Source organism: Caretta caretta, chromosome 1 (assembly GCF_965140235.1).
Source record: "Caretta caretta isolate rCarCar2 chromosome 1, rCarCar1.hap1, whole genome shotgun sequence".
Taxonomy (NCBI): Eukaryota; Metazoa; Chordata; order Testudines; family Cheloniidae; genus Caretta; species Caretta caretta.
The window spans coordinates 158,459,169-158,603,032 of NC_134206.1; the positions used below are offsets into that span (position 1 = coordinate 158,459,169).

At 43.7% G+C, this 143,864-nt stretch overlaps 3 protein-coding genes across 14 annotated transcripts in view; all 3 read left to right on the top strand.

Moving 5' to 3' along the window:
* The first annotated feature begins 6,623 nt into the window (after nucleotides 1-6,623).
* U2AF1 (U2 small nuclear RNA auxiliary factor 1) lies at nucleotides 6,624-27,210 on the top strand. 6 transcript variants are annotated; one of them, XM_048865322.2, is made up of 8 exons: nucleotides 6,624-6,763; nucleotides 11,199-11,286; nucleotides 15,186-15,252; nucleotides 20,310-20,359; nucleotides 21,235-21,333; nucleotides 23,789-23,922; nucleotides 24,393-24,485; nucleotides 26,495-27,210. In XM_048865322.2, the coding sequence occupies exons 1-8, from the start codon at nucleotides 6,720-6,722 to the stop codon at nucleotides 26,649-26,651; spliced, it is 732 nt and encodes a 243-aa protein (XP_048721279.1). In that variant the 5' UTR covers nucleotides 6,624-6,719; the 3' UTR covers nucleotides 26,652-27,210. The 6 variants fall into 6 exon arrangements, with proteins under 6 accessions (XP_048721279.1, XP_048721270.1, XP_048721305.1 ...); XM_048865313.2 differs by lacking the exon at nucleotides 15,186-15,252 and adding an exon at nucleotides 16,157-16,223; XM_048865348.2 differs by lacking the exons at nucleotides 6,624-6,763; nucleotides 15,186-15,252 and adding exons at nucleotides 6,995-7,099; nucleotides 16,157-16,223.
* A 6,405-nt stretch (nucleotides 27,211-33,615) lies between these two features.
* Nucleotides 33,616-80,583, top strand: LOC125643160 (cystathionine beta-synthase). Of its 7 annotated transcripts, none has more exons than XM_075132435.1 (18): nucleotides 33,616-33,756; nucleotides 40,027-40,078; nucleotides 49,518-49,727; nucleotides 52,787-52,893; nucleotides 54,082-54,216; nucleotides 58,654-58,733; nucleotides 61,370-61,504; nucleotides 63,201-63,270; nucleotides 65,018-65,109; nucleotides 66,014-66,139; nucleotides 66,769-66,853; nucleotides 67,079-67,184; nucleotides 67,976-68,053; nucleotides 69,390-69,524; nucleotides 71,178-71,286; nucleotides 72,220-72,249; nucleotides 75,568-75,652; nucleotides 77,044-80,583. In XM_075132435.1, exons 3-18 carry the CDS (start codon nucleotides 49,525-49,527, stop codon nucleotides 77,151-77,153), a joined length of 1,686 nt encoding a protein of 561 aa, XP_074988536.1. In that variant the 5' UTR covers nucleotides 33,616-33,756; nucleotides 40,027-40,078; nucleotides 49,518-49,524; the 3' UTR covers nucleotides 77,154-80,583. The 7 variants fall into 7 exon arrangements, with proteins under 7 accessions (XP_074988536.1, XP_048721326.2, XP_074988543.1 ...); XM_075132442.1 differs by having other exon boundaries at nucleotides 33,622-33,786; XM_075132453.1 differs by lacking the exon at nucleotides 33,616-33,756 and adding an exon at nucleotides 33,999-34,099.
* A 17,090-nt stretch (nucleotides 80,584-97,673) lies between these two features.
* Nucleotides 97,674-143,864, top strand: part of LOC125643177 (cystathionine beta-synthase-like) — a 51,914-nt gene continuing 5,723 nt past the window's right edge. The window contains exons 1-14 of the mRNA XM_048865438.2: nucleotides 97,674-97,852; nucleotides 106,479-106,585; nucleotides 119,756-119,890; nucleotides 123,710-123,789; nucleotides 125,035-125,166; nucleotides 126,948-127,017; nucleotides 128,759-128,850; nucleotides 133,646-133,771; nucleotides 135,903-135,987; nucleotides 138,187-138,292; nucleotides 139,030-139,101; nucleotides 141,091-141,225; nucleotides 142,368-142,476; nucleotides 143,409-143,493. Coding sequence (XP_048721395.2) covers nucleotides 97,674-97,852; nucleotides 106,479-106,585; nucleotides 119,756-119,890; nucleotides 123,710-123,789; nucleotides 125,035-125,166; nucleotides 126,948-127,017; nucleotides 128,759-128,850; nucleotides 133,646-133,771; nucleotides 135,903-135,987; nucleotides 138,187-138,292; nucleotides 139,030-139,101; nucleotides 141,091-141,225; nucleotides 142,368-142,476; nucleotides 143,409-143,493 — 1,513 coding nt within the window. The remainder of the gene's footprint in view (nucleotides 97,853-106,478; nucleotides 106,586-119,755; nucleotides 119,891-123,709; nucleotides 123,790-125,034; nucleotides 125,167-126,947; nucleotides 127,018-128,758; nucleotides 128,851-133,645; nucleotides 133,772-135,902; nucleotides 135,988-138,186; nucleotides 138,293-139,029; nucleotides 139,102-141,090; nucleotides 141,226-142,367; nucleotides 142,477-143,408; nucleotides 143,494-143,864) is intronic.

Sequence of the window (143,864 nt, forward strand, 5' to 3'; positions counted from 1 at the left end):
TACAGAATTATATATTAGTAAAGGATATTTGGCTGAATCGTTAGCTGGGTCAAAATAGAGGAGTCAGGGAAGTTTATCTTACTACCACATTAAGTTATTTCCTCTGTGCAGTCTGCATGTGGCCCTTGATCCTCCACTGAAAGTATTGCGTGAATGGTTTAATTTTTCGCCACTGGAGGGAGCTACAGTGATGCAAATGAAAGTTCAAATTAAGTTTTTCATCAATTAGTAGTGCATCTGTTACATTTATAATGTAAGAGCCCTATTCACCAGCACATCCTAGTAATTAGTTATTGGGGAACTCCCCCACTGGTTTCATTGGGAAATTTGAGAAAGAGAGCTGAATAGGGCTCTAAGTAGGGTATTGTCTTTCAGGTTGCAGCTTTTTATAGCTGGACTTTTTTTCTTAACAAAATCTCCTCTGTAAATGCATTTTCAGGATAAATTTAGCATGGTTTGGGCTTTTTTTGGAGGGGGGAGGGTTCAGGGGAGTGGGAAGCATACATCAATCAACCTGCATAATGGCAATAGCTTATTTGCTGAAGGATCTCCCCCAAACTACCACTGTTTGATCTGATGTTCCTTCTCTATTTCACTTACAGAAAAAACATTTATAGATTTAATATTAAATAATAGAAAAAATCTAGAGTTTTATGGAATCTACAGCAGCTACGGATACCTCCTCCTTTCAATTAGTTTCTGGTTGCAAAGCTATATGTCCCTCCCCACAATGAGAGAAAGGATGGCCTTGTGGTTAAGGCACTGGAGTAGGATTTATGGGTTCAATTCCCAGATCTGACACAAATGTCTTTCATGACCTTGGGCAAGTCACTCTATCTCTAGATCTCCTCTGTACAATGGGGGTAGTAACACTTCTCCCGCCCTCTTTTGAAGTCAATAAAAACAGCAATTGCTGTTGCATTATTTTGCCTGCTTTTTAAAAAAAATCTGAAGTTATCAGAAAATGAAACCCCCCAAATCCATCTAACTATGGAATTAGAGCACAAGAGACCAGTGAAAAACTAATAGCCTACGGTCTCAAGCTACCCCCTTCCCTCTAGTGCTCAAACCCAATCTCAGAGAAGAATCAAACCTGCAGAGTCTCTTTAGTGTCAGTCTTGGAATTCCATGCTCTGCAAAGTATCATTATACAATGCACAGTTCAGGGCCCTTGGTCCAAGAAGCTTGACACTATTACTGCCCTATAATAACATAAAATAATGTTTTTTTTTCCCACTATACTTCTGGAGCGAATGAAAGCCCAGCATATCAACGAGTTGGATTTGAAATATTTGCTCAACTATAAACACCACAGCACAGATTCAGTCACTGTCCAAAGAGACTCTCTAATCACCTAATAGTCTCCCTTGGCACACAGAGAGCAGACCAAAAGAGCAACAGCAGCAGTGGGGGATCACTAGAGCCACTGAAACACTGGGCCTAATTCTTTTCTTGTTTAAACAAGGGCCAATCTGAAGTAACTACTGCCAAGTGTAGGGACACAACTCGGTGTGCAAGTGGGCCTCAGCGCACTGAAAATGTGGCCCTTCCTCTCTACAGAAGATCTGAGCTCAGTGTCGTGTAGCAACTGCCCACTTACTGAAAGGAACCAGAGTCCTTTGGCAATAACTTACAAAGACTGTCATTCAAAAGGTGTTGTCATAAATATAAAGGGAAGGGTAAACCCCTTTAAAATCCCTCCTAGCCAGAGAAAAAAATCCTCTCACCTGTAAAGGGTTAAGAAGCTAAAGGTAACCTCACTGGCACCTGACCAAAATGACCAATGAGGAGACAAGATACTTTCAAAAGCTGGGAGGAGGGAGAAAAACAAAGGGTCTGTGTCTGTCTATATGCTTCAGAGTGACAGCCGTGTTAGTCTGTATTCGCAAAAAGAAAAGGAGTACTTGTGGCACCTTAGAGACTAACCAATTTATTTGAGCATGAGCTTTCGTGAGCTACAGCTCACTTCATCGGATGCATACCGTGGAAACTGCAGAAGACATTATATACACACAGAGACCATGAAACAATACCTCCTCCCGCCCCATTGTCCTGCTGGTAATAGCTTATCTAAAGTGATCATCAAGTTGGACCAGTGCTGGAAATGGCCCAACTTGATGATCACTTTAGATAAGCTATTACCAGCAGGACAGTGGGGCGGGAGGAGGTATTGTTTCATGGTCTCTGTGTGTATTTAATGTCTTCTGCAGTTTCCACGGTATGCATCCGATGAAGTGAGCTGTAGCTCACGAAAGCTCATGCTCAAATAAATTGGTTAGTCTCTAAGGTACCACAAGTACTCCTTTTCTTTTTGTCTATATGCTGGTTTTCTGCCGGGGATAGACCAGGAATGGAGTCTTAGAACTTTTAGTAAGTAATCTAGCTAGGTATGTGTTAGATTATGATTTCTTTAAATGGCTGAGAAAAGAATTGTGCTGAATAGAATAACTATTTCTGTCTGTGTATCTTTTTTGTAACTTAAGGTTTTGCCTAGAGCGGTTCTCTATGTTTTGAATCTAATTACCCTGTAAGGTATCTACCATCCTGATTTTACAGAGGTGATTTCTATTTACTTCTATTTCTATTAAAAGTCTTCTTGTAAGAAAACTGAATGCTTTTTCATTGTTCTCAGATCCAAGGATTTGGGTCTGTGGTCACCTATGCAAATTGGTGAGGCTTTTTACCCAACATTTCCCAGGAAAGGGGGGGGTGCAAGTGTTGGGAGGATTGTTCATTGTTCTTAAGATCCAAGGGTCTGGGTCTGTAGTCACCTAGGCAAATTGGTGAGGCTTTTTACCAAACCTTGTCCAGGAAGTGGGGTGCAAGGTTTTGGGAAGTATTTTGGGGGGAAAGACGTTTCCAAACAGCTCTTCCCCAGTAACCAGTATTTGTTTGGTGGTGGTAGCGGCCAATCCAAGGACAAAGGGTGGAATATTTTGTACCTTCGGGAAGTTTTGACCTAAGCTGGTAAAGATAAGCTTAGGAGGTTTTTCATGCAGGTCCCCACATCTGTACCCTAGCGTTCAGAGTGGGGAAGGAACCTTGACAGGTGTTTATTTTCCTCTCTCACTCCAGCTCTCAGAATGCTGCAGGATGATTGCAGTCTTGCCAGCTGGATCATGGCACTTCAAATAAGCAGCCCCATTGGCACAAAGCAGCAGGCAGCCACAGAACTCCAGTATCCAAAATGCAAATGAGTCTACATTTCATGGGGAAGCCCTTCTAGCAGGCCCCTGTGAGGACCAGCAGTAGAGCAGAATCAGGGAGTCTGTCCATCAGCTGATGTCATCAAGCGGTCTGCATGCTGGAAGTCATCAGAATAGAAATTAGGATGTTGACTGTTACATGTTACCCTTATTATAGCAATGAGACTGCCATGTGGTGATATTTTGATTCAGCACCATGGCATCACAAGGACATCTCAACCTGTCACCTTTCATCTCCAGGGGGAAGATTTGGCTAATATTTGGCCTAAATTCTTAATCTCTTCCCATTTCTCCAAGTTATACTGCACTAGGTCACCCTAAATAGAACTGGGAAGGACCTGGAATTCTCATTCTGTGGGAAATTACAGAAATGTAAATAAAAATCCAAAACAGAACCAAAAATGTACATTTTAAAATGTCCTGCAGAATGGCAATTCCGAATTATTGTTTTGAAAAAGTCAAAATATGCATTTTGATCTTTTTCAAAATGTTTCCCAAACTCCCTTTGCCCAACATATGGGGAGACAAGCAGCTATCAAGGAAGTAGAAATCCCAGTGGCACTGGAACAATTTTTTTGAGTGCGGGTGCTGAGCTGCACCCCTCTCACCCCTGTCTGAGCCCATCACCACCTCCTTGAGCTGGGCTCGGGAGTAGGGCCGTGGCTCTGGGATGGGGGGATGCAGACAGGGGTAAGGTGGCAGATGTTGGGGCCATAGCTAGGGGCGTGGGGCTGATGACTGGGACGTGGGGCGAGAGGCTGGCGCCCGGGACCCTGCATTTGGGGCCAGCGGCAAGGACCCGGGGCCAAGCGGCCAGGCAGGACTCCAGGCCGGCAGCTGGGACCCCACATGTGAACCGGCAGCAGGGACCCTGGGGCCAGCAGCAGAGCCCCCAGGCCTGCGGCTGGTGGCCAGGGCCCCACATGCAGGGCTGGCAACAGAGCCCCCGAGCCCGTGGCTGAGCGGGACCCTGAGGCCGGCAGCAGAATCCATGAGGCCGGCGGCCAAACGGGACCCCAGGCCGGCAGCAGAACCTCCGGGTGCGGGGCCAGCAGCGGAGCGGGACCTCGGGCTGAGCAGGACCCCGGGGCCAGCAACGGAGCCCCCGGGCAGAAGTGGGGCTGGCAGCCGGGACCCTGGGCGGTAGGGGAACAGGGCCAGCAGCTGGGATGCCTGGCGCAAAACCTAGGGGTGTTGCAGCATGCCCCCTCACCCCTGCTTCCCGTGCCTATGAGAAACCCTGGCAGGCTGCCCTGGAGCCTAGGAGCGTGAACTTCCCAGCAGCCTGCTCTGGGCTCCTGGGAATTACCTATTGAAATCCCAGAGAGGTAGGAACAATGTTCTGATGGAAAAAATAAGTTTGAATTTTCCAGCAGAAAATGTTGATTTTGCAGAAAGTGAATTTTCCCTCAGAAAATGATTGATGGGAAATTCCTGACCAGCTCTAATGGTTCACAGTTCCTTTCCTTCCTTTGTGTTAACAGTGTTGCAGATCATTCCATGATTTCCCCTCCCCAGTCGTCTTTTGACCAAGCAACCCAAATTTACCTATCTTAAATTTTCGTCATAAATCAGGGCCTTCAAAGGCTCAGTTATTTTTGTTGTTATTCTCTGAACTCCATTCAGTTTATCAAAAGCTTTCTGGTAATAAGAACTGAAAGTAATATGCCAGGAGGGACTAACCCTTGCTCTGGGTCATGATGTCTTTTGAGGTGCCCAGAAATGAATACAGGATCCCAAGCAGGGTCTCACCAGAGCCATAAAGCAGGGACCTCTTTTTGCACTAGGACAAGGACATAACATCTTTAAGCGCAGAAACCCAGGTTGCTCCAGTTCAGTGGTGCTGTATGTCTATAGCTACAGAAGAGTTTCTGGATTCTTTCAGGATGAAAAGCACTACATAAATATAACTTGTATGGTGCCTCTGCTGGGATTTTTAAATTGACTTTTAAAGGGAGAAAAGTTATATAGCATTTTGATAACTGACACTAGTACTTATAGAAATACAGCAATCCATTCATCAAAGCCTGTCAGTTACCATTTTAAGGGAGATATTTGAGCAAAGGTTTGTGTCCAATGCATTTTCATAAACCAAAGTTATTTTAAAATGTTAGTGCATCCCTGTCAGCTCTTGCCAAGTTCATTTTATTATGTTTTCCTGATGCATCCCTTACTGACAATCACTAGCTCAACTGATGCACACCGTGGCATTTTCTGTTTGTGTGCAGCTGTCAAATGCCTAGAGATCAACTGAATGCCTTTCATTGGACAAAACCATTGTCAAAGTACAGTAATGTTACTAAAACTTTTGTTGCATATTAAAAACCAAACATTTGTAAAGGTCTATTTTGTAACCAACCAGAAGAATGTTCAGTGCATTTTTCAGTTGCCATTTTTATTCCTCTATCCCCAGAACTGGAGTGCTTGTTAAATTTCAATTAGGATTGTTTTTGGCCCCCATGATACAGATGCATATGTACAACTTTATGCATGTGAATTGTCCTAATCACTTCAGTAGCAGTATAAAAATTGTTCTTAGATATGGTCTGAGCCACATATTTCTGTTTTAGACAAAAGAAGCATCCCATAATCCTCGCCACTGATTTCCATACACACCGATAGTTACTGTACAACTTTACGCAGGACTAGAAGCACACTATACATGCTGTTTGGGGAATACCGATTTCCTACTTTTGATGTCCTTAAAGGATTTCTTGTGGTTTGTTTTTATTCCTTTTCGCTATTCCCTCTTCAAAACCCAGCACAGCCCAGCCCTGCTGTCAGCCCACTCCTGTTGGCTTATGGGGTACTCAATAGGCAGACTCTGGGCCAAATCCAGACCCCCAGGCACTTTTGAAGGAACCCTGAAATCTTTTTATTTAATGATCATCCTTTTTTTCAAATTATTTTATTCTGGAGTCTGGACCTTGAACAAGAAATTTGGACCTTGACTACCCTTCCAGCCAAGGGCACAAGCCAGTGTTGCCAACCCTTGTGATTGTAGCAGGAATCTGGCCCTGCAGAGCTGCTGCCCTGAAAGCCCCAGCGCCGGGAGTCCCGTGATTAGGTGGGAGCCTCAGATGACAGCCCGCGGGGCGGAGGGAACAGCTCTGCACGAGCAGCTCCTACCCCAGCTGGGGTTTGACCCCGCTGATTTGAGCCAGTCCCGTGACGTATGGGGTGGGGGGTCTGCCCCTGCTCCCGACCCTGCGCTTCACACGCGGGCTCCCTGCTGAAGCTCGGGACCCTTGGGGGGCGGGGCCAGGCTGCGCGCGCGCGGGGCTGAGGGAGCTCGCACGGACTGAGTCTGGGAAGAACGCGGGCCCCACATCCCCGCAGCGAGAGAGAAGCGGGCGAGGAGCTGGGGGGCGCATGCGCGGATGGCAGCAGCCCCTCCCCCATGCGCTGGTCAGTGGCTGGAAGGCGGTGGGCGGGGCGGAGCGTTTCCGGCGCGAAGCTGTGACGCGCTCAATCGGCGCCGGGGGCTCTCCGGCGGTCGATCGGTGGTGGGAGATGGCGGAGTATCTGGCCTCCATCTTCGGCACAGAGAAGGACAAGTGAGTGCCCTGTGCCCGTAGCTGCGCCAGCAGCGGAGGCTCAGCGCTCCGGGTACCCTGCAGGGGAGAGATGGCGGGGGGTGGGCTCGTGCGGCCCGTTCATATAATGGGTTTCAACGCGGAGTCTCCCCCTCGCCCCCCCGGGTTCGCGCGCCATGGAGCGCGCGTGCGCGCGCCCTGCTTGCGCCGCCGCCGCAGTTCATTGCTTCCCGGCCTGGAGCAGGCGGAGCGGCCTTGGCGATTGGAACGTGGCGGCGCGCGCTGCCTTCTGTGGGTGTGAGAGGAAACTGGGCGGCGCGCGCTGCCTTCCAGAGACCAGGCCCCCGCGCGCAGTGGGTAACCGCCGTGTGGGGGAGGGGAGCTGACTGTTCCCAGGCCGAGCGGGCTGCGCGCGGCAGAGAGTCTTTCCACGCGCTTATTCGCCGATCCCCATGGGGAGCCGGCCCGGACCCCTCCGCATTCTGAGGCGGAGGCTCGGGTGGGGAGGGAGCGAGCACTCTGTGCGCGCGGAGCATCACCCCACGTGCTCTCCCGCGCTCTGCCTGGCTGTCGGAGTCTGCCGCCCTGCTGCGGGCACGCGCTCCGGGGCGCGCCTCCCTCCGGGCGGGCTCTCGCGTCCCGGTTTGGAGCCGTGAACAATTGGGGATGGGGCCCAGCGCTGCGCCGAGGGCTCCTTTCAAAGCGTGCCCAGGCTAGTAGCTCCCTTCCCCCCGCCGTCCTCTATAGAGCCGCCTCTTCTCTGCTGCCGCCTCGACACCCTGTGGCCGCATAAATCCAGGTCCTGCTGCTCTGGATTACAATAGCGAAAACGACCCTCCCGGCTCTGCTGTCGCTTTGCTGCTCGTGAAGCTCTGATCAGCAAAACCCCTGGAGCCGTTGCTGTGCTCATTCAGGAGCACTAATGTATCCTCTTTACCCTTGATTGATGTCTGGGAGATTCATTTTTGCAAACTCCAGGGCCAGCAGTCTTGTTTCGTTTGTTTGTTTTGTTTTGCTCTTAAAAAGATAAGTTTAGGTTCTCTAGAAATGGGTGATGCCGTTGATTCTGACATTGCCCCAGTGGATTTTTGATGGCTTATGGTCATCCTTCTGTCAGAAAATGAGGGTAGGTGGCTTTTGAATTTTGCTAATGTTGCTGCCTACTTGATGGAATGGATGATTGATAAATCGTGCAAACATTTTTGATCCCTTTAGGGACTAAGCATGATTTTCCTCCCACCCACCCCACCAGTCACATTCATTCTAAGTGAGGAGAATTGAAAATGAAAAATTTTGAAATTGTCATTGAGTTGAAATTGTTGGGGGTATTATGAATTAGTAGAGGTTTTGTAGTTATGTTTTTAGCTTTAGATTTGGAGTGAACTCTACTCTTTTTTTTTTTTTCCCTTCTCCTGGGTCATGCCCCACCTTGCTCCTGGAAATGGCTGGTTGGCACATCTCTTGCTGTGGAGGAAGGGGCCGGTGTAGCCAGCCACCCCCAGGAGTGGGGTGGGGCCAGGGCAGGCAGGCCGCCTTCCTGACCCCCACTGCGCTGCTGATCGGGAGCCTACACCTCCCATCCTCTCTTGCACCCTAACCCCCAGCCCGGAGCCCCCTCCTGCACCCAAACTCCCTCCCAGAGCTTGCACCCCTCACTCCTGCACCCCAACCCCATGCCCCAGGCTCAGCCAATGCACACCCCACAGTTGAGAATATTACACTGATTTGTGACAATCCCTGAAGGATTTTGGATCTATAAACCACAAATGACACTAATCAAAAGTAAAACTCGTGAAACTAGGTGCAATGTGACCATGTGATCCCTGCACCCAAACTCCCTCCCAGAGCTTGCACCCCTGCCCCAGGCTCAGCCTGGAGCTCCCTCCCACACTCGGAACCCCTTGGCCCCAGCCCAGAGCCTGCATCCCCTTCCACACCCCATCCCCCTGCCCCTGCTGGGTGAAAGTGAGTGAGGGTGGGGGAGAGCGAGTGACAGGCCGGGGAATGGAGTGAGCAGGGCCTCAGGGATGGGGCGGGGGAGAGCCTGGATTGATCTTAACTTCAAAAAGTGATCTTGTGTGTGAAAAGGTTGGAGACCACTGCTGTAATATATCCATCTCTGAGGGTTGTCTACACTTAAAATGCTATAGCATCACAACTGCACTGATGCAGCTGTACCACTGTCGCATTTCAGTGAAGATGCTATCTACGCCGATGGGAGGGGTCTTTTCCTGTTGCTGTACGTAATCCACCACAAGACGCGGTAACTGTGTCAACAGGAGATGCCCACCCCTCAACATAGTGCATAGGAAGTTATGTTGGTATAACTGTGTCACTCACTCCTGAGTCACGTAGTTATACCGACATAAGTTGCTAGTGTAGACTGGTGGTTCTCAGCCGGGGCACACATACCCTGGGGGCATGCAGAGGTCTTCTGTGGGGTACATCAGCTCATCTACATATTTGCCAAGTTTTACAACAGGCTATATAAAAAGCACTGGCAAAGTCAGTACAAACTAAAATTTAATACAGACAAAATGAGAAAGTAAGCAATTTGTCAGTAATAGTGTGCTGTGACACTTTTGTATTTTTATGTCTAAATTTGTTAACAAGTAGTTTTTAAGTGAGGTGAAACTTCAGAGTACGCAAGAAAAATAGAAGTCCTGAAAGGGATACAGTAGTCTGGAAAGGTTGAGAGCCACTGTAGACCAAACCTGAGAGGCAGTGGCTGGGTCGATGGGAAAATTCTTCCATCAACCTACCTGTGATTACAGTGCGGGTTAGGTCAACCTAGCTACATTGCTCAGGGCTGTGAAAAGTTTCATGCTAAGTCAACCTAAATTCTAGGTGTAGGCCAGGTATGAATTAGAATATAATCTTTAATGGGTGTTGAATGTTTCATGCTGTGGTCTGGTTATAGAAGTTGCTGCCTAGAAGCCCAAATAAACACTTGAGCACTCTTCAGCTTTCTTCCATGCCTGTAATTGTGACTGCAAAATGGAATTTATTAAAATCATTTTGTCAATATGCAACATGTGTTATGTACAACCCATTAGAATTAAGTGCTTTTCACTCTGTTCCTCTGTGCTATGCAGCTGGAGCAACAACGTGAAATTTACCAATTATTTAAATTCTGCTTTTTAGCCACTGTAGTGAACATACCAGAGTTAAGGGAGGGGAGGGGAGGTGAAATCGTGGGGACATAGCCAGTAAACATGTTGCAGAGCGGTAGCTGTGTTAGTCTGTATCAGCAAAAAGGAGGAGGAGTACTTGTGGCACCTTAGAGACTAACAAATTTATTTGGGCATAAGCTTTTGTTGGCTAAAACCCACTTCATCGGATGCATGCAGTGGAAAATATAGTAGGAAGATACATATAAACAGAAAACATGAAAAAATGGGTGTTGCCATACCAACTATAATGAAATTAATCAGTTAAGGTGGGCTATTATCAGTTGAAACAAGTTGGTTGCTTTTACAGCTGGTCAAAAGGAAATGTGAAGGAATTGTTGTAAATTGTGAGTGTACGGATAAAGAAAAGTAAATTCAGACAAAAGCAAGGTTATATACTTTGTGTATGTATATAGCCCATATTGGCAGTTTTCACTCTCCCTGCACTATCTAGTGCCTGTGTTTACTTTTCATAACAGGTAAATAAGTCCTTTAAATAGAAGAATGAAGTCCTGTTCTCATTGGTTCATGGGCAGTTTATGCTACTGCGGTACAAATTACCTCTTGATTAGAAAGAGAAATAGTCAAGGCTAGGTCTAGCAGTTGTTTGTATTTGTGAAATTAGAAATACTATGTGTTCAGTTTATATGTTTCATTGGGACCCAGTGGAGCATTGAACTGTGTATTGGGGGGTGCAGGGAGAGGGGGGAGCTAAGCTAGTGGAGTCTGTCTTCCTGTGCTGGGAATCACACCTCCCAGCTGTAGTGTAGATATCCCTTAAGCGTCAACTATTTGACTGTTGGCTGTTTTAGCTAGTGGGATGGGAAGTAGTGTGGAGTGAAGTTGACTGAGAGGGAGGAAGGAATTGGGGTTTGCCTGAATGAAGAGAGAGACAGAAAGGAAAGAAGGGCAGAAATGAAAGGATGAGGAAGGAGGAGAAACAAATAGCAAGAATAGTGGTTACAAGTGAGAATATTTTCCTACTGACCCTGAATTTAACAATCAGGTACTGAATAAGTACACTTAAGTACTTTAGATTGCAGCTGCTCTGCGCGCTTTTGATTGTCCTGGAGTTCAGCAGATCTCTCAGGTCATGGATGAGGGGGAATCAGTATAAGCTAACTAGTCCCATTACTGTCTTGGACTTTATTGATTTGATTGACCTATGTAATTGTGCATTAAAGTTAAGTTGATAGTGTGCATTTTATGTTAAATGCTAATTGTGTATTAATATCCTCTTGCCTTGTATTTCCATAGACTAATTATCTGTTGTTTTTTACTTGCAGAGTGAACTGTTCGTTTTATTTCAAAATTGGAGCTTGCCGTCATGGGGACAGATGTTCTCGATTGCACAATAAACCAACATTTAGCCAGGTTTGTTCTCTCTTGTAGAATTTATGTACATATCTCTTTAAGTGTAGGTTCTAAGCACTTCAAATGAATAATTACCATATCCAAAATTAACTGAGGCCAGAAAATGTTTTTATGTATTTTTTTTTTTCTGGGGAGGGAGTGTTTTTTCCTCCCCAGCATTTATCATGGTCTCCTATCACCCTAAAGGTTGTAGGGAGCAATGCTGTTGTAAGCTTGTCTATAGTAGAGACCAGACAGTTCTAACTGTGCCTTCTCAGAGATGTTTAGGCACTTAAACCATCCCAGATTGATTACACCACAAACAATGGCAGCATGTTCTACCCATCCCAAATGGGAGAACTTCCAAGATTATTTTTTTATAAGCAAATTTGCTTCCTTATCTGACATGGTCAGAAGAGATTCCCCTGCCCTCCTGTGATCTTTGGCCCAGGCTAAAAGCGTTAGCGGTCACTTGCTTAGCGCATTGGGTGTGGAAGGATTGCTTCTCTACCTGTCTAGCTGCTTAAGGATATACAACAATTGGCTCTACATATTATCCAGGTCTGTGGCTGGTTAAATGTTACCTGTGAAATGAGGAGTGGATATAGGCTATAAAGAGGGGGGCATTGGTTGACATGTATTTTTGATTTATTAGCACTACAGTTCTCTCAAAGAACATCTTCCACACTCCTGGAAAATTTCCACATTTAAACTCCAGTTTGCGTTTACTTGGTTTTCTATCATTGCTGATTGTCAAGATATGCAGGTAAAGAGATGATTTCTCATTTATTAAATTTTTAGCGGTTAGGAAAGCTCCTGTATTTCCAGCTATTTAGCCACAGAAATACAGTATATGCAACAGTGGAAGTGCCTTGCTAATATGCCTCAACCGTGACCTGGGGAGACCACTTCTAATATCTCATCTACAATAGAGTTCTCCCATTTTAACAGGTTTCAGAGGAACAGCCGTGTTAGTCTGTATTCGCAAAAAGAAAAGGAGTACTTGTGGCACCTTAGAGACTAACCAATTTATTTGAGCATGAGCTTTCGTGAGCTGATGAAGTGAGCTGTAGCTCACGAAAGCTCATGCTCAAATAAATTGGTTAGTCTCTAAGGTGCCACAAGTACTCCTTTTCTTTCTCCCATTTTAAGAATCTGCTTTAAAATTCCTCTTGCAAACATAGCTATGCTACTGAGTGGTCAGAAACCATGTATTTTTAAAAGCTGTTTTAATATTACAGTACGGATTCCATAGAAATGTAGGGCTGGAAGGAACCTGAGGAAGTCAAGTCCCGCTCCCTGTGCTGAGGGAGGACCACATAAAGTTTAGACCATCCCTGACAGGTGTTTGTCAAATCTGTTCTTAAAAACATCCAATGAGTGGGATTCCACAACCTCTTGGAAGCCTATTCCAGAATTTAACTACCCCTTATAATTAGAAAGTATTTCCTAATACTGAACCTAAATCTCCCTTGTTACAGATTAAGCCCATTACTTGTCCTACCAGAGAGATGGAGAAAAGTTGATCATATTCCACTTTGTAACAGCTCTTCACATATTTGAAGATCGATTTCAGGTCCCCCCTCAGTCTTCTTTTCTCAAAAGTAAACATGCACAGTGTTTCTTGACCATTTTCCTCAGATGTCAACATTCTTAACCTTTTTTTTTCACTTCAGTTGTTCAAACTGGAGAGAGTCCATAGGTGTACACATTTCCTATATTGTGGCGCCCAGAGCTGGACACAATACTCCCGCTGAGGCTTCAACAGTGCCAAGTATAGTGGGACAGTTGTGTCCTACGTCTTACCTATTTGACACTCCTGTTCATGCACTCCAGAATATTAGCCTTTTTTACAACCATTTTTCGCAACTGTTGAATCATATTCAATTTGTGATCTACTATAACCCCCATCCTTCTCAATAGCACTACCATCTACACAATTATTCCCCATTTTGTAGTTGTGCATTTGATTTTTCCTTCCCAAGTGAAGTACTTTGCACTTGTCTTTGTTAAATTTCCTCTTGTTGAATTCAGACCAGTTCTCCAATTTGTCCAGGTTTTTTGCATTTTAGTCCTGTCCTCCAAAGTGCTTGCAACTCCCCCAGCCTTGATATTATCTGTAAATGTTAAAGTATATTCTCCACTCCATTATCCAGGTCATTTAATGAATATGTTAAATAGTACTAGATCCAGGACTAACTCCTGAGGTACCCCACTGGATATGCCCTCCTAGTTTGACAGAAAACCACTTATAACTACTCTTTGAGTAAGGTCTTTCAACCAGGTGTGCACTCATCTCATAGTAATTTCATCCAGGCCACATTTCCCTAGTTTGCTTATGACAGTGTCATGTGGGACTGTGTCAAAAACGTTAGTAAAATCAAGATACATCATAGCAACTACTTCCCTCCATCTACAAGTCCAGTAACCCTGTCAAAGAAGAAAATTAGGTTGATTTGGCATGATTTGTTCTTGACAAATCCATGCTGGCTATTCCTTATAACCCTATTATCCTCTAGGTGATTACAAATTGATTGTTTAGTATATGTGGGTTAGTGCAGGCCTAGTTGTAGGGAGACTTGGGTTCAATTCCTAACTCTTTCACTGATTTCCTGTAACAACACATCTAATGGATACTTGCCATCCATGCTGTCTGGCTTAAACATGTTTTCAGAAATCACTTTTTAAACCTGAGTTTAAAAGTAATTGTTTCCTAACCTGGACCACCAATTTTCTCTCTGGCAATTTAATCCTTATTTAGCTGATGTCAGTTGAAGTGAACTGCTGGGCTTGACAGGGTCATGTTGTGAATTCAGTCTACTGTGTGTGTGGCATTGGACTTGACACACAAGCTGGATTGTGATGTTGCTAGTGAATCTGATGTGTAATAGGTTGATTATGGAAGTCTTTATGCAAATATTGGTAATCAGCTGTGATAGAAAATTGAGGAACAGATCTTATTAATAGAGAGCAATTGCCATGGTTATATTTTATTGTGTTGTCACCACTGGTGCAGGTATTGGTTTGGTTGATGTGTTAGTAAAATCAGTATATGATTTAAATGTAATTTAACAGGTTCTAATCTCTTGGTGGCATCAAAAAACAAAAGTATTGCACCAGTTAAATTCAATTGGGGATGAAAGTTCATGCAAACTAACATTAAACTTGTATATTAAGTAATTAAATCTAAATCTCTTTGAGCTGATTAGTTATGTGGACATTGGAATTTTATGTAATATTAGTTTACTAACTTAAACATGGTTTGTTTTTTCAGACAACTTGATTTTAAGAAGAACGGTACAAATGTAAGGTTTCAAGCCTGCCTGGTCTAATTCTTCAAGTAAAAAGCAGAAGGGCTAAAAGGATATTGATCTTTATTGAAGGATCGGAAAACGTGAACATTTAAAACTATTATATTATTTAAACAGAAATTCCACCAAGAAACTGCTTGATGAGACAATAGGGGGTATCTAGTTGATATTTGAAAAACTTGATATCTGAGGCAACAGTTTAAAGACTTTACAACATCGCATGCTATGTTCTGTGCACTGATACAAATGCTGCTTTTCTAGGCTCACAGTAATGAATTTGGTTTAAACTAAGATAAATTTGGGTATCTGCATAACTCTGAGCAGCTTGAAGAGCAAGGTGACATACTTCTGACACAAGATGTCATACACTTATCCCAAATAAACAGTTTCAGTAAATATACTTGGGACAATTCACTAGGGAAACCAAACACCGCTCTTTCTTGGTGGTTAATTTAAAACTGTTTTCATAATATGATGGTTTGGATGCAGTTACAGAAGATACTCTGCAAATACAAAAGGAAAAATCTTATGAATAGTTGTCTCTTTGCAATTGTCTGTTATATGCACAGCAGCCAGTAGAATTCCCCTTTTTATTTTTTTTCCCCGCAGACCATCTTGATTCAAAACATCTATCGTAATCCCCAAAACAGTGCACAGACGGCTGACGGCTCACACTGTAAGTCCCACAGTTGGAGAAATTTTTTTAAAGAATGGTGTTAAAGAGCCCACTCCTAATTATGAGAAAATAATGTTGGCTTCTGAGCTGCTGACATAAAGCTGTTGCAAACAGGACAAGTGATGGAACTGTTCTTGCGCATATATCAAGAACTTGGTAAATGTACATGTTTATAAAGTGCAGAAAGTGACTTCTATAAAAAGATAAACTAATTGGACTTCCTTGATTCAAAATCATTTGCACAGTGCATGAGCATTACATCCTGTAACTGTTAAACCCTGTCACTTATTGTTGCATTCATTTTTTTAAAATGATTACATTGCAAGCATTTATCAAATTCTTGATATAATATGAAAACTTAGGTATATTTATGATATACGGTAAGTTGCCCAAAATTGTGCATTTTATTTCACCTTTCCTTTCTTTAGGAAATGGAGATTTCATGTTACACCATGATTACTGTGTTATACATTAGAGCCTATGCTGTTTTTAGAATGTTTTGCGGGGTGGTTTTATTCACTAATTGTTCAGTAAGGCCAAAATCTAACATTTGAGTGTGCTGATACCTTACATATTACAGCTATTACTATGACACTTGGACACCATTCGTTGTATTGGAAACTTTTTTTGACTGACCCCATGTAAACACTTCTATTGTAATGGAGGTGAGCAAACTAACCGTTAAAGTAAAAATACAGTAATCGAGTATCATGAGATCTCTATTGCTTTACAGTGTTAGGTTGGTTCAGAAAGGTCACCAGTTAAGTGAAAATCTCCTCTCTTGGGAGAAAATAACTACCTCTCTTTCAGCACTGAGACTCGGCTAAAGCGATCACCAAAAGGAAACCAGTTTCGTGTTAAATTTCTTTTCCATAATATAAAGTTGTTGCGTTTTGTATTTCAGACCATTGCCCTCTTGAACATTTACCGTAACCCTCAAAACTCTTCCCAGTCTGCTGACGGTTTGCGCTGTAAGTTCATACAAGTTCCTTCACTGGTTCCCTGGGCTTGATTGTCAGAGCTCAGTGTCGACTTAAGCTGGTCTACCATTTTAGCTTAACGGATCAAACTGACCACACTTCATAAAATGTGTCAACAATTTTTTGTCCTTCTCACCCCCACCCCCCCACAAGAATTTGTTTCTTAGGAGAAATTGGATATTTGTCCATTAAATCAAAAAGTGGTTGAAATGATAACCACTGTAAAGCAGTCTTGATCCACTGCTGTCTCCTTTTGCCCTTTTCCCCCTCTGCCACTTGCCTGCATCCTAGAAATATATTTTTGCTATTATGTTTTAAAGGTATGCATTAGACTTCACTGCTCAAAAAGCAGGACAGTCACACATTTACTTAATCCATAACGTGTTTCCCATCATTATGTTAGTGTTGAGAGCACTCAAATTTGGAACTTTCAGACTGCTTGCAAAAATATTTGTCCTAGGCTAATGATGTAGCTCCCATTTAGTGACTACTTTGGAAGATAAATTGGACTGACAAATGCTGCTCTTGTGCAGCTGTCCTTTTGGATAAGTGCTTGTTTAAAATTCTCCCTTACTTTGAAAATTCAAATTCCAGAACTAAGTTACATATTTGCATAGTAGGAAATAATTTTAAAAGTACACTTGGGGAAAGGAAGCAGTTTGGATATTGTTATGAACTAATTTCTTAACTCTTCTGTAGTTAGGAAATGGGCAAAAAGTCTCGTATTGTGCATCATGACAGAAGTTAAATGACTGAGATTGTCAGTTTGTGACTACTGATCTGTCATTACGATTGAACCAATGACACTAGTAGAAAAAGACGTTAAGGGCTTTAGAACTAAAAAGATGGGTGTTATTTTTCTAATATTTTATAACAAATTGAGCATGTGGTGGTAAAGTTTTGTTCATTTATTACTTTTTTAACCACTGGATCATAGCTGGTAACTAATTCGAACTAGTTTAAGTTCCCTGCCCCAATTTAGCACTGCACAGGTGCTCAGGGAACCTGCCCCAACCTTGCCCGGCCCCCAGCCTGCCGCGGCTGAGGCGGCGCCCTGGCCCCAACTATGCCATAGCCTGGACCTGCTGTGGCTGGGGCGCCCCAACCCCAGCCTGAATCCAGGTGGCGCAGCGCGACCCAGGCGCAGCAGGGGCAGCGCTGCACAAACCAGGGTGGCGCACCCGGACCCAGCTGTGGACAGGGCGGCACGGCCTGGACCTGTTGCAGGGCTCCACTCCCTGAATCTAGGCCCAGGCCTGTCACGGCCGGGACGCCCTTCCCTGAACCTAGCCCTGGCCGGACCCGCAGAGGCCAGGGGTGGGGCACCTATCCTGGAGCCCCAGCCCTGAAGCTGCCGTAGCAGGGAGAGATACCTCTCCCCTCCCAGTCCAGGTGCTGCTGTGGGGAGTCCTCTCTCCCCAATGTAGCCCCAGAGCGCCCTCCTGCACCCCATACCCTCAGCCGGAGCCCTCACACCCCTGCACTCCAATCCTCTGCCCCAATCCTGAGCCCCCTCCCACACTCCAAACCCCTCGGTCCCACCCCACCACATGATTGTTTCATGCACCGATATGAAGTTGGTGTCTCACATCACCTCCATATTTGTGCACATAACAAAATTCATTCTACGCATGGGTGGGAACAATTAGAGGGAACACTGGTTACCAGCATTTAATTAGATATCATTCTATTTTATGAAATCAAATACTAATTTCAGAGTGAAATGTGATTCATAAGATAAACAACTTATAGGATAGCATAAACAACATATCTTATAACAAAACTAATGCCCCTGATTAGATGACTGACACTTAATGTCAGTTGTCAAACTGGAGCTTTTCTTTAGAAGTAGAATGTTGCTTATGAAGTTTGTCTAGGTTTATAAAGTTCTGTTGGCCTGTAGGCTTTTTGTTATAGATGGTTATGGTCTTATTACTATCTGTGTATTGCTAAAAATATGCAGTTGGATGTTGGGTACTTCCTACACATCAGCTAAGTTCTCAGTGAGCTGGTAACTAATTTGAACAGAATTATAGTTGCTTGGTTTGCTGTGCAGCTGTTTAGATTTTATTTGCCCAGACCCTCCTGGAGTTTGCAAGAGTCTTTAGGTAAACAGGTTCTCCAAACTAGAGTTTGATATTAATATTTAAACTTTAGTTTGTCTTGATAGATGAGTAATTGTATAACAGAGCCTAACTATACCTGGTATGGTAGAGTTATAGCTCTATTTTATCAATGGGTGTGCTGAAACCCTCCCCATATCTTTTCAGCTTTGTCCCTATTTAAATACTGCATATATTCTTAATGGATAGCTATTTAATGTTGTTGCTTTACTGTTTTCCTCTCCATTGTTGTCATAGAGGATTAACATTAATTTTGACTAGTAATAGTCTTGATTTTATCTAGTAGTTGGGCTTCTCAAGGTTCAGACACTGGTAGCCCTGGAACTTGAATATTTGTGAGATCTGTGTATGATGCCTATCCTTTCCATCTTAGAGGGACACTCTCAAGTACTTCCAATTCCTTTACTTTTCTTTTTATAATCTTAGTTTGGCAATGGAATGTCCATATCAGTTTTCAGCACTTTCCCATTTCGTAAACTTTGATCGTGCTCCTTTTTTCCAAACTGATGTTTTTTTAAAAATCACTCCGATGTTAGTGTGCTATCATCCTTATGTTGGCACAGCCCTGGGAATATGGTTAGTTATGAAACTGTCTCTATGTAGTGAATGTTGACTAAATGTTTGGGAGTTCTTTAAAATTGCTACATAGGCGAGGGTCTCTTGAAAAGCAAACATGTTGAATCTGGAAGGTCAAATATCTTGAGCCAAAAATACTTGACCAGTGTCCCTTTAACCTTATAGAGGAAAATCGTCCACAGTTCCACGAAGATTAGGTAGTTTTATTGGTTAATATTAAGCATCTTTCAGTAAAGATGAAAAGCTGTTCTAAATGGCATCATTTGCACTGTGATCCAGAAATGGCTGGGTTCAGAACACCTGTTTTTGCACAGTGACTGAGGCAAATAAACATAGCTTTATTGGACCCTCATCCTGTCGTATTGCAGGTTTTGCTCAGAAAAGCAATGGTGTTGCATTTTAAAGGTTAAAATATTGTTCTTGCATGAAGTGCCACCTCTATTTTAAAACTACTTTACTTGATTGTAATAAAGCCATTTAACTGAAGACTTAAGCAATCTGGCTTTAATGTATATAACTTATTAAATAAAATGTATGGTAAAATGGTGTAGAATTGGAAATATCTATTGTAATTTATTTTGCTATACTTAATACTTTGAAAAATGAGCAAAATTTTAATTTACGTTAGTTTTTTAGCAGCAGGCAAGCAGCACTCACCTGCAAAGGCCAGCTAGGAGCACGAAAATGATCTAATGTGAATATATGGCCAGCCTCTCGCATTAAAAAACAAAAACAAGACCATTCTGCAGTATTACAGAAAGATAAATTGGCATTAAAAATAAAATGGAAAAATGCTTCCTACAACAAAGCCACATAGTTTCACTCTTTACTGAGAGAACAAGAAAAGTGTATCTTGTATTCTGAACAAATTCAGTGGATCATGATGAGCTGCAGTTTTAATCACAGCAGTGATTTCTCAAACTAGTGTATTTATACTGGAGGAGTGAACATCTTTAAACAAAGCTCCGCCTTTAGGAAGAGAAATATTAATAATAACCATGCTTTAAAATAGTTAACGTGACAAAGCACTTGCCTTCTGTGTAGGTAAACCATTGGTAGATAGAGGGTGGGGTTCTACATTTAATCAGTCACATTTCAAAGTAAATCCTTTCCCCTTAAATTTGGCGTGTACTATTTGGATGCTGATTAAAACTTGTCTTGATTTGACCATATTAGTATCACATACTGAGATATGCCTTTCTTTTGGGACTCAAAGCTGCTCACAGTTATTTTTAATACTCCTTAATGATTAACTACATGGCATCTCTTATGCTTCGGTAGATGACTTCTTCTGTTCTCTAAAATATATTTTGTAGTATGTTCAGAGTCTTGTCATTCAAATATTGATTCTAATCAGTATGACTCTTGGAATTTGTAGGTGCTGTGAGCGATGTTGAAATGCAGGAACATTATGATGAATTCTTTGAGGTATGTTGAAATTCACTGTTTAAAATGCATTATATTCTTCAAAGGCAAACATATAAAGTTTAGTCGGTGGAAGTGAAAAATTAGAAAAATAAACTTTCCAGCTAATCCTTGATGGGACCAAAAAAGGAAGACTATCATTCTCTAGATTTACCACTTCTAATTCTGATAAGCAGTGCCTTAAATGCACATTACAAGAAACACTCCCTGCCCCAGAGAGTGTACTGTTTAAATGATAATAAGATTGGATGCTGGGAGTGATCAGGGAAGGATGGTGGAGAGGGGAAAAACACAAATTAGACATTTGGTTGCTTGACTGATATGTGTATCCTGTTAGTGTCTAGATGTTTTTCGTATAACTTCAGTTTTACATATAGTCCCTGCTGTAGTCTGTTTAAATTGCCTATAACTCTATTGTTTATATTAGACCTTGGATTAAGTTTCAAAACAAAATACTATATGGTCTATTTTTGGTGTCTCCCCCATTCTGCTTTTTTCCTCACACAGCTGAGTTAAAAAGTATACTTCAGTGTTAGCAAACAATTAATAAATTTGGAAATGTAGTAGACTGAAGGATTGGCTTTTCTTTCCAAAAGGCTTTAGTGTCTTGTATATCTCATTTTCCAAATAAAGAAAAGTTACCTTTTTGTTGTGTCGTTAATTACCTTATCCTTGTAGTACTCACGGTGTATTAGATATTCTCCATGCACACAGGCTGATGCAGTGGCTGCCCAGAAATTTACAGTCTTAGAACAAAAATGTATGAAGGGTGTTGGGAGAGAGAATAGTCTTCCTGCTTAGTAATGATTGATTGTCTTGTAGGTATGTTTAATCCATCTAATTTGCACAGTGTTTTTAATAAATTTCTCTATATTTAGGAGGTCTTCACGGAAATGGAAGAAAAATATGGTGAAGTTGAGGAGATGAACGTTTGTGATAACCTTGGAGATCATCTAGTTGGAAATGTATATGTAAAGGTAAGATACAAAAGCACCTCTGCAATACGTCATGAATACAAATTTTTCTTTAATATACACAATTAACATTTTCAAAACGTGGTGACACCTTTATGAAAGTAAATACCTGTACGTTGGAGTGGTTATGTATACATGTGTGTAGATTAGAATCCAAACCAGGCAGAAATACGTTCCCTTACAGTTGATTCTGTCTTGTTTTCATAAGGTTTAATCTCACCTTTTTAGTTCTGAAGATATTTCCCATAGATGAACTGTTGTCTGATTTACATTTGGGCATTGAAATTCAGAGCGGTGAACTATAAAATTGTTAACTTACAAGTATGATTGTGACATGCTCAATTAAATGTTAATTACTTCATTGTCGGAGAAAGGCCCGGTTGTGTTCAGCAAATGCACTTGAGAGGAGTTTCTGTTTACACTGAATGTCTTGCAATTCCTCTGAAGCCTCTCAGAACAGAAGCACCAGATGGTTTTAAGGAGAAGACTAGAATAGTTGGGTTCAGTTTTGACTTCAGTTGTGACCAGGATCAACTCAGTCCACTCGATTAAAAAATAATGAACTGTCTTGCTCTGTGTTAATTTGTGTGTCAACTGGTTAAACTACAATACAAGTAGATTTTTTTAAAAATAAAATTCCAATCAGTTTTTTTCAAATGTTTCAAGACTGTTAACTTGTTTTATATTCTCCCTAGTGAAATGTAATAAATGGCATATTTACACTGTTGCACATTACAGTATTAAACTTTAAAATTAGAAGTACAGTATGCTTAAAAGGGTCAATCAGATGAAAATCATACTTTAAAATTCTTGCCCATCTTGCTAGCAGTTGAATTTATGAGAACTGTCATAACTTGCCTACTCTTTGCAACTTGCTCAACTTGAACATTGAGGCTAGGCTTTTTTTTTATAATGTTGATGAGATCATTACTCAATCTGGAATAGAATCATAGAATATCAGGGTTGGAAGGGACCTCAGGAGGTCATCTAGTCCAACCCCCTGCTCAAAGCAGGACCAATCCCCAATTAAATCATCCCAGCCAGGGCTTTGTCAAGCCTGACCTTAAAAACTTCTAAGGAAGGAGATTCTACCACCTCCCTAGGTAACGCATTCCAGTGTTTCACCACCCTCCTAGTGAAAACGTTTTTCCTAATATCCAACCTAAACCTCCCTCACTGCAACTTGAGACCATTACTCCTTGTCCTGTCCTCTTCTACCACTGAGAATAGTCTAGAACCATCCTCTCTGGAACCACCTCTCAGGTAGTTGAAAGCAGCTATCAAATCCCCCCTCATTCTTCTCTTCTGCAGACTAAACAATCCCAGTTCCCCCAGCCTCTCCTCATAAGTCATGTGTTCCAGACCCCTAATCATTTTTGTTGCCCTTTGCTGGACTCTCTCCAATTTATCCACATCCTTCTTGTAGTGTGGGGCCCAAAACTGGACACAGTACTCCAGATGAGGCATCACCAATGTCGAATAGAGGGGGACGATCACGTCCCTCGATCTGCTCGCTATGCCCCTACTTATACATCCCAAAATGCCATTGGTCTTCTTGGCAACAAGGACACACTGCTGACTCAGTAAATAGGTGTAAAAACAGATTAAATGAAATGGCATTTGTACAAGCCTGACCGTGAAGGGGGGCAGGGGGTAACTGGGTATTTACAATAATTGCTGAGATGCATACAGCCATTTTAAGTGTTCCTAGTTTTATCCTGACACCCTTCTTAACCCCAATCCTTGTCCCAGTTGCATGTCCCCTTTCATTGCCCACTCAGACTTCTGACTGTCCTCACAGAATTTTGATGGAATTCGAAAAGTATTGATCACATACTTACTTTCCAGTCAGTTTTGCTTTCTGGTTCTTATGTAATTAGTACTATGTATTGTTTTGGAGTGTAAACACTGAACGATGGGATATTGGTTTAAATCTCACAGAATCTTGTTATTGCACACTTACTTTTTTGAACTAAGTGTTTATGAAACCTTCTTAGAGAACATAAATTCATGGTCTAAAATGCTTGACAGCCTCTTTAAACTCTAATTGTCCAGTAAATAGTAAGTTAGATAATGATTTTGTATTCATCAGGCTGATATACTTGCAAGTTATGTTATCTAAGTCATATTCCTCACAAATGCCTGCAAGACCAATTAGTCTTTTAAACATGGAATGTTAATATTCAAAAAAATTTTTTAGTCTGGAGAGAAACCACTAAGTCCTCTCCAGATTGCCTGTTCATGTTTAAAATGTTACTGCTTAAATAATAAACTGAATGGACCCACATATGTTTTATTAAGACACCACTTTAGAGTAGGGTCAAATAGAATATAAAATGGACTTCTAGTTTTATTACTGGCCTTGAGCACGTGTTAAATATCCAGCCAGGAATTAAATGGTAATGTTTGACCTATTTTATGTAACATTTTGAGAATGTTAATTTTACTTTCTTCTCAGTTTCGTCGTGAAGAAGATGCAGAAAAGGCTGTGATTGATCTGAACAATCGCTGGTTTAATGGTCAGCCGATTCATGCTGAGCTTTCACCTGTGACTGACTTCAGAGAAGCTTGTTGCCGTCAATATGAAATGGGGTAACGAAATGATATTTGCTACTGCTTATTTATTATAGTAGCTTAGAGAGACCTCCAAGTTAAGCTTTTCATGAGTAAGGTTTCTCAAGTGCATTTCCAAACGATGCATTCAGTAAAAATACAAGAAAATACACTTAAAGCTACCCTAACATATAGATTCTAGAGCAAGCTCAGTTCACATACCTTAGCACCCATGTGCACTCAGTCTCTTCATCTCTACAAAAAATTTCCCTTCACTTTCAGACATTCATACACCAGGCACACAAGTAATTCCAGTAAATTATGCTCAAGTGTAACTCTGACTTCAGGGCAATTAAGATATTTTACCAAGAGTCATACTTCCCAATGTTTAATGTTACATTAAAAAAATCACAGATCAGTTAACGTAACCCCTCAGGTTTATATAGAAGAAAAGCTAAGAGTATAAATTTGAAATGTTTTCTTTGTGGTAATTTTCTTCTACTCCACAGAGAGTGTACGCGAGGAGGATTCTGTAACTTTATGCATTTGAAGCCCATCTCCCGAGAATTGCGACGTGAATTATATGGACGTCGTCGTAAGAAGTAAGCATTCGTATTTTAATTTAAAGCAAACTGATGCAAATAATTTAGAGAGTTTTTTTTTCCCCTAAGCTTTTTGAAGACACAAAGAATAGGATCTGACTTTGAGGAAAGTTGTTTAAATCATTTTTTCTTCTCCCAATCCAGTTCTGTTACGGAATCGCAATCTGACTCTTCTGTAAATCTTCAAGACTTAATCTGGCTTTATGGCAAATTTAAAAAATAATCAAAAATGGAGAGTGGCAGAGAGAGTCAGTAATGTGAAGTACAGAGTTTCCCCTCTAGGTTATCAGTTCATATCCATTCCATGTTGGGAAAGTGAAGTCTGATTGTTGCATGTGTCAGATGAGTTGGTGATCTTGGTTCCATTCCTAGTGGACAGTTGCCAACATCACAAAATTCCATAACGGTTGGTGCTACTGTTCCCCATTGGTAGGCATGCTGTGTATCGAGTGGGCCATAGTCAGAGTTCCATGCAGTGGCAAAAAGGTTTCTTTTAGTCTTAATTCAGGTACGTTGGCGAATGTTGCATTGCTGCTATCAGTATGAAACCTCTTTTGCTGTTAGGACTTCACTTTCCAGTATTATCAATGAAACACTTTCACAAACACAAAAATGCATATTTTTCTAAAAATGCTGTTAAATTGTCTTGCAATATTTCGGGAATTGGAGGAGTAAACTTAATTGTGAAAAGTTCATATTGCATTGTTTCCTGCTTTCCTGAGAAATTAAGTATTAATTAATTTTAAATGGAAAGTGTCAGGGATTCATTTGTTTGCCTTATTTATGCTGAGAAGGTTATATAATATTGTAAAAAATGTGCTGCTGACTTAAGAGCCACGTGATTACTTTTCTGGTTCCCAACCACTTTTCCCCTAGTCAGAAACACTTGAGCTCGGCCTCTTTTCCTGAAAAGCCTTCCTCGTCCTTTCTTGTGAGATTGGATTTTCAAGAATGAATTATATATATTTAAAGATGACCGGCAATATTGTGACCAAAATGAGACTTGTGCCAAATGACCCAAATTACAAGGGGCAAAGTAGACGCTCAGCACAAATGATCTTGCTTTTTCATCTTTTGCCTTACACATACACGCTTCTACCCATCTCCAAAAAAGCACCACACATTTTTGCTGTGACACACCAGAATGCATCATTCTTTCGTGTCCTAGATCACCAAACTCCCCTGAAATACAAAGTTGGTGTATTCACAAGTTGGGGCAAACACAGTTACTCAGTTCAGCTTTGAGCTCCATAGCAATGCCTATAAATAAAAAATCCTGTAGTTCATATTTAGTAACATAACTTTAAAAAAATTTAAATGTATAATTTTCCGTTTGGTAATACAACGGACTTACTAAAGCCTTTCAAAATCCTTCTCAAAGATTTTTGGTGACCTTCCTCCTAAAGAGGCTGGCTCTGGAGCTCTGAGTAGCTGTGACATAAGAGATGCATTTTTGGGCTCCTGCAGCTCACTGACCTTACTGTGTTGGTGATGGAGAAGGTGGAGGGAGACTGAAGAGGAGGAAAATGCTTTGGTTACATGCTACTTGGGAAATTCAGTACAGAAAATCCTGATTTGTTAGGTTTTTTTTATATATAGCAGTCCCTATGGCCTGTACGCTTGCAGTGTACCATTAAATCTGTAAATGGCTACAAAAGACTTTTCACAGTGCTGCAACTGGTTCTGCATAACAGTGCAATTAACTTAGAGGGGTACTTACAGGGAACTGACCCTTTTCTGGCCATTCAGACAAGTGACTGCAGTTAACATTTTTCACTATACATACTGACCCTTCACTGCCTAAAACTGAAGAATTCTGTAATGATGGCCTTGTGGGCTTGAAAGTGCTGGGCTCTTAGGTGGTGGTAGTACCTAATCACAACCTTATTTCGAACTCTACTTCTTTTTTCTGGTGTTTTCATTTGAACGATTGATCCTTGGTACTCTGTAGAATATTGATGCATTGTTTCGCTATATTCAAGAGCTACAATCTTAATGCTTTTTTGCAGGCATAGATCCAGGTCAAGGTCCCGTGAACGTCGTTCTAGATCCAGAGATCGTGGTCGTGGAGGCGGTGGCGGAGGAGGAGGCGGTGGCGGAGGAGGAGGAGGGCGGGAACGTGATAGGAGGCGGTCAAGAGATCGTGAAAGATCTGGTCGATTCTGAGCCATGCCATTTTTACTATATGTCCAGTAGAAAGTGTTGTAGTCGATTGACCAAACAAGTTCCTAATGAGATTTTTTTTTAAAAAAAAGATGGGCTTCTGAATAAAAATTTGTAGTGATACAGTATTCTTTGTGTAACTTGTTTCTTGTGGGGGAAGTCTTTTTTTACTGTCATTCCTCTTTCTTGACAAATAGCTGGATTAACTATGCTTGCGGTAAAGGTGACAAATGTATTGGAGGTGTGCAAGTTTTTACATTCAGGTATGAATTAACTGTTAAGGAAAATGTGCATGCCTGTGTATATAATATAAAATAGTATATTATATACATGGATAAAGTGCTATATTGCTTAAGAGACAGTTACAATTTAAGTTTCCCTTTCTGCTATGCTGTCTGCTTTTTTAGGTTAGTTTAGGCACATTTAAAGGAAGGCTGTGCAAAGTGCATTTATTTACTCAGTAGAAATGCTAAGTTACAAAAATATGTATGTTAATAGAAGTCTGCACTGTCTATCACTGTGACTGTGGCATTTACAATAAATCCAATTCATTGGTGTAAAATCTAAAGCCTATTCTCTAAGCCCTCTGGAGTAGTCGAGTTGCTACTCCTGGCTGTGCCAGAATTCATAGTTAAGCGGGTTTTTTATCACACACACACACACACACACACACACACACACACACACACACACACACACACACACACACACACACACACACACACACACACACACACACACACACACACACACACACACACACACACACACACACACACACACACACACACACACACACACACACACACCCCCTCTGCCTCAGGTGATTCCTTAGGAGGACAGTGTATCTAGTGCAGTATTTAAGGCTAAAGTTATGAATGCAGTATCTTATAACAGACCATCAAGTTATCATGCAAAAGCTCATGCTCCATACAGCAGGATGAGTTCTGTGTAAAAAAATATCTAAGTATCAGATCCACCTTCATGGAAGGTTTCTTGAAGTTCCATTGGCTGTCCTTTTAACTGAAAGCATATCAGTATTCAGGATAAGCAGTAAGTCGGACGCTAGTGAAAAGTACACTGTACCTTCTCCATCTGTTGCTCACTTCTAAGAGAAGATCTGAACTGTAATTAAAAGCATCTTTTCCTACATAAGGCACTTGCATAGCAAAGCTAATGGACAAGAGCATTTTATTATATTTTGAAGTTAATACTTTTAGGCTTGCTCTATCTACAGTCTTCATTGCAACTGCAAATCATAGCTGTACTTCATAAAAGCAAAATACATTTTATGGGATTCAGTGCCTCTTCTAGCGCTAAAGCCTCTCACTTACAAGTTGCTGGAACATCTTAAGTGCTATACAATTTGTACAGTAGCTGACTTTACAAGATGTATCATCAGACTTGGATCCCGGTCTGCTTATCAATCCATGAAATAGCATATAGGGTTGTAGAAAGTATCCACCAGTTACAACTTCCTGTACGTCAGGAATTATTTAGCTTTCAGAAAGGGAGGAAATTTATTAATGCTACTAGTGTTTTCAAAAGCTTGTATTAATGAGAACTTGCCTAAAAGTGGTTGAAGAATAGCTCTATGTAAATGCAGTGGATATAGACATTTTGTGGCCAGGGTAATAATTAACTTTTAGTTTTTATTTTATTCCCAAATGATAAACATAAGAAAAGACCGCACTCACTGGCACTTAGAATTGGTAAATAGTGATTAATATTGAAGGAGGGAAGCAGAAAATCTTACACATCTTACCTCTTTAAGGTGAACTTTTGGGCCAAAATAAAAATTGAGTTATTCCCAGATTTGTGCAGAATGCCTTCACTAACCAGATTGGGGGGGAAATCAGCACATACAGAAACTTGGTTTTAAAGGCTAAGGGCAAAGCAAAAGAAGCTTTTCTCTTACTGTACCATTATGATGTGTAAAGATGGCTTTGATGTTCTATGTTTCAATATACTAGAAATTAGGTCCTGGCTTCCTGTCACCTCAAGGACTTCAACAGTGTTTCAATGACCTTGAGTGGCAGTATCACAATGAGCTGAAACCTGTCACCAATTGAGAGGTTGAAATTGTTAACTCTTAGCCCTCTAATTCATCTCAATGTACATGTTAAGATTTACCCATTTTCTCTTCAGTGACATTGTGTTACTTAATACCCTTTTCTAGTTAGATTGCAAGATCCAGCAAGATACGGATGGTATTCATGTGCATTTAGGCAATGCCTACAAACAAATCAGTGATTATTTTCTTGTGTTTCACGTGGCAAACAGCATGTGTAAGACCTTGTCTGCACCACAAAGTCATGTTGCTAACTAGCTCAACTGATGTAAGCCAGTGTCTACACAGTGATTTGTACCAGTTTATTTAAATCATTTTAGCCTGGTACAGCTTTCGTTTGTAAACAAGACCTAAACTTGTACACATCACAAATGAATTACAAAGACCCCAATTTCTCATGCTTTGCTTTATTTTACTTCAAAATTTTTCTCTGTCATTGAAATCCACTGAATGTATCATTTTGTGGCCTTGTGAATTAATAACATAACTCAAACATGCATTCAGGGACACTGATAACAAACCAGGGGATGTCACTGAATTTCACAAGGAAGAAAAGTGTTTACAGTTTTACATTTCCACAACCTGACTAGTGAGAGCACAAGAGCACAAATCTAGCACAAACTCAGTTTTCATTGTATCCTTGCCCTTCACCTGTAATACTGCATACTACATTTGTGAAATTGTTCAGTGTGAACTTTTAAAAGGACTTGGCACAAATGTTGTCACTTCCTCGAAGCCACTTAAAATAGCTAATTAGGCTTTTTAATGGAAATGGAGAAATTTCACTTTATTATCCTTATCCCCTTCTCCCCATATACAAAGTGTAGAACAGGTAATATTTTTTTAAAGGTACCTACTCATGACTATCCAAATGTTAAGATTTCTTCTATTGAAAAACATCACTTTTAGTTCATGGAATTTCTTAATCTCAAGTAAATGACAGCATATGGTACCTCTGATGTCTGGATATGCTTAATTTTAAATAAACTCATAATTCCAAGTGACTTCCTCTTACTTGTATTAGTCTCAAATCTGATTCTTCTGTAAAATGCTGCTTGTCCATAAATATGATGTATCTTAACACTGTAAAACCAAATGGAGAACTTGTTCAAAATAAAGCTTTTTTGGTACATAATCTGCAAGTAATAGAAACATAACCCTTCTTTTAAACCAGACACTTTTCTTTAAAACTGTGCCAGCAAGGTTGTCAGGTGCTAAAAATTTTAAACACCCCACCTGTCAACTAAACTCTTATGGGTTTCAGAGTAGCAGCCGTGTTAGTCTGTATACGCAAAAAGAAAATGAGTACTTGTGGCACCTTAGAGACTAATAAATCTGTCAGTCTCTAAGGTGCCACAAGTACTCCTTTTCTTTAAACTCTTACGTTCATTTGTTAAGAGACAGATCTCTCCTTTTTTTTTTTTTTAATATTCTAGGGAATGGTATTTGTTTCCTCAATCTAAAAACAATTCTAAATCCATGTATAGCACTTGGGCACTGGTGTTACCAAGTGGAGACCACTGTCTTTCCTTACGCAAATCAATAAGGGTTGTACTTGAGTAAAGGCTGCAGGATCTGTTTTGTATATGATTGTAGAAATCAGTCTTGGCTAATACCACATCACTTTTATTTAAAAACATGATAGAAGGAGCTTGCACGACTTGGAAATAAGTAATTAGTGTCTTAAAAGCCCAACACACCCCCTTTCTCCCTGTCATTGTACAACACAACTTGGTAAATTGGTTTCAGTCAAGGGTTAGTGATTGTAGCTGGTTCCTCTGCTGACATTGTCACTGTGTTTCAAGCTATCTGCACAGACAGGTTAAATCTAAATTTCCTGTGCTTTTATCCTACAAACATGTATAATCTCACTCTGCAGAGTAGAAACTACTTTAAAAGCCTTCAGTGCCTGAGAGCTGCATCTTTGAATTTTTTTAAGAAGTAATAATTCTGCTACTTGGGAGCTAAATGTTTATTGTACAGTATCACAACCCTGCCTCTGTTCTAGATAGTGATTTTTGAAAGTAGAATTCCTAAATTCTAATTAAATATACTCATTGTAACTGTAGAAATATTAAATGTCTTTCTCTTTTCTGACTAAATTGATATATCACAAACTTAGAACTGTTTACTTTGTATATACATAAACATCTTTGACCTGGTTGGTGGACTAGTCAACAAGGCTTTTTTGTTTAGTGGGGTCTCTGTTTTTCCATAGTCACTGTTTATTTTAACAATTGCCTACAATAATAAATCATGTATATGGAAATCAGCAAAACCCATCTCTCATGATTCCATGTGTATCACAGGTCCAGTCTTTGTCCTTGTTGATGTCAGGAGTGAACCCCCTATAATACATGATCTACCATGCTGATTTTCCTTAACAGTACAGTAGTGGTGTTTATCTGTAATGGTGGTCAATCTGCATACTTTATAAACTCTTTTGTTCCTGGATTATTTTAAAATCTGTTTTAAAATATTTTGATATGTCAAATACAGTCACTGCAGTTTGCACTAATTAGCACCCAGATCGAAAGACAGCAAAGAGGCTTAGGCTTTTTCTGCACATACGCATTGCACTGGTGTAACTGAAATCAGGGTATAGCCGCTCTCTTAGGGTACGTCCTCACTACTTGCCGGATCTGAATAGCGTAGCTGAAGTTGTGTATCTTAGTTTGAAACCTCCCCCCCCCCCGCCCACCCCAAGTGTAGCCCAGGCCTTAGTGGCTTATTTCAGTTTAATTTAGGTGGATTAGAAATAGATTTTTAGTTAAACTACTGTAAGTCAGGTTTATATGGGAGTACTCAAACAGCCTTTTTGTACCACTATGGCTATTCAGAATTACACGTTTAATTAAACTAGTACAACTGTGTGTGAAGATAATCCCTAATACCATTCACACAAATAAGTGAGCAGGATGTGGCCACTTACCAAACAGTCAAAACTTGGGAACTCTAAAGTCTCCTGTACTGCACCTCCTGTGTCTCATTCCTGTTCTTGCAGACTATTCTGTACAGGACACACTATTCCTTTTTTTTTTTTTTTGGGGGGGGGGGGGGCAGGGGAGGGAAGGGTCCTTTTAGTTCTTGGTGGTTCTGCCCACTGGTAAGTTTCTAGCCCTCATGTTGCAGAGAAGGACTTGAATGTTTGTCTGTGATATTTCCTAACAATCATTAGTTTATGCTTCTCATCCACCTCCCTCCTCCCAAGCCATCCAGAACTAGTTTTGAGGGCCCTTAAATATTCTACATATTGAGCAAATTTGTGGCTGTGAGGTGCTAGAGCTGCTCATCATCTGACTGAAACTGAGTTGGCTCTTTTGCTGAGCAGCCAATAGTAAACTTTGGCAACAAGGAGGAGATAATGAAAAGACCTCACCTGAACTAAACACAAGCTGGTTTTCCACTTGTGGATCAAATTGACTCTCTGTGGCCTTAACCATTTTTAGCTTCAATATTTGTAAAATGGGGATAATAATGAGGATTAATCACAACACACTACAAGGTAATTAGGCACTGATTATAAAACCCTATATAAATGCTAAATATTGTTGCCCATTTTGCCTGAGCAGTTAACCACTATTTGGGGCTTTGCAGTGTTATTTGTTCAGAGGAAAAATTGTTGAGTGAGGTATATACTTTGGTGCAATCCTGTTTGCTGTAGTCTGTGCTATTTTGTGTAAATTTTAAATTGCCATTTTTCCTCCAACACCATTGGTGCATCATGTGGGTTGACACCCTAGACAAGAACATGTAATGTTATGAAGAGCTATATGTGCCTTGAAATTCCTTGTTTATCACTGGCTTATTGGGTAGGAGTGGTGCTACTCCTTTTCAGATTGAAGTAGCTGCTGCTGCAGGAGTTGGATGTATTCCCCACAAGGAGTGGGAGAGGTGAGATCAAATTTAGATTGGATGAAAATGCTACTCCTACAGGAACAGGGAGCTGCTGGCCTACTATCTCTAAATTACATGTAAAACCTCAGTTACAAGTTCACTGCTTATTTGAATGATTGACATCACAAGGCTACTGTGGCAGCATGCTTGTGTCTTCCTTAGCTTGGGGACTCAGGCCCAGATCCTCAGAGGTATTTAGGTGCCTAACTCACTGAAATCATCGGAAGCTAGGTGTCCAAATATTGTTGAGGGTCTGGCCTGAGTCCTTAAAGGGCTTCAACTGGAAGACTCCCTTCAGCAAAGCATGGAACACTCTGGTCCCTGCTGCAGCATATGGTTAAATCCAGTGGGACTACTCACACACTTAAAGTTAAGCATGAGTTTAAATTCTTCCCTGAGACAGGGCCTGAGTGCTCTGTACCTTTCAGGATCCAACCCTCCTTTGCCCATTAAAACACAAAACCACACTTTCTTATTTATTGCTGCTGTGTGAAATGCTGTAAAATAACTTATTTCTACATCTGTTCACTAATATCCCTCTAGGTTCTTCTGGTGGCACCCATCACCAGAGTCACAGCAGCTTTCACCAGTGCAGAGCTGCTGTGTGTACGACCCTACTCCTGTAATGGCATCTGTGTGGACAAAGGGGCCTGCCTGAACAAGTCCGGTTGCAGGACCCTGGCATATATCTGTAGCTAGCTCCCTGGAGCGGTAGAAGAAAAAATACTGTAGCCCCATTCCTTCTAGAGTGGATGCTGGTGCTTATCTGATGGGCTAGAGGGACGGACCTAGGATGCGTCCTCGCCCTAGGCAGCCTGAAAGCTGCTGCGTGGGCGCTGCAGACAAACCGGCCAGCTACACCCTCCCGCAGCAAACTCTCACCCCTCTACCCCCGGCCGCACACAGGCGCGGGAGCGACTCTGCTTTTCTATTGGTGGGGCGTGTCCCCCTCCGCCCCCGGCCCGGCCAATCAGCGCGCGTTCCCTCTCCAAAAGCTGGAGGGGGGGGAACGCCTGGGAGACTTCCCTTCGCACGCGCGCGGGGCACCGGCTGCTGCGGCGCGGGGCGTCTCATCCACGCGCAGCGGGACTCGGGCTGCTGCCGCGCCTCTCTTCCCGCCCGCCCGCCCGGCCGGGCCAGGCACGTGCGAGCGGCGTGCGGATGGGAGAGGTCGGACGTGGGGTAGCGGGCTGAGGGAGAAGCGGCCTGGGCAGCCCGCGGGCTTCCCGTTGGCTGGGGAGATGCGCCGCACTGCCGGGGTTTCGTCGTTGTTGCCTGTTCTTTGTGCGGGGCGTGTCTCTTCCCTGCCGCTTTCCGGTTGCATCAGCTTGTGCTGCAGCCGGTAGATGGGGTTGCCAGAGGTCAGGTTACCCAGGTGGCAGTCGTGGCGCTGGCGAATGGGTTTAGCTTTCTCCTCTCCCCCCTCCCCTTCCCTTCCCTCCCTTCTTCGTCTGATTTGGAGATTTCCCGAAAGGGAGCGAAGGTATTCTCTGTGCCCCAGCCCCGCGCCATCGTTACATCGCTATATCCCCCCCCCCCAAATAAATACAGGCAATGGTGGAGATTGGAGTCAGCCGCCTCTCCTGCTGGATGCTGTAAGGTGAACGTTGATGCGATGGTCGGAGTTGGGGAACAAAGCTGTCTAGTTCTTGTTACTTTGTCCTTCGGCCTTTAGGAAATTAACGGCGTGAAATAAACTGCTTGTGCTGGTTGAAATCTGGAGACTGTTATCCTGGTGGATGAGATTTTGACCAATTGCTATGATGATGAATATGTGTATGAATGTGTGATAGTGTTAGGCTGGCACATAGAGATATCAAGGTGCCAAGTTCCAGTCATTTTCTTTTATTCCAAGTCTTGCTGAAATCCTTGGTGCTCATAATATGCTGCCCTAGAAACAGGATCTCCTTTAGACACCTCGTGCGAACTAGAATTACAGATAGCTTTTGTAGATGGGATAGCAGTGGATAGCTTTCTACAGTTACTGTGCAGAGGGTAAATGGTGTTTGATTGGGTTTTGTTCTGGCAAAATTCCAGTGTATTAAATTCTAGTGTTTTTAAGATGGGTAAAGCTAATTAGAACACCATGCAATCTGCTGGACAGTAGAGAAAACATTTTTGGATGGAAAATCCTCTTATCAAGATGATCTCTTGTGAATTAATTTATCAAAAATCTTATTTACTGTATTCATCTCAGTAGTGCTTATCCTGATAAAAGAAGGATAGTAAATATTGTCTTTCCACAGGCCTGTGGAATGTGTATTTTTAAAATGTATTTGGAGGTTATTTTGTTTCCTGGGGTGGGCAGAAAAACAGAAAGTGGTGGGAACTACTCTAGAAATGGATGATTTGCAAGTAATATTGATTGATGGAAGGTTTGTGATGCCCAGGGGTTAACATTTCTGTGTGAGGGCCACCAGAAATGTAAAGAAAAGTACAAATTTGGAGGGAAAGGCTGGGAGTTAACTGCTGGGAAGCCTACATCTGTTATTGAGTGAGTCTCCTTTGCCTGTTTGTTAGTGTATAGGTCATGTTTGGCTGCTTTGTTGTGTTAGTGTTCCAGTTTCTCTCCCTGTCCCTTACAGGCTTGGCACTAGTTCTTTGTCTCACCATCCTGGGCTTCCCTCTGCCAAAAACCCAAGGGCTCTTACATGTTGTTCTTACAACACTTATGTAGCTTGTTAAGGCTGGGGAATGTTTTGTGTGTTTTATACAACCCCCAGTACAGTGGGACCTGAATATGATTGGGGCCTCTGAGAGCTACCACAGTAAAAATGATTATTCTAATACCAATAAAACATTATTGAATTGACCAGTAATAGATCTGATTCTCTCCCCCCCCCCCTTTTTAAAATAAATACAGTCCGTCATTTTTTCTGTATATCCCATATCTTTCTAAGTGCTTGGTCCTGCAAGGTGCTGAGCATGCTGGCCATAATCCAATGAAGTAACTAGCCTTGTGGTCCACTTTTAAATAAGTAATTGTTCTATTTATGTCAGTGGGACTCTGGTGAATTGGAGTCAGAGTACTTCGCACCATGCAGGACTGAACACTCAATAAGGGGAAGGAAATTCCAGTGTAGTGAGGGGAATGAAACAAGAGCCTGGAGACCTCATATATAATGAGAATAAAATGGAGGAGGGGTAAAATGGAGGGAGATAAATTGGGATGGAGAAACAAGCACATGCTGCTGGGTGAAGGCGTTCTTTATAAAACTCGTAGTTGCTTAGTCTAGTAATTCTGGGAATAAGAAACCCCACCATGCACAAAGTTTAATGAGATCATTGCATACTGTTGCCTGAACAAGTTTTATATGCTTTGATCCAAATGCGTGGGGATTCGGTTACCACAGTTCTACCTTATTGAGTGTGACTCAGCAACTCTTAAGTCTGTAATTTACCACATGCCATTGTGTGTGGGGTTGGAAAAGGAGGCATGTAACTCATTGCTTCTGTTTCAGTCACCTTGGTGATGCAGCAGCACTGCTGTAAAAATAAAAAGCCAAAATCCTACTTTTTTTTGTTTTAATATGGGTTTGAAGTTGTTACAGTGGATTTGTCATGATGTAGCTCTGCTTTTTGGCAAGCTTGCTTCAGTGTTGTCTCTCTGCCAAGGTATAAGCTCTGTTATGCTTAGCACATTAAGGAAATATATGTTAAAATTCTAACTTGAGGGTGTTACTCAGTGTTTAGTAACGCCTGACCATTTTAATTCCTTGAGGTGTTAGATTACAAGAAATGTCTCTACACCACATAACTTGTACGGGGAGCCTCTAAAAATGTTTTGCTTTGATTTTTAAAGAACAGTGCTGCTGAGTTAGCTTAATTTTTTGGCTAGTCCACTCATTACTGCTAATCTAAACTGTTTTCATGAGAAGCATTATGACACTTCTCTGTATTTGCATCAAGCTCGTATTGTGTCTGAGGCTTTGATGTTATGCCAACTTAAACTTATTTACCTAAAATCTGGTGGTTCTGGGTTTTGGTTGGTTGGTGTGGTTTTTTTTATTTTTGTTTTTTTTTTTTGCGGGGGGTGGGGTTTTTTAAAATTGATTTAGTTAAACTGATGCAACTTTATGTGGATACACTTAATTTCATTTTTAAACCTGGAGAACCAGGTACAAACAGATATACATATTCAGCGAGGGGTTTTCACTGGTTTAACTAAAGATGTGATTTAGTTACAACTAGCTCAAGTTTGTGTACAGACTAGGTCTGAGAGTGCCTTACTCTTAGTCTCTCTACAAGAAACAGGTAATCCAGAACTGCTAACTGCACTTCTGTTCAGTAGGGACAGGTGCCCCTTTCCACAAGCATTCATTACAGATATTGCCCAAGTAAGAGATGTACCACAGGACTGTGGAACAGCAGCTGTTTAGTGAATTGCATGTGGAACTAGGAATTGAGATCAGAATTCCATTTCCTGCTCTCTGTATTCTTGGGTGAGTCACTTGATTTTTTCTGTGCCTCCATTTCCCTACTTGTATAATGGAAGGAATAATACTTCCCGCCCTATGCTCTGTAAAGTACTCTGAGAGCTATACATTAGGAGCGTTATAGAAGTGCAGAGTATCTCTACATATTTATGCTCTGGGGAGGAAAGGTCAGATCTGCTGTTAGTATAAACAAAAGTAGTCCGCTTAAATACAGAATTGGATAATGAAAGTTACCATCTCCAGATTAGGTGCAGAAACTTTCCAGTCTCTTTTCTCTAATGCTCTCATGCTTTGATATTTGTACAGGAGTAGGGTTGCCAATTTTGGTTGAACGTATTCCTGGAGGTTTCATCAAATGACAATCTTCAGTTAAAAAGATTAATCTTTAATTCCCGAAGACTCCCATAAAATCCAGGAGGTTTGGCAACCCTATACAGGAGTCTTGTTATGCAGAAAATCTGTTGGACTCTGTGTGTGTGTGTGTTTAAAAAAAAAAAAACTGGTCAGCAAGGTGATTTGACACACCCTCAAATTTCATGAGAAGTCCTGGTACTCAGTACACCAGTGTCTCTAGCTCCAGATCTGTATGCAGGAAGTCCTTTTTTCTGTGTGAAGTGTTAACCTGGGACATTTTGCTGAACTTGCTCTGGGTAGTTTGATACCCAATGTTCACCATTACTTTGCCATCAACCCTAGTTTTAACATCCTGGTAATGTTAAAGGGGCAGGGGAAAAAGGTTTTTATTTCAAGCCACAGGGGAGGTCTTGGATATATCAGTTCAGCTTCACTGATATATATATCAGGAAGAATGATATTGATGCAGAGAAACAGCTGTGCATTCATCTTCATCTATAGGATAAGACTATTGCGAGAGAATTGGACGGAACAGCTTTGAACCCCAAAAGCCCCTCTGTACCTCTCTTGAGATGTACGTCTTCCACAGAGCCATAGTATAATTCAGGTAGGCCCCACTCCAGCAAAGCACCTTTGGCTTCAATTGGACTACTTGTTTAAGATTAAGCATATGCTGAGTCATGGCCCTAGAGTCCTTCCTGAGTTTGCCTCTTGTGGGTGTTTATAAGTCACCAAATGCTGCAATATCTGAGTATCAGAAAGTTTAGAAGATTCTTGGAAAACCACAGTTATACACTAGTTTAATGAGACTTCAGATTTCTCTGCTTTCCCACTTCGGTCTCTGCAGTACAGTCAGGTCATCTTTTCTGTGTCAAGAGGCACAGATTGGCTGTTGCCTGGGATGTAACAAGACAGTTTCTTCTAGTCTCTGGGAGAAGGGTGCATTCTTAACCAGAGCACTCTTCTCTGTGCTTTGTTTCTAGAATGTGACTTTCAGAAGCACTCTATGTTGGCCTAACTCTGCTCCCATTGAAGTCAATTGAAGTTTTCTCATTGACTTCAGTGAGAGCAGAGTAAGGCCAGCTCTGAGTGCTTTTGAGAATCCCACCCCAACGAGTAAAGGGATTAAGAAATGCAGTGTGTATCAGCAGTACGTGTACCTGCCTCTGAAGGCCTTGCTAACTGATCTGACTCAGATGTTTGGGGCCACTAGATACTGACATCAAACTGCTCTTTCTATCTTCCACCTCTTTCTGTAGCAAACTCAAGTCAAGAACTAGGATAAATGGCAGAGAAATATAGTCCCATTCTCCAGACAAGGCACGATGGAGTCCTGCACCCTACTTTCTACTTAGCATTCAGCCCTCAGATAGCCATCAGATCTCACTCATAAACCTGTTTGGTTGTGTTTTGTTTTGTTTTTGGACAACTTAACTTCAGCTTCAGGTGCGATGTTAGATCTCATGTGGGCACTTTATTTTATTTTATTTTTTTTATTTTGCGGATGTTTAACGCACACACACTGCGTCAGATAAATAGCCTTGGAAATGGACTTCTTGTACAATGGGGGGGAAAGTACAATGCAGACAGTGTCAGGAACAGTTTCCTAGTCTGGTCTTCAACCCTGTTCTGTAGGGACCTACCCTAGGGACAGAAAGGCATTTGAGTTTTCACTCAGTCTGAACTCCCCATGGAGGTGCCAGTTGGGATGTGGATGGTTGTCACACTGGTGATCTCAGTCCAGATCCCAGTGATCAGAGTGACAACTTTTAGCCCCTGCTGGCGTAGTTGGGACTCAAACTGGTGCCCTTGAGATCTCTCCAGCAATCTATTGAGCCACTCCAGTGACCTGGCTGACACTGATATGGAAAGCAAAGTTCAGAGCAGGCTGCTAGCTGAAGAAAATTCCAAGTAAAGGAGTGAGCAGAAGATCTGTTTTTAAGTAGGTATTGTGAGGGGGGAATATAAGAGGAAGGAGATAATGGATATCTCCATGAATAGGGGGTGTCCCTGAGAGAATGGGCTTCCTTACAACCAGGGGTGCTGGACCGATTTTTACAGTGGGGGTGCCGAGAGCCATTGAACCAAACTGTAAATCCTGTAAATGAAGGAAACCACTTCAACCCAAGAGGTGTGACAACACCCCCAGCACCTCTAGTTCCAGCACCTGGGCTCACAACCCTGTTTCAATGGGGGCAGCAGGCTGCAAATATACTTTTTCTCCAGCACATAGATACAAGCTCTTCTGTAGCAAATATTCAAGCATATCACTCTTTTATACATCTGGAAGCGATGTAGCAACCAGGCTTAAAAGCTTTATGCACAGACTGAATAATCTGAATTGGTCCAGAGTTTCTGCTACAGACCAGTCTACTGCCTTCCCTTTGCATAGCCATTGCTCAAGGTGCCTTGGCGAAATCAGAGCCCAGTGATGGAAGCTGTCTCTTTGCTGTTTGTTGCTACAATATACAACCTTTCTGTTCTTTACCCACTGCAGCCAGCCAAATGGCACTTTTCAAAGATGGCATTACTTGTTTCTATATTGTACACACAGAGAAGGTTGTTCTTTCTCTTTAAGAAGAGTCTTTCAAAACATTTTTTTTCTCATTTTTTGTTTTAGGAGAACAAACTGTATTGGAGACCCCTGAAGCAAAAAGTTTAAGGCATTGGTGGTAAGTTTCAGGTTCATAATTGACCCTCTTACAGAAGCACTTAGTATCACTAATAAAGTAAGCAAATCCCTTCCTGTTGGGCAAACTCTCACTGCCTTCCTCCTTGTTTGAATATAACAAAGGTATTGGCTGTTCCAGAACTCAGTGTTCTCACTGTGTGTGCTTTGCAAACACACATATCAACTATAAATTCTGTAGACACATAATCTTGTGTATGTACATAGAGGCCAACTGTTTCATCAATCATATGTATATCTACATGTGCCTCAGAGGAAGTCCTAAAATCTCTAGAATAAGTTTATTATACTAAAACTATCATGATATTGTGGATTGGTATATCAGGACTTCGTATGAATATAACAACATGCGGAGTCCCACTGGGTAGCTGGAAATGTCCAGTTTCCCAGTGATATAAAATTCCAGTTTTTAACCCCTTATGGCTGTCAAATATCAGGCTTCATACTGGTACTTACTACTTGTCTAGGACTAAACATGCCCTGTCTTAGGTTTAGGTATGTGCTGTCTTTTTAATTTTTTGTTTTGTGGAGGGCGGGAAAGGGAAATTAAAAACATTTGGGAGAAATTAAAAACACTTCTCGAAGTGTGGCTTTGTTTTGGGGGAGTGGAGGGGAGAGAAGAGGGGGGTTAATGGTGACTGTTTAAAACTGCTTAAATGCTTGGAGTGTAAGAATCCGCTCCAGGGAGATGGATTAGTGGGCCGAAGCCATGTTTTCATCAGTGGTGTATGATCAATAAAATTCAGAATAGCATTTTAGAATCATCACACGGTTCCAGTGTCTCGTGGTTCTCCAGTTTATTAAATTAATATCCCCTCCAGATACATGACATGTGTCTGTTTATATTATAGTGGCACTGAGGGACCCTGATCAGGATTGCGGCCCCATTGTGCTTAGGTGCTGTACAGCCGTATAAGTAGTTGTAAAAATATTAAGAAAAAGCACAGACACTTTCAAAGACTTAAGCCAGATACTTTTTCTAGCTGCCAAACATACAACTATGAAGGCATGGGGACAAGTCCCAATCATGCCATAATAAACAGTTGGCTGGACTTTGAGAAATTAACTTTATATATGCTTAGACTAGCTTATAAAGCATGGAGTTCCTTTTTGGATTTTGCCTTCTAACACTGGAGACATTTATTTTGATACATGTAGGCAGTACTAGCTTACAACTGAGAAGAACTCTCAACAGATCTTTTCCATACCATACTTGGGCTTGTTTGCTCCTGCCCCTGGGAGGGGCCAAAGGGGGAGCATTTCTCCTAGCTTTTGCTTTTCCTTGGGGAGTTTTCTCCAGATTGCTTCATTGGAGGAGAAGTTTGTAGGGCTGCTCAGTGCTGTGCTTCTCCGAACACCTATGTTTGGTAGCCCCATCAGTACTTCCAGCAGGACTGCAGCTTCTCCTTAAGGCCACTGAGCTAAGGAACTACAAACAGAAAATATCTGTCTTCCCCTGCTCTCATTGCTTGGGCCTGCTCTGCCCTGCAGTTTGGTGGGCGTAAGTGACTTGCATCATCCTAGTTGTGCATATACACCTCTACCCTGATATAACACATGCTCTGGGGGGTGGGGCTGCTTTAATAACAGAAGTGCTTGAGACCAATACAAGTTCGATATAACGCGGTTTCACCTATAACATGGTACGATTTTTTGGGCTCCCGAAGACCGCGTTATATCGGGGTAGAGGTGCATTTACATTAAAATTTGTCTCGTGCCAACGTAAGCACCTTGTTACAGCAACACAATAACTGTATGTCCACCTTTGTTGGATATAAATAAGGGGGAAACACATGAAAAATAAGGGATAACACTTCATTTTAAACAACATTTTAAAGAAATTTTTCCCTTAGTATGTTGTGTATTTGTTTTCCTTGGGTGTTCATTTCTGTTGCCCTCAGGTATACAATGCAATTATCACAAGCTGCAATTTTAAGGTTTAAAATGGTAATTATCAGTTTTAATACATTTCAATACATCGGTTTTAAAATCAATTAATAAAACTGTGTACATGTGCAATTGAAATTAAAGTTAATTTGAAGCTTAATATTGCAGAAACCAGCTAAATATTGATTCTGTTAATCTGTCCAGATCTGTTTACATGAGGGAAATAATCTTTTCACTGCTACATTTGAGATAGGAATGGACATAATAAATTCCACAAGTTTTAAGAAATTGGGATAAGGAGGAGCTGGCTACTATGTTTTAAAGCTTAACTTTTCCCCTGCACACAGTACTCTCTGAACCTTCTTTGCAATAAAACATCTTCGTGCTCGTATGTGGCCAGCATTTGCTGTTTACTTAGAATTCTGGAAAGGGAAAGGTTCATTAATGGCTTTCTCAATTCTTCCTGGCATCTCCTTACCTGTGTTGCAAGTGCAAAAACAAAGCCCTGCCAAAGGAGCGGGGTGGGAGTGGGGGGAACACTGCTGAATATTTATCCTGTTTTAACAGGCAAAGTCTCAAAGAAGAAGTCGTATCCATGATTTTTATTTCAGATGTGCAATTCATTGCAGTCTTAGGACAACACAAAAGGAAAACCTATATTTAGCTTGTGGTTACTTGTTAAAAAGCTAAGTTTCTTCAGGCTGAATTCTACACTGAAAACAAGGTTTAACCAACTGTTACATTGCTTAGTGCTGCTCCAAAAATTTGATTTGGCCTTCCCTTACCCATGTGACAAATCAATGACATAAGGGAGTCAAGGGATGGGATGGTAACCCTAACAATAACACCACCTCCCTGTGTGGTGTAGAGCTGTGCAGAGCAAGTGTAGCGGCTGTGTTTTTGTGTTGACTGACTCCTCCAGCAGCTGTACCACAATACCGCTGTTCCTGCAAGAGTGGTTGTTCTAGTCACAGTTTTGAATTTCATTGCCCAGGGGTCATAGAAACCCAAAACCTGCCCCTTTAGGTTTTTGAAATGCTGTTTCCTGATGGCCTGTGCCAATTGTGCAGGGGGATGCTGAAACAGGGACGAGCAGCAGGGTCCCATGAAAGCAAATTGTCATGGTTTCCAGAAGGCCAGGGAGGGCAGCAACAAATCTGGTGCGGTCATGCAGCCCAGCTGCTTCTGCAGTGACCTGCATGCCATACCTGGCAGCGACCCCACCAGCACCCTGCAGACCACGATGGTCACTTTGCAGGAGCCCAAGGTGGAGACTCCTGCCAGCAGGAGGAGGAGGTGGATGCATGGGGACATAAAGACGTGACGGTGGACTCAAAGCATGCTGCAAGCCAGGAATTATCTGAAACTTGGCTGGAGTTGAGCCAGCCCCTCCACACAAGCGTGGATGAACCTGCTGGTGAAGGGGAAGGGAGTTTGGTAAGTGTCTACATGCGTTTTTCCTTTTTTGTTTTCACTTCTTTGCTTTTCACTTCCCAAAAGTCACCTCCCTCCCTCTCTGCTCTTCTTCCCCATTTAGAAATGGCATCCATTCCATCCGCAACCTCAAAACAGAGGCACTCCCTTTTGAAGGCTGTCTTCCCTAATGTAATGGGAATAGGGAATAAATTCAAAAACACCATTATGGCTGTCGGATAACACCGTCCCCTTCAGATCAGTGTCCTGCGCTCGGGTAGCGGTGGAACAAACAGGAAGTTGGCATCTGCTTTTCAGTCCTTTGGCTTGTTGAGCTAGGCAGGGAGCCAGGGCAGAGTACTTTATCTGTGTAGGGTTGTCCGTTTTAGTTTCTTGAGAGATCTCCATGAAACGCACATGGAGATACTTTACAGTCCGTTCCCAATGATTTCTAGGGATGGCAGCCTGGTTTCTTCTACTGTGATAGGAGTATGCCATGCCACTCCCGTGGTGAGTACTGCAATGGCGCCAGGTGACAACAGGCTTGGAGCCCACGGGCGGCTTTGGGATGCTGCCAGCAGCTGGGTTCTCTGCCTTTGTGCCTCATGAGTCAGTATCAGCCCGGATCGCTGTGGCCTGTGGAAAATATTGCCAGCACTCTCAGCACTTTCCTTATACCCATACCCAGGTAGGGGAGCCCAACATTGATAGCTTCCACCGTCCCCTTTTCTCCCTCCCCCGCCACTAGGCCATACTGACTATGGTTTGAGCTGCAGAATGGTGCTGTAGTGATCAACTCCAAAGCTGAAGTGACAGTTAGCATTTCTAAAGGTATTTATGGGAGTAAGGGAAAGGAATTCTGACACGTCTTTTCCTTTCCATGGCAGTTGCAAATCTAATGGTGCATTTGTCTGTTTTAATCAGCAGCGTGTCTGTTTTAATCAGGGGCCTTGAGGAGTGCCCCTCTGCACCTGCTGAACATCTGACCCTCAACAGGAGGAGCAAGAAGAGGACTGGGAGGATCTGTTCTGCAAGATTCTTCAATCCTCTATGGCTTCAGACTGTGAATGCAGGACTTGGAGAGGCCCCATGACCATGGAAAAGGTCTGGGAACGGAGAGAGTGGCTACTGCAGGAGAAGCAAAAGGACCAAGAGGCACACTGGAAAATGCACCAGGATATAATGGGATTACTCAAGCAACAAACAATGTTGCAAAGCATTACTCAAAGATCCTGAACTCAGCAGCCTTTCCAGTCCTTGGAGAACTCCATTGTCACTGCTCCCTACAACCCCAACACACAGGTGGCAGCATGGTGTTACCCCCTTACCCCTACCACTCCACAGCACAGGGGACAGCAAAGAGAGCAATAGCTACACGTACACCAAGCTGTGAAAACTTGTGAAAATAGTCCGTTATTAGGTTTTACATACATGGACATGAATGTTTGCTTTTTAATTCTATTTTTACTGGAGGTTTAAAATACGGTTTACCCAGTTAGTGTTGATAAAAGGTTTTTAATCTTGTGTGTGTTTGTTCTTTGATTTTGTTGCCTGTTTCTTTGCTGAATTTTTGGAAACTCAGTATCTTGCTTAGCCTACCCCCCACATTACAGAATACATAGCAGTAAAAGCTATACTAAGTAAAAGCAAATAAGTACACATGAGGCACACATTATAAGCAACATAACACTACTGTGGCTGACTGTTAAAATGGTCTTCAAAGCCAGCATTTCTCAAGTGCAGCTACTGTGGCTGCATGTGGCCCTAAGGGGTTTTCCTGCGGCCATGACAGCCTCCTGGGCAGAGATGGGGGAGGGGCAAAGCAGCGGCTCCTCCCTGCAGTGTCCAGGGGTGGGCTTCCACCATGGGAGTCTGGGGGTGGGCTTCAGCTCTTCCCTTCCTCCCAGCTTCAGTCACGGGGCTGGTCTTATCTGGTGCTGTGGTCAAGAGGCCAGGAACAGGGTGAGCCTGGGGTATGAGGCTACGGAAGGGAGCTCAGGGCAATGGGAGGGGGAAGCAGCGGGGGCCAGGAGATGCAGTGAGCACCAGGGGGATCTGTGGGGGCCAGAGGCACCAACATACAACTGTACCTTTTTATTATTGTCTGCAAAAACAAGACCCTACATAAATAAATTACAATAATTTGGACATTTCTAACACAGGTGAATTGTACCTCCTGTATTAGCAACACTTGTGAGAACTATGCTGAGCTGTGCAGGGTCCATGCTTCTGCCAGAGATCTGGTAGAGCCTGAAAAGCGGTGTGAGGGGCTGTGGAGTTTTTAAAAAGGCACAACATCTATGGGATAGAGAAAGTGGGAACTGGATCCCTGGGTGAAATGCTTTGTGAGATACCAGCAATGAGCTGGAAAGTAGCATGGGGTCTACTAAGATACCTACACATGGTGCAACACATTCTACTTTGGCACAAGCACTTGTGTAGCTCTGACGCAAGCAACTGCTTAGCCATGTGCCTGAGTGGCAGACAAGTCAGCAGCTGTATGCTGACATAACTTGAGTCAACCAACCTCCAGTGCATAGGCTTGGTCTGGATCCAAGAGAGCATTGAGCAGCTGGGCTGGGGGAGGAAGAGACAGGTGTAGCCAGCTGCCCCAATACCCAATCAGTAAGGGCAGTGTGGCAGTATCCTGGCAAGCAGTAATATAAGAGGGCTTCATTTGTTCTCCCATATTTGGGAATCTTTCAACCGCTGTTTAACAGAATTTACAGATTTATCTGATATCCCTACCACACAACTGTTACTAATCCTGTTTACCAGTCCTGTCCACTTTGTTTTGCAGTATCTTATGCCCAGTACAGAAGGCTTAATGGTGGGAGATTTTAACCCCTGTGCTCTGAAGCACAGGAGAAAGATTTTACTTTGACAAATAGTGAATAGTAATAAGATTCCTGGAGGGGGATCAAATTTCTCTTGAATTAAATCTATGCTTAGGAACATGGCAAACTGGGAGGCTTCTATTTTAAGCTAAAGTCCCAAAGAGTTACAAGGAGTTTCTGAGAAATGAAGTGGAAGAGCTTTTAATCTTGGGCATAATATCAGCAGAAAACTGGGCAACCTTGTTAAAGTCTAAAATCCATTTAAATTGTAAACAAAATAAAATAAATGCAGCAGAGCATATCTGAACAGCTGTGTGTGTTGCGCCTCCTAGCAGCTACTATTTGTCTAGCATAATTGGTTTACATTTTTTGAAAGGGCCAAATTCTGCCCTGCCTTGAAATCAGTGGGGCTTTATGGTTTGTCAGGACATAATTTGGCCTAAATGTAGGATTAGAATATCTTTTTCGTGACTGGAAAAAATGTGTTCATGTACACAGATATTTTAGTTTCAGGATGCGTATCCCGTCGGCCTGCACTTCACACATGCTGAGGGGTGTTCGTGAAAGTGAGGGGATAAAGCCAGGCATAGCTGTTGTCAACCTTTCCTGCACTGCTCTGCCAGTGAGGTCCTGGTTGAGGCGCATCACCCTCTCTCCCAAGGCCAGGGCCTCTGCAGAGCAGAGCCTGCAATGGTTTTGACACCAATAATCACACTGGCCAAAATTTTCCAAGTGACTAATAGGCTTTGGGTGGCCAATTTGAGACCCCTTAAAGGAACTGTTTTCGAAGGTGGGCACTCAGCACTTCGGAAAATCTCAAGCCCTTTCAAGGTGTCTCAAGATGGGCACCAAAAAATAACTAACTAGTCACTTTTTAAAATCTTGGCCAGTCACTGATGTGCGAGTGACTTTATCTGGGGTTTGAGCCTGTCTTTGTAGAAGTGAAAAATGAGTCTGTGTCAGAGAATGCCCCACAAAGCTTTTGTTTTGCTTGCTGCCACTATTCTGCCATTGCAGATGGCTAATGCCTTATGGCCTAATGCACAAATGAAGTAAAGACAAATAAACCTGAAGAGCATATTGACTAACTGATTCTTCTGAATCATTTACCTTCTATCCTCAATACCCTAATACAGCTGTATACCTGAGAATCCACTGACCAATGTTATCTTTATAGGTTTATCCTGGACAGAGAGATTTGGGCATGGGTCTAGAGGGAAATAATGGAGATAAAATGAAGAAGAGTGCTTTGATCCAAATTAGGTTTAGGATGGTGTTCAAATTCGAAGCTGAATCAGGGCCAGGGTTTAGATTTGCTGGGTCCAAAGTTTCATAGGATTAGCTGCTGTTGTGAGATTCCTGCCATTGTGAGATGCAGTGTCACAGGAATGGCTTTCTCAAGCCATTCTGAGCTGGAACCAAAATCATAACACAGAGAAATCTGGATCTGGCACTTGGGATCTCAGATTCTCTTCACCCTCCGGAAATTTTAAAGAGGTTTGAGGGTCTGGTTTCAGCATATCTCTAGAAAATAACTTCCAGAGCAAAAGGCAAACCTGTTATGCCCATCAAATGTACTGGGTTTATAATCCTTTTAAAATTGATATGTTCAAGCAATGGGGTTTCTTATGTCCCCTCCCATGTCTTTTCCAAATGCATTTTCATGGGTTCAGCTATGCTACCCTACCCAAAAAAGTTATGTCACTGTGGGGGGTTTTGTAGACACATGACCTAAAATAAGACCTGTTAACCATCTGCATAGAATTGACTCCATATTCCCTATTGGTGAGAGTGACTCTCACAGGAAATCTAGTCCGAAATAAACCTTCATAAAACTGGCCCTGTGAGCCTGCCGCTCTTTCCTGTGGAGCTTGGTCTTGGAAGCAATTCAGCTCCAGGCTTTATTTTTCTTTGTGGCTTTTGTTAAAGTTTCTCCCCACATCCAGGTTAGTTTCCCTCATAGCATTGCTCCAGAGAGGGTGGATGCCTACTCCCCTGTCCTCCCCAGAGGCAGAGTTTTCAGGGGTGTTTCTGGGTTTTTGCCAGACCAGTAGTTCTATGGCAGCTCTCTCTCACTTTCACCCACCCATTGAGGATCTCTCCTGCCTAGAGGTGAAACAAACTGCCTCTCTAACACGACTATTCCCTACCCACTTCTCCTCTGCCTACAACATAGCCACATTGTCTGGTTAGGAGGATAAATGCAGGTCTGTCTAGAGTCAGTCAGCACTGCTGTCTGATCATCCAGGGGGTATATACATGCCAGCCATCTGCTTAGGATGGGGAGATGGTAGCTCTTTGGGGTAGAAAGTGGAGGTTTGTTTTTTGTTGGGGGGAAACTCCACTGCTTGATCAGTCTTGTCTCTTGATCTTTGAGACCGCCTACTGTAAACTGTGGGCAGCTTCTAATTAATACCAGTCTGTCTTCACGGCATTCTCATTGCACAGGATGTGGTCACAAATTTTGCACTCAGTTCTGCACCAAAGCCAAGCCCAACTTCCCATTTCAGTTATCAGCCCTTCATAGCTTGAACCATGTCATAACACTTACTGTTGTCACGGTGCTGCACAAACCCTTACCCGTCCTTACAAGACCCTTGTATGTTGTTGTTTTCATACATAGGGAAACTAAGGCTGGAAGATCGCTCATGTAGTTGCTCTGTGCTGATGGGAGTGAGCTCTCCCATTGACATAAAACCACCTCCACGAGGGGCAGTGGCTATGTCGGAGGGAGACGGTCTCCCACTGACATAGTGCTGTGCACACTGCCGCTTAACCCAGCAAAACTTACGTCGCTCAGAGGGGTTCGCTATTCACACCCTTGAGCGACATAAGTTTTGCCAACATAAGTCCTAGGGTAGATATAGCCTAAGACTCTGATGCTAAGTGATTTGCCCAAGCTCACCATAGAGAGTTAGCAGCAGAGCCATTATTAGGTCTCAGAAGTTCCTGGCTCCAGCTGCATGTTTAGATGGCTAGGCTATGCCGTCTCCCTGGAACTTGATACTAGAACAGTATGAGTCTGAGCCCCTCCTCTAATGGGGAAAGCAGAAGATTCCAGAAGACTTCAGCTTTGTGTGTTATAATGAAGGCAAGACAGTAGCAGTATGTTGTGTAAGCCTACATTGCTCTTATGTTCGGTTGCTTCCATAATAATCTGTAACATCATGACACAGCAGGGTTTAAAGTAGTCTGCTGCATATGTTAAGTGGCTTTGAGGTAATCCTTTTGCTTCTGAGGAAGCTCAAAGTGAGTCTTAATGGCAGGTTCTTCTTTCCTTTTCAGAGACACAATGCCTTCAGTTCCTCCAGAAGGAGAAATGGACACCAGTTCCTGCTCTCACTTCTCTGCTAAATGCCTGCTGAACGGAGGGCTGGAGAAGGAGCCCTGTAACATCAGTGAGGAGAGAGAGTGGATCCGACCTGACACCCCTAGCAAATGTACTTGGGAGCTGGGGAAACCCCCCTCTGAATCCCCTCATTATCACCTCACTTTGTAAGTGATACCTTTCTTTCCTTGTTGCCTTTCAGTGTTAACCAAGACTTTGTCCCTTCAAAGCACTGCATGGGTTTAACTAAAGGTGTGAATTTTTTTAGTTGTATTAGTTAAATTGGCATGATTTTGCATATGGACACTTTTGTATCCGATATCTATAATTTACAGTTGCAAGCTAAGTATGTTTACACCTAGCTTATGTTATAAAAGAGGCAAACTCCCATTGACTTTAATGGGGTCAAGAGGTCATCTTTTGTGTTTGACAGTTTTTTGCTTTCTCATATTTACACATTCACTTTCATCTTCCCTAAATGGTGCTATTTAACCCTCCCTCCCCAAAAATGCAGGCAAAAAATGAATAAATTCACCAAGAATTTCGTCACACCTACCTGTAATTGCAGCATTAATCTGTGCTCAGCATTTCATAGATTCTTACAGCCAGAAAGGAACATTAGATCATCTAGTTCAGTGGTTTTCAAACTTTTTTCATTTATGGACCCCTAAAAAATTTTGGATGCAGGTGTACAGCCCTTTGGAAATCTTAGACATAGTCTGCGGTCCCTAGGTTGAAAAACCACCGTTTTATGGTAATGACAATCTTTTGCAGACCCCTTAAACATAGTCTGCAAACTCCTAGGGGGTCCACGGATGATTGGTTGAAAATCACTGATCTAGTCTGACTATTTCCAGTCTGCTTTTGTTGACAAACCATGGTTTGGAGCAGTCATGGCATTGATGGAGATTATATGTGCATGCTCAGCAGAGATGACTGAAGCATTCATTTTCCCTGGAAGGCCTGAAATTTATGCTAACCTACTTCAGATGGTGAGAGCATGGCAGACTGTGGATCGCAGCTTTGTAGCTCTTGCTTTTGACCTGGGAATCATTCTTTACCTCCCTCCCCCAGTATATCTCGCCAGTGAATATGCTTTTTATTGTAGCCGCTATCTGCTAGAAGGAGAAAATGTCTGAAATCTTATAAATTCCCTCCCTGCTCCCCCTCATTACTAATTTGAGATGCAGAGAACTCCTTTTCATCTCTTTCCTTAAAATTAACAATACCCCTTCCAAGCTAGAACAGCCTGTTCTTGATGTTTAATAAGTTTTCCAACTCTACTAAACAAAGAACATTGCTAACAGTGTACAAACATTCCCTTCCCATTAGCCTTCTGCTTAAAGAAGCTGATGTGAAGCTGCATTAGCCAGAGGGCTTGTCTACACGGGCAAGTTTCTTTGCAGTAAAGCAGCTTTTTGCACTCAAACGGCAGATGTATACACACTGCAACTCTGTGCATAGAAACTCCTCAGTTGCAGCGCTGCAAAAAAACCCACCTCAACAAGCCTCGTAAGGCTGTTTGTGCAGAGGCTCCAGCGCTCTATTGCCAGTGTAGGCACTTAATTGCTTTCTGCCCTGTCATTGGCCTCCGGAGGTGTCCCATAATGCCTCAAGTGTCCGCGCTCTGCTCATTGTTTTGAACTCGGCTGCCCTGGAGACGTGTGCCCCTCCCATTTCAAAGCTCCGTTTCTGACAGCTGTTGTGTGCTGTGCTCATCTGCTCTGGGACACACCGCAAACCGTTAATGTGCAGTTGAACACAGAGGCAGAGGTGTGCTTATGAGAGAGAGAGAGAGTGCCCAGGGAGGAAGGCGGGGGCTGATGTCTGGGTTTCCCCTTCCCCCGCCTCAGGACTGGTTGCTTCCTGTTGCTGTCTGAACTTACAAGACAGCATGTTGAGAGACTCTCTGTCCCGCAAAACACACTGTCTCTCTTCCCTCCCTCTATACACACACACATTCTGCCCCCCACCCCCAACACTTCAGTTGAAAAGCAGCTGTCAATGTATTAGGATGCCCATGGAACAATGGGATTGGGAAATCTGCATCATGTGATGCTGTGCCTGCCCCATGAGATATTGCAAACCATTCCCAAAGCACCCTGCGGCCATTGCACAGTGGGATAGCTACCCACAATTCACTGTTGTCTTTGCGGTTGCAAGAGCTGCTAATGTGGATGCGCTCCAGCATCACAAAGAGCACAGTGTGGACACGCAACAGCAGTTTAATTCCAGCGTTTTAATAAAAGGGGTATAACTTGTGGCGCAGAAACTTGCCAGTGTAGACATACCCAGAGTTAGCTCATGTTAAGTAACCTATTAAGCAGTTGCCCTGATCAAGTGAATAATTAAGTGGTTGGTAATGATGACAATAAACTACATCAGTCACTTTTCAAACTTCAGGTTGCAACCCAGTACTGGGTCACGGCATGTCAGGCACAGGGTCGCTCTGGTCAGCACCACTGACTGGGATATTAAAAGTTCCATCGGCAGTGCTGCCCAGCTAAGGCAGGCAAGTGCCTACCTGTTTTGACACCGTGCTGCACCCCAGAAGCAGCCAGCAGCTGGTCCGGCTTCTAAGCAGGGGGGCCATGAAGCTCCGCGTGCTGTCCCCGCTCCGAGCACCGGCTCTGCACTCCAAACTGGTGGGGGCGTGCCTCCGCCTAAGAGCCAGACCTGCTGCTGGCTGCTTCTGGGGCGCAGTGCAGTCCACGGTGCCAGGACTGGCAGGAAGCCTGCCTCTGTACCCCAGCTGCACCACTGACTGGGAGCCGCCAGAGGTAAGTCCGCACCCCAATACCCTGCCCCAGCCCTGAGCCCCCCCCAAAACCTGGAACCCTTTCTTGCACCCCCAGCCAAGAGCCCTGACTTCCTCCTGCACCCCCAGCCCCTCCTGCACCCAAAACTCCTCATCCCTGGTCCCAGCCCAGAGCCCCTTCCCAAACCCCTCATCCCCAGCTCCATTGGGTCGCGGACATCAATAATTTTCTTCAACTGGGTCCCCAGAAAAAAAGTTTGGAAACCACGTGAGGTAAATGCATGTACCTTGTGCTATCCACACCATTTCACTGATGTCTGATTACTCCAAAAGTTTTGGATCAGGGTTTTGCTGTTTTAGAGAGTCCTTTCTGTTGTGAACTTCTGTATGTTTAAAAAGAACATCCAAAATAAGCATGTGACCTCCCAGTGTTACTGCCAAGAACTAATCGATGTGTCTGTGCATTAGGCCAAAGTCTCCAAACATACTACCAAACATTCTGAGGAAAATTGGTGATACTCCTATGGTACAAATCAACAGGATCGGAAAGTTCTTTGGACTCAAGTGTGAACTCTGTGAGTACTTGCTGCAGACAGAAGTTAATGATGTATCTTCAGATGTCGAATTAGAGGTGTATCTTCAGAAATCTGGATCACCCTATTTAACAGTGTTCACGAGAGCTGGTTGGGAAATGCTTTTTATTCCTGTGGAAAAAGTTGACAAAAATGAACGTGTTGCTCAAAAAAAGAGGGAGAGAAAGAGAGAGAGAGAGAGAATTCTTCAGTTTTTGGGTTTGTGTTTTGATTGCCTCTACATCCCCTTCCCCCCGCGCTCGTGCGCATAAATAAAAAGCAAACCACACATGCTACACATCAAAAATGGACATTTTCTGATGACATTTCCCTTCTGATTAAAAAGCCATTTTTGGTCAAAAACGTTTCAAGTGAAACTTTCAACCGGCTCTTGGTGTTGCCACTGGGCCCCTCGGAATGAGGCTGCAGAATAGGCACCAAAGAGCATGCAAATGATGAAATGGTTGAAGCAGCTGACTACTTAGGGAAGATTTAAAAGAACAAACTACGGTCTGCATAGCTTGGCTAAACAATGACTGCTTCATGGGAATAGGGTAAAAGTACATGGAGGGGATCATCACAGAAGACAATTAATAGATTCTGTTTACTGTTGTCCAAAGGGCTGAAACTTGGAGAAATGAGATAAAATTCAAGGGTGGACTTCTTAACAGTTAGCGGTAGCTCCCAAGAGGTGGAAAATGCAGTATGGAACAATCCTTCATTGGCAAGGGAATGGCCTATTTAAAAAATTCCATCCGGTACTGGTAGAGCACCGTAACCTGTCCTCACTCCCCCTCTCCTGATTTGAGCTACACATGGTTTTTTAATTCTCTCTGATCTTCTGTCTCAATGTAACAAGGCAGAGAAAAGAGGACAAAAGGAGAGACCCACTAGTTAAGATAAAACTGACACGGTGTGGGGCTTCTTGTTCCTGTGGCCAGCTGTGAAATGTGCCAAGAACTTTATCAAATTGGCCAGTGACACTGGAAGTGCTGACTTCTCCACTGTACTGTGGGCTGCCTCTCCCTTTGTCTTGTTGGGAGGTAGGGGGTGTTTAAGTAGGCAGAAATTACCTTAGCTGGAGTGTTTTCGGATCTACGTAAGGAGTCAGAATTCCTCTGGTGAACGCAGTAGTGCCTCTTTTTAAAAAAACCACACACACATACATTTGTTTGACTGTTCTGTTTCCAGTGGCGAAGTGCGAGTACTTTAATGCTGGGGGGAGCGTGAAGGATCGAATCAGCCTGAGGATGGTGGAGGATGCGGAAAGAGCTGGGATTTTGCAACCTGGGGACACGATCATTGAGCCAACATCAGGAAACACAGGTAGGAATTTCTAGGTCACAGTGAGATTGTTAAGCAACTGTGGGAACGTGGTCTGAAGGTTTCCATGGAACTGTAGGAGAGGAGTTGGAGCAGAGAAGGCTGCTCATTCAAAAGAGAAAAATGCCTGACAGGAGGAGAGAACCTCACAGAAGTTCGGCTCCCAGCTCAGGGTCCAGCTGAGGAAGGAAAATACGATGCTTGGTGCTGGTCAGAGTGGGTGGGAACTAGTGTTAAGTTACAGAGGCTACTGCTTACTTTTTTGTATTTAGAAGTTAGTACCTGAGTGCCCCACAATTATTAGAGGACTTGGTTGTCCTCACTATATCCACGTCAGGCTGGGAAGTATTCTCCCCATTGTCCAGAGCAAATTATAAGTGACTTTCCAAAAGTCACATGAGACTGAGCTGGGAATCAAACTCAGGACTACTAAATGTCAGTCCAGCACCGTATCCACCAGACCATCTTTTGTACCCTTTACTCTGTAGGAATAGATCAGTAGTCCAGCATCCTGTCTCAGATAATGGCTGATGCTGGATGCTTCAGAGGAAGGTGTAATCTCCAAGTTATTCAGTGACTGAGAGGGGAGCCAAATAGTTGATGAGAGCAGTCTGGAATTCATTTTCGGCTTCTGCTCTGAAGCACAAGGGTTGCTAGCTCTTGTACCTTTATTCTACAATCTTGTATCCAACTGAAACTGCAGAGAGGATGCAGGGGGCAGGATGAATGGGCTCTGGGCCCATGAGTGGGGCTTGTAGACACCACTGGAACACATAATAGAGTACCCAAAGCTGGAATTTGCCCAGGACATCCTGGGTTGTGCTTGTGGAAAGAGCCATGTGCGTCCAAGTGGTGAGGTGTTTAGCTGTGCAGTTTTCCCGAATGACTTCAGGTAGTGCAGAGTGTTATACTGAGGCACCAGTTCTGCAGTGAACCTATTGACTAGCCAACACCACATCCTGTGGCACTTAGCTGTTCTTCAGAGGTGTCCCATCTGAAGGCTGACACAGGTGGACCGTGCTTAGCTTGCAAGAGCTGCTGATAGCTCAGCACAAGTTAATTTCATACAGCTCTGCAGTGCAAGCTGGATTGAGGTCTGGAAAGGAGGAACAAAAATAGCTTCAAGGTTAGAGCCTTTGGTAGGCACAGGACATCCTCGCAGAAACACTGGGTGACTATCTAGATACAGCTCTGTTTTCAGCACTCACCCTTTGAAGGCTGGAACTGCAGTCTGAATCCTACTTTTGAGACCTGTGAGTTTGGATCTGTATTTTGCATGCCTCTGACTCCTTACCTGTGGTGACACTGCTGACTGTAGCTGACACTGTGTTCTTTCATACTAAGAGGACTATGTCTCTTAAATCAGAATAAAGAACAGGAGTACTTGTGGCACCTTAAAGACTAACAAATTTATTTGAGCATAAGCTTTCGTGGGCTACAGACCACTTAATTGGATGCATAGAATGGAACATATAGTAAGGAGAGAGAGAGAGACACACACATACATAGAAAATGAAAAGGTGGAGTAAGAGGCTAATTAATTAAAGATGAGCTATTATCAGCAGGAGAAAAAAAAATTTGTAGTGATAATCAAGATGGCCCATTTAGACAGTAGACAAGAAGGTGTGAGGATACTTAACGTGGGGAAATAGATTCAATGTGTGTAATGACCCAGCCACGCCCAGTCTCTATTCAAACCCAAGTTAATGGTATCTAGTTTGCATATTAATTCAAGCTCAGCAGTTTGTCATTGGAGTCTGTTTTTGAAGCTTTTCTGTTGCAACTCAGTGACGGATTTAAAGGTGGCAATTTTGCAAGGCCTAGAGTAGGCAGCTGTGATGCTCTCCAGGGGCACCCGGCATTTTGAGGCACATCGCCACCAGCACCTGCTCTAGAGTGAGGGAGTCTTGTCAGTGTCTACCGTGGATCAGCTTCTGAAACCAACAACCTGTGATAGCACAAGTACTGCCTTCCAGGCCTCTTCAGGCCTTCCTTTGTCTGTTCCAGCAGCAGTGGACACACACAAGCCCCCAAACCCTCTCTGAGCATTCCCTGTAGTATCCAGCCCCTTATCCACTCACAGAAATAGCAGGTCGAGAGGATTCAAGTGATAGTGAGTAAGGATACTGGAAACGAATGGCTATGTAGAAACGAGAATCATAGCACACTTTCTAGAGACTGAACAGGCTAACCTCCTGACTACAGAAGTTTATCTCACCCAGAGTCCTCTACAGCGTTTTCAGTCAAGCTTGGTTGAAACCCCTTTTTCAGAAAGCAAAAGTGCTGTCCTTTTACTTCCTCAGTGAAGAGTGTCTGTGTGTTCCAGTTCCCCCCCCTCCCAGATATACCCAAGTAAACCCTTGTTATGCACCTCCAGATACGTTTCTCTGCCTCTGCTCTGTTTCTCTTCCTGTTAGTTCTTTTTTACAATCCTTCCTTTGCATTCAGTTCTGACTAGTGGTAGGGGAACTGTTGTGAATGCGACCATACTCAATTTATGTGCGAATAGACAGACGGAGAGACATCTCCTGTCTGACAGAAAACTAGCTTTTCGCCAGCCTTGATACAGACTTTAAGAATGTATTTTTAGTATACATACATAACTCCTTACATAGTATCTGTCCATGCTTTTCACAGTGATATTTGTGACATGTGACAGCAACTTTCGTTTGAGACCTCACATGACATTCTTTGGTGAACCAGAATGTACATCCCAGAATCAGGGTAAACCCCCTGCACCTCATTGCCAGTTGGCATCAAAAGGGTTCTTGGGTCACACCAGCACAGGGAATTGCCGGTCACTCCTGGCCTCTGCCCATAGCTACTAAGCTAATTTCTCTAAGAAGGGCATAGGATTTCTCCTCCCCTGCAGCTGACTCCTTAGTTTGACATTTGCAGCACTTTCATGTTAATCTCCTAAAAGTATAGGGTAATAGAGTTTGGGGTTTAGAATGTCTTTCTGATTGTCAGTGTTGGTCAGGTTTTACCTCTGTATCGGGAATTAGTGAGACCATGGTTGGAATACAGTGTCCTGTTCTGGTATCATCACTTCAGAATGGATGTGGATGAGCTGATTGGGAATTTTTCAGTGAAATATCTTTTCATTAGAAAACTGATTTCTCAAAACCAAACTTTTTTGAAGTGTATGTCTCAACAAAACTTCGGCAGAGAAACCCACCCCAGAATACCTAATGGCTACTGGTTCAGAGTAGGGACTCGAACCTGGATCTCCCACATCCTAGGCAAGGGTTCTAACCAACAGGCTCTTTCTGACACAATACATATTTAATTATTTATATGAGGTGGAACAGTTCTGACATAAGAGAGCAAGAAGACTTCCCAGGCGAGTGCTCTCACCACTGGGCAATTGGTTATTGTGAGGTGGCTCTTTTAAATGGAGCGGGAGGGGGTGGGGAATTCAAAAGGTCTCCGTTTTGCTCTGCTACAGAATGAAAACAAATTCTAAAACCTTGATGTTCATGAAATGGATTTCTAATTTTCTGGCAAGACCTAGCTGATACATTGGAAAGGGTTCAGAAGAGAGCTAAAGGAAATGATTCAAGGACTGGAAAACATGCCTTAAGGTGAGAGAGAGAGAAACTAACAGGTTGAGCTTCTTTTATCCAAGAGAAGATTGACAGTTGACTTCATCCCAGTCTACAAGTACCCACCTGGGGAAGAGATCTGTGAACAGATCTTTAATCGAGCAGGTGGAGGCATAACCAGGTCCAATAATTGAAAGCTGAAGCTAGACAAATTCAGCCTAGAAAAAAAGATGCAAATTGTTAAGTGAGGATAATTCTAACAGAAGTTATGGGCTTGATGTAGAAATTGAGTGAGGTTCTGCAGCCTGTGTTATGCAGGAGATTGGACTAGATTATTTCAATGGTCCCTTCTGGCTTTAATCTATGAAATTCTGTTCACTCCCAAACTACATCTGTAACACGCGGGCAGAGGTGGGGAGAGGGAAAAACTAGGCTGGGAAACCCAGCAACATGAACTTGCAAATTTCCCAGTCTTTGCTCACCTTTTTGATGGCTCTGGTCTGGGGTTGAGCCAAATGGTGCTTTTAAAGCACAGTCCTGCTCTCCAACTCTCTTGGAGAGTAGCAACCTTTTCCTTTTAAGTCTCTGTAGGGATACCCCATTCAAGCCTGGGGAGAAAAGCTCTTAAAACTGGGACGTGCAGAAGTTACCATTGTGGTTTTAGAGTAACAGCCGTATTAGTCTGTATTCGCAAAAAGAAAAGGAGTACTTGTGGCACCTTAAAGACTAACCAATTTATTTGAGCATGAGCTTTCGTGAGCTACAGCTCACTTCATCTACAGCTCACTTCATCGCATCCGATGAAGTGAGCTGTAGCTCACGAAAGCTCATGCTCAAATAAATTCATTGTGGTTTTGTTTCTCTTACAACATACTCTGTATTTCCCCACTTTCAGGAATTGGGCTGGCCCTGGCTGCTGCAGTGAAAGGCTACCGCTGCATCATTGTGATGCCAGAGAAAATGAGCATGGAGAAGGTCAGAACTACTTGTATTGCCAATAATTAAAAATAAATTTGTCTGAATATGTTCAGATCCTGATGGGAGGAGGATGCCATCTTTTTGGCTGTGAAATTGGATACTGAGGCACTGCAAACCAATTTACCATGTGTCAGATATTTTTAAATAATTGGTCAGAGTATATGTATAAACTTCTTGAGATGGGGGAAGGGCAGAGGGGGTTGCTGTCAATGTTGAAGGGGAATATTGGTAGGCCAGTCGCAAAGCAAAAAGGCAGAGATTATAGAGGTGAAGCTGCCAGTAGCTGTAGCACCCCTGAGCGTAGGAATTTTTAAAGTATTCGTGTCAGTGACAAGAAAGACTTGAGATGCGAGCAGAAAATTGAAGTGATACTTAATCTAAGGAAAGACTGTCATTGAATGGAGGGTCTGAGGGAAGCCAGTGGAGACAGCTGAAGAACTGGATGCTTTAACATTGTGTTCTATGTACAGTGGTGAGACCCGAGAGAGGGTGCTACATTGCAGTATATTGTTTCAGGTTACACCATGGGAAGTGATGGCAAGTGGCTAAAAAGCAAAAATGTTCTTTCCTCAGCTTAAGGAAATTTGGATCCATATGTGCTGAGGAAGCTTTAATGACAAAGAGGAATAGATCAATATGGAATCCTTCATTGTAACAGTAGTGGAAAGAAATAAGTTTCTAGCCTTCATGACTTCAGCCTTGCTGCGCTTGATCCCAATCCTGCATCGCTCGCTTGGGTAGAACTCCCACTGAAGTCAGAGGGAGGTTGGCCGGAGTAAGGATGGCGGGATCAAGCCTCTGCTCTTCTGATTTCAATTTTTGGGTATCCAGTTAAGTTGGAAGAGACAATTCAGAGCAGCACATAACTTCGCCATGGGAATAAGATGATATTGGTCCAGATAGTTCCCTTACACCAGTGCTAGGCTGGATGGCAGAGAAAACAATGCTGAGTGTTCATGATTAAGCTATAGGCACTATGCACAGGCTTCTTGGTGGATTTTTTTATTTTTGTTTTTACAGCCTGCCTTTCACTCTTTGAACCAAGGAGCATTAGGGCCCTCCTGTGCAGAGGCAGCGAGTTATGCATTGGCACAGCTGTTTTAAGAATCTTCCGTTCCCAAGTCTTGGGGGTGTGAAATCTTTGCAGCTGTTGAGCCCAGGCAGGCCTAGGGGTACAAACCCACCACGTAGCCAGAAGAGGTACCTGAACATTACAACTGATATATTTAAATACTGCCTTTCACACAGAGATCCCAAAGTGCTCAACCAACTTCACAGATAAGAACTGTTTTCCCCATTGTTCTAATTCAGCCCTCTCGAGGGTTGGGGATGGTGTAAGTAGCTTAAAATCTGCCTATATTTTACAATAGTCAAGAACAAGTGAAGAAAAAAATTTGGCCCAGTTAAAACTACAGTAACTGTAGGAAGGCAAAACTGGAGTGGAACTAAGTGAGGCCATTGGAACTGACATCACTAATCTTGACGAAAACGACATGAGATTTTTAATGATCACAAATGATTAGGACCTCTGTTTTCAATGTCCTTTGAAAAGATAGCAACTCCAGCAGGAGAGGTGCCCTCTGGTACTCTGCTGGCACATGGGCAAAGTTCTGACATGAAAGGCAGAGTGCTACGTGCTGAATTGCCCACACCACATCCTGCAGCACCTGAATTTGCCCTGGAGGCCTGTTGCTTAAACAGTGACTACACCCAACCCTCCTTAGCTAATGACTTTTTCAAAAGATCACACTTCTCGTGGTATGACTGCAAACATAAGGAGATGTCTGTTAAGGGATCTACCACCTTGCTATCTAAGTGGAGGTCTACTGCATAATATGTTGAAATCACTGAACTTAATACTTATTTTTAACATTTTTATTATGTTGCTATCTGTGAGCCAACCAAGAGTGGGTCCTAGTGTGCAAGGCACCGTCCAAATCATTGGAAATAAAATGGTGGTTCTAGGGTATGGCACTGGGAATCTTGGCTGTGTCTTTATTAGACTGTAAAGTAGCTGGTATGTACGTGTTTTTAATACTTTGCACTGAGTAACCCCTCACTACATACTCAAAAAAGGTATGTAGAAATGTGTGTGTCCTCAATTCATACTCCAGACAAGCGGACTGTAGCCAAATGCTGCTTTCTTATTTGCCATTGAATGTTACATTTTCAGGTCAAATCCATCATGTAGCTTTCAAAACACGAGTTGTGGGAAGGGGACAGTGTTGCCTGGCCATGTTGATAAGAATTATTTTAGCTCTGTAATTCCACCAGCAGAATTGATTAGATTTTGCGGGGGTGGGGGGAAATCTTCAACTAGATTGAGGTGAAAATGCAGGTTACGTACTAGTGACAAATGTGCATCCTTGTAGGCAAATAATCATAAATTTCAGGCCACAAGACATTTAAAAAACCAAGGCAGAGAGGACAGCGTTTAAACTGTGTGGGGCATCTGTTCTGAAACACTTTGCCTCTGGGAATTGAATTGATACAGACTTTAAGCAGTGGGTATGGAAGAGTTGCACACTCTTGTTTATGTAAGTTTATAGTCAGCTTTTTTTCCCCCCATTCTCTGGTATACCAGTAGGGTCTCTGTACCTATGGAGATTTTTGACTGACTCTGTTTGATTCAGGTGGATGTTCTGAGAGCTCTTGGTGCTGAGATTGTGAGGACCCCAACTACTGCCAGGTTTGACTCACCTGAATCTCATGTGGGAGTAGCATGGCGACTGAAAAATGAAATCCCCAATTCCCATATCCTAGACCAGGTAAGGTCCTGAACAACTGAGGTGCATGTGTGGGATAGAGAGAAATATTGGTAATCTCCTTTTCGTGCACTCCACAGGTAAAAGGGTAACAGCCCTGGATGGGAGTATATGTAGTTTGAACCTGGGATCTCTGGATCTAAAAGTGTGAATTGCTGTTGCCTGACCAGGTTCTTTAGCTCAGCAAAAGTAGCAGATCGCAAATGTCTAAATGTGCCTTAGCCACTAGAGGGACACAAAAAGCCCAGGGTGAACTGGCTTTTCAAATTGAAGCAATTTAAATCAACAGTTTTAATCATGATTTAAATCAGCAAACCAGAAATACTGATTTAAATCATTTGTTTGAATGTTGTTTTGTAGTTGTACTTTTGAGTTCATTTCCTGAAGAAAAATTGGTAGCCATTAAAATATGTTGGTTTACAATTAAATATAGCTTTTGCACTGAACTTGGGACTTCTTTTTGCTAGCCAGGAAAATATACTATAATTGCTTAATAATTATGCATAGCTTAACGTACGGTACTTTCAGATGCTTAATTTTTACATTTTGTTTATTAGGTTACAGAATGATGCATTTCTTATTTACTAAATTAACTTTTGTACCTGTGATTTGTGTCAAGCTCTATTTGGATGGAAACTGGAATTGAATTTAAAATGTGCAAAATAGCACTTAATTGTTTTTATTAGTTAAATAAAACTGCCTTAAATGTGCTGGATACATAAGAAAAATTGTAAAATATGGTTTGCATTTACAACTAACTGATTTATTAAACAAGGGAAGTATCTGTAGTTAGTGAATTGAACTGATTGTTTCTGTTCACCATATCCCTGAAGATTTTAGAAGTAGTAAATCTCATCTTCTCACACCTAGTTTTTATTCATTGATCAGAAGAGAAAAACACACTTTTCTGCCTTTTCAGCTCTGAGTCAACTTTAAAGGAATTAGTCAGTGAACTGAAGTAGTTGAATAAACTGAAATGAAGAAAATACTCTCTTTGTACCTGCAGAAGAGGCTATTGCTATCAAAAGCTGATTTAGCACTTCAAACTCTGGTTTCTGGTGCTTGCCAAGTGACTTCCACTAGTTCAGTGGTTTGACTTTCTTTAAAACTTTGGCAGCAACCATATGCTGCTCAATATTATATTTCTAATTTAATTTAAGTGATACCGATAATTATAGTTTAGGCCTTAACATAGGTTGCCATAATTTCAAATGTTTATTTTTTTTAAAAAAAGATTTAATTTAAATCTGATTTTAAATTAAAATATACACATAATTTAAATTATCTATTTTTATCCACCCTGAAAGAACCATTCTATGTTAACATAGGTTACAGAAAGACCAAGGTAATGTTATCTGCTAGGTTGGCAATTCTGTGCATCGGAGTTATACAAAGTTCAAACTTCTACAGAACATAATCCCAGAAGGAGATTGCCCTTGGCCTTCAGGGATGTTGGGACCTTAGAAGTACCTTGGCACAAAAATACCACTTACTTTAATTGGGGCAGTTGCAGGAATCTCTTCCAGGCCAAGGTAGAAAGTATTGGTAAATGGCTGAACAATTTAGAAAACTGGTGGGAGCCTATAGTGTCATTGTGAGGCTTGAACAACACTGGTCATTTTTTGACCTGCTCCTCAGACTGTGATTTTTATGAGCTGTTTCCATGGTTTCATATGTTTTCTATTGTATTTCAATGTAGTACCGCAACGCCAGTAACCCCTTGGCACACTATGACACTACAGCTGAGGAGATCCTGCAGCAGTGTGAAGGTATGCTAATTCTTCTGCTAGCACTCTTCTGAATTAACCTCTGGAGTGCTCTTCTTTTAATCACATACTCCTGTGGAAAGCAGAACAAGACTTTCAGGGGTATAGAATTGCATAGGCTCTGAGATAGTTTATGTAAAGTTTACAAAATTCAAATGAGACACACTTCTAGTTAGAAGTGTGGGATTTAAAAAAAACCAAACTTTTGCTTTTACCTTTCTATGACTGTGACCGGCCAGGCAAAGTGATGACCCCTAGATAAAGAAGTCTGCATAGCTCAGAGGAGTTGAAGACCTAGGGCATTTGAGTGTTCATGAATGGGAATTGGTTTTTAAAAAGGCTTGGCTCTTAGTCTAAATTGTGCATGTGGGTTTTGGTTTATCTTTTTTAATTTATTTTTAATTTAAATTTAATTTAATACTAGAACTCTGTGTAAGGTCCACTTACCCTATCACAAGACTTTCCTCAGTTGATGGTGCCCTCAGGAATACACATGGGTTAGGAACCAAGCTTTTTCGTAAGGTTATGATTATGTCACAACGATCACCACTGTCACGGAACCAGGAATTTTGCCATTTATGTGGACCCTGTTTCCGTGCGTTAACAGTACGTTAGTTCACTTGGATCTAGTCCCATTTCCAAGAGGACTAAATCAAAATGAACTAACAAACTGTCAGTGCGCACCCACAGGGTCCACAAGTTACCATGACCTGAGCATGAAATTATTTATTTTCCACTGTGACAGTGCCAGGAATTATGCATGATTTTATCATGGCACAGTTGTATTCAGACTTACCAGTAAGTTGTGTTTGGAGCCAGCAGAGGGAGCTTGCACATCAAGCTTCTTGGTCTGTGCCATAAAACCTCACGTTTAGCCTCTCAATGGGATTTCTGTATTTAAAGTAACAAAGCCCTACATTAGATTTTGATAGTGACAATGACCTGCATGTAAAGTGCAGTTATAGTCTGAGTTATATAATGAGTTTTTGTTTGTCTATACATGCTTTCCATGTCAGACTTCCTCCATTTACAAGTGCAAAGGTGGTTTTACTATCACTGAAGACGCATTCTGATTTCAGAACTCGTCTTGACTCTCAATCCATCTTGTAAAATCAATGGGCCTTATTCTAATCTCACTGTCAAAGGTGTAAGTCCGATGTCATTGCTTCAGTCAATGAAATCTCACCCATGTGAGATCAGAATCAGGCCCTATTTCTTGGGATGTTTTTGATTTGTAAGCATCACTTTTTATATAAGTGCCCGGAAGTTAGTGAAGTGCTCTTTAAATGATATATTACCAGAAATAAAAAACAATCAGATAAAATAATTGTTGGCCAAGTCCTGATTGTTCTATTAATGCACAAAAAGAGCTAGAATAATGACAGATCAACATCTACCACCAAACATAATAAAACAAATCCACAGATGGCAAATACGACACATACACCCCTCACCCCTTCTCCAAGCCTTGAAAACATGGGTGTTGCAGCATGCCCAAAAGGCTGTCACAAAGCTGGGCCCCGTTGCACTAAACGAGGGGGAGAAGGGGGAACAAGGTCTGAAGTTAGGACTCTGAATACACCTACTGTGAGGTAAAAGGCTACTGTAAATTGTCACCTTTCTGAGGGTAACTGCGCTTTCCTTGGAGGGAGTAATGCATCTTGTGCATTCCTGGTCTGCAATAGGATTTTTATCTATAATGCCAATGGATGTTTTCAAGGTGGTATTTGATTCCTTGCACTTAAAATAGGAAAAATAGACATGCTGGTGGTTGGAGCTGGCACAGGAGGCACCATCACTGGCGTTGCAAGAAAGCTGAAAGAGAAATGCCCAGATTGCCAAGTAAGTGGCAAACTAAAGCATCTTGGTAACTATTTCTAGCTATAAGTGTCTTGCCAAGTTCCTTGTGGGACTAAGTTCCATTTTTTTGATCTTTGCTGGTGCACTGTAATCCTTACCTGCGACACATCTGCTTGGGTGGCAGTTTTGAGCTGTTCACAAAAAGCATAGGAAGCCATCTCCTTCTCTTTTCACTTGTGACCCAAGTCAGGGTTTGATTCTGAAAATTAAACCACAAATTCCATATGGCCTGTTTTGAAAAATGTTGTTCTCCCTACTATGTATATTTTGGACACCTGTTTGTATCCAAAAGATGTTTGCACTTTCTCTTCACTGACTTTACAAGGGGTAATTCTTTAGGATCACTGAATTTCTGGCCAAATGAAACTTGTCCCATGACATGCAAATCTGTGTGTCCCTCAGTAGGCACGTATCGTTCCTGTCTCTGTTACCTTATGACTCTTTGTGCTTGCTTTTCATTTTCTGATGGAAACAAGACACTAGGTTTTAACACTAGTGCCTTGTTACACTGAGAAGACTTTCTGCTTGTTCCTGGTACAAAATGGTAAAGAGATCTGACTTCTGAGTGGGATCAGGGCAAACACTTTCCATTGAGCTAAACAAAACCTGCACAGAATGAGCTGTGCCTTTCCCCTACAATGTCCCACATCCTGACCAAGTAGGATGAGTTGCTGAAGGGTAGGAGCAACAAGACCGTTTGCAGAAGGGGACTTGCCAAAGGACAGACTGGGGGGAAAAAAGTCTTATTTCAATGACCACGGCCTGTATCTTTATGGATGGCATGACAGTTTTGTGAGGTAACAGTCCTAGCATAGCACTTTGATTTAATGGCTGTGTGTTGAAAAAACAGTGTAACGGTAGCCAAATCTGAAATCCCCTTCTCCAGATTATTGGCGTCGATCCCCTGGGCTCCATTCTTGCTGAGCCTGAAGAACTGAATAAGACTGACAAGACGACATACGAGGTGGAGGGGATTGGATATGATTTTGTCCCTACCGTGCTGGACAGATCGGTAAGTCAAGCTCCTCAATTAACCACTCCTTGCCTTCTGCTCTGAGGGGAGGGGGAGGAAATTTGAAATAGCATGGCAGCTACTGTGAGGCACACAGAGAGTGTTTCTTTGAGATTAGAGGGGTTAGGAGGCACAACGAAATCCTCTTCCCACTGTATCCCAGCAGGTAAAGCTGCCTCAGGTGAACTTCTGAGCTGGACACATTTCTCTTGCTCTTTCATGAAAACACACTGCACAGATAGCTTTTTCCCGGAACAATCCCTTTAAATAAAACCAAAAAAACCCCAACCCTCAACTTGATCTCTAGTCCAATGACATCAGGTGCCAGGTAGGACTCACTTTCCTGGCAAGTCAGCTGGGAATGGAGGAGAGTGGCCAGTTCTCCTTGTAACTTTTCCCACAGTCATTTTATTTAAAAGGTAAAGTACTTTCTACTAGTATGGGGAACACCACTAATACCACTGTAGTCTTAATTAGCGCCCCTCGTCGTCCCCCCCCCCCAAAAAAAAAGCAGTTGCGAGATGTGAAGGCAGTTGTAAGTCTATAATTTGAAGCAGCTGAACAGCATCTCCTGAAAGGGGGATAAGATCAGCTATGTCTTTTGTCTCCTGTCCCCTGCACTCTTTTAGGTGGTGGACAAGTGGTACAAGAGCAACGATGAGGAGTCTTTTGCTTTGGCACGCATGTTAATCAGAGAGGAAGGATTATTGTGCGGTAAGAGCTGGTACTAATCCTCCAAAGTTTCCTGTGAATTAGATTGCGGCATTGTGTAAATCACTTAACCTGTCAAAGGGAAACCTTTGTCAGTGTTGGGATTAGGGCTCCAGAGTTCTTTTCTCTAGCCCTGAGCTCGACCCACCTCGCTCTGATCTTATCCTCCTGTTTCACAAGTGGCTTCCACGTGTCGTGGTCTTGACTGTGTGATCTGGGTGTTGACAGGTGGCAGCTCTGGCAGCGCAATGTCCATTGCTGTGAAGGCTGCCAAGGATTTAACGGAGGGTCAGCGCTGTGTTGTCATCTTGCCCGACTCCGTCAGGAACTACATGTAAGAAACTGCCCTGTTCTCTTTCTGCTTTGAGCCTGCTGCCTTCACAGAGGGTGGGGCATTCATACAGAGTTTAGCCAAGCTTTTCCACAGCGTCTGCTGGTTTTTGTTTCCCAACTTGAGGCCTCCGGCAGGAGCCTGGTTTACAGAAGGTGGGAACTCAGCGAAAATCTGGCGCCTTTAATGTATCTCAGATTGGGCATCCAAAAATCATTGGTCACTTTGGAAAAGTTTGAGTCCTGAGTTTCTTTAACCATTTTAAATTGGATCTCTTCTGGAACTTTTCAAGGAATGGTTGTCCTCTACTATCTCTGCCTTGTGCTATGAATTGAAGAGAATACTACTGTAGTAACAACACATGCCAGGATGGTGCGGGGTGAGGTGGGGTGGGGAGGAGGGGACACAGTTTTACACTTGCTCTAAGTCCTGTGGTTAAATTCACTTGACCCCACACTTAAAATACAGCGTTACTCTGTGACACTGTTCAGTTCCCCATTTTGTAGCATGGGAGCACAAAACTGTAAATGTATTTAATTTAATAGCTTCCAGCACTTCTACTCCATTACAAGTGGTCTCATTATTTGGTTGTGCCATTTCCTTTTTTCTTTTTACAAATATTCTACCCACATATCCCTTTGCCATAAAGACTGACTGACTCAGTGCTATTATATGTTTGTAACTATACCCCTATCTGTGCTGGGGATGTAACTATGTGCCATTGTATGTACTATCAACACCAGTGTAACCTGCGGGGGAGCTCATGACTTCTTTGCTTTCTTGATGGTTTCCAGGTCCAAGTTTTTGAATGACAAATGGATGACCCAGAAAGGATTCATGAAAGAAGATGATGACATTATTAACAAACCTTGGTAAGGCAGTCCTGTTCATTTGAGTTTTGTGAGCCTATTGCAATGGGGTGGGCAACGTTAAATTGCACTGTAGCTTGCCGTGTTTCCTTGTCTGTTTGAATTGATCCTCTGTACATTTGGGGATATGGTGATGGCTACTTAAATCAGTAGAAATATTTTTAGTTATTCACTTCGAGAAAGCTTAGATTCTTTTGACTTGGTGACAACTTCAATTCTTAAATGAATGAAAACTTTTTAAACTCTTCCCTCAGCCCAGTTATTCTTGATGTTTTAATGCCTCATTGATGTTTATAGTGTCATCTACTATTCATTAGGCAGGTTGAGATGCATATATGCTTTTGGGGGGCAGGGAACTGTCTTTTTCTTTTGTTTGTGCAGCACCTCATACAATGGGGCCCTGGTCCATGACTAGCACTCCTAGGCACTGCAGGAACAAAAATAATAATCCTTTGTCAAGTACAGTGAAATGGACATTGTCAGCTTGACATCTAATCAGTATCAAAACAGTTAAAAGAAGTTTGGGGGTACTTAACTGCCCTAAGGCCCATGCTAGACTTCATGGTTTTCCATCTTTAAACAAATCCCTGCCTGTCTCTCCTGTTGCTGCTGGAAGACCCACACACAAACACGAGGGGGAAAGTTTGCAAACAGTCTGTACAGAGAACACTGACTGGACCCAGAGTGAGCAAATTGGAAAAATACCTTCTAAGGTCTTCATTTGTGTTGTAATGCCCAGAAGCCCCAGGTAGGATTCGAACTCTGCTGTGGTACATGCTGTACTAACAGAATAAGAGACACATTCTGTTTTTACAGTTATTTAGATGGTTAGCAGTTTGGGGCAGGGACTGTCTACTATGTGTGTGTGCAGTGCCATGTACAGTAGGCCTCTGACCTTGGCTGGGGCCTCTTGACATTACTGTATGATAAATGATGGATGTTTAGTTTTGAGCCAAGATGCAACCCGTGGTTGTACCAGACAGTTGGATGAAATGGAGGTTGAGGGTAATGCTGATAAGAGCACATGGCTCCACAAACTATCTAGGTGTCTCACTAAATGGCTTCAAGTCCATTAAAATGTTCTTTTCCTTTTTTGTAAATCAAGATCCAAATAACCAACTGGAGGTATCTGTAATCTCTGCTGGCCATTTGCCATGCAAGGATAGGAATCAAATAAGATGGAAAAGGGACACGGTTGTAATTGTTTCCCTTCCTGAGTCCTGAAGACCCAAGTGAGCCTTTCTGCTGGTAGTGAGGGGAAATCCTGTAAGGTATTTTAGGGCCTGGCGGTTTCAGAATGATCAGACGAGTTGCTGTAAAAACTATGTTTTGTCCACAGGTGGTGGCACCTCAAAGTTCAGGAATTAAGTCTCTCTGCCCCCCTGACAGTGCTTCCGGGCGTCACCTGTGAAAAGACCATTGAAATCCTCCGAGAGAAGGGATTTGACCAGGCACCAGTTGTTGATGAATGTGGGTATGTTCAGATATCAATATCTTCCTCCCTTCCCTCCCCCTCCAAAACAAACCTGTAAGTCAAGTTTCTATTTCTTATTTACTGTTTACACACAGTAAATGAGAAGTGTGTCTTCTGTCATTTAATTCTCCAGCATCTCCTGCAGGGTCAACAAGAGTTCAGAAATGTCATATTACATACCACACAGCTTTCAGATTTAAAATGCTGTCCTGTCAGGACTACCCTGCTCTTGGCCTAATAGGTCTCTAGATACCATGACCTTATATTTGAAATGTCTCTGTCTATAATGAAGAAGTCCCTCCATTTTTGTCTGGGGGATCGCTGTGGACTCCTGGTGAGGAATAGATCAAAGCAAAACCTCTCATTTAATAAAACGGAGGGTGAACCACCACCTTTGCAGGGTTGGGTGTTCTCCGTAGATTCTTCATGGCATTTTGCTGCAGTGAAAACTGGAAAGTGGTCGCTAACCTGGGCCTAAAGAAATTTTAAAAATCTCAGTCCTTGAGGCCACATCCAACATCTTCATTCCCTCAGCCTCCATTGGTGAGCCTGCTGAATGGCAGAAAGCTGAATGCTGATCTTTAGTGGGCTGGGGGGGGAGGCCGGCAGAGACTATTTAAATCTGCAGGTTCACTTAAACTACATGCAATCATGGTCAGACAACTGAGTGATTAGATAGACAGTAGAGGAAACCACGAGTTCACCCAAACCTTCTGTTACTAGCTAGGAGCTCTGAGTCATTGCTACGGTGTCCATCAGCCTTGTCATTTGGAATCCCCCTGAATTTAGTGTGTGCCAGCACACGCCACAGTTCAGTGGGAAGGACCCAAAACTATTAGCCCCACTTTCATTTTGGCTCTGGGAGCTGAGCACAGCCAGGTAGGAGGGAGGTCAGTAAAATGGCTAATTACAGCAAAAGTAGGGAAGACTCCCATTTTAAGTGTAATCCAGCCAGGACATTCACACCCAAACCCAGGACTTTCCCAGAAAACCGGCATGTCTGATCACCCAAGTTTTGAGCCTCCTTGCAGAGCAGAGTTCACTTGGGGGATATCGACACAGCAGCAAGCCTCCCAGCTCAGGTCGACAGACTAGGGCTTGTGCTACCAAGCTGAAAATAGCTGTGTAGACCCTGGAGCGTAGGCTCTGAAGCCCACCCTCTTCCCTGAGCCTCCGAGCCCAAGCTGCGCTGTCTGCACAGCTATTTATTACTGCAGACGCACGAGCCTGCGTCTGTCGAGGTGGGCTTGGAGCGGGCTGCCACTCACTGTGGAGGCACGCCCTTGGTGGCTCTGTCTGCAGTGAGGGTGCGGAGATGAGGGAGAGCTGCATGGTCCGCCTCCCCGCGGCGTGGGGGACAGGGTTTCGGAACCTGGGCTGTAGCCCCAGCAGGAACATCTGCATGGCCATTCCTAGCCCCGCAAGCCTGAGTCAACTGATCCAGGCTCTGAGCCTCAGAGCTGTTGGTTTTTCTTTGCTCTGTAGACACCCTCAGAATCTGAGAACACCTCTGAAAATGGTGATCTACACCATTAAGCCAGTTGAACTGACTTTTGGCCATCCCTCTGAGGAAAGCCTGCTGAGCGTGCGGTTCACTTGTTTCTAGAAAACCCTGGGTGTCTGCCATTGTTTGACCATGCCTCCTCTTTTCAGTGTGATTTTGGGAATGGTTACCCTTGGGAACATGCTTTCTTCGTTACTTGCTGGGAAAGTTCAGCCATCAGATCATGTCGGCAAAGTAATCTACAAGCAATTCAGACAGGTAAACCTGCTCTGTCATCTACTTTATTGTTAAAGTATTGTTGTAGGTATCTGAGCATTACAGTGGCATCAGCTAGCGTAAGATTTGAAGCGGGGCCATACAGAATCTTCTGTTTGAGAATGTGCCACTATGCATGCAGACCTGGGTTTGGATCTCATTTTAGACTCTAAACTCAGCCTGGGGTCATTGAAAGGCTCCCAGACTTGAGTTGGTTTATGGTGCTACATCAGACCATTGAACCCTGGTGGGTTTGATGGGGACTTTTTTCTTGTCATTGGGATTTCTTTTCATTCCCCCCCCCCCCCCCCCCCGCACACACACACACACAAATCTGAATGTAAAACTGAGTGGTGTGAGCCTCCATGGGAAGAAATCATTGAACTTCAAACAGCTCTTTTGTGTAAATTCCAATGGCAGTTGAAACCAACAAGTGCTCGCTTTGCAACAAAGACTGGAATTGTCACAAGCTGATGGCTGATTAGTTCTGACTGCCATCAAAGTGCATAAAGCATTATGCCAGGCAAGTCTACCTGGCAGTCGATGTGCCATATTTATCGTACAGTAAATGGGGATAATGGTACTGAGCTCCCGTGTAAAGCACTTGGAGATCTACTGATGATAAGCACTACAAGAGCTAGGTGATATCATTAATTGGGGAGCTTATGACACTCAGAATAAATAGTAGGATATTATGTTTTGTGACATAGCTTTCTTCAGGCTTTAGATTCAATATTATATTTAGGAGTAAATAATTAGATCCATAATGGATCTTAATTATTAATATTTAAAATTCTGGAGAAGGAATTGTATTCAGCTATATCTCATTATATTCTTATGTATAATCTACTGGCTGCTTGTTTTATAGCTTGGGAGAAGGAGGAGCGCTAGTGCTTTACAGACAAAACGAAAGAAAAATATTTTTTTTCTCCCTAGACATCAAATCAAACATCAGGTGAAACTCTGGTGTGTAACATAACTATTTTAGTTCCTGTCATCCCTCGCTTTGCTGGTCCCTATGTTGCTCGTGCCTGTATGGTGTATTCATTGTTGTATCTGTAATAGTCAGTTCTTTGTGCCTCTCCTCCCATTTTCTCCTGAAATACGCTGATTGAACATCCCTCTTTCCCCAGCTCCCTCCCCTGGTATCTGCCACTGCTAATATGCTGGCACAAATACAGTTCTCTGTTTAAAAAAAAAAAATCTGAATTGTTATTATTAATTGTGTTACTGTAGTACCCAAGAGCCCTAGTTGTGAACCAGGACCCCATTGTGCTAGGTGCTCTGCAGACCCAGAATAAAAATAGTCCCTGCCCCAAGGAGCTTACAGTCTAAGTATGTATAAAAAAAAAAAAAAGAATTCTAGATGTTTGCTTTTTTTTTAATTTGGAATTAAAAAGTTTTATTTAATTTTACAACTAATTTGGAATCTGTGTCAGTGAAATGGGGAAAAACTTAAGAGTCCTCATTGTCCCAAAGATGGTGTAAAGTATTGTTTGAAGGAAGAGAGCTTTAAGGCACACTTCAAATAAAATGGATATGTTTGGTGTGACTGGAAGGCAAAGTGAAAATAAGGAAACTTCTCTCATGTATGGGAGTCACAATAATTTTCTTACCAACTGGTCACCTTAGATTTGAAGAAGAATTACTGTTTTGATTTAAAATGACCAGCTATGCATTTAGTCTCCTGAAGCCATGAAACATTAGAGTCACAAAATAACCTATTCAAAAACAGGTACTTCAGATTACCGAATAGAGAGGATGGGCCATCCTTGTGAAAAAGGCACAAGACTTTGAATCAGGGAATCTGAGTGTTATTGGGATTAACAGCAGATCCTAAAGTATGCTGGGCATTATGCAGGTGTATAGGAAAAAACAGCTGCCTTGAAGAGCTACCAAACTAAAAAGGCCAAAACAGACAGTGGGGAAAGTGAGACTTGACAATCAAAGCAATCATTGGGATTGGCTGCGTGTTGCTAGTTTTTCTGTAGTTTTTTAAAACTCTTTGGAGTAGAAAAGTAGGCTGAGGAGGAATATCAGGAGCATATGTTAGCAGGAGCAATAACATTTTATAGGGGGTGGATATACCACAGAGGGTAGCTTGAGTGAAGGTGGTAGCGGAGGGAGTGTGATGGAGAGAAGAGACCAGAGCAATAACCAGCTTCCTGCATGACCTTGGGCAAGTTGCTTAGCCTCTCCTGAGCATTCGTTTTCCCCATTTGTAAAATAGGGAAATAATAATCCTTCCTCACGGGAATGGTGTCCATCTTAAATTCCTGAGTGTCTGTAAAGTGTTTGGAGAACGTCAAGTTGCTAGTAGCCCAAAGTATATAAATGAATATGAACAGGAAATAGAAAAGAGATGTTAAACCTCAACAATTTCCTTTTATATATTTTGAAAATGAGCCTCTATTCTTGCACCCAAGCTTTTTGCATGAGTAAGTCTGGATGCTCAAGGGTTTGTATGTTCTCAGGCTCATTTTTGCTTGCACAAATCTGGCAGCAACACCACTTATCTGATTTGTGTGTACACAGTTTTTTTAACCTGAGGCTCTTTACTGGAACAAGCTTTTATTTTGCTGTAAGCTAATCTTTTCTGTAAATAAAACTTTCCTAACTGATGGGAAGTCACAAGGCATCTGTAATTATCATGGCCCAGGAGCTGTATTCTGCGAAATAATGACTGGTCTGAGGCATTAGTTGGCATCCTTATGCATTGCCGTGTGTCACTAATACCAACAGGTCATTCCTCCCTGAGAAATTTCCCACATTAAGGTAGTTGTTACTGTGCCAACTGAGAAGGGGAGAAATAAAATTTTTAGTGGGAGATGCATTTTCTTTTCAGTCTGTTTCAGTCCCACACTGAGCTCCTTGCAGGATAAAGGCTGTACTCCAGGGGTAGGCAACTTACGGCACCCGAGCTGATTTTCAGTGGCACTCACACTGCCCAGGTCCTGGCCACTGGTCCGGGGGGCTCTGCATTTTAATTTCATTTTAAATGAAGCTTCTTAAACATTTTAAAAACCTTATTTACTTTATATACAACAATAGTTTACTTATATAATATGGACTTGTAGAGAGAGACCTTCTAAAAACATTAAAATGTATTACTGGCACGCAAAACCTTAAATGAGAGTGAATAAATGAAGACTCGGCACACCACTTCTGAAAGGTTGCCGACCCCTACTGTATTCTATAGAAGGCAAGTTCATCTGTGGTGTAACTTCACAGAAGTGTCCTTATAGGGTGACCAGATGTCCCGATTTTATAGGGTGACCAGATGTCCCGATATTTTGGGCTTTTCTTTATATGGACTCCTATTACACACACACTCACACCCCGATTTTTCATACTTGCTGTCTGGTCACCCTCCGTCCTTATAAAAGGTACAGCTGATAGCCCGTATTACTTTTTGGATGGAAAATCACCAAGCTAATATACCAGATTTGTTTTCAGATTGATGGGAGCACACAGATAATACCAAAACATGATTGTTCATGGAATGCTATTTTTTGCTTTCTTTTAAATACCCAACAAATGAGATTAGCCTGTAGGGCCAAATTTTCAAATGTATTAGGCACTTAACTCCCTTGGCAATTAGGGTGGCTGAATACCTTTAAAAAAATCTGGTCTTTAGTGCTTTATTGTTCTGTGTTGCTAAATAAAAGCCTAACAATAGTTGAAGCAGGTTCATTGAATTCTTGATTCTGAGTTCTTTGTTTGTTGCTCCCGAGTAATATGTTAGCTCGGGTTTGGGTTTTTTTGTTTTTGTTTTTTTTTAACGGCTGTTCTCGCTGCTACCCTCCTCAAAACCTCCTTTTTCCAAATCAACTGACAGTCTGATTTCCCACCCTCTCACTTCCATTCCCTCCAGAGTCATACAGGTGAGTATAGTCTTATGTTTACATAACATCATTGTTTCATTACACACATGGAGCACTGATTTTTACCTCTTAGTTTTTTTTTAAAAAATCTTTCCTGTCTTTAGAGTGTGTGGGTATGTGTGAAAATGAAAATTTCAGGTGCTACATCCCCTGGATTTTTTTTTTCTTTTTGTCCAGCTTTTTTCCAAGACCCACAACATTTAACAAACCCCAAGAACTCAGTGGGATGTGGATTCATTAAGTAGTAGTTGTACTCTACGGCACTTTAAACATGAACGATGCTTTACAAGTGCTAATTCTTATAATTTTAACGGTCTCTAGGATGGACGGGGGGCGCTGTTGAACTTTTATGTTATTACAGGACACTTTGCTTTTAAGTTTGGTAACTTTCTCTCTTTAGATTCATCTGAAAGACAGCTTGGGGAAACTTTCTCATATCCTGGAAATAGACCACTTTGCTCTAGTTGTACATGAACAGATTCAGTGTGAGTATAACATAACACTCCTTGTGAAAGGTAGTGTAGTGTGTGTGTGTGTATATGTGTGTGTGTGTGTATAATAAAAACCAGTACCAAATGACACGGTGAGCTGTTATGTATGAGGCATTATATATTGTGTGGCAAAAGTTGGGTAAACCAAAGGCCCCAATCATCTTACCCATGTAGATATTCCTGTATAACATCATTACTAACATTGGATCACGAGAATGATGAAATGATTAGAAACATTCTTTACGGTGAGACTCAAGAAGCTCAGTCTGCTTAGCTTAACAAAGAGTAAGTTAAGGGGTGACTTAATCACAATCTGTAAGTATCCACATGGGGAACAGAAATTAGATAAGAGGGCTCTACCAGCTAGTAGACAAAGGTATAACAAGTTCCAGGAGTTGAAAGTTGAAGCTAGACAAATTCAGTCTAGGGAAAAAGTGCACATTATAACAGGGAGGGTAATTAACTGTTGGACAAACTTACCAAGAGTTGTGGTAGAACTCGCATCACTGGAAATTCTTAAATCAAGAGTGGATGTTTTCCTAGAACATTGCTCTAGTTCAAACAGGAATTAATTCTAGGAAGTCCTGTGGCCTGTGTTATTCAGAAGGTTAGACTACATGATCACAATGGTCCCTTCTGGCTTTATAGTTTAAGAATCTATGAGCATTGTGACAATGCACCGCTTTGCATTGAGAAAATGTTTTTCTGATTGACCTCTAGCTTTTTTTGTGGGTTCTTAAAGTTACTGTAGAACACATCATAGCATCAGAGTCATTCAAATTGTTCTTTCCATTGTGCATTACCTTGCATTTTTCTATACAGAATTTCACCTGTTAGTGTGTTACCCATTTGTTTCCTTTGTTAGATCCCTCTGAAGTGACTCTCAAGCCCCTGTAGACTTCACTAAGCTAAACAGTTGTCTTTTGCAAATGTTGCCTCTTCACTGTTCAACCCATTTCCAGATCATTCAAATAATGCGAAGTATTAAGTCTCCTAGTACAGCAACGTGAGGCACTACATTGCTAACATCTTCCATGTTGAAAACACAATTTATTCCAAACTCTTATCTCTCAGCTAGTTCTTAATCCATGACATAAATTTACCTCTCTTCCCATGACTATTTAGTTTCCTTTGCAACCTTATGAGGAAATTTAGCAAAGGCTTTCATTTCAGTAATTCCTAGAGCGCTGTCAATAAGAATGGCAGCTCACCTCCATCTGAATGTACAATCGGTTGGGTAGGTTGGCTTAACCAGACCTGCAGGCCTCTAGTATTTTGGAGTCATAGTTGGCTTCTAGTTTTAGGCAGCAGTAGATAAAAATTGAGTATGTGTGTTTGGTTTGAGCCTTGCAAAGTAGGAAAAATCTTCTTGTGTTTTTCTGTAGATCTCAGTGACGGCTCCTCCAGTAAGAGACAGATGGTGTTTGGCGTTGTTACAGCCATTGACTTGCTTAACTTTGTGACTGCACGGGAGCGGGAAAGAAGGGCCACCTAAGTTCAAGGACCACTCTGTTTGCAACATCTTCCATGGCATTTTACAATCTCTAGAAAGAATCATGTCTCTCTTTCTCTCTTTTCCTTCGCTAGAATGTTCTGTCTCATGTTTTTATTTTTAGAATGTTAAAAACAACACAGCTGGAATCATCCCGACTACTGTGATGTAACAGCACATCTAAGTGTTGCAGAGCTTTTCAGGATTGTTAGCTCTCAGCCTCCTGAAATTGGTTGACCTGGATAGCATTTATATAAAAAACAAATGTTAGACCTCACTGATTTTAAGTCTAATACACTGTTAACACTTAATTGAAGGTAATAAAGTGAACAGCCAAGCCATTTTGTTGGAAGCTGAGACTAGAGCAATCTAGGAAGACTGCCTGTGAGACTGTGTGTTGTTCATTAACATAGAATAAGTCAAAGACTGTGGATTTGGTGACAATATGGGTATGCCTTACCTAGTAAAACATTTCTGTATCTTTTCACAATGCGATGGTTAACTTGAAACAGGGTTGAGGTAAATCCTGGACTCCAACTCTAGGGTTTACCTCCAGCAGCTGTTTTGAGTCAGAGCTATCACTTGCCTTGTCTTGACTGAAATATGGCAGTGAGATAGCTAACACAAGCAAGTGGTCTTACTATAAAAGCCACACCTTTTTATTAGTGAAGACACAGCTCATATCATTTATTTTTGCCTGGCTGAATAAGCACATGTGTAAACGACAATAAATCAAAATCAGATCAAGCTCTTTAAAGAGCGAATTCTTAGCGGTTATGGCATGTTTGATGCATGACAAGAAGGCAGACCTTTCCCCTGAAAACTTTTATCTAAGACTGACCTACCTTGAACTGAAGGTCTTACGCCTACACCTGGGTTATACAACGTCATTCTTTCCCGGCAGGAGCAAGGCGAGGCCCTGTAAGATCCTTTCATAGCAGCCCCCTGGCTCCTCAAGTTCTTCTGAACTCTAGATGTTACTGCAGGGAAGAAACACTAGCTTCTGTGATGTATAACAAAACATAAACACAACTACGACAAAATCCTACCCTTACTTAGACATATATAATGGACTACAGGCAATAGGGCTGCATATGTCTGAGAGAGGACAGAATTTGGCCCATAACATTTAACTAGTGTACTGAATACACTGTGACCAAACTTACCAGTGCCCCACTGCAGTGGCATTGTCTGAGCCAGTCACAGTGGAGGGGATGCTGTGCAGTTAGCTAGGTGTAACTGTATGGATTTCTTTTAGCTACAGAGGCTTCTGGTCTCTCATTTGTATCTGACTTGCATTAGTTTAGTGTTGCCCTTTCTCAAACTGTTCAGTCCCCCTAACCCTGTACTCTGGCTAATAGCAGCTCTCGGCCACTCTGCAGTGGTTTACATGATAACTCTACAGTTATGGGGGGCAGGGGGAGAATCTACTTCCTATCTCTATTATGACTGCTGTGATCCTCCTCTGATAAGTTATTTGCCACAATAAAGCTCTCTGCAGCACAGAGTTGCTGTTTCGGCTTCTCACTCCCTTTAGCTGTAGCAGAAAAATTCTACAGTTTACACAAAAAGCCAGACAAAAACTCCCAAAGAAACTGCAGCTGTCAATCAACTAAAAGAGGGATTTATATATATATATATATATATGTATGTATGTATGTATATAATGAAAATACAGCTGGGTGGGGTCACCCATCTGTATTTTCATTTCCCTCCTTCTTTTGATCTCTGCAGGTCAGCAGGTCTCTTAGCCCCACAAATGCTGTCACATTTGCTTTGCAGTTTGAAAATCTGCAGCCCCTGCCTCCCAATTTAGTTTTGAACACAAACTGTAAACAAAAGTATTAGTTATTCTGGGGACAGTAGCCTTGCTGGCCTGGAGAGGAGAGAAATTAATGTGTAATGGGAGATGAGAGTTAAGACTGGCTTTGGAGGTTTCTTTACCTTCTGTAGCATGACAGTCTCTATTTTGTTTTGTAACTGCTTCTCTTTACTCTTAAAAGTTGAATATTAAAAAATTTCATCATAATAACAACTTCAGGCTGCTTCATGTTAACTCTTTAATGTCATGTCCATGGCTACTAAAGGCTTCTGCCTTTGGCCTCTAAGCTTGTTCAACCCAGGGTATGATTACCTCAACACCAGAAATCCCCTGAAGTTACTGTTATAACAAAGTTACACAAAGTGTCTGAAAGACTTAAAAACTCTCCCTGTTGCTTGGAGCCAGTGAGCAGTTTAGATTGCATTAAAGAAATGCTCCCTTCCACTTGATCCTGGACTGATTTAAGTAATTATCTATCGATGGAACAGTACCATTCGGAGGGAATCTAATAGACCGTTGCATCTGGCAGAATCGTCCCAGTCCTGAAATGACTTGGAGAAAAAGTAATCAAATGCAGCGGTCTGTTCAAAACTCCCTGTGTATTCTTTGGCAGCGGTTCTCAAACTGTGGGTCGGGATTGCCTAAAAATCTCTGTATTTACTGTGCTGTGAAGACCAAATAAGGCTGGCAGAGAAGTGTGTGTGTGAGAGAGAAACTCAAGTCTTATGTCGAAAGCTTGAATAGAACTATTTTTACTGGTGTGTGTGTGTGTGTGTGTGTGTGTATGCACCCTCCATATTATCTAGATTTTGTGAACGGATGCTGGCTACCTTACTTAAAACTACTTTACATAGGGATATTTGTTGAAATGTTGCATTGCATTTGTATGTCTTCTCTTTAAATTTCAACCCTTTTGGTTTACTAGTGACTCTGTAAAAACATTAGAGTTTTCTTATATGAAGGCAATTTTTCAACTAAATCTGTGGAATTCATCTTTGCAAGGTTTGCTAGTAACTTCATGTGTCAGATAAGGATTTAGAGAGAGCTTTAAAGTTCTTTTTCCAATCATGCCATTTCTGTGGCTGACTCCAGAATTCCATGTATGTAGTGTAATTGCAGCCGTGTCGGTCCCAGGATATTAGACAGACAAGGTGGTGAGGTAATATCTTGTATTGGACCAACTTCTGTCGATAGAGACAAGCTTTTGAGCTACACAGATCTTCCTGTAGCTTCAAAGCTTCTGGTCCAATAAAAGACACTGTCTCTCTCACCTTGTCTCTCCAGAATTCCATGTAATTCAATTAATTGCTCCTGTTGGACAGACGTAATCTTCACAGAGTTCACCACTGGGTGCTGTCTTAACCTATAGATTGCAATACTGAGCTTCATGCAGCAAGTAATACACTGTTTTAAATGACGTTAGCCATTGCAGACTTCATTCAGCGCTCTTTCTTACTGTTTAATGTCAACATTTAAGCTACTCTACGGTGATTAAGGGAAGTCTTTTATGTTTTAAAGGGAAAATATTCAATACAATGTGCTGAATTTATTGCACAAAAGTTCAATGTACATTATAAAGAGTTCAATAAAAGCTACTTGAGTGACTTAAAATGGATGGGTATATTTTTAATTTTGCTGTTGGCAGTCCAAGTTGAAAGTACCTTTGACTATAGACCTGTTGAGTGAAATTTTCAACAGTCATAAGGCACCACCCAGTTCCAATTGGTTGACTGTAACTTTATCTGCCCTTTTTATCTCTCTGGAAGGAGCTGGGGATATGTGAGGATCCTGGCAGAGAGCCATGTTTTTGTCTGACCTATGTTTCATAACAAAACACATGCAACGGTAAAGATGCAAAACTTACACACACAAAAGGCAAATGCTAACGTGTTTACAGCAGCATTTACTTACCCACATTGCAAGCCTGTATTGATTACTAATTAGACTGATATTTGCATACATGAATAAATAGGAACAATACGGATCAGTTAGAATTTTATGAGAACTTGGTGTCTTTTTTGGTTGTACAGTAAACTCATAATGTTAATGATTCATTAACAAAACTTTTAGTTTTTAATTTTCTTTCTTTTTTTAATAAAAAATAAGCTGCCAGGGGAGAGGGGAAACGCTATCTGCATTGTTATGAAACTACTTGTTTGTGTGTGTTGCATAGTTACAGTGCCTCAGTTAATTGCTCATCTTAAACCAGAGTAGAAATGATTTATTTGCTATGCACTAAAGTAAACATTTAATCTCCTTGCAAAAAATTAAGTTATAATTTGCACAGCAACAGCTCTTCATTGCGGACTAGCTACATGTGAAGTTTGCAAGCTCGAGTCTTTTAGACCTATGTGTATGAAGATTTTCCTTTTTTTTAAAGCAGAGAAATTATATTTAGAATGCCCCCCAGCCCCCATCAATAATAGCTGGACAGATTTTTTTTCTTCCAAACCTCCATTTTTGGTATCAATCAGAAGATTAGATTGTGTCCTATTTTTTCCCCTTTCCTTTTCTTTTTGGAATGTTTCAGCCCAATGGGAGAATTTTGCAAGAAAGGAGTGACTGTAGCACACTTATAATTGAAGTCACAGTGCAACATCTGCTCTAACGTTTTGTGACTTAATGTTTCTTTAAGTTCGTCTTTTGAGGTGTTGATCAGTGACCCAGTCTAAAAGTCATTCTTGGACAGGAGGTCCTGGATTGCTCAGTGGATGGGTAATACAACACGAAGACACCCTGAATAGCGCCTAGATTACTGGTTGAAATATAGCCCACCTAGGTAGCGATTGCAAATAACTTCTATCAAATATGTTTGGTAGCATATAGAAAATGAATTCTGATCATTTCAGTCCAATATCTAGTAGACAGGTGTTGCTTGCAAACCCGCTATTGCAATGATGGAGGGCTGGTGGTGGCCACAGCAGAGAACAATGGCTAACGGGGCATGGAGGAACAAGGCAGTCTTAGTCATAGGCTAAAGCTGTCTGCCTACAGTGCCACTTTCAGTGCAGCAGCAAAAGAGTGTCTCTGATCACTCCCTTCAGTTCATTCCCAAACTCCTGTTCAGCCTGCAGTTTCTATCCACTTGCTTAGTCACCCCACTCCAAAAAGGGTTTCCTATTTCTGCTCACTTGTGTGCAGCAGTTCCAAACATGCCCCCAAATCCTTTTGTACATTTGCTTCTTGAAGCACTATGCAGCTAAAGCGAAGGACGCTGGGGGTACCCTTTGGTTCTAAAGGCAGCTGCTGTGGGTGACTGATCAGAAACAGGGACCCCTTTTGGTAAGAGGAAGTGACACTGATGGGAGACATGGTGGAAGGGAGGAAGCCTAGATTTGCAAAACAGTAAGGTATGCCTGGGGTTGATAAATGATTGAACCCTCCTCATCCCTAGAGGTGCTCCCCCTGAATAAGGGTGGGACAGTGCTCAGAAGCTTGCAAGGTACAATCTCTGCTGAGCCTGTTCTGTAGATAGAGGACTTCAGTCCACAAAATGACCTTTCATAAGCAATAAATTCCCTTTTAGAAAAAAGTCCTGTTACTGGTGGAGGTGCCTGTATCTATCCCCTCTGGATGGTAAAAGCTGAAAGTCTCACAGACATGCTGGAGATGGGCAGAGGGAGCTCAAAAATAAAGGCAGACCCCCAAAAAAATCCTCAATATTGTCTTTTTAAAACAACTCAGGATTTTGGGGGTCTAACTCAGGAGTTTTGAACCTGTGGGTTTGGTAATGCTGGGATTAGCGAGGAAAAGGAGGTAGCCGGTGCTGCTCTGCCCTACCTGCCCTCAGTTTGGGGGACACAAGGACATGCAGGACACAGGCGCAGCCCAATGGTCAAAGATTCTGATCTTGTAGGCATAGGGCACAGGTGCACACAAGCATGCTCCACCTGGACAAAATATCTCAGAGTCAGCAGGTAAGGTAAGTGATGGTTCTTTCTGCCCCCAGTTAAACCTGTGCAAGTGTGCTGGAAATACAGTTGCACGAGCGCAAGTGAGGGCTAGTTTTAAAGGCAATAATTACATAAGGCAGTCAGTCCTGTTAGTGAATTAACAGCATGTAACCCTTCTGCCAGTCAGAATTGGCAGCAACGAGGGCCGGATTCAGTATCTAGGGGTTCCTTTTCAACAATACAACACAAAACTGGCTCAAAACCCTCACCCAGTGACCTGGGACAATTAGACACCACTTCCTGTAAGAGGTAATACTTCCCCTCTTGCAAGCACAGAGTCTGGGTATAGCAAAAACTTTTAATAAAAGGAGGGAAGTAACTCAGCATTAATTTGGGAAAACACCACAAGTATGTTCATAAACATAAACCCAGAGCAAAAGACCCATCCCCAAGTAAGTTGAGCAATGTCCTTTTCCCCTCAGGTTCGAAAGTCCAGCAACCCAAAAGTCCTTTTAACGTGCGCGTCCCTTCTCAGCAACTGTGAGTGGGGTGCAGTCCTTGGTCAGTGCAGCCCCAGAGTCCAGAAGTTCATCTGCAGAATTCACTTCCCACCCTGGCTGGAAAGTGGGGGGTTGGGGGGTAAAGAGGCACCTTACATGCTCTGCTGCTCGGACACTCGCTCGCCACACCTCTCCACTAGCTACCTTACTGGGCACTTGCCATGCCGTTCTGCCAGCCGCCTTGCTAGCCACGCTGCTCTGCCAGCTTCCCACTCACCAAGATGTCTTCAGGGCCCACCACTTAACACAGATCTTAATGATCTCAGCTGTTAGTGGTGGGTCGGGGGGAGAAGAGGGGAATGCCTCATTGCTGGTGCACCCTGGGCAGTCTCTTGCACCAGAAACACTGTCCCAAAATAGGTCTAATACTTAGGCCTAGGTATCAGTGATTTCAGCTTTGCAGCGCGTAACAAGACTCTCAATTAAGTCTAAATTACTTCTTTTATTATACTGTGGAGAGAGCGAGGGTTAAATGGTGTCCAGGACCTTAAACAGGGCCCTCACCGCCAAGTACCTGTCCCCACCCTCTCTCAACTCATTGGGCTTTGGAACCCATGTCCCCTGCCTAGCAAGTGCCATTCAGTTGAGGGTAAGGCCCTCCATTGGGGTATGCCAGGCACAGTTCTGCTGCCCTCAGTTCACACCGCAAGGATAGCAGCCCCTTTATTACTCCTGCCGCAGGAGCAGGGAGACTGGGGATCCAGCCCCAGCCACACATAATTATTTGGGCAAGCAATTCCATCATGCTGAGTGTCTAAGCAGGGTGGGCGTGCTCATGCAAACGAGATCAACTCCTGAAGTCCTTTTGCACAGCTCACCACTAGATGTCAGAGGAGAGCTCATTCAGACTGTTTACATCCATAACACAAAAATCCTCTGAGGACACTAGGCGAGAATTGTTTAGATTTAGTAATGCAGAGACAGCCAAACTAATTGCTTAAATATAGGCAGCAAGAAGAGCTAGATTCATAAAGGGACTTGGTTGCCAAAGTTCAACATTTAGGCACCGCTGAGATCTTCACAGCTCCTCCTCAGTTACCCTCTAAACTTGTGGGTGCCTAAATTCCCTAGTTGCCTAGATCTCTGCCAGTAAAGTCCCCATAGCCCCTTAGCTCACACAGGTGAGCATGTGCAAAACTGCCTAAGTCCAGACTCTGCCAAGCTGCGAGGTGCCCTAGCTCACACCTACACCCCTAGATGTCCACCCGCCTGTCTCGCTGACAGGGCTTGATCTGGTCGCGGTGCTCAGAGCATGCCAACTGGCTAGGTCTCGCACAACAGACAGCTGAGGGCAACCTGTGTATATGCATGCGCTTACTCGCCTGCTGGTCAGGGCCTTCTTAGGATGTGGGAGATCTGGTTCCAGATCTTTGCTCTGCCTTATTTAGAGCAGGTACGTGAACTTGGAGTTTTCATATCCCAGAGGAGTGTCCTGCTTCATTGGGCCAGAGTAAGAGCAATTGCCTTTGTAGCTCAGTGATTCATGCACTCACCTGGGAGGTTGGGGGCGTGAGTTCTGGTCCCTGGGCCAATGAATATTTAATTCTACAAAAATGGAACCACTCCAAGAGGAGGGCTTGAGAAAAATCCCAGTATAGCCTAATGGTTAGGGCACTCAGGTGGGCAATGGGAGCACTATGTTCACATCCTGTTCCAAATCAAGGAGCGCAGGGGATCTGAAACAAAAAGGACTGGGTTTCTCTTCCACACCTCCTTTTGGAAAACCCCCTTAGGAATGTCTGTTGAAAGTAAGGAGTGTGCGACGCCATGTGCCGTGACCAAGGCAAAGTATTTACCAGTTGCAGTGGGGGGCTTGGTGAAGAAGAATGTGTTTTACCTTTGGGTGATGGCTCAAGGAAATCAGAGACATCCTCCGTGTTTTAGAACTGTGCTGCACTGGATCGTTCTCATAGGAGACATGAACAATTTACTGGGAAAAATATAAAGAAGCACAGGTTATCCCAGGGCTTGTATTATAATTTTGCCAGATAACAAGACCCTCCCCCCAGCTCCTTGACCACACTGAGACGTATTCTTCTTTCCTCTGCCAAACTCTGAGGTAACAGATGTGGACATCTCTGAGGGCACCGCAATGAAGGAACAGCTGGGAAGAGGTGTTGTACTTTAAAATCAATGTGTAGGTGATACAAACAAATACTAAAATCTTTTGAAAAATATGGGCCCTATTGAGCCCCACATTGTGGTAACTAAGAGAAATTTTGAATTTCCTAAAACGTGATTGTTGTATTCAGTTGTATTCATTCAATTTCTGCCTATAATACCATAAAGATTAGGACTCAACTTTGATACCCTCACTCATGTTGAGCAGGAGCTTACTTTGTAAGTGCTACCATGGACTTCAGCTGGATTACACATAAAATCAGATTTCCTCAGCATGAGCAGAGGTATTGGAATCTGACCCTTAGTGAGAAGAACGTTTTATTGTTTTTAAAAAAAGACTTTAAAAGATTTCTTTTCTTAATGAGAAAAAAGAATTGTTGATAGATGTTGTTTTTCAGGTTTCAGCCATGGAGTGAAGCTTTATGTTCATATAAGGATTGTATAATAAGCATACAGACTTCTGATATAGCCAACCGCCGATGTACTTTTTTCAACCTTAAACACTCATAATTCATACAATGTGCAAGTGAAAGGATCAAGTCCTCCATTGGCTAGCATAATTCCATTGACTTCAATGGAGTCATGCTAACCAGTAAAGAATTTGTCTTTGGGCTCTTACATCAAAACAACTTTACCTTAAGGCACCCTTTAAAACCCAGTGAAAAATGTTCTGTTTTGAATGTTCAGACCTGCCATTTTCAACTTTGCTAGACTGTTTTTCTTCACGTGTGGGTGGATTTCCCTCCTCCTTGACGAAGGCTGCACTCACACCAAGCTTCACACTATAGCTTCAGTTGCTTTTTAAAAAGCCACAGGAAACATTTGTCACGGGGAAATGTGTGTGGTTTTCTCCTTCCACAATGGAATAAGCTTAAAAAAAAAAAAGCACTGAACCGACGTGCCTCCAAGTTTCCCCCAGAATTCACCTTTGAGCTGCACCCATCCTTCCTAATGAGAATTCTAGATTCCCGAGCAAGAGAGAATCAGCTGAGAGGTTGGCTTTGTGGTCATGAAATTCCTAAGCAGCTGGGTACCCACCAGTTCAAACTAGTGGAGCCAGATCAGCGCTTCATCCTTTCAAAGGCAGAGTAAATTGCATAGTACTCAATTAATCAATGTGAAATCTTTCAGATGATCTTTAAAAACAGAAGCCCTATCTGCTCCTCATAGACATGACTTATTCTATGTGAGAGCAAGGAATTTTCCCAGATGTCTTTGCCCAAAATGTGCCATCTTCTCTCTGCTACTGTCCTATGATGTGTTGTAGTCTGGTTGTCTACCTTGCTGCAACTTTCCTGCCCGAGGTGGCTCATTTCAATGGGAAGCACTCTGAGGTCTTTCAGGGTAAAAGCTGGTATGTAAATACAAAATCTGCACCCCACCTCTGAAGGGAACAGTCATGCAAAATTTAAATGTAATAAACAACAGATTATTACATTTAAATAAGTAACCAGATTACTTATATGATCTGGTTTTTTTCTACTGTTAATAAAATTTGCAGATGGAACTTGAACGTTGCACTATAGGAAGGTAAGAATTATGTAACGATGTACCACTTTGTTTTTTCATTGTTATATACCCATGATGAAATTAATGGGAGTTGTTTGCATGGAATGAAGATATGATGGGGTGTCAGAGCTAAACTCTGTTCCCCACAAAATGTGTGAGCTGAACTGCCCCATCATCTGAGCACACAGTTGGCAAGGCAGCATCAAACCAATACAAAATTCCTGTGTCTTCAGTAAAGAGTGTGCAAGGCAGATCTGGCTGTGTGAGGAGGTTACAGACCCACGCTGCTCAAACACACTGTTGATGTTCATCTCACAGTCAGTCCCATATCTAGACTAGATTTAACCATGTATTGGTTCAAGGTATATTTGTGAAGGGAGATATCGAGGCCAGAATGGACCCCTTGGATTATTCTTTAACTGGAATGTACACAGAACATCATTCTTACTGGGACTAACATTATTTGGAGCACCTTTATGTGTGACCTGGAAGACTGGGTCACATCAGATAACACACAGGATTGTTCCACTATGGATTATCCCTGGCAATGTTTTCCAGAGATTCAACATATCACAAAAGGCCAAAGATAATGTCATTCCTCTGCTGGGGCCTCTGTCTGTTATGTTTATTGCCTTGGAAAGGTTTGGGTTCAAAACAAATAGTCATTGCTGCTTTTTATAACCTGTGTTCATGTACGACAGCAAAGTTTCCCACACACCTCCTTTTTAATAGTTGTTCATCTCAGCCAGCATGCAATCACTTGAGAATCCTTATAGAGTCCTTTAGACAGGGGTGCAAGGATCCTTAGGTGCTACATCCTGATTTAGTAATAAAGCTGCTAGCAACAGGAATCTGGAAAAAAATCCATAACGAACCTCTTTCACCGCCAGCCCATCAATCTTAAAGTGCATCAGACATGCTAGGCAGTTAGTTGCATAGTCCTGGAACTGTTCTCCCATAATACTGTGCCTTTGCATTGTACCTGAGGGTGACAGAATCACAACCTTATGGGAGTTGGTGCTACTCAATGTGAGTAACTGCTGCGGAATCAGGCCCTGAAAATGTGTTTGATTGTAGGGTGCCCCAAAGACATGAAGGATATTTGTACAGTGGGGTGCACCAAAGCGTTTCTTATCCTTCTGTTATGGTTTTAGTTTCTGACTCAGCAAGGCCCCTAAGCACATGCTGATCTTTAAAGTTAAGCACATGCTTAAGTACTTTGTTGAACTGGGATGAGTTTAAGCATGTGCTTAAGAGCTTGCCGAACAGAGGCCTGAACGTACATGTGCCTGGTGAATTTTTAAAACTAAAGCTAAGTAAATAAAAACTGAATCAATAAATAAATTGCATATTCTGTTTACATCCTGACCATTAAGATTTTGAGATGAATCACATACTAAACCTGAGCAGGTATACATGCCACGAGATCGCCCAATCAGTATCTTTCATGAAGTGTTCTAACGCAGCTGATTGGCTTTCTCTCACACTACTGCAGATATAAACAGGTGAGCTAAAGCATTAGGGGGAAGTCACTCAGCAATTATCTTGAGGCCAGGTAAGTATATCTTATCTAATACTCTCAGTACTTCTCTTCTAATAGTATATGATATATATGCAGTTTTTATTAATCAGATAGCATTGCTTTGATTTTACTGTAGCATGTGACTTGGGGGCCACATTCCAAGGTTTGATTAGGGTTCATTGAGAATCTGTGTTAACAAGTTCTGGATAGTCCTATTTTATTGGAAAACTAACCTTCTATTTGTCTAGCTTGGTGAGATTTTTAAGAAAAACATTTTCTATTCACTCACTTTTAAATTACACAAAAGATTTGAATTTTCTTTGAGTGCTGCAAAAGATTGGATGGGCAAATTAGTATGAAAATCTTTCTGTTGTGCCAAACCCTTCTTTATCTCTTCATTCAGCCTAACGTATGAAGGTTTCTTCACAGAGCAGGGATGTTTTCTTTCATCTGAAGAGTTATCAGTGCAATGTGATTAAATAGCCATAAACTAAAATCTGCAAAACACTTCATACTCATCAGCTAAGGTGACGAGTCCTGTGCAGCATGCTAGACACGAATTGCATAGCTGCAGCTCCACAATCACACGCGCTCCGAGCCCTTTTTCCCCCTTGCTGCCTCTCTGTCCAGTATGTCCTGTGTTATTAATTTAGACCAGGGGTAGGCAACCTATGGCACGCATGCCAAAGGTGGCACGCGAGCTGATTTTCAGTGGCACTCACACTGCCCTGGCCACCGGTCGGAGATCTGGTTTTTAACTTAATTTTAAATGAAGCTTCTTAAACATTTTAAAAAACATATTTACTTTACATACAACAATAGTTTAGTTATATATTGTAGACTTATAGAAAGAGACCGTTTAAAAACGTTAAAATGTATTACTGGCACGCGAGACTTTAAATTAGAATGAATAAATGAAGACTCAGCACACCACATCTGAAAGGTTGATGACCCCTGACTTAGACATTAAATTCTGTGCTTGCACAAATGCTTCAATTTTCAATGTGCTGCAGACTTTTTGTGTTGAAAATGAGTAACTGCATCACAGAGGCTGTCATGGAGGGGGCAGACCTGGATTTTTTTTTACTAGTTGAGCAGAGACCAAGTGGAGCTTTTGCCACATGCGGGAGGGGGTTTGGGCTTTTGGCAGCAGGAAAAGTAAGATTTCTCAGCCACCTCTTTAAATGTTTGATTAGTTAATGTCGAAGGCCAGTATAGAATGTGATTTTTAGCCAAGTAAGTAATGTCCTGATTTCAGATTATGTTCAAAGTACTGCATAATTATGTCCCAGAATTTAAGTTTATATTTAAAACAAAATAAGTTTCTAACCTTTATGGCTGGGAAGATAGACTTCAAAAACAGGACTCAAGTGTAACCAATACCATAATGTCTGCAGACTCAGGCAGACAGGCTGAGACAATGCCTCTAATAGAAATGTGAACTCCCCTGCTTGTTATGAAGCCTAATCATAACAAGAACATATTATTCTAGTGCTGACTGCTTTAGCAATAATATCCAGCAAATGTGCCCCTTGCTGGATGTAGGGACAGGTTCTGGGGTGGGAGTGGAGGTGGAGGAGCAATGGAGCAACTAACTGCGGCCAAGAATGGTTAGGGTTAGGAATGAGGAAATGAAACACTCTCTCCCAAAATCTTAAGTGACAAAGAAAAGATATACCCCTTTCCTAGTGCCAAGCTTGTGTCCAGTGACCCTTGTTATGAGAGCTGCTTGTTGGGCAGTGTGTTAATCTCCTTTCAGACTTCTTCAGTTAATCTCTTCTTTATAGACAAGTGACTTGTGCTCCTTGTCCCTTAATTCACAAGGCAAATAAGGATTTGTTTAGCGAGACACTCCCAAGGCTGGCAAACCCAAACTGTAAGAACTCTAACATTTTTAAAACTTTTGTTTTTAAATCTCCAAACTAGCTGCCGGTTCAGTGCAAGTGTTGGGAAGGAGTTCAGAACATCCACTTTTTAGCCAGATTGATTCATATGTCCTTAGTCATAACCGGTATTTAGTCACCCATTTCCTGCCAGTGCTCCAGGTCCGTAAAACGCGGGCTGGAGTGAGTGCTGCAGGCACCAACCAGTCTAAAGGATCAATGCACGTTCTTCCATGGAACCTTTTATTAGAACAAAAGCACAAGTAACATTGTCGACATATGTGAGTCTTGTTATTAGTTTCACAATATCTTGTATTTTCCTTAAAGTCCCAGGACCTGGAATCAGTTGGTGATCTGAGACTCTCCGTTTTTTGTTGTTGTTGTTGTTTTTTAACATCTGTTTTTAGCCCTCAAAGTTGGGGAGAAAAACTTGAAAATGTGAATCTCAAAGACCAGAAGACAAACTAAAAGAACCCCAAGATCATTGGCTTGAAAATAATGAGACTTTAAACTTAATCTCCATTCATAATTTTGAATGCTTCAATATGACTAATTTGGGAGTAGGAGGATTGTGTCAGATGAATAGATTCGAAAGCCAGAAGGGGCCATTGTGATCATCTAGTCTGATCTTCTGTATAATACAGGCCATAGAACTTCCCCAAGGTAATTCCTAGAGCAGATCTTTTAGAAAAACATCCCGTCTTGATTTTAAAATTGCCAGTGATGGAGAATCCCCCACAAACCTTGGTAAATTATTCCAATGATTAATACTCTCACTATGAAAAATCTATACCTTATTTCCAGTCTGAATTTGTCTAGTTTCAACTTCCAGCCAGTGGATCATGTTATACCTTTCTCTGCTAGACTGAAGAGCCCATCTAGGTACCTACAGACTGTAATCAAGTCATCCCTGAATGTTTTCTTTGTTAAGCTAAATAGAGAGACTCAAGGAGCTCAATCACTATGCGGCATGTTTCTGATCCTTCAGTCATTCTCATGGCTCTTCTATGACCCCTCTCCAGTTTATCAACGTCCTTCTTGAATTGTGGGCACCAGAACTGGACACAGTATTCCAGAAGCAGTCACACCAGTGACAAATGGAGAGATAAAATAACCTCTGTACTCCTACTCGAAATTTCTCTGTTTCTGCATCACAGGATTGCATGAGCTCTTTTGGACACATCATCACATTGGGAGCTCATTTTCAGCTGACTATTAATCTCCATCCCCAGGTTTTTTTTTCAGAGCACTGCTTTCCAGGATAGAGCCCCTGCCTCATGCCAGCATGGCCTACGTTTTTGTTCCCAGTTGTATACCTTTATATGTATAATGTATAATGCTTGCGTGTGCCCAGTTTACCAAGCAACCTAGATCATTCTGAATTAGTGATCTGTCCTTTTCATTATTTACCACTCCCCCAATTTGTGTCATCTGCAATTATCATTTATTTTATGTTTTCTTTTAGGTCATTGATAAAGATGTTAAACAACACAGGGCCAAGAACCAATCCCTGAAGTGTCCCACAGAAAACACACCCACCCTATGTTCTTTCTTTTTACAATACTATGATAAATTTTGTACAAAGTATGCCTTGTGAGGTATCATTTCATAACTCATAATCTGCTGAACATCATTGTCCTGGTAAAATATGTACAGCAGCATTATATATGAAGTTATAAAAGATTCCACAATCCAGATTGTACCCTGGGAAATGTCACAGTGATGTTTCCCCATTTACAGTTACATTTTGAGACCTAGGAGTTAGTCATTTTTAATCCATGTAATGTGAGTCATGATAAATTTATATCATTCTAGTTTTTTAATCAAAATCTCATGCAGCACCAAGTCAAATGCCTTACAGAAGCCTAAGTATTTTACATCAACACTATTACCTTTATCATCCAAACTAGTAATCTCATCAAAATATATGTAAGTTTGGCAGGCTCTATTTTCCATAAATCCTGTTCATTTGCATTAATTACACTACCTTCTTTTATTTCTTTATTAACCGAGACACATATCAGTCACTCCATTGTCTTGCCCAGGATTGATGTCAGGCTGACTGGCTGATAATTATCTGGGTCATCCCTTTCGCCCTTTTAAAAATTGGCAAAACATTAGCTTTCTACCAGTCTTTCAGAACTTCCCCAAGTGTTCCTAGACTTACTGAAAGTCAACATTAATGGTCCAGTGAACCCCTCAGTCAGCCATTTTAACACTCCTGGATGCAGGTTATCTGGACCTACTGATTTTAAAAAGTCTGACTTTAGGAGCCACAGAGATACTAGTAAAAAGAAAAGGAGGACTTGTGGCACCTTAGAGACTAACCAATTTATTTGAGCATAAGCTTTCGTGAGCTACAGCTCACTTCATCGGATGCATTCAGTGGACTGAAGTGGGCTGGAGACCATGAAAGCTTATGCTCAAATAAATTGGTTAGTCTCTAAGGTGCCACAAGTCCTGTTCTTTTTGCGGATACAGACTAACATGGCTGCTACCCTGAAACCAGAGATACTAGTGGCATGCAAAGAGTATTACCATCACCATATGATGACATTTCGTCATCTGTTTCTCCCCCCCCCCATACAGAACACAAATATTTATTGAACACTTCTTTGTTTTCTGCATTATTATTGATAATTCTGCCATTTCAACTAGTAAGGGACCATTACTATTGTACGGATGCTTTTTGTTCCTAGTATGTTTTAAAAGTTAATTATTGTTCTTAACACTGCTGACCATAGATTTCTTCTTGTGTCCCTTGGCTCCTCTTGTCAATTTTCTACAATTCCTAACTTCTTCTGATTTTATATTAAGTACTGTCAACTTCTCCTTTCTGCCATTTGTATATATATATTTACAGGTTCCTTTACTTCCCCTCAACCAATTTTGTTTTTAACCAGGACAGTCTGCTTCTTCACTAGGTTGTGGGATTGTCGCTTTTTTGGCAACTAGTAAAGTGTTCTTAAATGATTCCCAATTATCATTCACATTTTTCTGATTATATTTTTCCTCTCAGCTGATTTGAATCATAATTGATTTTAGCTTTGTGCAATTAGCCCTATTAAAGCACCAAGTGTGTATATTACTAGCCTGGACTAGCTTATACATTATAGAAGTCATGATCATTTGTACCTAAGCTCCCATTAACTTTTAGTTCTGTGGTCAGTTCCTCTCTATCTGTTAGGAGAAGAATTCCCCCCACACTGGCTGCAACACTTTCTGAGTTAGGAAATTGTCATCTATAAAGTTCAAGGATGTTTTAGTACTGGCACCGTGAGACCTCCAGCATATGCCACTCAAACTGAAGTCCCCTATGATCCCATACTGTAGATAGCGGTGTAAGGAAGTGGTCATCCTGTTCCCTAATGTGAGTTGGTGGAGTTCCCAACCAGTACCCTACCTTGTGCTTTAACTGTTAGGACATTGATCCATAAGCATTCAAGATCATTTTCTTCTGAGTTATCAGTGATTTGGAAACACTAATGTCATTTTTGACGTAGCGTTCCATTCCCCCTTCCCATGGGCGGCACGTGAACCGCCAGCTGGGGGAGGCAACCCCCGCAGCCCTGCCCCTTCCAGCCGAGGCCTGCCTGATTCCCCCTCCCCGCTAGAGCCCAGAGCCCCCATGACCATGGCCACCGGCCCAGTCTCACCCCAGGCTAGCCCCCCAACCCCAAAGGAGCACCGGGAGGGTGGGCAGTGCGCAGCCGCAACCCCCAAGATAGCCATCACACTCTGTTTCCTCACCAAGCCGAAGCGTTGGGGGCGGGAGGACTAGAGCGCACACAGGGAGTGGTGCTAAGCAGGGGGCGGGGCCATGCCTCCCCCAGCCTATGCAACCTGCCGCCCATGCCCCTCCCATTTTTTCCCGTTCAATCCATCCTAAATACATTATAACCATTTAGAAACAGTGGCACCAAAAGGCCCCAAACTGACTGGAGGCCCATTGTATCGTGTGTGTGTGTGTGTGTGTGTGTGTGCGTGTGTGTGTGTGTGCGCGCACAGAGCAAATGACAGTCCCCAAAGAGCCCACAGTCTTAAATTTAAGACCAGATGTAACCAGTGGGTATAACAAGAGGATGGGGGTAACAGTAAAATACAGCTATCAGCATGCTATAGGTATGATGTCATGTTTTATTTTTACATCATAAAAGCATGTGAGTAGAGTTGTCCCATCTGGCCACTTGCCCAGTCACTATCAGTTTGCAGGGTTTTGTAGACATTACAGTAAAAGTGGGTCTCTCAGCGGAATTAGAAGAGGGAGTGGTTTCGTAGATTAGTGCAAAGATGATGATCGACATGTGTGTCAGTGACCCTCTGTAACTCATGTGACAAATGCTGGTTTCAGCATGAACTCCCCCTCTGCAACTTGCCCTGCCCTGGATGGAGGAGAAGCTAGAACAAGGGAGGCAACAGGGCAGCAGGCCACGGTCCATCCGTGCTGCTGGGAGAAGGGAGAATGAAAAATCGTGCTGAGGGACCAGCAATATAACTGAGATTGGGATTTCCCACAGAACTTTCGGCTCCACATGGTTAGCAGGCCACACCTCTATCCCTTCCATCCCACAGCTTTAAATATAACATTCCTTCTTCTGTGTGCTTTGGGTGGAAGGAGCTGATTTAGCTCTTGGAGTCTGCACTCTGTTCACATCTCTCCCTGTTAACTTCCATTGATGTCAGTGGGAGTTAGAAGCCTAAATACCTTTGCGGATCTGGACCTTAGTGTGTCTGTGCTTCACTCCCCCATTCGTAGGCACTTCTCTACCTCACAGGGCTATTGCGAGGATGAATATGTTAGATTGTGAGGTGCTCAGATACTGTGGTAATGGAGGCCATACAAGTACCCAAGATAGATAGCCATCACACTCTGTTTCCTCACCAAGATGAGTATTTATCTGCACACTGCTTTGTTGGTGTTCCTCCAGCTGGGTTAAACTTGGATTTTGTTGCAAACACCCAACTCAGCCCAAGTTGGTTGAGGTTCAGAGGCCTTTCAAGGAAAACAAGCAGTTTTGAGCAGCCCTTGGCTGACAGTTTAATGACAAAACCACATGAAGCTTGGTGATTTTTTTGAATGAGTTTTATTGTGAATATTTGTGGTGGTTTTTGCAGCTGAATTTCAAAGCAGAACTCACGGGCTGCAAACCTGTGTGAATCCCAATGGAATCATGGCTGCTGTGTTTGGCACACCTCTGTTTGTAAATCTAAACTGGTGACAGTTACCCTGAAGAGCATAAGAACACTTGAAAATAAAAGCACACAGAGAATTAGTGTCCAAAAGCGGGTCAAGTTTTGGGCCGTTCACAACTTATAACAGTGCCCCTTTAAACAAGATGGGATCAAGCTGTAAAATTTGGTTATGGATCTGTATTTTGAACGTCCCCATTTCAGTGGGTGTTTAAATCTGGGGTTTTGGTTAAGCCTATAATAAAGCTAGAGACCACTTGCAAAGGTCTCATCTGGATCCAGGTTTGGAGTGTGAACACCTCTGATGTTCAGGGATGCTTGGATCAAATGCTTTGATCTGGCTTATTATTAGCGGATGGGCCATTTCCAAAATTTGGGTCTGGATCATACCTTGGTCTCATCTCTACTTTTTGACCAAACCTGGGTCCCATTGAAGTCAATGACAAAACTTTTTTTGACTTTACAGGGACTTTGATTTGGCCCTTTCAGAGATTTCAGAATTGAAGCTTTGGACTCAAACAGAAAGTGCAGGATTTGCAAACCCTCAAGACAAGTGATGACATTTCTACTTGCAGTAATTACAAAATAAAGCACTACAATAATTCAAAAAGATATGGCTAGAATAATCTGTGCTGTGAGAGTAACGTCAAACCTCATAAATGATCTAAGATGCATGTCTGTGACCGAGACTGGGTTGCAAAATCTGTTCATTTAACACAAACTGAAACAGGATTTGGCTGGATTACAGTGCCTCCCGGGGAGCACCACTGCAGAAAAGAGGCTTTTAGTTACCAAATGCACTTTTTCTTTTGTTTCTTACAATTAGTTTTATTTTTTATCTTGCGTAAGTATTGTTTAAGTCTTGGCAGTAATCTAAACTTCCTTGCTTATCTCTGCTACAAAGACAGCCAAATCATGGAATCCAGTTACAATACATTTGTCCCCTGCTCTGGTTACAACACAGTTGCAATTATTTGTAGTGTAGACAGAATCTTATTTGTTCCCCCTGACTTAGCTGCATTTGAAGTGTAGATAGGCCATAACTGTTTATCCTTCTACTTTTAAGCTGTTATCATTTGGCTCCTGAAACCTACAATGTATCCCTCTGTCCCTTTAAGGTCACCAGTCAGATCAATCTGAGATACCTAGAACTGTTGTCAGAGTGTGCAGATGTCACAGCAGGAGATGGAATCTGAACCTCTCTTTTGCTTACCTTGCTGCAATCATTTCACAAGTTCTCCAGTCATCATATCTTTCAGTCTCCACAAGATCTGAATTCCTAATGTAATAATCAAAAATCTTTAAACACCAAAGCACTTTCGACAGGCCCATCTGTGTATCATAAAGTAATAAGAAAAGACTAACCTCGTTTTACCCTTTTGCAGATCACCTTTAAGTGCAATGCAAGTTTATGGTGCTTTAAGAACAGCAAACATTGTAACATACATTATGGACCTGCTCCAGCATCCATTCAAATCAATGACCAAACTCACATTGACTTCAGTGGGAGTGGCAGTGGGTCCTACACATTAATGTCAGATCTCTGCAAACAGGTTCAAGGGAGGGGGGAAGATTTGTTAGTTTAGGAGGCATAGAGAACAGACAATCAGGTTTCTACAGAAATCATCCTCAGGTGGCTTACTTACTATAAGTCTTGGAATATTGGTTTCTAGACTGAAGGAGTCACTGGGCTTTTCTGTAGTTTTTTTTTTTATCCATGTTTTGGTTTGTTTTTTTCCCACTGACATTGTCAGCTGTACTATGATTGATTACAACTGAGGTTTCAGTTCCTTAATTGTGATGGTGAAAAATATTCCCCTAGGCTAGATAGCACTGAAGAATTGAGGGCCTATTTCCAAATGTGGATGCTCAAATTATGGCACCCAGTTCGGCACGGAGGTGACTGTGTATCAGCTCAAGTGCCCCCGTGCAAACTGGTCACCCAGCATACACGCGCAACATTGAAAATCAAGCTCCCTGATTCTAATGGTTGCTTTTTCCATTCTTTTCCTCTCAGCTCAAGATGGCTTTTGTGTCCACACTGAACAGGAAGATCAAGAGCTCTCATTTGCAGAATGGCATTGATAAGGAAAATCAGGAAACCAAAACCAACTACACATGGCTTCCTCCCAACTTGCCCAGTAAGTGCACATGGAAGCCAGGGAAGCCCATCTCCAAGTCGCCTCATTCCCACATGCCCTTGTAAGTAACTCTCTTGTGCTAGTTATGTTCGGACTGTTTTATATCCTCCCTACTGCAGGAAATTCAGGGCCTCGCTCTGTGCCTCAAGGTTCCACTAGAACGTTCGTAGTCAGAATTCATCATTTAAAGCCACGATTTTATGTCTAAAAACTGCTATTACTTTTCCCAAAAGGGGGTCCTCTGATCCACTAATATTTCCTGTCCACTCACGACTGCCCCCTCTCTTTCACCATGACGAGGGTTGACTTCAATTCCGGATTGCCCAGCAGCTCTCCTGCAAACCAGACCCATAGGGATCTGAAGTTAGGCACCAGCAAACAAGGCACCCAACATTAGTGGGCACTTTTGGAGACTGCAGCCATAATGAATATAGAGCCTTCTAACCTATTGTTTCCACCCTCTCTGTATAGATTTGTTAATGTGTTAACTAAGGGCCCAGTTCGGTCACCTTTACTCTCATTGAGGGGTACTTTATTCTGGGAGCAGTCCCACTGAACTCAATAAGACTACTCATGGAGTAAGCTACTGGAACTCAACATGAGTAAGGATAGCACCATCAGGCAGTAAAGGAATATTCAGTTTCCTCAGATCAGTATCAAGGCAACAGTCCTTCCTCCGGTGCCCAGACCAAGTAACTTGACAGGAAGGAAGGGGGAATCTATTCTCCCAATCCCACAGGCTGCATCATGCGAGCAGGGCCCACTTTATGGCAGCCACTCCACAGCCCTAGCATTCCTTTGCCATAGAGAAGGGTGTCAATGTCTTACCAGTCCAGTGTTGGACCTTGTCACTGTCTCATTTTCCCCCTTTGGGGCTTCCCAATAACTGTCCCCAGACTCTCATGTGGGAAAAATAACACCTCTTCTTGGGCCTCGTTTATTAAAGTATCACAGTTCAAATATCTCAAATCCAAACCAGGCTTCCCCCACTCCATGGTTTGTTCAGTCCTTTGTTGGGCTCACAAGTTCTTTCCAAATCCCAGGTCCTGCTGTCTGATGTTTCCTCAGCCTCCTCCCTCATCATACTTTTGCTCTGGTCCTTTGTGGCAGGTAGCTCTAGCCAGTCCCTTTCACCAGGCTAGAGCTGGGAGCTCCATCCTTTCAGACCCTGGATCCCCTCTTGATCCCTTGCAAAAGCCTCTCTGAAAGTCTTTCGCCTTCATTGCCCTTGTGTCAGGGCTTCAGGCCCCAGGGTCTCTCAAAGCTCCCTCTGACCAGGGGAACTCTGTCAGGCCCACTCAGATTCTCTGGAGAGACCTCCCCTAAGTCTTTCCTAGGCCTTGGTCTCCCACTCTCTGCTGGAGTAGGCTTCATCTTAGAGGAAGCCCCATCTCTTGGCCTACCATCACATGATTCCTGATAATCTGACCCAACCCAAACCCAACCTTTGGGACCAGATGACAAGGCATAGGGGAGGCTGAGCCCAAATCCCTTAAAGGGCCAGTCCACCCTATGATAAAGTGGATCTACAAAGTAAGATTCAAGGATCTGTGGTAGACCAAGAATCTCTACAGACCTAGGCTCATAATAGTGCAGAGTTTGTGCCCCAAATCATGCACCCAGGGCCAGCAAACTTGCCCTGATTGCACTGAAAAAGGGCAAGATGCTTCTCTGAATGAGCGCCTTTTCCATGTGGTAGAATTTGTTTGGTCTACACCAAGTGGCGGTGATGTGAGGCAACATAAAATAATTACTAATACTTTTCACTCCTACCTTTTTGTTTGAAGATCTCAAGCACTTTACAAACATTAATTTATTAGGTGTTAACCCACCCCACCCTTCTGAGGTATTATCATTTTGCAGATGGGGAAATTGATGCACACAGAAATTAAGTGACTTTCCCAAGACCATAGGGAGGCTATGGCAGAGCTAGGGATTGAATCCACATTTCCTGAGTCCTCCAGTGCCATGTCCCCAGTCCCATCCTCCTTCTCTGTTTCCTGCCATATTGATGTAACTCGCTAATGCAGCTCTGCCCAAAAGAAATGTGTGGCTCTTTAATGGTCCTGCAAGCCAACCCAGACAGACCTATGAAAATAAGAGCTTCCCCAAAAGTCCAGAAAGACTACCAGTCCCTAAGTCTAACTCTGAACAACTGGTGGGCCTAAGACCAAAGGTAATATCAATACAGGATTTGATACATCTTCTGACTGGGCAGCATTTCCTGTCCTTGCAGGATAGATGGACTCAATGAATTTTTGAAGGTGTTCTAGCAACTGTCACATAGCCCACTGTTAGTTGGATCAGAAACTAATGTCTTGGGCCTGTGTCTATGATGGGCCCAATCTGGAACCCGTCATTCAAACACTTCTAAACTTTGGGGACATCTGTATCTGAATTTTGCAGTTTGAGGCAGTCTCTCATCCTAATATAAAGTACCATGACAGATCATGTGCCCCTCAAATGGCAATCTGAAATAAGGCTGCTCCATATGGAAAGCAATTACATGTTGCTGTTTGACAGTGAGGCAATTCTCTTTACTAGTACAGCTTGAACAAAGAAAGACCCTCTAGACTGTTGTTACTTGGGTTTCTTAAAATTTGTGATGCAAAACAATTTTTTAATGTGTGCTTTTTGTGACTGTGATATCCAAAGCCTATTTCCCAGGGAGCAGCTACCTCCTTTAGAGTGTCCATGTGATTTATTAGGCAATATCAATTAGTTTTACAGAGTTCCGGGAGTATCAGAGCTGCATGTTGTTAAAACATGTTGCTCAGAGATAGTGAAAATCTCACGTTTCTTACACTGCTTCTGAAACTTTGCAACTGTTCCTGCCTTTCTTGCCAGTGACAGTGCAATGTGGAGTCAAAGCCCTCCTTCCATCTTTAAACTGAAAACATGGAATACCAGTGAGAAATTCTGAATGACTAACAAAGGAGATTGTTCCACCCTTTGTCGTTAACTGTGATGTATTTAGCCACCTGATTAAACAATGCTTTGGAAATATAGTCCCTAAATTATCTTATTTATTTGCTGAATGCCTAGTGACTAAAGGAGCAGCTCTTTCAGTCAAATCAGTTTTCTTTTCAATATGCATGCTGACTGGGAATAACTTATTCTTTGGCAACATATGCTACCTCTGGAGAAATCTGAATGAGAAAATGAAGCACATGTGCAAATGATCATCTTGCAAAACTATTCTGGATCCCTTCCACCCAAGTGTACTCCTGTGTCTCTATCCAGATTCCAACTTGCCCTGATTCCTCCAGAAACACGGCACTCTTTATAGTTAAAGAAAATATGTACTACTCAGACTGCACTAATATACACCTTTGTATAGCACACTCTCCAGGGATATTTGGTATTTCTATAACAGGGTTAAAAAAAGAACTAGATAAGTTTATGGAGGATAGGTCCATCACTGGCTATTAGCCAGAATGGGCAGGGATGGTGTCCCTAGCCTCTGTTTGCCAGAAGCTGGGAATGGGTGACAGGGGATGGATCACTGGATTATTACCTGTTCTGTTCATTCTCTCTGGGGCACCTGGCATTGGCTGCTGTCAGAAGACACGATACTGGGCTAGATGGACCTTTGGGCTGACCCAGTGTGGCCATTCTTATGTTCTTTTACCTTGGCGTAAATGTCTAATTACAGACTACATTCTGGATTTCTATACCCAAGAATACATTGTGCAGTTCTGATCCTTGGGCAGTCTCAAGAACTGCAGCTAGCAGCTGGTGTTGCAAACCTGCAGACCTGCTGAGAGTTCAGTATAGATTGTGAGGGAGATTAGAAAAGGAAGAGTAGATCTTGGATCGGATGAAGTGGGTAATTACCTAAAGCTTCAGAACGGCACAGGTTTGAGCTGGTTCTTACATTGTCTGAGCCAGTTATGCTGCCTCATATAATCCAGTTAATGACCAATCAAGTCTCACATCCTGATATGATGAGGTTTTCCTCTGGGCATTTTATACAATAGCATTCCTCACAAAGTAAAAGCGGGATTTCTGAAGTGGAACCCTCTCGGTTCCACTAAGACACAGAACTGAAACCAAATGCGTGATACTGCAATATTCCCAACAGCCATTCCAGTGAACCAAAGGCATTTCTCAGAGATCCTTTAGGCTCACACATTTCACAAAGAGCTTGGAAGCCCTGAGCCTAGACTCCCCCGCCTTGAAGAGCCTGGGGCTGGCCTCCTTAGCCACCCCGGATCCTGCCTGGGGCATAATAAAGCAAAAACTTTGTGCCAAACCCCTCAACCGGGGGTCCAGCAGCACTGCTGGGGAAGGCAGAGCCTCCCCTGGCCTATTATACCTGCCACCCATGGATCAGGGCTTTGTCTTATATAGATGTCTATTACTCCCAACTCTCTGTCCCACTTTTTCACATTTGCTATCTGGTCACCCTAGTAAGGAGTGTCCATTTCCCTGCCACACAGACAGTTTCTGACTGCTGGTAAAGTCTTCTGACCATACCTGCTCCCCTCTGATCCTTGTAACTGATTTCTGGAGCAGAGTGAAAATGGCGCTCTGTGTGTGTGTGTGTGTATGTATATATATATATATATATATATATATATATATATATATAATCCACAAGTATTGGTTTGAATTGAAAAGTGGATTCACTTTGGCCTTGCTTGCACCTCTCCTGTATTGCTTTCTGCAAACATAACCCACTAGTCAGCATGTGTTACGTGTCCCAGTCTGGGCCAAACCAGAGAGGGTATAGGTCTATTACAGCTCTTATGGTGAAAGCTCTTTAGCTTAAACTGTAGGAACTCGTGCTTGTAGCTCTGGAGGGCCTTACTTCAGTCCCTGGTACGAAGGCTGTTTGTGTGACGTGAGCATTTGAGCAGTTGTTTTACTCTTGGAATGTGAATTTTGAGCTCCCATGCTGGAACATTTATAGGTAGCAGAAGTGCCATGACAAATCCATGTTGGAGCTGATGTACAATGAACCATGCTGTACAATGAACTCATTGAGAGAAGCCATGGGCTAGGCCTGTGAATGATTCCTTGTGTCTGTCTGGGGCCTAAATATGTCTTTTTAACTAACAAATTTCCCCCTTTCTCCTGCTATGACTGTTTCTCTTCACTGTCTACTGGTCACTAGTAAAGGCAGTCAGTATATTTTATAAAGGATGCTGTTTAATTCTACAAAACACCAGCCAAGGCACAGAGGCAGCTAAATAAGCCAGACAAGGATTTGACCACACTATTCATGCATCACACAGAGTTACTTTGTGTATGTGACAAACAAAGTTAAATTTTAACTCTGCACTCACCAATAAACTTACTGTAGCGTTTTCTTTTCTAAGAATGATGCATTGGGTAAGGTCTCTGGGGCCTGTATAGGATCTCCTAACCCTCCTTATCTGCTCTCTTCTACTATATGGTCACCATTCCCTGAGATTCAAAGCCCTCAGAGCATCTTCAAGCCCTTCTCCTGGTAAGAGGAGTTATGCACACTCACTACAGAAACAAAGCCTGTGGCTTTTGGGACCAATCATGACTAACCAAGACAACTCACATTTTAAATATCAAGTACTGAGTGTACGGAGCTGTGATCAAATCCATAGAATGCAAAAAAAAATGCAACAATATTTGTCAGTTTTGAAGAAGTAAATCTGTATTTACTACCTTTATCACCAACAGGCCATATACATTTTGGGTATTTCAAGGATGACATGGGTTCAGAGTTCAAATCACAATTGCAAATACGGGGTGTGTTTGTATATCTGAAATTGAATGGGAGGTGAACAACTCTGGATTGTTACCCTCTTCAGAAGAAAAGTACTGAGAAGACCAACTCAAGGCAATGGCTCAGCTCTGCTTTAAGACATGGATTCAATAAACACACCCCTTGAGTGATCTTTTTTTCTGTAAGAGTAAAAGGTCCAAGGACATAAACTGCCAATCTACTTGGCCAAAGGCCATTTAAATGTGTGTCATTTGCCTAGTCGCAGTGACATACTCTAGTTCCGCTGGAGCTGAACAGATAAACTCAGGCTGGAAAGCTATATTGCACCAGTCTAACAGAGCAGAATTTAGTCCTTTGTGGAAAAATCAGAGTTCTCTGCTACATGATAGGATAAATATTTCTCTCTGAACAAAGGGAGTTCAGGTCCTAAACTGCTGTAAACTGGCAAAATTCTATTTAAACTGATTGACACTAGATAAAACTCTGGCTCTGTTTGTGTTATAGACATGTGGACTGACACTCACATATTTAAAAAAAAATACTTGACACAAGTTTTTGGGGTTTGCTACTTAACTTTTCAGTACAGACATACTACCGCCTTAATCTGCTAAGGGCATAGATTTGGGTATATCGACACTTGGAGCTGGGGGTGTGATTCGTAGCTTGTGAAGAAATACCTACACCAGCTCTGATCAAGCCATTGTGCTAAAAATAGTGTAGCCACAGGGTCGTGAGCAGCAGGAGGGGTTAGCCACACCAAGTACATGTCTATGGTCTCAAAATGAGTACATATTCAGGGCAGCTAGCCCCTCCCACTGCTCGTACAGCCATGGCTATGTTCTATTTTTAGCACAACAGCTCACTCAAAGCTAGTGCGAGTATGTCTTCTCCAGCTTGGCATTATACCCCCAACTCAAAGTGAAGACATACTCCAAAGAGTTTGCAGCCATAGGGTCTTGGCAGAAAAAGCTGACAAGACTGATGTTTTTTATGGGACCATCAAATAAAGGCACAACCAGTCATTTAAAGGGCACTGAACTCCAGATCCGGTTTATTCACCTGTGCACTCTTATTCCAAGTGAGTTATCAGGGTGAGTCTGATGCTAATAAACACATGATTCTCTAGCTAATGCTCTGGATTTGTGTGAATGAGAGACTAATTCTGGTCTGGAGTATCTATTTAAAATCTTGTTACCTGTGAGCAGCAATCCTTTGTTGGGATTTTACTCGCATACCCTTGTGGCATGAGAATTTCAAAGAATTCCTCTTTGGGGATGTATCTGAAGTATTGAGTAGCTGAATTATGACAGCATTGTCTTTAAACCCTCCAATCCTTTAATGCAGTCAGAGCCCTTCTGGGGGAGTGCATGGCTCCTCCAGGTCAGGCTACAGGTGGCCTCATACCAGCTGAACAGGTTTTTTTTTACTTTCCATTTCCTGGCCTCTCTCTAACTCCACCCACTTGCAACCCAGTGAAGGAGCTGGGGAAGGGAAATTCATTACTCTATACAGATGGGTACATCTACTGTTTCATCTGAGGGGGAAGTCATGCACTATGCAAGTCAGCATGGGCAGCTTCATTCCAATCAATGATGCTAGGAACTTTGACCCGCCTGTGTAGCCACAGTTCAGTTAGTATCTATGGAAAAGAGCCCAAGAAGAATAGATGACAGGTGGGCCCAAAAGTTCAGATTCACATACCTCCTGCACACACACAGTGATGTGCTGGCAAACTTTCAACAAGGGCTTCTATAGAAGTTTTCAGCCTCCGCAGATGGTGCATGGGCCATACCTTGTATAAAATACATTCCCCCTACTAAAAAAAAATCAATCCATGTTTCTGCCCCCATCCTGGCCCAGTATTTCATGACCCACTGTGCTTAGCCATTTCTAGTTAACTCCCTTATCTGGAAGCTTTTCCTCAAAATAGCAACAGTGGTGGCAGGAGCTGTCCTGCAGCCTCTCCTCTCAGCAGTGGCTTGCTGGGTAAGCAGTTCCCTTCTGATAGAGGTCGAGTTGGTCAGCTGGGGAATGAGTCTCCTTAGGTTCTTGAGATGGGTGAGACTTACCTGACTGCTTACAGCCTTCCCTTGTATGTCTGTGAGTGGGTCTTAGCTACCTAGTATGGCTGGGTGAGCACCAACTGGCTCACAGACAACTGAAAACGTTAACACACACTGCTGGCCTCAACTTTTCTTGCTCACATTCACTGTACAGATCCCGTATAAGGGTGCTGTGGGATGGGCTATACCTCACCCTTAACTGGCTTATTTTATGTAAAAAGTGTGTGTGTGTGAGAGAGAGAGAGAGAGAGAATCTTTAGATCGATCTCAGCCTTCTGCTGAAGCCCGGCTTATTTTTATTTATTTATTTATTTATTTATTTATTTATTTATTTTTGCCCTATCTATCTGGTTACGTGAGTTTACATTTGCAAGGCTACCTTCACAAGGAAAGGGGCAACACATTTCTATTTATGAAAGCCAAAGCTGAGCTTTTCCTTCATGGGAGCTAAAAGGCCAATTCTGGTAACAGGTGGCTCTTCGAAGCCCCTTTCCAGCTGATCAGTGCATGCACAGTCACAGGGCAAGGGAACTAAGAGTGTGGAAGCAGTAAGAAGGGACGTTTGGTTTTTGAAAGGGCAACAATGTCCTGCGAGTCGCATCCCAAAGGCAGCTAAAATGAAGTTATTCATTAGGCAGTGCGTCTGATCTAGGGGATGGTGGTATTTCCTACCATTATGGAACACCCTCCTGCAGTCCCATTGACAGAGATTGTTGCTGTTTTCCATCACTGATGCTTAGCATCATTAGTAACGTAGGCAATTAGCAATGGTCGTGTCCTGAAATCAAAATCTCCCTCAGCCCTCCTCTCCTGCAGCTCTCTTTCTCTCAAGTTTTGCTCCGGTTTCCTTTTTATGTGGATTTGGATGGCAGTAACAGTTACCCTCAGTATATTTTTTTCTGCCTCCACTAATGCAGGCCGGAAGAAACAAATATCCTGCCGAATATTCTGAAGAAAGTTGGCCGCACCCCTCTGGTTCGAATCAACAAGATTGGGAAAGCCTATGGACTGAAGTGTGAGCTCTGTGAGTATCCGACGCCCACTGCTCTTCTGTCAGGTTTTCTGAACTGAGTGGCAAGCGCAAAAGCTGGGGCGAACAAGGCCTCTTTTGTAAGAGAGTCAGTAACTAACTAAGGGTTGGGAAAGTGTGAAAAGAAGGTGGAGAAATATGGCATAGCTGGGATACTTCTAGATCTTTCCATTACAGTTATTTATCAGAGCTAAAATAGTGGCCTGCATTTCAAACTGCAGTGTAACAAGCACCTGACTGATAGTAACCCCGGCCTTGCTCCAGTAAGATGGTCTTCGCAGAAAGACTCTTACTACTACGGTTACTAGCCCCACTGCCCAGCTGCGTTTTTGTTACTGCTCGAACTTACGTACTCTGTGAGTTTAATCTCCATTTTTTAAAAATAGGATGTGTGTTGTTGAGCTACTCAGCCACTTGCAATACTGAGTGCAACTGAGGAGTATCAGGGTCACAGGGTCAGCAGTTTTGGACGGAGAAGATCTCAGAGCTGATGTAACTGCTGCTCCTGTTCTTTGATGGAGCCTGGGGGAATGGCAAAACGGTGCAAAAGAGTCTATTCTGTATGGCCCACATTAGTGTAGTACCTGAACGCTACACAATCTCTAATGTATTTATTCTCACCACACCCCTGTTAGGTAGGGAAGTGTTATTATCCCCATTTTACGGATGAAGGACTGAGCACAAAGAGGCTGAGTAATTTGCCCAAAATCACACAGAAAGAAAGGGGACTGGAATGCAGATCACTGAAGTCTTAGGGCTACTGCTCTAACCGCTGGACCATCCTTCTCCTTTAAAGATGGCAGCCTGCCTCTCCTGCCTGCCCATCTTCCTGCATTAGAGAGAGACAAGCTGGGTGAGGTATTATCTCTTATTGGACCGACTTCTGTTGGTGAGAGAGACAAGCTTTTGAGCCATACAGAGCTCTTCTTCAGGGCTGAGAAGGGTACTCCGAGCATCACAGCAAAATGCAAGGTGGAACAGATGATTTAGCTTTAGCTTGTCTCTCTCACCAGCAGAAGTTGGCACAATAAAAGATATCATCTCATCCACCTCGTCTCTCTAATAGCTTGAGACCGATACAGCCACAGCTACGCTTCATACATCTTCCGTAGGGTTGCCAGGTGTCCGGTTTTTGACCAAAATGCCTGGCTTAAAAGGGATCCTGGCAGCTCCAGTCAGCACTGCTGACCGGGCCATTAAAAGTCCAGTTAGTGGGGCTGGCAGGCTTCCTCCCTGCTGTGTGTGGCCCCCAGAAGTAGCACCGTGTCCCTCAGCTCCTAGGGTGAGGAACTGCCAGGGGGGCTCTGTGCGCTGCTTCTGCATCACCCCGAGCATTGTCTCCGCAGCTCCCATTGGCCGGGAACTGAGGCCAATGGGAGCTACAGGGGTAGCTCCTGCGTGCACCACACAAAGCCACTTGGCAGCCCTTATGCCTAGGAGCTGAGGGACATGGCGCCGCCCAGAGCCCACATCCCCTCCTGCATCCCAACCCCCTGCCCCAGCCTGGAGCCCCTCCTGCACCCAAACTCCCTCCTGGACCCCACACCCTCTCCCACACCCCAAACCCCTGCCCCAGCCCCCTCCCATGCCCCAAACCCCTCATTTTTGGCCCCACTCAGGAACCTGCACCCCCAGTCCAGAGCTCGTACCCCCTCCCACATTCCAACCCCCTGTCTCATCCTGGAGCCCCCTTCTACACTCCGAACTACTTGGCTCCACACCCCAGTCTGGAGCCCACTCCTGCACCCCAAACCCCTCACCCCCAGCCCCACCCAAGCCTGAACCCCCAGCGTGAGCCCTCAGACCCTCCCGCACCCCAACCCCCTGCCCTAGCCTGGAGCCCCCTCCGGCACCCTGAACTCCTCATTTCTGGCCCCACCCCAGAGCCCACACTCCCAGCTGGAGCCCTCACCCCCTCCTGTACCCCACCTCCTGTCCCAGCCTGGTAAAAATGAGAGAGTGAGTGAGGATGGGGAAGAGTGAGCGATGTGGGGTGTGTGAGAGATGGAGTGGATGGGGGTGGGGCCACAGAGAAGGGGCAGGTGCGGGGCACAGGTGCTCGGTTTTCTGCAATTAGAAAGTTGGCAATCCCAATCTTCCTGTATAGCTTCTCTTGCAGGGCTGAACTAGGAGACCCTCAGGTACAGTGGTAATTTACTATGACAAGATGCTAGCCTTAATCATAATAACCTCCTCTCTTCCCACTTCATGATGGAGGGAAGTAAGGCTTCCCGCGAGTTACTAACACTTTTGCCAAGATAAACAGAATTGGTGACTATTCAAGCTATTTACTGTGATATTTCACTGCATATTTCAAATGTGCCATACCAATCCACATGAGTTCACCTAGGAAATGTTAAAGATGAACGGGAAAGCAAAGATTCAAATTGAATTGAGCCTGGATTTGTGTGCTGAATGTCTGCACTAGCTACACAGCTGTCAGGCTTTATCTAGCTCCACATGTGTCATTTCTCACAGATGAGAGTGGCTGGTTTCCTGTATACGTCCTGCCCCAAGCACTGGTGGGGATAGGAAATGGAGCAGCACAATCTTGGCAGCTGAGGCAGGAGTATGAGTACTGAAGGGTGCTTGGGTCAGTGCTAGTGGTCACTTTCAGCTCCCCACTAAAACCTCTCCAGCGCATCATCAAGGATCTACAGCCCATCCTGAAGGACAACCCATCGCTCTCACAGATCCTGGGAGACAGGCCAGTCCTTGCTTACAGACAGTCCCCCAACCTGAAGCAAATACTCACCAGCAACCACACACCACACAACAAAAACGCTAACCCAGGAACCTATCCTTGCAGCAAAGCCCGTTGTCAACTCTGTCCACATATCTATTTGGGGGACACCATCACAGGGCCTAATCACATCAGCCACACTATCAGAGGCTCGTTCACCTGCACATCTACCAATGTGATATGTGCCATCATGTGCCAGCAATGCCCCTCTGCCATATACATTGGCCAAACCGGACAGTCTCTACGCAAAAGAATAAATGGACACAAATCAGACGTCAAGAATTATAACATTCAAAAACCAGTCAGAGAACACTTCAATCTCTCTGAACACTCAATTACAGACCTAAAAGTCGCAATTATTCAACAAAAAAACTTCAAAAATAGACTCCAACGAGAAACAGCAGAACTGGAATTAATCTGCAGACTGGACACCATTAAATTAGGGTTGAATAAAGACTGGGAGTAGATGAGTCATTACACTAACTAAAAACTATTTCCCCATGCTAATTTTCCCCCTACTGACAGGTTTCAGAGTAACAGCCGTGTTAGTCTGTATTCGCAAAAAGAAAAGGAGTACTTGTGGCACCTTAGAGACTAACCAATTTTTTTGAGCATAAGCTTTCGTGAGCTACAGCTCACTTCATCGGATGCATACTGTGGAAACTGCAGAAGACATTATATACACACAGAGACCATGAAACAATACCTCCTCCCGCCCCACTGTCCTGCTGGTAATAGCTTATCCAAGCAGGAGAGTGAGTTTGTGTGTGTGGTTTTTGGAGGGGGGTGAGGGGGTGAGAGAACCTGGATTTGTGCAGGAAATGGCCCACCTTGATTATCATACACATTGTGAAGAGAGTGGTCACTTTGGATGGGCTATTACCAGCAGGAGAGTGAGTTTGTGTGTGGGGGGGCGGAGGGTGAGAAAACCTGGATTTGTGCTGGAAATGGCCCAACTTGATGATCACTTTAGATAAGCTATTACCAGCAGGAGAGTGGGGTGGGAGGAGGTATTGTTTCATGGTCTCTGTGTATATAATGTCTTCTGCAGTTTCCACAGTATGCATCCAATGAAGTGAGCTGTAGCTCACGAAAGCTCATGCTCAAATAAATTGGTTAGTCTCTAAGGTGCCACAGGTACTCCTTTTCTTTTTCCCCCTACTGTTACTCACACCTTCTTGTCAACTGTTTGAAATGGGCCATCCTAATTATCACTACAAAAGATTTTTTTCTCCTGCTAACAGCCCACCTTAATTGATTGGTCTGTTAAGAGTTGGTATGGCAACCCCCATCTTTTCATGTTCTTTGTGTATATAGATATATCAGATGCATTTTAAACTTAACCAGTATCCCATAAGTGACTTGCCACAAGATGTCAGAACATGTTAGTATTAGAGCTGAGTGAGTCTAATATTTATTTAATTTTCTTTCTTGGTATAGGAATTAGATACAGTGCTCCTGTCAGATAGTTCTAAGTTATTGTCTGCAAAAACACTAGTTTTCAGTTGCCTAAGTAGGCCCTGGAATCACGGTTAAATTTGCAAACCCCCTCACCCCCGTCTGAAATGGCAACCCTGTGGGCAGGCATGGACTTTGTCCCCCTGCCCCATGCGAGGCCCCGTTGGCCTGACTGGAGCCACACCCTCCTCCCCAATATAGAAGTCAACCTACGCCTATGGGGGGGAACAGATTGCTTAGCATAAGTAGCTAACACATACTGTAAAAGACCATTTCAAGGTGAAGTGGCCAGTTAACACCTCTGCAGTCATAGGACTTGGGGCTGTAGGTTAGAGATTGTTGTAATAAGCCATAAATCCACTGTTTTTATTAAGTGCATGATTTTCAGTGGCTAGCAAAATTATGAATGTAAGTGCCCAGGCTCCTCTTTTGAAGGTGTTGTGCAGGTTTCCTTTGGGGACAAGGACTGAGAGGTCAGCTATAGAATGGTCGTTTTGTGAAAAGAGTTCACACACAGGGGATGTGGTGTTTTTGTCTTGTATCATTTTTCCGCGTGAGTTCATTCAAGGGTGTCGTGATTGTCTGGTTTCACCCACATCGTTGTTATGGGGGCATTTACTTGCCTCACATGGCATTGCATGAGTTTCAATGAGCCTTCTGGTATGTGTGATTTCACTTTCTGGGATAGCTTCAGTTGGGGAAGCTCCTCTCAGACTCCTACATGTGCCCAACAGGAAAATAGCTAATATTTTTTGACAGCTGAGTTTATCAGTAAAATATATGTTAAAGACAAAATAAATATAGAAGGAGTTACATTAGAAGTGGGTCTGTGAGCTGATGGAGTGGTCCAGTTGTCTAGCAGGAACAGAAGTCTCTTACCATGTGAGGAGTTTACCTATTCCTTTCTTCATGTCAGGCATGTTAGTAAAAGGATGGAGGGCTTTGTATTATTAAGATTAGAATAAGTTACATCTTTCCCCTTTTCATTTGGACCTGATGGTGACCTGCAGAGGCGGAATCAGGTTGTCTTCACTTTTACAAGGGCAGCAAGGCCAGGCAGTAATTCTTGTATCCGATACGTTCTTTAATTGCATCTATCTGTTATAGGTTCTTATGTAGTTCCTGTCACCACAGTATCTGAGCACTTCACATGTGTTTATATACCTTCACTACACCCCTGTGCAGTAGGGCAGTGCTATTATCCCCATTGTACAGATGAGCAACTGAGGCCATGTCTACACTGCAAAATTATGTTGACCTAATTTACGTTGGCTTACAGCCACCACCCACCGCAGTTACTGAGTTGCTTGTGTGTGTGGACACTTGGCTTCCTGTGTTGGCAGTGCACGTCCTCATTAGGAGCGCTTGTATCGATTGTACTGTCAGTGTGGGGCATTGTGGGACTCTTGAAAGCCAATAGCAGTGAACATAAGCAATGCAGTGTCTCCACTGATGCTGCGTCAACCTAATTACATCGACTGTAACTCTGCGCCACTAAGGGAAGTGGTCTTACTAAATCAGCGTAGAGAAGCACTTACATCGGTGGGAGCCAAATTTAAGTGAAGACACTTCCACAGCTAGGGCGATACAAGGCAGCTTATGTCGACCTAACCCTGTAGTGTAGATCAGGCCTGAGGCCCAGAGATTAGGGGCTAGATTCACAAAATAACTTAGATGCCTAAATCCCAGAATCAGACCTCACTGGGATTCACAAAACCCCTGCTCAGCTGCCCCTGGCCCACCAAAACACGGTCAATGCCTAAATTTTTGCAGTAAATGTTCTCTTGGCCCCTATGAATCTGCCTCTGAGCATGTGCACTGCAGTCCCACGCCAGATGCCCCAGAGCGATGCACAAACCGGGCAGAGAGAGGTGTTCCTCCATCTAACTCACCTGCAATGCCCGATCCAGTAGGCATGAGAAGCTTACACAAGATGCTGGGGGAAGGAAGGCCAGGACTTCCACAGTGCAAGAGCTTTAACAGGAGAGACTGAGGAAGCCCTGCACCAGAATATCACATAGTCCAGTGGTTAGAGCACTCACCTGAGAGGTGGGTGACCACTTTTCAAATCCTTTCTCCCCATCCGACAGAGGGGCACCTTGAACTGGGGGGCTTCCCACATCCCAGTGAGTACCCTAACTACTGGGTTAAAAGTTATGAGGCTTCTTCTACTTGGTAAAATGGTGCAGCTGCCTGGCACCAAGAGAGGATTTGCGGCTGAGAATCCCAAGCAGAGGGAGGTGCCTCCCTGCACTGTGAATTTAGGTGCCTATCCCTAAGAGAGGGGCAGGGTTTAGCACACATGGGCTAGCCTTGGCAAGGAGCCACCTAGCATGCTGGCTTTTATGGATCACGTTCTTGGGTGCCTGTCTCTCCCCATTCACTGTACAGGGAGCCTAGATGCCGAACTCCAGCTTTGTGAATCCCAGTGATTTTACCAGGTGCCTAAAAGCTAAGTGTGATGATGCTGAGCATCACCAAGCTTAAGTTTGGTTGTGAATCTAACCCTAAGTGACTTGCCCAAGGTCATACAGGAAGTCTGTGGCAGAGCAGTAATTGAACCTGAGCCTTTTGCTCCCTTAACCTAATCTCTATAGAATCCTCCCATGAAGAGTTTTAAAATGTCTTTAAAATAACATAGGATCAGCTCCATAAATGACATATAGGATTGTGGGCAGTAAGACATGGCCTGCTTGGTGTGGGTGATTTGGAATGGCAGAAGTCTGATAGCTGTCAAAGGGATCATTAGCTCATGTACGGGCACTTGGTAGTGGTGTTGTAGATGCACACTGAAATAAAGCACAAATAAAAAGATATAGGTCTTCGTATATACTTGGTGTTTTGTATTCTGCCTTTCCCGTAATATTCATGCCTCTTGTCCTGCTCAAGTGTAAGGTGTTTTTCTGTGAATACAGCTGGGTTGTATTTTCTTTCTGCTAAAGTGTGTGGCTGTGGTTTTGTGCAACTATATTCTCATTCAAACGGAGACTAACTTCAAGAGACTTACTGGAGAATTCATCCCTGTCCTTCCAGTAACACCTTCACATGCACAGGGAGGAGATGGCTTGCACCTCCCCTCTTTAGGGGCTTCCAGAGTCCGGTTTGACCCCTGGCACGGTCTAAGGCACGGTCTTACTTAGGGCTGTGCTAACTTGCACCCTTATTGCCATAACCTCGATGGAGCTTGCAGCCATGGGGAATTGCCAGGGTGCAGAGCCGTCCCAGCTACCCCTCCTCCTGCCCTGATTCATAGAGGTGGATCTGGCCTTTGTTGCTTTGCTTTCAGCTGAGTTGAATTGGATTTTTTCTCTCTTGGCTGTATGTCGGTAGAACGGCGTTATGATGTTTCTCTGGGCAGTCAGATTGTGCATATGGTTTCCAGTGCCTTAACATGTGAGGGTTTATTTTCTATGCATTTAGCCAGTGGTTTGTTTTTGTTTTTGTTTATTTTTTGGCTGAGTAGAGCCAGGTTGTGTTTGCTTCGAAGCTGAGATGGAGTCTTTCCCCCCTGACCCTTGTGAGCAGAGTTGGGTTGTTACAGTCTCTGATGCTGATAGTGTTATTCTGTGAGCCAAGTACCTTGTATTGTGTCTGGATTTTGCTTTTCTGTGAGTAAAGCTGAATTATTGTTTCTGTGTGAAAGTCGGGTATATTTTCAGTGAAAGGACATATTTGTATTTCCCTGAGGAAGTGTGCGTGTTAATTCAGATTAGTTTGTTCACTCTAAAGTGCAGCAAATTAATTATATTGAACTGACATACATCCATGTTAATTTGCCTTTCTTTCAAATTAACCGTGCAGCATTCTAGGCAGATATCTGCTGGTGCAATGTTCTGCCAGTTGGCACTATGCATGCTGAGATTTTTCTTGCTGTGCAATGTGGGATGCCTGCTGGAACCTACAGGAATTCTGGGACTTGAGGGTCAAAGTAAAAAATTCCCATGATTCCTCTCCTGGCATCCATGTGTTCATTTGTATTTTGCCAGCACGATTTTAGAACTGCTGTCAGGCAGCATGGTGGAGGACACACTGCTGAGCATTAGGGTGACCACCTTTTCAAAAGGCAAAAGTGGGATACATGCAGGAGCCCTACCCACTCTGTACCCCTGCCCTGCTTCTCCTCTTCCTCCATGGCCCCACCCCCGGCCAGGCTGGAAGCTGGAGCCTAGCCATGGTAAGAGCCGCCCAGGGAGCACAAACTGCTGTAGGGAACCCTGGATCCTGCATGCCCCGGGCCAGATGCCCAAAAGTGGCCCCTGGCCTGCGTCCCCACCCCTGGGATGCACCACGCAGGGCAGGTGAAGAGTCTGGGGCTCCCCACAGTGGCCCAGGCTCCCTGGGTGGCTCTTACCACAGCCCAGCTCTGGCTTCTGGCCTGGCCAGGGCCTTGGTGGGGACAGGAGGAGCAGGGGGTGCGGCCTCGTGGTCAGGGGGGCTAAGGCCCTTCTCAGCCCCCCCCCCACCCCGGGAAGAGGCTGGTGCTGCCCCTGAGTCTCAGGCAGGCACAGAGCAGTGTCCCAGGGAGTCATTCAGCCAGGGACCGGGACTCGAACTCTGCATTTCAGGACTGTCCTGCCCAATTCAGGATGGGTGGTCACCCTCCTGAGCGCCACGGTCATGACAGCCGTTAATTCAAACAGAATGAGGTATGTGCTTTGACAGGTGTGCAGCCAGGTGGGTTTGGCTTGGTGGCTTTGGATGCCTGGCCTGTATGGCTACAGGTGAAGGAAGAGCAGAAGGATGAATTCGAGTAGTTACTTCTGCAGGGTGTTTTCCTGGAGCAGGTTCACTTGGCTGAAAGCCCTTTGTGGTCTCAAAGACTTAGCGGTGCCTGGTGGGACAAGAGGGAGGCTCAGAACTGGGATGACCGGCAGTAGCACTTCAGCTACTTTCCTAGAGAGGCCTGTGGAGAGCCCGGAGCTGCAGCAGAAGAACACCAAAATGAGAGGTCCCCTCAGCCTGGAGAAGTAAGTGGCCCTCACCACCTGGGAGCTCGCCGCCCCTGATTGCCACTGGTCAGTGGCTAGCCAGTTCACTGGTAGATCAGCTGTCGGGTCTGTTGCCATTGAGCTTTGCAGTGCTGTTCAGAGGGAGCTGCTGCGCTGTGTGACACAGCTCAGCAATGCACAGGAAGTTATTGATGGCTTTGCATAGATGGGGTTCCTGAACTATATAGGGACTGTTCTTTGCCCCCCACACCACATCAAAGACTTTATCAACAAGAAGGATATGTCTCATTGCTGCCAGGGCAGGCTGATCACTGCGGAAGGTTCACAGCTATTAATATGAGGTGGTCTGGAAAGGTCCATGATGCCAGGATCTTTAGAAACCCAGGCCTGTTTGCTGGATTGAGCAAAGGGAACTTTTGCTCTCAGCATACCATAGACATTAGTGAAGTTGATTCCTCCTGCCATTCTGGGAGCCCCAGCTTTCCCCTCTGCCTCCCTGGCTTATGAAGCCTTTTACGGGACACTTTGACAAGAAAAACGTTGACTTTTAACTATATCGTGTGTGGCTGCCAAATGAGAGCAGTGTGCATTTGAAAGACTGAAGGGGAGGTGGAGGTGTCTCATGGCAAGGCTGGATGACATGCCGCCTGTGATAGCTGCTTGCTGCATTTTGCACATCTGCGAGAGCAAGGGAGAGAGCCTAACGGAGGGGTGGGAGGAGTAGATGGAGAGACGTTCTGACTGTTATGGACAGCTGGAGGGAGCGCCTCTGCAAAATGCCCCAACTGGTTAGGAAAATAGAGTCAGGGAAGTGTTTTGCTCCTACTTTGAGGCCAGGGGTAGTTGTGGATAATGAATTTCTTTGTACCAAAGAAATGACTGAAAAGAGTATTGATTTCAGGAGGAACTAGCTGAAAGCCCGTGCTGTTGCATGGGGGTAATTCATAGTTGTGTGTAAAAACGCTGAAAAGCACCTGAGAACTTAAAAATTGGATAGTAGCAGACAATCTCAGTGATGATTGAACCTGGTGAAATCCTGGACAAAAAGAGCTCTCAACCATGCTTGCAGCTGCTTCTATTGCTTCACACTGACTCAGACGTGCTAGGCTTCAGAATGACACACATGCACAGTGACAACCCTGGGATCTTATTACATAGATTAATACTATGGGACAGATATTCTAATTGATGCAAGAGAGTTGTTCCCCAGTGAAATTTTTTAGCTTCTTCTTTGCCTTGTCCCATCATTTGGGGTTGGTGGTTCTTTTTCTTCATCCCAAATATTCTTATTGAGTGCGTTTTCCAAGCTGACACAAACTTTCTTCATGTCCTCCTTCAGTGTCTCAAACCACCTTTTTCTAGGTCTTCCTCATCTTTGTGCTGGGATTACTAGGCCTTGTACTCTCTCTGGCCAACATATTCCATGTCTCATTGTCTCAGATGATCCAGCAAATGACATAGTTAATAAATAACACCACTTGAATAAAAAAATAACAGAGGGCATGCATCATGTGCATCAGGTCCCTTTGCAGGACCATGCATTCCATTCTGATTCTTTATGAATGCTTCAGGAAACCATCCCTTCACACCTCTGCCTTCATAACCCTGTATTGGGATACTGTCACTACGGTCCCTGAGCTGCCTCTTTTGCTTCGCTTGGAGGATTGCTAGTCTTTCAGCAGGTGATAAGGCCCCTGTACGTGCAGGCTGTAGCATTGCAAGTGCTAAGGGAAATCAGAAAAAACACAGGTAGTTATTGTCCTGTGGCTTGTCTCCGTGTTAACAAGGAATAAATGTTTGTTTTCTCCCAATTGTGGAGTCCCATTCCCATCTGCTCTTCCCACTCTGAGGTTCATTTCAAGGTAAGACGTTTTCCAGTGTACCTTTCCCCTGGTATAGGCCCTCTGTATAAAGGCTGGGTGAGTTGGTGTTGTGGGGGTGGAGGGAGGGCAGGCAACAGGGGCAGATTATTAATTGCTTGTGCACCTCTGCAGGCTGCCCATACCTGGAGGTTGTTACCAGGAGGCATGTCCCCAGGAGACACAAGAGGGGCTTGTTCAAAAAGGCAGTGGGCAAACCAGGAAGATATGCAGTGCTGCTGTTTACCAGGATGTTGTCTCCCCAGCAGGTGCAGGACTGGAAAGGAAACATAAGTTATATGAGTGGCCTTACGTTTTCTTTTATAACACCTGTCGATCAGCACAAAGTACACTGCAAAATAAACTTGTGCAGTAACTGGTGTGAACAAGGGGATAACAATGCTGTGGGAATGACTAAAAATAGTCATGTTTGCCTTTTGAAATGTCCCTGTAGCCTGATTTTGGCAATTTACCTCATAAAATTTAAACCCTGAAAGTACATTATCTCCTGATTTGTTTTCATAAGGGCGTTCCTTGCAGCGTATGGTTCTAACAACTCAGCGTGGGTTAGGGTGACACAAACTGGCTCTTAGATTGTAAATTCCACCCTGTCTCCTCCCTGTTCTGTTCAGCCTGAGCTCAGCTGTTGGGCTTCAACAAACAGGGCCAGGTTCTGTTACCCCTCGTCTCCCTGAGTAGTAATTTACTCCAAAAGTTGTCCTGGCCCCATGGACTTCAGCAGGACCTCTTGTGGAGTAAGGTCCCAATCCTGCTCTAATTGAAGCCAATGTCAAAACATTGGCTTCAAAGGGAGCATGAACCAGCTCTGAGGTACTACACAAAAAGAGTAAGCGTATGAGAATCTGGCCCAATGATAATTATTTATTTCATTAGGTAGCCTAGAAAAACAGCACAAAAAGTTACTTTCAAAGTTCTACATCTTTATAAATCTACAACAATACAGGAACTGCTGCACCAGAAAAGGCCAATGATTAAGGTTGTGAGTTTGCAACAGAGGTCGTGGAAGTCACTGATTCTGTGACTTTCTATGGCCTCCATGAAATTCTGTAGCTGCAGTGGCCAGTGTGGCTGACGCCAGGGCCACCCGAGCAACTGGCCCTGGAGCCAGCTGCTTAGGCAGCCCCGGGCCCAGCCAGTGCCAGAGTCAGTTGCTCAGGTGGCCCCACAGCTAGCCAGATGGGCCACTGCTGGAGCGGCCCTGGGAACAGCTGCACCGGCTGCTGCTTGGCGGCCCTGGGCAGCTGGCCTCAGAGACTGCCCTAGCAGCAGCTGGTGTGGCTGGCCCTCGGGACTGCCTGAGCAGCTGTCCTGGGGTGGCGGAGCAGCGACCGGAGCGTGGCCCCAGGGGTGGCCGGAGTAGCCGGTGCTCGGTGGCCTCAAGCATCTGGCCCTGGGGCCCCCCAGAGCAGTGGTCGATGGGGCTGGACCCAGGCTCCCCCAGTGCAGCAGTGCCTCAGGGACCCCCCAGAGCAGCAGCACTCTGGGTGGCCCTCCAGAGCAGCAGGGGCTGCAGGGCCAGGGCAGCTAAGATTTAGTCATAGTCTGACTTTTACTAAAAATACCCATGACTAAGTCATTGCCTTAACCATGAGCCGTGCACTCACTTCTTCCATCTCTGACACTGGCTGCTGTTGGATGCCTCAGAGGAAGGAGAAACACCCACTTTATGATTGTGTGACCCAACCTGGCAATCCTCTTGTGTCCAGAAATGGGAGGACTGATAGCTCATAAAACAGACTTAGAAATCTGGCACTTGGTAGTAGAACTTGTTATTCTTTATTGACTTGAATTTTACTGAATAACAAATGCTATTAAAATGTAAAACAAACAATATCTCTTCATTCCATCTCTTATGTACCTGGCCCTTATACTATAGACTAATGCTACAGATAATGGTGTGTTTGGGAGTTTGCTAGTGGTTAATTACAATGACATATTATTATTATTTATTATTATTTTTGGTGTTCTTGGTGAGGGGTGAATGGTGAGAATCTGAGAAGAACTGATACGTTTCTCTGTGTAGAAAGTCACTCTGTAGTGATGGTTTTAGCATATTTGATAGCAGGGATAAAACTGTATGCAGGTGAGTTGGATTTGGGCTCATCTGTAATTTGGGCTCCCCTTCAAATTTTAGTGGCAAAGTGCGAGTACTTCAATGCTGGGGGGAGCGTGAAGGATCGAATCGCCCTGAGGATGGTGGAGGATGCCGAAAGAGCTGGGATCATAAAACCCGGAGACACGCTCATTGAGCCAACATCAGGAAACACAGGTAGGAACTGGATTTGTGGCCCTGCATTTGGACAGCATGGTTATGGAATAGAATGATGGCCTGATATTTTTGAGTGGGACACATAGGAGGGGATGGGATGGAAGCTTTTGGAGCCTTTCAGCTCCTACTACAATGAAGAGGGGAAATGAGGCTTGCTAAACCTTTTCTGTTAAAAGAAGTTTTCCCTTTGTGATGTTACACTCTATATGTTTTTATGAAAATATGCTAATGAGTGTGAATATAATGTAACTGGAATATGCTTCATGCAAAAGGGCTCTTGTAAGGTATCGTTACAAAGCTTATAATCTACTGAGTGTAGTCATACTATTTGTATAAATGTATCACTCTTGTATCTGAAACTAGAAATATGAAATATAACTCTGAGGGCCTATTGTAATTATGCAAAGTGTGGGTCATTAATGGTGGTTTGGGATCTTGATGGCTCCCATTAACCAGGACAATTGCCTGCAGATTACTCTGTTTTGTGTGTGTGGTTTTTGGAGGGGGGCTGGGGGGTGAGAAAACTTGGATTTGTGCTGGAAATGGCCCAACTTGATTATCATACACATTGTAAGGAGAGTGATCACTTTAGATAAGCTATTACCAGCAGGAGAGTGGGATGGGAGGAGGTATTGTTTCATGGTCTCTGTGTATATAATGTCTTCTGCAGTTTCCACAGTATGCATCCGATGAAGTGAGCTGTAGCTCACGAAAGCTTATGCTCAAATAAATTGGTTAGTCTCTAAGGTGCCACAAGTACTCCTTTTCTTTTTGCGAATACAGACTAACATGGCTGTTACTCTGAAATCTGTTTTACTTGTAAGTCTTCCTGTATACCGGTGTGCTGGCAAATGGGTAATGAAGTCTTATAGTGACATGTGATCATGTCACCTGAACTGGAATCCATCTTTAACCTGGTGTTTTTCCATTCAGAAGGAGGGGTGGGAACCCAGAGAGGGATAAAGGATTCACGCCTTATGCAAAAGATATATAAGTGGGTGGAACAGAACAAAAGGGGCAGCCATCATGAGAAATCCCCTAGCTACCACCTGAGCTGGAACAAGGGCTGTACCAGGGGAAAGGATTGTGCCCAGACCAGGAAGGTGTCCGGTCTGTGAAAGAAACTTATTGAAACATCTCTGAGGGTGAGATTTTATCTGTATTCAGTTTTATTACTGTACTAGACTTAGACTTGCATGCTTTATTTTATTTTGCTTGGTAATTCACTTTGTTCTGTCTGCTATTACTTGAAGCCACTTAAATCCTACTTTCTGTATTTAATAAAATCACCTTTTACTTACTAATTAACCCAGAGTAAGTATTAATACCTGGGGGGGTGGGAGGGGGAAACAGCTGTGCATATCTCTCTATCAGTGTCATAGAGGGTGAACAATTTATGAGTTTACCCTGTATAAGCTTTATACAAGGTAAAACAGATTTATTTGGGGTTTGGACCCCATTGGGGGTTGAGCATCTGAATGTTAAAGACAGGAACACTTCTTAAGTTGCTTTCAGTTAGTCTGCAGCTTTGGGGCATGTGGTTTAGACTCTGGGTCTGTGTTGGAACAGACTGGCATGTCTGGTTCAACAAGACAGGGTGCTGGAGTCCCAAGCTGGCAGGGAAAGCAGGGGCAGAAGTAGTCTTGGCACATCAGGTGGCAGCCCCACGGGGGTTTCCATGATCCAGCCCGTTACACCCTTTTCCAGTGCCCATTGACCCCATCTGTTGCTGATGTATTCATGTTTGCTGGGAAAGTTTGATAAAGAAAATTTACCTCCTGGCCTGATGTGTAGCTGCAGGCATGTGTGTTACATTGTTATACATGTTTTAGTCTGGAAATTAGCCTCTGTCCTTATAACGCTGTCTCTGTCCTCAACTCACCCACCCCATCCCAAACTGTGCCTAGCTGTCGCATCACACCAGAGGAAGTAAGATCTCAGGGGTGATTTAGTGCCGAAATTCCTAGGTGGGTTAAAACTGCACCAAGGTGTCAAAGCCGCAGAGCCAGTGTGTGGTAATATTGGGTAGTTCGCAAACAACAATGCATCTAACAACAAGATTGAGAGGAGCTGCACACGTAAAGCACATTTCCTGGCTGCAAGGTTATCGAATAGCTAGAGCAAGTTTCCACAGAGGAATTTCCCTGACTTCCCCCAGCAAATAAATAGGCTTGGAAGGATTAGAAATGTCAGTAAATATTGATTTCACTGCGTGCACACACGCAAACCAATGGGAAAATATTTCCATCACTGATAATCAAAATTTACAGACAGGCAAAGTAAGAAAAATGCTGCTTGAGACTTAATTAGAGGCAAAATCCAATGACCTGGGACTTTTGAAACAGGCTTATTACAAATGGACAAGTGAATGAATAGTAAAAGCAGGTGGGATTTGACGGTTGAAAGCTCTTTGCATTGTATATTTTGGCGGGCGATGTGGACAGTTTGTGTTTTAACGGCTAGAAAGCTTTAACTTTTTGAACCTCGGTGTCTATTGTCATTAAATCATTCTCTTACCCTGCCCCCACAACAGTCCACAACTTTGATCGTTTAAATGGCTAAAAATCTTTAAAAATGCTTAAAAATAAACATCAATATGATCCGTCACAATGACAAAACAAATGAAAATTTAATGTTGCCAAGCCTACAAATATATCATTGCTTCTCCCATATCTGCCTTACTTAGTCTTAGCTGGCCAGGAACAAGCTAGGGCCAGTTCATGGTTGGGAGAGAAGGTGCAGGAGCTTTTCCCCATTCTGTAGCTTGCACAAGAAGCAGGTGCAACTGGCCGGGGCTGCACCCTTCCTATTTTCCTGGTGCATGCAGGACCTCCAAGCAGCTAGGGCTATGGGTCTGTCTCCCCACACCCCCTCGCAGTAGCAGGTCAAACAAGACCAGCATAGCTGAGGAGGATTAAACTGCACCCTATATAAGGGTGTAAATGCCACAGGGCTCAGGAAGGAATTCTGCACCCCCGAGGCAGCATTCCTCCTTGTACTTGCCTAGGGGTCGTGTGACTCCACACCGCTTCCAACACTAGGCTGTGCCTGAATGGCATGATTGAGCTCAGAGTAGGGGCCTACAGTGGAATTTCTTTGCTTTTTGTTATCTGACCATTTGATCTAGCTCTAATACTAAAGCAATTTCTACCAATCCTCTGGCAGGCTGCATTTAACTCCTGCGTGTATTGCAGACATTTTCGACAGCACGTCCTAGTACAGAAGCAATGTTTCACGCATGCCCTGTGCATCATTTACCTTCCCCATCCAGCATGGGAACAGCTGGCTCAGTCAGTCATTCCAAGTGAAATTAGAGCACAGATACACTTTGCCAACGAGCCATGGAGTGAGGCTGGCACATGTGCAGCTTTGTCCCACACGTTAGCCTGCTGGGGGCGGGGGGCATTAAGCAGTCCTGAGGAGAACAGAGAGCTGTCTAAGCGTAATTATATCTTTTCTGTGTGAAACGACACATGTCGGAAAACAAGAGATCGGTGCGTTGCTAAGTGTAGAAAAATGCTTCTGAGCCTTTCCAGTCCCTTCAGTTTGTATGCTGTGAAAATATACTGCTCTTCCCCAGTTCTCAGGGACACAGAGACTTAATTACAAGTAAACTCTCAAATTAGAACATCCTCCTACACTAGGACTGTCAGAGAGCATGCAAAAAGTCTAAGATGGTACATTGCTATTTAGCTTTTACGTGCAAATTCAGGAGCTGCATTTACCAGATTAACACAGGACTTGCAGGAGACTGTGACTGTCAGTTGACCTTTCCAAATGCTGTCACTGAATAATTCCCTTTCCTCCCCCACTGCCTAGGAATCGGACTGGCCCTCGTTGCTGCAGTGAAAGGCTACCGCAGCATCATTGTGTTGCCAGAGAAAATGAGCATGGAGAAGGTCAGAGTCCATTATGGTATTACACTAAAATCCTGGGAATGGGGAAAGTTCTCTCTCTTTAGAACTAGTGAACCCTTTCCTATATAGGGTAACAATCCTAGTTACAAGTAATGGCATATCTTTGTAGTTATTCAGAAGAATTCTCTGGACAATGAAGCAGGCAGTGATAATCTGACTGATTATCTGGTGTCAGCTATGCAGCTGGTGCAATATATTAACCAAATATGGTACATTTCTGCACAGAGATGATGCAATTTTGCGTCTATGGGGGTGTGTGATGGTTAGAGCAAAGGAAAGGTATGCAGGGCTCCTTGGTTCCATTTCCAGTTCTGCTGCTAACTTCTTGTGTGACTTTTGGCAAGTCACTTAACCTCTCTGTCCATTTCCCTCTATGTAAACTGAAGATATTTATAGTTACCTCATAGGAGTATTAATCAGAAACCCCATCAAGATGGCAGAAATTTCACATGATCTTGTGAGAGTTCCTCCATTTGGGGCAAAAATCTCACAATAACAGTTTGCAAGACTTTGGTGCCTTTGAATTCAGACCTGAATCCTAGCCCTGACTTGGCTCAAACCTCAACCCTAACCTAGACCTAATCTGGATCAAACACCACCTCCTCAGCCCAACTGTAATAACCCACCCACCAAATGATCAGAAAACGAAGAGCTCTAATACCTAGCTCTCCTGTTCTCACCGCTACACAACAGTGTCTCTCTGTTGATAAACACTCATTCTCAGGTACTCCATTCCTGTGCTTATGGCCAGTTTGCTCTACCTGTATTCTGGATCTGTGCTGGGGCTGCCCAGTCCATGGTGTACATTAGAGCAGCCTTGGGAGTGCTCTAAGATATGCTTTGCTCCATATGTCCCTTGGAAACCAGCAAATAGTAGTAGTGCAGTTGATTCTGGTCATGCCTCCCAGCTACCACTTCGTTGTAGAGGCTAGGAGCATGGCCAGGCTAGAATCCTTATGCCAGGCTGGGAAGGCCTTCTGAATTTAGGAATATTTTCAGGCGGCATTTCCAACCAATTTAAAGGCCCATTATGCTGCCAAAACGATGTAAAAGAGCATTAGTGAGTGTGACTGAGAATCAGACATTGTATCTCTAAACCACTCTAAATGTTAAATGTCTCATGAATGCAAAGCCCAGTCTGGCTTTTGATACTAACATGAATATATAGGTTCAGATTACCAGCAGTACAGGAGATCAGCTTTATTGTGTCTGATTTATGATTTACAGGTTGATATACTAAGGGCTCTTGGTTCTGAGATTGTTAGGACTCCAGGCGCCAAGTTTGATTCCCCTGAGTCTAATGTTTCTGTTGCTCAGAGGCTGAGAAATGAAATCCCGAACTCCCACATTCTGGACCAGGTAAAGTCAATTACTTTTTGGGTTCTCTCTTTAAATCTGGATTGTACAGGATTGCCTAGGTCTGCTCATCTCGCTCATTCTGCTACACCTCTGTAAGATACTCAGCGCCATTGTGGCACTTCTTGCCACTGCATTTCTTCTCCCAGACACTGATGCTCATTTTTAGGGCACATGTGACTTGACTTCTCTTCCTTGAAACACTGGACTGCAAAACCAAAATAAGAGGCATATTCAGAGACTGTGGAACTTGTGGCAAAGTTTTGGGGGTTTGAGCACATTTTGATCCTGTTCTGTCTGGAGAGTGTTTTACAACCACTTTAAAGTACATTTTTATGCTTGAGAAAGGTTCCTGACTGGCAGCACTGGAAAAAAGTATGTTGTGTATATATAAATAGGCTCACAGTGAAGATCAAATAAACCGCTTATAGTAACCCCTGCTACAGAATGGGCAGTGGTAATCTGAGCCCGTCCCTCTTTGCCCCACACATTGACACGTACGTACAAGGATCACTTGTTATGGGCTGGTACGTTCCTGCCACAGGGCTCACCGTAGGGAGGGACAGGTTAGTTTAGTCTTCTTGCTTAGAGGATCATTGACCTTTCTACAGTCTCTGTGAATGAGCTTCCTTGAGGCAGCAGCATGGGCTTGTCGAGGCCTGAGCTAGGAGCTGGAAGTCAGGCACTTCTGAGTTCTGCTCCTGGGCTACCTGATGACTCACTGTGCTGAAAAATCAGGAGATTTTTTAAAACAACAACAAAAAGTAATAATACATGGGGGCAGAGGGGGGTTTCTTTGCTGGGGGATTATGAGCTTTTTGGGTGCACTCTCGTCACATTTGCAGGTTTTTCTCTGCAACCACGTGGATTAAAAGCTTACTTTTAAAAAAAATGGAAGCTGAGTTTCTCAGGGAATCGCTGGCCTCCAGGAGCTGGAGCTTTAAGAAAAGCACCAAACATCACAAGAGTTGGCACCACTGAACTAGAAACACCCATGCCAGCAGCCCTCCACCAACTGCAGGGCTCAGAGTTCTGGGAGCTCCTTCATTCCCCTCACCCCCTAGCCCTGCCGCCTGGGAGGCAGCTAGGAGCACTTGTCCTCTGGAAGCACAAGACGGGGTGGCAGCAGCATACTCTGTCCCAGAAGGAATATGTCTGAGTGGGGCATAGTGGTCATGCCCTTTCACCCCCATGAACACCCAACAGTGGCAAGGGATCAGCACTGAGGGGAGGCACAAACATCTGTTCGATAGTGTCACAGCACTCCTAGGAACATAGTTTCCCCTTCATGCCCGTTTCTGATCTCCGCCGGTGTGTTGCCTCCAGAATTCCCTTGCTCAGACACTACAGCTCCCTTCCATACCCTCAGGCAGCTCCCCCTCTTGCCAGTCTTCATCAGGCTATGTCTGTTTTGTGTTCAGTCATGAAGGGATGTGCCCATCCAACAGCATTGCCAACACCTGGTTTTCTATCAGCCTGTGTCTTCCATGGGGGCATGGGGTTGGGTTTAGGGGCATAGCTGGGGACAACATTCCTGTCCTTCTGTTTAGCTCCTCACTGGAAAACATACCACACACTGCAGTACCTCCCTAAAGCCCAAGACATCAAGTTACTAGACTACGAGGACTCTCTCCCTGGCCTGCTTGGATTGTGGCACAGTGTTGCGCAGGACACAGAGGGGGCTTTTTATGCCTTGAGTAAAACACCTCTGTAGCAGTTCTTAGTTCAGTGTCTGACCCTCACTGTTAACCGTAACATACACTGTTCTCTGTTGTAATAAACAGTACCGAAATCCCGGCAACCCGATGGCTCATTATGACACCACCGCTGAGGAGATCCTGGAGCAGTGCGAAGGTCCTGTTTGTTCTATCTCGGCCATGGATTGCACATGCCATGTCCTTCTGAGGGAGGTTTATGTTACTTTATGGTCTTATTTATTTAAATGTGTAGAAAAGCTAAAAAGGGACTTGGTAAGTTACAGGCACCCTTGACATAACTTTAAATAACCCCTGAGCGCAGCAATTTGGGATGACCTCCCTCCCCCTTGAACAATTCCCCACCCTTGTAATTACAATTCCCCTCCATTTTCAAAAGCCTCGGGAAAGAGATGAGCCTTGCAACACAGTTGGGCTAATTTGGACCCTGGAGGAAGCAAATTACAAAATAGTGGGTCCCTCATGGAGAATGGCTAACCAGCAGTCTCCTCTCTCTTGCCTCTGCTGCTGTCAGCTGTGACAGCATGGCCTGGGGAACGTAGGGACATGACACAGTGCTGGGTGGCACAGTGAAGGTGGCCATCTACCTGCAGTTGTGGCATCACTGTAATGGGTTAGTTGAAAGCACTAAATGGATCAAGAGGCCTCCCTGGGAATATCACTCCATACGAGTAATCGGCACACTGTAGCTGATCCAGCAAAGTCATTAGTAAATTAAAATGGATCAGAACTTTGCGAGAGCTGCAGAGACTAATCCATCTTAATTTGGTGGCTGGAATAGGCAATAAAAGAATTTCAGTCCTTGTCTAGATGGGAAAAATGGAACCCATCCCCAGTGGTAGAAAGAGTGAAAGGCATAGTGAACACAGGGCTCAGGTGTTTTAACAAGGTTAGCTGACAATGCTGGCAAGAAAGCCTGAGCCCTGCCAATACTATATTGTGCACCATTGCTAGCCCTGGCAGCAACCAGTAATGAATTATGTCTCATTTTTGCCAGTGTAGTTACAGCCTAAAACTCGCAGGGCCTGAGTCTACTCTCACTTCCACCCAGTGGCGGATTAAAGATTTTGCCGCCTCTAGGCCCTGAAATAATTGCTGTCCCCCCGCCGCCGCCCCAGCTCACCTCCACCTCCGCCTCCGCCTCCGCCTCCGCCTCCTCCCCGAGCGTGCCGCTGGGTCCTGCTTCTCCTTGCTCCCTGCCAGTGCTTGTGCGGGAAACAGCTTCGCGAAGGAGGGGGGAAGGGGGGAACACGGCGCGCTCAGGAGAGGAGGCAGGGCCAGGGTGAAGATTTGGAAAAGGGGACCAATAGGGGCAGGGAGGGGGCGGGGAATGGGGGTGGGGTTGGGGCAGGGCGGGGGGGGAGGGCGGGAACCGGCGCTGGGGGAAGCAGCCTCTGGCTGCTATTATAAATTTGTTGCCCCTGCAAATTTGCTACCCTAGGCCTAGGCCTTATCGGCCTAGGCGTTAATATGCCGCTGCTTCCACCACTTTTACATCCATGTAAATACACTGACTTCAGTGGAGCTGTTCCTGGCTTATACTGATGTCAGAGCTCTCTCTTAGCTGGACGCTAAGGCCAGCCAAATCAATGCGTGCTATAGCTAATGTGTCTGCAGAATTTCAACACAACATAGTGCAAAAGGATGGAGTTACGAAGCTAGCAATCTATCAAAGTACAATGGGGTGAAGCTTATTGGCGCATCACAGCACTACAATGCTTCTGCTCACTAGCATGAATTTTGTCCAGTTTTCGACATGGACAGGTTCTCTGTGCACAAGAACATGTGTAAAATACCTACTGATGTGACATGCCAGAATAAACCAGTTGTGGAGAACATTTCCATCCTCTCTAAATGCTTCTCACCTCCTTTAACTGCAGGCAAGGTCCACATGGTCGTGGGTGGAGCTGGCACAGGAGGTACCATCACTGGCATTGGCAGAAAGCTGAAGGAGAAGTGCCCGGAATGCAAAGTAGGTAGAAAGACTGATCTGCGCATTGATCATTAGTGGCAACCTGGTGCTTTTCTGTCCTTTCCTTTGACTAGAGAAATGCCCTTGACATCTCTTCTGGGGCGATGCCATTGACTGACTGCTCGCTCACCTGCAGCTGGGCTGAGCCTGATTATTAGAGTGTCTGTTTTCCACTTTTACTGAACCAGGAAGCGTACAGATGCAGCTCTCTTTTGATGGTAACAATTTTCAGTTACTCTCAACATGAGCTGGATTCAGACTAGTGACTTAGAGGTAGAAGGCTCCACACCCCCATCACTAATCCTTGAGACTTGCAGTTCCCCATGCTTCTAAGATTAAATTGTAAAGCTGATGAGAAGGAAAACTTCCGGGTGAAAAGGTCCTGTCTGTTCATGCCAATAGACAGGAATGTTCATGCATACCTTGGGAAGAAAAACGTGTTGCAGCCAAATATGGTTACATGAACACCGGTAATTTTTTCATTGGAGATGCTTCTGCTTCATTTTCCCTAGGTTCTTAGTGTGTCTAACACAGGGGCGAGAAAACTTTTTGGCCTGAGGGCCACATCGGCTTTCCAAAGTTGTATGGAGGGCCGGTTAGGGGAGGCTATGTCTCCCCAAACAGCCAGGCATGGCCTGGCCCCCACCTCCTAACCTCTTCTCCCCCCTTCCCTCCCCCCCGCTTCTCGCCACTGATGGCTCCCCTGGGACATCCAACATCACCCCCCCACCCGGTTCCCTGACTGCCCCCCGGGACTCCTACTCCATCCACCACTCCCTGCTCCCTGTCCCCTGACCACCTCCGGACTCCCCACCTCTGACTGACCCCCACTGCCCCATCCAACTCCTCCTCTCATTCCTGACTGCCCCCCGCACAGGACCCCTGCCCCATCCAACCACCCTTTCTCCTAACCGGAGCGGGAAAGAATCCACTGATTGTCCTTCATGTGGGAACAAATGATACAGCTTCTTGTTGGAACGTATCAAGGGAGACTATGCCAGGCTGGGGAAGACGCTTAAGGAAATCGAGGCTCAGGTGATCTTCAGTGGGATTCTGCCTGTTCCTAGAGAAGGGCAACAAAGGTGTGACAAGATTATGATACTCAACAGAAGGCTCAGGCACTGGTGCTATAAGGAGGGCTTTGGGATGTATGGCCACTGGGAAGCACTCATGGACAGAAGACTGTTCTCTCGGAATGGACTTCACCTGAGTAAGGAGGGAAATAGACTTCTAGGATGGAGGATGGCACAACTGACCAAAAGAGCTTTAAACTAGGAAACTGGGGGAGATGGTTGGGAGATGTCCAGGTAATCTCCATGCCGGATTTTAACATTCTGAGAGGGAAGAAAATGAAGTAAGAAAGGATACAGCCATGGGTAGGAGAATGGACATAAGGAGGAAGGGTAGTGTGGATACCAGTCTAATAGGTGATACTGGCGGTAGAATGTCTGTGCCTAATCGGGTAAAGAATGTGAGTGATGCCAAACAGCAAAAATTAAGATGTACAGTAATGCAAGGAGCCTAGGTAACAAAATGGAGGAACTAGATCTACTGGTGCAGGAAGTGAAACCAGATATTATAGGGATAACAGAAACATGGTGGAATAGTAGTCATGACTGGAGTACGGGTATTGAAGGGTATGTGCTGTTTAGGAAAGATGGAAATAAAGGCAAAGGTGGTGGAGTAGCATTGTATATCAATGATGAGGTAGAATGTAAAGAAATAAGTGATGGAATGGATAAGACAGAGTCTGTCTGGGCAAAAATCACATTGGGGAAGAAAGCTGCTAGAGCCTGCCCTGGGGTAGTGCTTGGGGCTTGCTATGGACCGCCAGGATCCAATGTGGATATGGATAGAGACTTCTTTAATGTTTTTAAAGAAGTAAATACTAATGGGAATTGTGTGATCATGGGAGACTTTAACTTCCCAGATATAGACTGGAGGACAAGTGCTAGTAATAATAATAGGGCTCAGATTTTCCTGGATGTGATAGCTGATGGATTCCTTCATCAAGTAGTTGCTGAACCGACTAGAGGGGATGCCATTTTAAATTTGGTTTTGGTGAGTAGTGAGGACCTCATAGAAGAAATGGTTGAAGGGGACAATCTTGTTTCAAGTGATCATGAGCTAATTCAGTTCAAACTGAACGGCAGGATAAACAAAAATAAATCTGCAACTAGGGTTTTTGATTTCAAAAGGGCTGACTTTCAAAAATTAAGGAAATTAGTTAGGGAAGTGGATTGGACTGAAGAACTTATGGATCTAAAGGCAGAGGAGGCCTCGGGTTACTTTAAGTCAAAGTTGCAGAAGCTATCAGAAGCCTGCATCCCAAGAAAGGGGAATGAGGATAGGGAGGCAGATACTACCACATCCGAGGTAGAAGCCAAATTTGAACATCTTAATGGGACTAAATCGGGGAGGCCAGATAATCTTCATCCAAGAATATTAAAGGAACTGGCACATAAATTGCAAGCCCATTAGCAAGAATTTTTAATGAATCTGTAAACTCAGAGGTTGTACCGTATGACTGGAGAATTGCTAACATAGTTCCTATTTTTAAGAAAGGAAAAAAAAGTGATCCAGGTAACTACAGGTCTGTTAGTTTGACATCTGTAGTATGCAAGGTCTTGGAAAAAATTTTGAAGGAGAAAGTAGTTAAGGACATTGAGGTCAGTGGTAATTGGGACAAAATACAACATGGTTTTACAAAAGGTAGATCGTGTCAAACCAACCTGATCTCCTTCTTTGAGAAGGTAACAGATTTTTTAGACAAAGGAAACACAGTGGATCTAATTTACCTCGATTTCAGGAAGACATTTGATATGGTTCCACATGGACAATTATTAGCTAAATTGGAAAAGATAGGGATCAATATGAAAATTGAAAGGTGGATAAGGAACTGGTTAAAGGGGAGACTACAGCGGGTCACACTGAAAGGTGAACTGTCAGGCTGGAAGGAGGTTACTAGTGGAGTTCCTCAGGGATCGGTTTTGGGACCAATCTTATTATTACTGACCTTGGCACAAAAAGCAGGAATGTGCTAATAAAGTTTGCGGATGACACAAAGCTGGGAGGTATTGCCAATACAGAGAAGGACCGGGATATCATACAGGAAGATCTGGATGACCTTGTAAACTGGAGTAATAGTAATAGGATGAAATTTAATAGTGAAAAGTGCAAGGTCATGCATTTAGGGATTAATAACAAGAATTTTTGTTATAAACTGGGGATGCATCACTTGGAAGTAACAGAGGACGAGAAGAACCTCGGAGTACTGGTCGATCACAGGATGACTATGAGCCACCAATGTGATATGGCTGTGAAAAAAGCGAATGCGGTCTTGGGATGCATCAGGCGAGGAAATTCCAGTAGAGATAAGGAGGTGTTAGTATCGTTTTACAAGGCACTGGTGAGATCTCATCTGGAATACTGTGTGCAGTTCTGGTGTCCCATGTTTAAGAAGGATGAATTCAAACTGGAACAGGTACAGAGAAGGGCTACTAGGATGATCCGAGGAATGGAAAACCTGTCTTATGAAAGGAGACTCAAAGAGCTTGGCTTGTTTAGCCTAACCAAAGGAAGGCTGAGGGGAGATATGATTGTTCTCTATAAATATATCAGAGGAATAAATACCACGGAGGGAGAAGAATTATTTAAGCTCAGTACCAATGTGGACACAAGAACAAATGGATATAAACTGGCCATCAGGAAGTTTAGACTAGAAATTAGACGAAGATTTCTAACCATCAGAGGAGTGAAGTTCTGGAACAGCCTTCCAACGGAAGCAGTGGGGGCAAAAGACATATCTAGCTTCAAGACTAAGCTTGATAAGTTTATGGAGGAGATGATATGATGGGATAGCCTAATTTTGGCAATTAATAGATCTTCAACTATTAGCGGTAGATACACCCAATGGCCTGTGATGGGATGTTAGATGGGGTGGGATCTGAGTTACTACAGAGAATTCTTTCCTGGGTGTCTGGCTGGTGAGTCTTGCCCACATGCTCAGGGTTTAGCCTATCACCATATTTGGGGTCGGGAAGAATTTTCCTCCAGGGCAGATTGGCAGAGGCCCTGGGAGTTTTTCGCCTTCCTCTGCAGCATGGGGTATGGGTCACTCGCTGGAGGATTCTCTGCACCTCGAAGTCTTTAAACCACAATTTGAGGACTTCAGTAGCTGAGACTTAGGTTAGAGGTTTGTTACAGGAGTGGGTGGGTGAGATTCTGTGGCCTGTATTGTGCAGGAGGTCAGCCTAGGCGATCATATTGGTCCCTTCTGACCTTAAAGTCTTTGATTCTATGATTCTTCCTGTCCCCTGACCGCCCCCGGAACCCCTGCCCCTGATTGCCCCTGCCGCCCCATCTCACCCCCCTTCTCCTTCCTGACTGTCCCCCTGAGACCCCTGCTCCCATTCAACCACCCTGTTCCCCACCCTCTGACCGCCCTGACTCCTATCCACACACCCCACCCCCTACCCACCACCACAAACTCCCCTGCCCTCTATCCAACGCTCCCTGCTCCCTGCCCCCTTACCGCACTGCCTGGAGCACCGGTGGCTGGTGGTGCTACAGCCGTGCAGGCCAGAGCACCGGGTCAGGCCATGGCTCTGCAACTGCGCTGCCCGGCCGCCCAGAGCATTGCGCTGGCGGTGCACTGAGGCTGTGTGGGAGGGGAGTTAGCCGGGGAGGGGCCAGGGACTAGCCTCCTGGGCCAGGAGCTCAGGGGCTGGACAGGAGGGTCCTGTGGGCCGTAGTTTGCCCACCTCTGGTCTTACTAGTGATTCTTCCCTTTCAGATTGTTTGTGTAGATCCCGAAGGCTCCATTGTCGCTCTGCCCAGTGAGCTGAACACAGCAGAGGACGCAACCATGGAAGTAGAGGGGATTGGACATGACTTTATCCCAACTGTCCTTGACAGATCAGTAAGTAGCATTGTGACAAGCAATGGGGGAGGGGTGGTTAGGGCCCAGCCATGAAGTTTGGTTCTTGGACCAAACTGTCCCCACGTTCAAAAGTGTTCAGATCCAGGGTCCAGTTCTGGCCCATCTCTAATTGTTGAAAGTTAGCTGAATTAGTTACCAATGCAAAAGATGCTATCGCTGGTGGCTTAGAACCTGCCCAACCCATATGTCTGACCTAAATGAGCTGCAGGGAGAGGCCAAATTTAAGAGACAACCAGAAATATGCTGCAACACTGCACTTCATCATTCTGTCTTTCTTAACAAACTTTCAGGCAGTTCTTATAGCCTTGTTAATAATATAATAATGGGTCCCAGTGCTTTTCATTATTATCATTATTTACTATTTGAATTCTAGTAGAGCCTGAAGGCCCTAACCAGGGATAGCACCCAATAGTGCTAGATGGTATGTTCACAGAGGTTATTTCCAGCTTTAGTGTAGCTAGCTCAGATGCTGGGAGCAGTAAAGCTGCAGCAGCGTGGGCTGTGGTACAGGCTGTCTGTCGGACTAATTACCAAGGGTTCTGGGCGGGCTAAGACAGCCAGTGCTGAAGCCCATGCTGCTGCAGCTTCCCTGCTACTGATGCCTGAGTTAGCTAGATTAAAGTTATCGTGGGTATGTCTTCACAAGCTCCACTCACACCTGTGATTGCAGTGTAGGCCCACCTATGGAAGAGTCAGAGATCTTGCCCTCAAGAGCTTACAATCTAAAAGACACAGAGGCAAACAGAGAGGCAGTTATAAACAAACAAAAATTGCCAAAAGTGCAACACAACGTCGTCTCACTTTCTCCTTCACACAGCAACTCCCTTGCCCACCAGTCTGACTCATACCCAGCTGCCAGTCAGAGTTCTTCACAGCCCTAACTTAGCCTGAGTGGCCTCCTTCCCCACTCCGCCTCCACAGGAAAACACTCAGCCTGGTTCTCGGAGTCGCACACAAAACCAGAATCTCAGGTGTGAGCCCCTTCACGTTTTAGATCTGGTTGAATGACAGCACTTGAATTTGAGCCCATCCCTAGGGTTTTGGCCTGAAATCTCCACCAAAGCACTTTGCAAGCCATCAGCACCACTGAATCTCTCTGTGAACCTTAGCCCTGGTTCAGCAAAACCCTGAACCCTAGCTTAACCCTGACCCAGAATGGGATCTGAACACCACTTCCTCAGCCCACCACTACTCAAAACACATTAGACACTAAAAACCACGAGGAGTCCTTGTGGCAGCTTAGAGACTAACAAATTAATTTGGGCATAAGCTTTTGTGGGCTAGAACCCACTTCACTGGATGCATGGAGTGGAAAATACAGTAGGCAGGTATAAATACACAGCACATGAAAAGATGGGAGTTGCCTTACCAAGTGGGGGGGGGGGTCAGTGCTAACGAGGCCAATTCAATTAGGGTGGATGTGGCCCGTTTCCAACAGTTGACAAAAAGGGGTGAATATCAACAGCGGGAAAATTATTTTTGTAGTGCTAACAAGGCCAATTCAATCATGGTTGATGTGACCCATTCCCAACAGTTGACAAGAAGGTGTGAGTATCAACAGAGGGGAAATTATTTTTTGTAGTGACCCAGCCACTCCCAGTCTTTATTCAGGCCTAATTTGATGGTGTTGAGTTTCCAAATTAATTCCAGTTCTGCAGTTTCTCGTTGAAGTCTGTTTTTGAAGTTTTTTTTTGTTGAAGAATGACCACTTTTAAGACTGGTATTGAGTGTCCAGGGAGATTGAAGTACTCTTTTACTGGATTTGAATGTTACAATTCTGGATGTCTGATTTGTGTCCCTTTATTTTTTTGCATAGAGACTGTCCGGCTTGTCCACACTAACAGTTTTACTTCTGCAGTGTTGGCAGAAGCATATGAGGAATTAATGTGGATAAAATTCACTCCCGTGGAAGCTAAGGATGAAGCCTACAGGTGCTTTGCCATATGTGTTCATTTTCAAGTGCAGTGGAAAGTGATTTGACTCTGAAGGAAGATGCAGGTGCTCAGCACCTCTGAAAACCCGGCCTCCTGTACAGAGCAGAATGCACCAGAGGAGTGGAGCCCAAAATAGCATTTCTAGGACCCTAAAATCTTTCTCTCCTTTCTTTCAGGTGGTGGATCTGTGGTGCAAGTCCAATGACACGGATTCCTTTCTCATGGCTCGCAGGCTGATTAGAGAGGAAGGATTATTGTGTGGTAAATTATTGAAGAATGTTGTGTCTGTTCATAAACATTTTCCATTTTAATTCCATCTTTTAAGCATTTTAGACTAGAAAGCTCTTCAGGGCAGGCAGTGTCTGTGTTTTTGTGTCTTACACAGTTCCGAGCACATTCTCTGTGCTGTACTGGTGGGGCCAGATCCTGAGTTGGTGTGAATTGATTGCATGGAGCTACAATGATTTATAGCAGCCCTGGATCTGACTCATGCTAAATAATTGTAATCTCATCTCACTTTCACACTTTTGCATAAAGCGGTAGATCTTCTGGGGCTACCTTTTTTTGGGTGCCGTGACACATGAGCTGAGTGGAAAGATTCGTGGGATTCAGAGCAGGGCAAATGGGCAAAACTTGCAGCTCCACTAAGTCAGCCCTAGGGGGTTATATTTGCTGTCTTTGAACAGTTGCCATATGATACTGGAAGGTGCAGGGATTGAAGCAGGACGTTTTGAGATGTCCTGTTAAAGTGAGGCGTTCTTACAGCTCCCAGTCCCTGGTGCAAGGGAGAAATCCTTCGTAAGAGAAACCGAACAGCTTTCCAAAACGAACAGTTGTCCTTGTGCAAACGCTGCTTACAGATGCACATCAGGGCCCACTCCACAAGGCATCAGTGCAACTCAGCTGGCTGCACTCTCAGCCCTGGGCCAGATGCACACGGGTTCAAATCCAATACCAGCCAGTACAGGGGCTCATGCTGATAGCTAAAGAAGTAGTGAGAAACCACAACTGCCACTGACGACAGAGGCGCTGCAGGTGCTCAGCACCTTTGAAAGATCAGGCCTCCTTTATTTAGATGCCTACGTTTGGATTTAGGTGCCTAAGTTTAGGCACCCAAATCTGAAAATGTTACCTTGGTATATATGTAACACGAGTATATATAAGAAGCACATTTTTAAAGGTATTTTGGCTCCTGACTCCCATTGATTCCAGTGGGTGTTAGGTACATAAGTACCTTTAAAAATTGGCCTGGGGTGTCTTCCATCACTCAAGGTTATCTCAGGAGATATGTTTCCACATTTCAAAGGACAGCATCTGCAAGTCTAAAGAGAATTGCCATGTAAATGATAAAATAACAACCTATTACTAAACTTAACTCCTTATGTCTGAGATTTCAGATGATGGACAATGAAATAAGCACTTTTTCTACATTTGCTAGAGTACAGCTAGTTTACAAAACTGAATTACTACAAGTCACTTACTTACAAAATGTCACTTGCATTCAGAAGTATTACATTCACACTATCATTCCTTTTGAGGTCAACGGTGTCATACCAAGAAGAAATTTGGTTCAGAAATCCGAAGTGCACACGGACTGAGGACTATTATGACCCTTAGTCTTTTCTAACCTGAAATATTAGCAGGTAGAATTACCTGTGAGAAGCCAAGGACCTTTTTTTCAGTTACACGCAGGAAAACGAAAACACACAGATGCGTGCACACACACACACACACACATTCACGGCCCCAAACGCCATCACTGGCTGGTATCCCATGTATAAGTGCAATTTTAATTTTCCTTCCTTTCGACCATTTATTTAAAGTGCACTAGGCACTTGTAAAATGTGTTAGCTCAACAGCTCTGGAGAGTGAAATGAAGCCCTGGAGAGACAGCATGGGCAAGTTTCTCCCAGCCCCCCTGCCCCTCACCTGAAAGGTCCATCTCAAAGGCTGGAAGGGAGTTTGGTCTCACTGGCTAGACCCTCAAAGATATGAAATCAATGGAAGTTAGATGCCTACATACCTTTGAGGAGCTGGGGCCATGCCCTGTCAATCCTTGTCCTCCCTGCAGACACGGCTCACAGAGTGATGATAGTGTCATTTGTGATGGGGCCACAAACTGGACTAGAATCACCACTCCCATCATCCATTCAACAGCCCTCGCCTGCACATTCTCCTTTGGTCACTACCTGGTCTCTCCTGGAGCTAAGGGCTTGCAAGGTTATAGGCCCGATTCTCCTCTCCCGTACACCAGTGTAACTGCACTGGCTTGATTGGAGTTATGCCTGAAACACACTGGTGCCGGTGAGAGGAGGCTCGTGCCCTAAAGGTTCAGTGTCCCATTACCCAACCCTGCCTGTCGCTGCAGGGGCATTGCCCTAGGCCGCTCTGTGATTATATATTATGGTCTCATATACTGTTAGCCCTTGTGTGAGTCCATTTTCTTGTTCATAACGTCAGGGGGCAGCTCTGGCAGCGCAATGGCCATTGCTGTGAAGGCTGCCAAGGATCTGGCGGAGGGTCAGCGCTGTGTTGTCATCTTGCCCGACTCCGTCAGGAACTACATGTAAGCCTCCTCTTCTGTAGTGCTTCCGACCTGCTGCTGTCACTGACGTGACAGTGTTGCAGAGTTCAGCCATAGCAATGGAAATGACATTCATGGACCCAATGAATAACAGGGGCCATACCAAAGATTTGCTGTCACATGGCCAGTTATTCTCTGCGGCAGAGGGGAAATTACCTCACTCCGTCAGTAGAGGAGGAAACACTATGGACCCACTTCACTACTCTGTTTCGCCAGTGTAACACACCACTGAAAGCAGGTACATGTAAATCAATGGAGTTACACCAGCATAAAACTGGAGTGGTGAATGAGACTATAAATAAGGAGTCAATTTACCTTCCTCACAGGGACCTTTGCAGTCCTTATATGGACATTAACATAAGAGTGCAAAACATTATCGTGTAATGGTAAGAGCAGAGGGCTGGGAGTCAGAACGCTTGGATTTTATTTCACTCGTCATTGACATACTCTATTATGCGCCAGGAAAAATCACCTAGACTGAAATTTGCAAACTTGGGTGCTTAAACTTAGGCCCTAAATAACTGGTGTAATTTCACCTGCACCTCCCATTCACCTCAAAAGGGGCCAACATCAGCTGATTGCTCAAACTATGGGAGCCATGGTGAAACGCTAAGGCCTAATGCATTTAAATCCTTTCTCTCCCCGCCCCCCACCCCCCCCTCAATTTCTTGCTGGGTGTATTACAAACTTCTTCCTTGTTCTTTGCTGATGATTTCTAGGTCCAAGTTCTTGAATGATAGGTGGATGGGCAAGAATGGATTTCTAAAAAATATCCAGGAACATAAGCCTTGGTAAGGTTCTACTCCCTGCTACATTAACTGCCCTCATTGATAGGGAAATAATCACTCTGCATTTGGAAATGATCATCTATTTTTAATTTTCTTTTAATAATTCAGTCCCTTTGAAAAGTTAATCTAGTCCAGGGGTTCTCAAACTTCATTGCACCGCAACCCCCTTCTGAAAACAAAAGTTGCTACATGACCCCAGGACAGGGGACCAAAGCCTCAGCCCTCCCTGGCACCCTGGCGGGGGTCGGTGGGAAAGCCAAAGCCCCACTGCCCTGGGGATGGGAGGAAGCCGAAGCCCAAGGGGCTTCAGCCCCAGGCAGCAGGCCTGTAATCTGAGCCCCACTGCCCAAGGCTGAAGCCCTCAGGCTTCAGCTCCAGACTGTGGGGCTCGGGCTTTGGCTTCAGCCTCTGGCCCCAGCAAGTCTAAGCCAGCCCTGGTGACCCCCATTAAAACGGGTCCCGACCCACAGTTTGAGAACCGCTGATTAATCTTGTTGGAATGGATTGGACTCTCTTTCAAATGTTGGTTTCCCTGTTCATTGGTCTAGTCCATAAAGGAGGAGTTTATTTTCTGCAGAAATTAATTCTTTCACACAGACCAAGGTCTTGTGTCTGTCTACAGTGAAGAACAATTTGGAATGAATTTCTAGGTCAGTGTCAAATGTCCTCCCCAGCAAGGAAGCTTCCAGCAAATCTGTGGTGACAATGGTCATAGACAATAGAGATGAAGGGTCCTTTTAAATATCTCCATTTTCCATTCAGGCAGGAAATATAAAGTTCCCATTTTAGATTAACGGATTCTAAGGGCACAAGGCATCATTATGATAATCTAGTCTGACCTCCTGCATAACCCAGGCCATAGAATTTCAGCAGGTGATTCTTGCAGTGGAGGGAATTTAGTCTTCTCTACTACATAAGTGAACACTTTTGAACCCAGTGACTCATGGTTGTACTGCAGCACAGTTTTTAGAAAGGGAGTTAATCTCAGTTTAAAGACTCCGAGTGATGATGAATTTGCCACATCCTTTGGGATGTTGCTCCAAAGGTTAATTAACCTCATTGTTGAAAAAGGGTTGTATCTTATTTCCAGTCATGGGTGGTAGGTAGCATAGGCTGGGGGGAGGCTCCCCAAACAACCAGGCATGGCCCCACCCATGCTCTGCCCTCCGTCCCGCTCCTGCTTCTGGGCTCTGTGGCTCTTCCCCTGTGTGGTGGCCCAGGCTCGGGCTGGGGCCGTCCCTCCGTCCCGGCACTCCAGGGCTGGGGCTGCACTGCCCACTGGGAACTGGGGGGCAGGGGCGCGCTCTGGGGCTCAGGGCACTAGCCTGAGGCAGGGGATGGTGGCTGCAGTGGGGGGGGCTCTGGGCTCTGGGGAGGGAAGGGGAGGCATGGAAATGGCGGGACCTAGGGTGGAAGGGGCGGGGCTGGGGGCTAGCCTCCCCAAGCCAACGGTTCACACGCCGCCCATGTTTCCAATCTGAGTTTTTCTAACTTCGGCTTACAGCTATCAGATCTTGCTTTGCCTTTGTCTGCTAGATTGAAAGGCCCTTTAACGTCAGATGACTTCAGACTTGCAGATTTCCTTCTATTCAGAGAGAACAGGAATATCCAAACCTTCCAGAAGCCTGCTGCGTTGTAGGACTCTTTTTTTGTGTTGGGGCTACACGCTCCAGGCCTTAAGAAACACGGGTACAAATGAAAGCAGTGAAGTCAAGTGAGACTACTCCCCTTCTTACAGTTAAGCACTTGCTTAAGGGCTTTGGTGGATCAGGGACAGGTGCTCAGCACTGCAGGCTCAAGCCCTGAGTCAGGAGTGATACTTGCCTGAGTACACAGCTGAGCTCCAGTGTGGTGCCCTCTGTCTAAATCTGCCTGTACTGTAGTCTGTGTCTGAGCGAGCTCTGTCTAAACAAGACAAGGAGCAGCCCAGACTCAGCCCCACACATGCCTCATGCTTGTGAATAACAATAAACTCTTGTCCTTTTCCAACAGGTGGTGGAATGTCAAGGTGCGGAAGCTGAATCTCTCGGCCCCTCTCCTTCTTGTCCCAGAGGTCAACTGTCAAAAGGCAATCGAAATCCTCAAGGAGAAGGGCTATGCCCAGGCACCAGTGGTTGCTGAATCTGGGTATCTCTTTTCTCGGTTGTGTGGATGATTATGTGAATGAATAACAGCAATGAGGAAACTAATGACGAAATACTTTATAGTTGTACAATAAACCTGATTGATTCAGTCCCTTCAATACACTTTTTAATGTACCATTTAAAAACCTGTACAGTAAAAGTGAAAAATAAAGGCACGGGCCTAATCCTGAGAGATGCTGAGTTGGCATGGGAGCTGCACATGCTCAGCACCTCTTAGGATCAGCTACCTATATTGTTTCAAATCCTCATTTTTGCTATAGTCAGCAATAACAGATGTGGCCTGTCAAGGAAACATTACATAAATTAGCCAAGAGAAGAACTGGCCAGATCCAACACCCACTGAAGTCAATGGGTGTTGGACAATAAAGTGTACAGTAAAGGTAAGGCATAGATATGAAACACACTGGTAAATGACAGCAAGTGCCCATTAGCTGACTTTTCTTCAAATGTTAAATCCTGAGCTGCAAATTTCAGACAATAATTGCTGTTAAAAACACTGTATTAGGGAGACAATCCTCCTCTTGAGGATACATGTTTTAATGAAACAGCTACAATAGCAGCTGCGGGTATACAACGGAGTCCCTCACTGGCTAAACAAGTTGAGCTTTTTCTACAGCACAGGGTGTCTCAGCTAATAATGATCTGGCCCCAGGCTCCGGTTTGGAGATGGAAGGTTCCCAATCTGAAATTGTATCCCCATCTCTCTGTATTAGCATCTAAATGTTGTGCTGTTATTATTTCCTTGCTAGGTACTTTCCTTGGCTGCTTCCTTCCACACCAGATGGTAACCAAGTCAGAAATATGTTCTCCTGTGGTGGAAACTCATTATAGTACAGGAGAATAGGCTAACCCCATAGCCCAGGAAGGAGGAAAGAAAGAGGTGACCCAACAGTGAGCTGATTTTCTAAGCCTTGTTTTTACTGTGACATACCAGCAAATGACAGTCAGGAAGACATGCACCCACCAAAAAGATGCTCGGATGAACTAAGGGACACTGCCTTCTCCCATTGAAGGCAGGAAATTTTGCCACTGACTTCAAAGGGAGCGGGATTGGTCCCTAAAAGCTGTTTAGCCATATGACCACCTCAAGCCTGACCCTTTGCAAATCTCCCTGTTCTCTTACAGTCACATTTTGGGAATGGTGACTCCCAGTAACATCCTCTCCTCAGTGCTGGCTGGAAATGCTCAGTTCTCGGATCCAGTCATCAAGGTCATCAATGACCAGTTTTCAAAGGTATTAGAGTTATTGATTTGTTTCAAATAGAGCCCAGAGGTGAGTTAGGCACCTCCCAACACAGAAATAAGGCATGATCCCCACTCCAAGGAGTGGGAGAGGAGAGAGAGGATGGGATGAGCAAGAGGGAGAGACAGAAGATGAGAGGTGGTGGGAAGGGACAGTAGAAATGAAAAGGGAAAGAGGAGTGGGGACAGGGAATTGAAGTGGGGTAGAGAGAGAATGAGAAAAGGATCTTACCGAAATGACGCAAAGCCTGACAGGATCTGTCATGTGCGGTTTTTAGGCAAGGATCGTGTCTAGCTGGAGCAACTTGAATACTCTGTGAGTGATACTCATATCACGGATTCACGATCATTGCATTTTTGCCAATACAGGGACCTGCTCCTGCTCCCGCTCCCACTCATACCATGGCAAACAGCTGCTGCTGAAATGGTAGAATTCTGCACTTGGCAGAACTGACCCTATATATAGACCTGTGTTTCGGAAGCATTCCACTGTATGACGTGTCTAATTACAAGTTAGATTATGCCAGGCTTTCTGCGGTTGTGCAAAGGAGGGAGAGCGAAAGAGGTATTCCCCAATTTCTCTGCTCCCATGCAAGGCCTGGGGATGACTACTGTCACTGGACCAGATCCTCAGGTGGTGTAGGCGGACATAGCTCCAATGGGGTTAATGGAGCTACTCCAAACTATACCTGGTGAGGACTTGGGCCTTTGTGCTTGTTTTTGTGTTTCCCCTGCACTCCCTGAAGCTCCAGGAAGTGCTTTATCTGCATCAGCACACCTGTGCCTTCTGATATTCCCTTCCGCCATCTCTCTACTGCCCCCAGCACAGGACTGTGCTTTAAAAGTAAGAATTGGGTCCCTAATGCTGTCACAAAGTGAAGCGTTTAAATGCCCTTTTTTCTTTTTTTGGTCCCCGCTCTTTAGATTAGCCTGGATGACAACCTTGGAAACCTCTCTAATATCCTGGAGGATGATCATTTTGCTATAGTTGTACATGAACAGTTGCAATGTAAGTATCTTTTACGGAGGAAAAGGAAAGCCAAACTCTTGACTTGTGCACCAACCAGATTACATGGGCTTTACACCGGCATTCTCTGGGGATGGAATCCTTACAATAGGGCCATGAAGGTACCAGCGGAGCAGCTGGAACCCTATGCTCCTCCTGCATGAGGGATTTTCCCCCATCGCTAAGCAGCGTCATGGATCCACCGGCCATTCACCCCTCTCCAAAGCCCCATGCGTGATAGCATGAAGAGAGGCATGGGGAGCCTGAAACACTAAGGTTCTTATTCTGATTATTTAACTAGCTCTACAGCTGGACACAAACGGATTTATTTTAGTGACGCCCTTACGGCTATCGTAAAGTGTGTCATTTCTTGG

What these genes read in the sequence shown, in the direction of transcription:
- U2AF1 (XM_048865322.2), top strand. Translation starts at nt 6,720, where the DNA reads ATGGCGGAGTATCTGGCCTCCATCTTCGGCACAGAGAAGGACAA. An exon ending in ATAAACCAACATTTAGCCAG is followed by an intron (nt 11,287 to 15,185) that starts GTTTGTTCTCTC and finishes TTTTCCCCGCAG; the next exon opens with ACCATCTTGATTCAAAACAT. An exon ending in TGCCGTCAATATGAAATGGG is followed by an intron (nt 23,923 to 24,392) that starts GTAACGAAATGA and finishes TCTACTCCACAG; the next exon opens with AGAGTGTACGCGAGGAGGAT.
- LOC125643160 (XM_075132435.1), top strand. Translation starts at nt 49,525, where the DNA reads ATGCCTTCAGTTCCTCCAGAAGGAGAAATGGACACCAGTTCCTGCTCT. An exon ending in GACTCCGTCAGGAACTACAT is followed by an intron (nt 67,185 to 67,975) that starts GTAAGAAACTGC and finishes GATGGTTTCCAG; the next exon opens with GTCCAAGTTTTTGAATGACA. An exon ending in AAACATCAGGTGAAACTCTG is followed by an intron (nt 72,250 to 75,567) that starts GTGTGTAACATA and finishes TTCTCTCTTTAG; the next exon opens with ATTCATCTGAAAGACAGCTT.